At 45.9% G+C, this 144,179-nt stretch overlaps 1 protein-coding gene across 1 annotated transcript; it reads right to left on the bottom strand.

Annotated features, from left to right (window-relative positions):
* Positions 1 to 55,382: 55,382 nt before the first annotated feature.
* UCK2 (uridine-cytidine kinase 2) lies at positions 55,383 to 106,807 on the bottom strand. The gene is made up of 7 exons (XM_040359743.1): positions 106,636 to 106,807; positions 89,764 to 89,923; positions 85,033 to 85,129; positions 69,356 to 69,498; positions 65,340 to 65,437; positions 58,559 to 58,607; positions 55,383 to 55,948 (listed from the first exon to the last, which is right to left on the bottom strand). The coding sequence occupies exons 1-7, from the start codon at positions 106,729 to 106,731 to the stop codon at positions 55,806 to 55,808; spliced, it is 786 nt and encodes a 261-aa protein (XP_040215677.1). The 5' UTR covers positions 106,732 to 106,807; the 3' UTR covers positions 55,383 to 55,805.
* Between the last annotated feature and the right edge of the window lie 37,372 nt (positions 106,808 to 144,179).

Genomic DNA, 144,179 nt, shown 5'->3' with positions numbered 1-144,179 from the left:
CCTCTTAAAGGGGTTTTCCACCCATTTTTTAAATTTATTAAAAGTCAGCAGCTACAAAAAGTGTAGCTGCTGGCTTTTAATAAACTGACACTTACCTGCTCCAGCGTTCCAGCGACGCGCCGGCCGGGGGTCTGCTCCTCTCCCCCCTCTCCCCAGCCGGCGTCTTCTTTGTCACTGTGGGCACCCGGCCGTGACAGGTTTCGGCTTCACGGCCGACACCCACTGCGCGAGCGGCACTGCGCATGCGCGCGCGGCGCTGCGCTGTTTGATTGGACAGGCGATCGCCTAGGACCTGATGTGTCCTAGGCGATCGCCTACAGGGAGGGGCTGCCAAAAGGCGATTAAGCTTAATCGCCTTTGCAGCCCCTCGGCGGAAGGAGGAAGTGGGACATGAAGTCCCCTTCTCCTGAAGCCCCCACTCCCCCCCCCAAGAAAATGACATGCCAAATGTGGCATGTAAGGGGGAGAGGAGTGGGTTAAGAGGAAGTTCCATTTTTGGGTGGAACTCCTTTTTAACTAGAAGGTAAAGCATGGGTTTATGTGTTTAAGGTTTACCAATAATCCCATGTTTTTTCTCGCAGATAAGAGGGAGAATGAGAATCTGCTGCCTGCTGAAAAGGTACTGTTTTAAACCAGCTAAATCATATATTATTATGCTATATGCTATATTCTATAACATAATAATTTATTATTTATCTATTTACTGTGAAATTACTGTTTGAAGTTATAACTTCAAACTTCAGTAATTTTTCCATTAAGCCACCTGCCTGGGTACAGTTTTTGAAAATATTGTAAATTACCTTAACCACTTGCTTACTGGGCACATATACCCCCCTCCTGCCCAGGTGAAATTTCAGCTTCCGGCACTGCGTCGCTCTAACTGACAATTGCGCAGTCGTGTGATGTGGCTCCAAAACAAAATTGACGTCCTTTTTTCCCCACAAGTAGAGCTTTCTTTTGGTGGTATTTGATCACCTCTGCGGTTTTTATTTTTTGCGCTATAAACAAAAAAAAGTGTAAATTTTGAAAAAAAAATCTATATTTTTTACTTGTTGCTATAATAAATAGCCCAATTTTTTTTTTAAATTTTTTTTTTTTTTATCAGTCTAGGCCGGTACGTATTCTTCTACATATTTTTGGTAAAAAAAAAAGTTATAGCGCCTCCAAAAGACTTAGTTAGAACTTACCGGTGACGGTATTTCTAAGAGCCTTTCAGGACAACCTTGGAGAGCGCAGCTCCGCCTCTTCATTAGGAAACACATGCTAAATCTTTAAAACCCTCCTCTTCCACCATGGCTTCAGTTATTGTGGTCCGACTCTCTGGAAGACAAAGCACAGAAAACCACAACACCATGATAGATTTATACTTATTACTTTAACATACATTAAGGGAGGGAAATAGCGGTTGTCCTGAAAGGCTCTTAGAAATACCGTCACCGGTAAGTTCTAACTAAGTCTTTCTCCAATTGCCTTTCAGGACAACCTTGCAGAGGATAAACAAGTAACTTACCCTAGGGTGGGACTACTGCCTGCAGCACCTTTCTGCCAAAGGCCTGATCTGCGGCAGACAATAGGTCCAACCTGTAGTGTCTTAAGAACATGGAGTAGTTGGACCAGGTGGCGGCCTTGCAAATCTGCTCAGGTGTAGCACCTGCTCTTTCAGCCCAAGATACTGCAGTTGATCTTGTAGAATGCGGTAGAATGCCTAAGGGAGGCGTTACTCCTTTGGCTTTGTAAGCTTCCATAATTGTGAGTTTAAGCCACCTTGCTAGCGTACTTTTGGATGCTTTTTCTCCTTTACGAGGTCCTGAAAAAACTATAAACAGTGCATTTGTTTTTCTAAACTCTCTAGTGACTGAGAGGTATTGCTCAAGACACCTTTTCACATCTAAAGAATGAAACGCTTCTTCTCCAGCGTTGGAAGGATTCGAAGAAAAAGTGGGCAAAACAATTTCCTGTGAACGATGAAATTTTGATGCCACCTTTGGAAGGAAAGCAGGATCTACAAGAACTACTCGATCCGGAAAGATTCTTAAAAAAGGTTCAGTAATGGCTAGAGCTTGGAGCTCGCTAACTCGCCTTGCTGAAGTTATTGCCACCAAAAAAACTGTTTTTAGAACTAAATTTTTCAAAGAAACATTTACCAAAGGTTCAAACGGATCCCCGTTAGACCTTGCAAGACAACTGATAAGTCCCAACTTGGAAAAATTTTAAGAGTCACTGGTCTGTTTCTTGATAGTGCCCTGAAAAATCTGGAAATTAACGGTTCTCTAGACAGCGTTTTTTCAAAATAAACAGAAAGGGCTGCTACCTGCGTTTTTAGCGTACTAGCTGCCAGACCCTTCTCCATTCCCTCATGGAGAAACTCTAGCACCGAGACTATGCTCTTGACTTGGAAATACTTGGCGGAACACCAATAATTAAATACCTTCCAGACCTTCCTGTAAATAGATCTGGTTACTTCTTTCCTACTTGATAATAAAGTTTTCACTACCTTGTCGGTTAAACTCTTGTCCTTTAGAATGTCCTCTTCAGAAACCAGGCGCACAGATGAAGTCTGTCTGTTTCTGGGCGACACACTGAGTCCTGCGTTAGAAGGTCCTTCCTGGCTGGAAGTCTCCACGGGGGTTCTACAGCTAGATTTAACACTGTTGCAAACCAAGGCCTTTTGGGCCAAAAGGGAGCAATTAGAATCAGGCTGGTCTTCTCTTCCCTGAATTTCCTCAATACCAGCGGAATTAGAGGAAAGGGGGGAAACGCATAGCACAGATGGTAATCCCAAGAATGGGCTAGAGCATCTATGCCCAACGCCTGATCCCCTCTGTGTAGGGAAAATAATTCTTGGACCTTGGTATTCTGCTGACTGGCAAAGAGGTCCACCTGAGGAAGACCCCACCTTTCTGTGATCATGTTGAACACTTCTTGATTTAAGCTCCATTCTGCTTCTACAACTCTTCTCCTGCTCAGTAGGTCTGCTAGCAAGTTTTGAGTCCCTTTTAAGTGAACTGCCGACCGGGAAGTTAAATTTATTTCCGCCCAGGATAATAGCTGGTTGGCAAGTTCCATCAGACCTTGACTCCTGGTCCCTCCCTGTTTGGTCACATAGGCCACTGCTGTTGTATTGTCCGATAATACTTGCACATGATGACCTTTTAGTAGCTGTTGGAAGGCCAGGAGTCCCATCAAAATGGCTTTTAGTTCCCGCCAATTTGATGACCTCCTTGCCTCCCCCTTGGACCAAGACCCCTGTGCGGTCTGACCGTCCAGGTGGGCCCCCCATCCCCAAGAACTTGCGTCTGTTGTCAAACGCTTGTCCAAGGGAAGGACCCACGAGAGACCCTTTGATAGATTGGCCTGATCTCTCCACCACCAAAGGGACCTTTTTACTTTTGATGTTGGCTTGAAAAGCTTTTCCAGGGACTCCTGATGGGACCAGACCTGTAGGATATTTCTCTGTAGAGGCCTGGAGTGCAGCCTTGCCCACTGTACCGCAGGAATTGAAGCTGTGAGCTGGCCTAAGACTGCCATGGCTGTCCTTACTGATACTGCTAGATTTGTCTGGATCTGGCATATCGAGGAATTGATTTTCTCTATTTTTTCCCGGGGAAGAAAAACTCTCTGAAGGACTGAGTTGATGTTGTAACCAAGGAACCTCGTCTCCTGAGAGGAGTCTAGGTTCGACTTCTCTAGATTCAATAACCAGCCGAGGCTTTTGAGATGTGATTGTGAGATCTGAAGATCTGTCACCAACTGTTCTCTTGAATCTGCGAAGAACAGGAGATCGTCCAAGTAAGGAACAACCGAGACCCCCCTCAGTTTCAGAGGCTCCAAGGCTTCCGCCATCACTTTCGTGAATATCCTGGGGGAGGACGATAGACCGAACGGTAGAGCCCTGAATTGTAGGTGCCAAGTTGAAGTCCCTAGGTTGACTGCCAACCGAAGAAATCTCTGGGAGGCCTGGGCTATTGGAATGTGAAGATAAGCATCTCTTAAATCTAGAGACGCCATGAAGCACCCTGGTGTTAGTAGTTTTGTTATTATATGGATAGTGTCCATGCGGAAATGTTTGTACCTTATTACCTTGTTCAGAATGTTTAGGTTTAGGATCAAACAAAACTTTACCGAGGGCTTTTTCACTAGAAAAATGTGGGAGTAGAACCCTTTTCCCTCCTGGTGTTTTGGGACTTGGATAATAACTTCCTGTTCTATCAAATCCTTTAACAGGGTCATCATAGCTTTCTCTTGATCCCTTGGTAGGGCTGTAACATAAAATCTGGAAGGTGGACAATCTGCGAATTCCAAGTTGTACCCCTGTGCAATGATGTTTTTTACAAAGGGACTTTTGACCCACAGACTCCACTGAGGTAAGAAAACGGACAATCCCCCCCCCACAGGGGTTAGACTGTCATTTGTCCTTTGAGGGCTGGTCCTGAGGGGACTTAAAGAGAATTCCACCTCTTCCTCTACCCCTTTGGGGAAACCAGTGTTTCTTATTTTCCTCTTTTTTGTAGGTTTGTTGAGGACCACGAAAATGTTTCTTAAAGGGTGGCTTCTTCTTGGCTGGGAAAGCCTTCTTTTTGTCCGCTGTTCTGTCCAGAACTTTTTCCAAATCTGGACCAAATAATAAATCACCTGAAAAGGGAAGACCACAAAGCTTGATTTTTGAGGCTGTGTCCCCTGTCCAAGTTTTAAGCCAGACTGCCCGTCTGGCTGAGTTCACCAAAGCGGAAGACCTGGCTGCCATTTTGATTGACTTCGCAGATGCGTCAGCCATATACCTAATTGATTTTAGAATCAAAGGAAAAGATTTTAATAAGTCCTTCCTTGATGTGCCTGCTTGTATATGGCTCATAAGTTTTTCTACCCAGCACGCCAAATTTCTTGCCACCACTGTAGAGGCCATGGCTGGCTTCAGACTGAGTGAAGTAGAGTCCCATGCTTTCTTGAGTAGAGAATCTGCTCTTTTATCCATGGAATCTTTTAGCACACCCATATCCTCAAACGCTAAATCTGTGCGGCGAGAAACTTGGGAAAAAGCTGCGTCAACACGAGGTTTTTTATTCCACACTTCTGCATCTTCTTCATTGAAGGGGAATCTCTTCTTTAAATTTTTAGAAAAGAAGGGGCCCCTTTCAGGGTCTTTCCACTCCTTCCTGATAGTATCAGATACCACTTTGTGGACTGGAAATACTTTAGATTTAGATTCATCTAACCCCTGATACATTTTGTCATGCAGAGATAGCTGAATTTTTTCCTCCTGAATTTCAAGAGTAGTATAAATTGCAGAAAGTAGATCGTCCACTTCGTCTAGGGAGACTTTGTATCTAGAACTTCTACCTTCTTCTTCCTCTTCCTCTTCATCTGAATCCATGACTGAGCGAAGAGTACTAGTCCCTTCATCCCCTGAATCCGCCCTCTCTGATCTAGAGGAGGAAGCTTTAGGGCTAGGTGGTGATTGCTGAACTTCAGTATGAACCACTGGTTTTGTCACCAGTAAGTTTTTAACTGACCCCAAAGAACTTTTAAGTTCCTGTACAGAGGAGAACAATTCTTTGTATTGTTGAGATGTTTCCTCTTCAACCAGATCCCTGATACAGCTTCTGCACATTGGTTTCTGCCAGGAATCCCTAAGGGGGTTCTTGCAAGAAGGACACTTCCTACTAGGTGGTGGTTTTTTAAATTTTGCTTTTCCCTAAAACAAAAACACACAGAAGGAAAAAGTCTTATTTAAAAAATGATTTTTTTTTTTTTTTAAACCGCCACCACTAAGGAAGGTAAAGCAAAACACCACCATAAGTGAAAACTGACAGGGACCGAGAAAAGTAAACTCTGTCCCTGCAGTACAGGCTCCCAAAGGAGGAACAAATATAAACCATATAAAGTCCATGAGGTAAAGAATAAAAGGCCCCACTGTGCCCCTCTTACCTGGACTGGAGCGGCGTCCATGGCGCCTGTATCCGCCATCGCTGCAGATCCCTCTTCCATGCTGAACAGAGAAGCAGCTGGGACTGTGTGGCTTTTTAAATTTTCCCAGGTCCTGACGTCATCACAGATGGCCGGAACCCGGAAGACGCCGCTCAACAGGCCTGACCCTTGACTTCTGCGTTCCAGGCAGCGTGGACCACGCACTGCCCCGCCTCTACAGGAAGCCGCGCTGCTGATCCGTGACGTCACCCGCCCGACAGGACCCGGGACCGACATGCGGCAAAATTCAAAAACCGTAACCACGGTGAAACGCCGCCTGGTCACCCGAACCATACCTTGCGGATCCTGGGCACCCAGCGCAGCTTTCCTGCAGAGCCTTCACTCCACTGAGCAGGGAGAAGCTGGAGACTCCGGAGCTCCTTTCCTCACTAGGAAGGGCTGGGATGGCCTCTGCACACCAAGCAGCAAGTACAGGTACACTTACCCCTCCCTTGGAGAGAGTGCAGCTCCTCAGGTCCACATGCATGCACTTCCACCATGGCGGAGGAAACACAATAACTGAAGCCATGGTGGAAGAGGAGGGTTTTAAAGATTTAGCATGTGTTTCCTAATGAAGAGGCGGAGCTGCGCTCTCCAAGGTTGTCCTGAAAGGCAATTAGAGAAATAGGGGACAGAATTTTTTTTTTTACTAGTAATGGCGGCGATCTGCGATTTTTATCGGCACTGCGACATTATGGCGGACACATCGGACACTTTTGACACCATTCACATTTATACTGCGATCAGTGCTATAAATATGCACAGATTACTGTATAAATGTGACTGGCATTGAAGGGGTTAACACTAGGGGGTGAGGAAGGAGTTAAATGTGTGCCCTGCATAGTGTTTCTAACTGTGGGGGAAGGAGACTGACTGGGGGAGGTGACCGATCTGTGTCCCTATGTCTCCTTTCTCTCTGACAGGACGTGGATCTGTGTGTTTACATACACAGATCCACATCATTGTCTCTGTAACCGACGATCGCGGGTGCCTGGCGGCACTTTGCGGCCGCCAGGCACGTGCATCGGCATCTCAGTGATGCGGCGGGCACGCGCGCGCCACCATCGGCTGCGCTCGTGCGCCCCCCAGTGGCTAGAGGCCGGAAATTTAGATCCACCCTGCAGCCGTATAAAGTCGTACGGCTGTCAGGAAGTGGTTAAAAACAATATATAATAATTATTTGTATATTACTTACTCATGGTAATTAACCCCCTTGCCACCCAGGCCAATTCTGACACTTCTCTCCTACATGTAAAAATCATAATTCTATTGCTAGAAAATTACTCAGAACCCCCAAACATTTTTATATATATATATATATATATATATATATATATATATATATATATATACAGTATATATATATATATATATTTAGCAGACACCCTAGGGAATAAAATGGTGGTCATTGCAACTTTTTATGTTACATGGTATTTGCACAGCAATTTTTCCAAAGAGTTTCATGAGAATAAAAAAAATAAACACCAAAGTTAGCCAGATTTTTTTGTATACTATAAAAGATGATGTTATGCCAAGTAAATGGATACCTAACATGTCACGCTTTAAACTTGCGCACTCTCGTGGGATGGCGCCAAACTTCGGTACTTAAAAATCTCCATGTAAATATGTGTACCCTTGTATAAAATCTCTGAATGGCTTCTCTCCACCCCCTTTAACCTGGTAAGCACCCCACTTTAGATGCAGTGTTGACCTGACCACCCCTTCCGGATCCCCCCCCCCCCCCCCCCCCGGTGAAACAGGCAGTGTTCATATACATTCTTCAGCCAAACACTTCTACTGCAGTGCACAGGTGCAGCTCTATGGCCAAATAGATATATGAGCAGGGCTGTCTTAATGAGAGGGCATACCTGGGCACTGCCCAGGGGCCCCAGCTGCATGAGGGGCTCCTGCTCGTTCCCCAAAGCAGCTTGTCCTTGAGCACGGGCTGCCCCTCTACATCCCAGATGTCCCCCCAGCACTCTGAACCCTCTTCATCCTAGATATCCCCTACCTTCTACCTACTTGATTTCTGTTTACCTGCACTGTCTCCATTGTAGGGGCCCCAGAGCATTACTTTGCCCAGGGTCCCATGATGCTATTAAGATGGCACTGTATATGAGGGAGTTGTATGGTAGATGGATCTAGCAAAACAGTTTGTCTATTACTGTCTATAGTCCTACAACCACTGTGCACAGGCGCAGCTCTAGGTAAGAGGACAGCCCATTGGGTAGTTGGTCGGCAATGCATCTGAAGTTTGTATGTTGGTCATTTTCTAGATACAAGGCAGTTAGGGCTAAAGACTTTTTTCTTGGTTTTAGATAGTCTCTCTATCAAGGTTTCATTACTGTCTGTCACTGATGGGGAGTTTCATCCTGTATTTTACATGATGACCATTGACACAGAGACAGAAAGAGGAAAATTTAAATTCTAGAGGTAAGGTAAGAGATAAGGAGAACTCTTCCAATTTGAATTTTGGGGAGGTTTCCTAACACTTCCTGTTGTACTGTACTGTATGTCCAGGGAATGAAGTGAAGGTAAATCTGCACATCAGGTCACAAACAGTAAAAAAACAGTATACTTGGGAGGGGTTCCATACTCAATACAAAACAAACAACGTTTTAGCTATTTAGACACTAAGGCCCTGTACACACGATCAGTCCAAACTGATGAAAACGGACTGAAGTTCAGTTTCATCGGTTCACCGATGAAGCAGACTAATGGTCTGATGTGCGTACACACGGTGTACGTCAAACACACGACGTGCTGAAAAAAACGAAGTTCAATGCTTCCAAGCATGCGTCGACTTGATTCTGAGCATGCGCGGGTTTTGAACCGATGCTTTTGCGTACTAACCATCGGTTTGGACCTATCGGTCAGGCGTCCATCAGTCCAATTTTAACCACTTCAGATCCGCGCTATAGTAAAAATACGTCTGCAGCGCGGACCTGAAGTGCCAAGTGGCCGTTTTTAAACGGCCTGTCGTTTCTCTGCTGGAAGCGCGTCCCCGCGAGCGCGCTTCTGCAGAAAACTGTGTTGGCCGTGTCCCTCGGACACAGCCAATCACAGATCGTGCTGAATGGCCAATCACAGCGGCCATTCAGCATTCGATCTAGCCGTCCAATGAGAGATGATCTCGAATGTAAACAAATGAGATCATCTCTCATCGCCGGCTTTCTCTCCTTACACACAGACCGCGTGTGAGGAGAGAAAGACTTTTACAGTGCATCGATCCATCGTTACAGTCAAAAAAAAAAAAAAAGTGAGTGACACAAACACTACCCACAGTCCCTGCCAGTGCCACCTTCCAGTGCCACCTTCCAGTGCCATCAGCCAGTGCCACCAGCCAGTGCATTTATCAGAGCCACCTGCCCCTGCCATCAGTGCCACCTGCCCCTGCCATCAGTGCCACCTGCCCCTGCCATCAGTGCCACCTGCCAAAAGTGCAATCTGCCAAAAGTGCAATCTGCCAAAAGTGCAATCTGCCAAAAGTGCCACCTGCCAGTGCCACCTGCCCGTGCCACCTGCCCGTGCCATCTGCCCGTGCCATCAGTGCCGTCAGCCATCAGTGCCACCTGCCGCCAGTGCCACCTGCCGCCAGTGCCACCTGCCCGTGCCATCAGTGCCGTCAGCCATCAGTGCCACCTGCCATCAGTGCCACCTGCCGCCAGTGCCACCTGCCCGTGCCATCTGCCCGTGCCATCAGTGCCGTCAGCCATCAGTGCCATCAGTGCCACCTGCCATCAGTGCCACCTGCCATCAGTGCTACCTGCCATCAGTGCCATCTGCCCGTGCCATCTGCCAGTCCCATTTGCCATCAGTGCCACCTGTCAGTGTCATCAGTGCCACGTGCCATCTTTTGTCATGGCTAAAAGATCTTTTTCACTTACGGAGGCATACGAAATTATTGCGGCCGACGAGAGCAACGGGGAGCTCTGCGATTCGGATTCCTCCGCAAGGTCAGACGCCGGATCTGATGTTGACTATGAGCCGGTAGTTAGCAGTGAAGAGGAAGATGAGGAAGAGGAGGAAGAGGAGGAAGAGGGGGAAGAGGAGGAAGAGGGGGAAGAAGAGGAAGAAGAGGAGGAAGAGGAAGAAGAGGAAGAAGAGGAGGAAGAAGAGGAAGAAGAGGAGGAAGAGGGTCCGCCCGCCAGACGAAGGCGTATTGCTAAGGAGGCAGTGCCATCCACCAGCACTGCTGTGCCATCCACCAGCACTGCTGTGCCATCCACCAGCACTGCTGTGCCATCCACCAGCACCGCTGTGCCATCCACCAGAACCGCAACACCTCGTCAAGCAAGGTCACGTACCAGTAGGTCCCATGCCAGCCTTCCCTATTCCCTTCAGTACCCCTTGTGGCTTCCTCCTAATTCAGGAGAAGCCAACATTCCCCCTTTCACTGCCCAGCCAGGAGTCCAAGTGGACACAGAAAATTTTGCCCCAATAGATTTTTTCAATTTAATTTTTACTGAGGACTTGCTTTCCTCAATTGTTTCCCAGTCCAATCTCTATGCCCAACAATTTATTTCCAGTCACCCCACATCCTATTATGCCCGTCCCTTCCAATGGAGACCCCTTACAGTGGAAGAGTTTAAAAACATTTTGGGCCTCGTATTCTGTATGGGACTAAACCACAAAAACGAAGTACGTTCATATTGGTCAAAACGCCCCATATACCACATGCCCGTCTTTTCCTCAAAAATGCCCAGGTCCAGATATCAAATGATCATGTGATTCCTACACTATAGTGACAATACCCAGTGCCCTCCCCGAGATGACCCAAATTTTGACAAACTTTATAAAATTCGGCCACTACTAGATTATTTTTCCCAAATTTTCCCCCAGTTGTTTACCCCGGACCAAAACATCTGTGTTGACGAGTCACTTGTCAAATTTTCTGGCAGGCTCGGCATAAAGCAATTTATTCCCAGAATAAACAGAATAAACAATACCATCAATAAGCAAATCTATCTGTATACAGTATATAACAACAGGGCAAATCCTTTGTGTCAGTTCTTATCTCAATGTTTTCATGTCCTCGAACAGATGATCTCCAGCCTATCATTTAGCACAGAAAATATAGATTTTCAGCAGCACCATTCTTGACAATGCTTATTTTTTAATCTGTATCAAATTACATTATAAGACTTTTTATTACAAGGAGCAACAATTTCAGGAGAAATACCCTTTGCCAGGCTTACATGCAACACATGAGACGATCTTTATTTAACAGATTCAAACAGAAAATGCATTAAGTTATGCTAAACAACTGGTAAAAATATGAGCTGGAATACATCAATTACCTTCCTGAAGGATACAAAGTATATTGAAGCTAAATAATCCACAAATTGTAGAATCTTCAATAGGTTTGCAAGTAAAACACAGAACCAAATATTCATGTCCAGCAACATTCTATAAACACATAGACAGCTTGTAGTCAGCTAATCCACCAGACTTTCCGTTATTTTTTAATCCTGATACTCAATCTCCAACCCTTCTCAATCTGTATCAGTGTGCCTGGTCACTATGACATGCTTAGGTACTAGAAGGGCTGCTTGTGTGTCTCCAATTGAATAGCAGTGTTGTAAAATTGTATTCTTAGTTTTTTAGTGTAGTCTTCCCTAAATTGATCCTCTGATAGATCAGTAAGTACATACACCACAAACAAAGCCTAATTCCGCATACACAGGACCGTTTTTCGGGTTCTAAAAAAGTGAAAAAAATTTTTTACGTCATTAAAAACGATCATGTGTTGGCTTCAGAGCATTTTTCGGGTTCTAAAAAATGGGCAATTTGTTTTTCGAACATGCTCTATTTTTTCACAAGGTTTTTCGGGTTCTAAAAAATGGTCGTGTGTGGGCTTTAACGACGTAAAGCAAGTTATGAGACAGGAGCGCTCGTTCTGGTAAAACTACCATTCGTAATGGAGTAAGCACATTCATCACGCTGTAACAGACAGAAAAGCGTGAATCGTCTTTTACTAACACAAAATCAGCTAAAGGGTGACGTCATTCGAATGAAACTTCCCCTTTATAGTGCCGTCGTACGTGTTATACGTCACCGCGCTTTGCTAGAGCATTTTTTTTTTCACGACGGTGTGTAGGCAAGGGCGTTTTAATGATCAAGTTGAAAAAAAAGTCGTTTTTTCTAGAGCCTGAAAAACGTTGTTTTTTACAACCCGAAAAATTATCGTGTGTACGCGGCATAACAAGTAAAGTGATCTGAATTGTGAAATAGGTTTAGAAATTGGTTCAGAAATTGACCCTTGTAAAAAGTGTTGAACTCAGAATCCTTGCTGTGCTCAATGGTTTCTTCTGTTGACCTCTACATCACTACTAAGTCATGCAGTGATATGGAGGTCAGCAGAAGGAAACACTGGGCCAGATTCATCAAGGGGATACGACAGCGGATCTCCTGATCCGCCGTCATATCTCTGAGATCCGACGGTCGGATCTATGCGACTGATTCATAAGAATCAGTTCCGCATAGATCTCCCTTAGATCCGACTGGTGTAAGTGCCTTACACCAGTCGGATCTTAGGCTGCAATCTACCGCCGGCCGCTAGGTGTCGTTGCGTTTTTTTACGCATCGGATATGCAAATGAGGAGAACCGCCGATTCAAGTCTGAACGCCCGCCCGTCGCTTTTTTTTTACGTCGTTTGCGTTCGGCTTTTTCCGGCGGATAGTTACCCCTGCTATATGAGGGGTAGCTAATGTTAAGTATGGCCGTCGTTCCCGCGCCGAGATTCAAATTTTTACGTCGTTTGCGTAAGTCGATCGGGAATACGGATGGCCGGAATTTACATAGCCGCCGAAAACAATGACGTCCTAGCGACGTCATTTGGAGCATGCGCACTGGGAAATTTCGCCGGCGGCGCATGCGCTGTTAAATCGGCGCGGGAACGCGCCTGATTTAAATTGTACACTCCCCCTAGCCACGGAATTTGCATTCCGCCGGGGGAGTTACGATCCGACGGTGCAAATTTCGAGGTAAGTGCTTTGTGAATACAGCACTCGCCTCGCAAAAGTGCACCGGTGGATCGTAAATCACATAGATTACGCCGATCTAAAGATCCGCTAATTTATGTGAATCTAGCCCACTGTGTGTAGTGGGGAACCAGGAGATCGACACTCACGGAAGTGGTTACTTCTCAGCAGACTTCAGTAAGACTCCTCTTTAATGGAGTGGTATTTGGGCAGAGGGAGAGGTGAATATTTGCTAATTCCTTTTGCAGTTTTGTAGCCAACTGAATATTTATTATCTTTTTTGCAGTTTCGTAGCTATTTTTTCCTGACAAGGTCGCTTTAAATGTAAACATCACTTCAAATGGCCATAGGCATCTGAAAACAAGTGTTCCTTCATTAGAGTATAGACAGATTTTTTTTCTAAAGACAGTTTTTTTTTCCATCTTTGGCTTTAGTGATCTTTAATGATTTGATAATCTTAAAGTAGTGCTCTGGTCATAACTTTTTTTTTTTTTTTTTTGCTAGATCGTACTTGTCACAGTCAATAGTCAATAAAACATAGCAATATCTCCCCAGTCCTTGAAGCAATCTATGTGCGCACTTGCCTTATCTTCTCCTTCTCTGTATCTGTCTGCATCCATGTTATGTGAGGGCACTTGAAGCCCAGTTTGTTTTCCTTCCTGTATTTCTTGCTGAGGTGCATGCTGGGTAACCAGCATGCACCTCTTTATCTCGCACTTGCGCCGTAGAATGACGCTCATAGCGCAGTTTGTTAGTATGGTTGTCATGACAACAGGCGGCGACGGAGGAACGTCCCACCCCGTTGTTATGACAACGTCGATAACAAAATCCGCTGTATAGCGCGGCCTGCTGCGGACTAAGTTCTGAGCTCCGCTCCACTGCTCTGATCCTCCGCAACCCACAGCGACTGTCTGACCCACAATAGAGCGTAATCTCGGGAGAACAGACAGGGGAACACTCGGGCATGACCAGGGACCAGTTTAACCACTTGCCGACCGCGCACCGTCGTTATACGTCCACAAGGTGGCTCGGCTGGGCGAGAGCACGTAATATGATGTCCTCTCTCCCAGCCGCCACTAGGGGGCGCGCGCGCGCCCCACGCTCGCCCCCGTCTCCCGTGCGTGTGCCCGGCGGGCGCGATCGTCGCCGGGCACACGCGATCGCTCGGTACAGAGCGGGGACCGGGAGATGTGTGTGTAAACACACAGCTCCCGGTCCTGTCAGCAGGGGAAATGCTGATCTTCGGTTCATACAATGTATGAACCGAGGATCAGTGTTTCCCCTAGTGAGGCCACCCCTCCCCCACAGTAAGAACACACCCAGGCATACTTAACCCCTTCCCCGCCCCCTAGTGTTAACCCCTTCACTGCCAGTGGCATTTTTATAGTAATCCAATGCATTTTTATAGCACTGATCGCTATTAAAATGCCAATGGTCCCAAAAATGTGTCAAAAGTGTCCGAAGTGTCCGCCATAATGTCGCAGTACCGAAAAAAAAATCGCTGATCGCCGCCATTACTAGTAAAAAAAATATAATAAAAATGACATAAAAATACCCCCTATTTTGTAAACGCTATAACTTTTGCGCAAACCAATCAATAAACGCTTATTGCGATTTTTTTTTACGAAAAATATGTAGAAGAAAACGTATCGGCCTAAACTGAGGAAAAAAAATGTTTTTTTATATTTTTTTGGGGGATATTTATTATAGCAAAATGTAAAAAATATTCATTTTTTTCAAAATTGTCGCTCTATTTTTGTTTATAGCGCAAAAACTAAAAACCGCAGAGGTGATCAAATACCACCAAAAGAAAGCTCTATTTGTGGGAAAAAAAGGACGCCAATTTTGTTTGGGAGCCACGTCGCACGACCGCGCAATTGTCTGTTAAAGCGACGCAGTCCCGAATCGCAAAAAGTACTCTGGTCTTTGGGCAGCAATATGGTCCGGGGGGTAAGTGGTTAAACCACCCGCAACACGCTGCATCAATGACTACTATTTTTTGCGCTGGCTCCGGGAACAGAGGCTAACATGCTGCCGCTCAAGCAGGTCGCGCAACAAAGAATGACCGATCTAATGGAGACGCGGCTGCTACCCTCCCCAGAGAGGACATGGACACTGTACCTCCCCCAGAGCCTTAATCCAACACACAGACAGCAGACAGAGGTAAGAGGCTGGCATCCTCCCCTGCTCACTCGCCATGCAAAGAGCCCCCCCTAGCTAAAATAACTCCTGGGAAATGATGACACTGATTTCCTTGGAGTCTGTGCGGCTTAGGTAGGATAAGAGAAGCACAGTGGTCCAGGAAGAAGGCAGATTAGGAATTCTGCCTAGCAACAGGGTGTTCCAGGAAAGTAGAATTTTTTTTTTACACAGAACTTTTTTAACAATAATAAAAGGAAGCTACTGAAGCAAAGTATGATTTTAGGGTGGAGCTTTAAATAGTAAAAGATGCCAGAAGAATGGCATACATTTTAAATATGAAATCAGTAATTCTCAACCAATTAATAGAAAGCAGAGAAGCAATTAAAAAGGCCCACAAACAGCAAGTGACATTATACCCTACAAAATGGTAAAACACAGGATTCTTCCTGTAGATACCATTATTGCAGAAAACATTATAGGAGATAACACCATGTGCAATATTTCTTTCATTATACTGTAAATTAAACTTAAAGTTCCACATTGCTGGTCCATGTAGAACAACAGAAGCAAACCAGCAAAAGAAAACGTTCAGTGCTTTCACTCAAGATTTACCCATTCTTTAAATATGGTTCAATTTAAAAATGAATCTTGGGTCAGAAAGTTGATCAATACACCCTAAGTCTTATTCGACACTTATGCAAGAACTGAGGGATTCTGCAAAATCTGCACCAACAATAACAAGATCAACACTATCAGAGTACCCGAGTACCTGTCACCAGCCCAGCTGAGTACCTGAGTGTCTATCAGCAGCCCATGCCTCATAGAATATACCTTGGGGTGTTTGCTTTATAACATGGGGTCATTTTGTGGGTAATTCCACTGTCCTGGTGCTTCAGGACCTTCAAAAGTGTGATAGGTAGGAATGAAATTAGATGTGTAATTTGTGCTCCTAGGACACCTGAAGGTACTACTTCAATGTTGGGCCTCTGTATGTGGCAAGGTTGTGTAAAAGTCTCACACATGTAGTATCGCCATACTCAGAAGGAGTAGCAAAATATATTCTGGGGTGTAATCTTTGCTATGTACATGCAGTCACTGGCGTAGCGTGGGGGGTGCAGGGGGGGCCATGGCACCGGGCGCAACATTTAGGGGGGCGAAATCCCGTGGCAGGCAGTGTGTCACCGCCGGCTCCGTCCCCCTAATGTTTATTTCCTGTGTCCCTGCGGCTGGCGCCCTGTGATTCGTCGAATAGGGTCAGGTGCGTCGGCGCTGGCCTATCCATAATCACGGTGGTGCTGGCCTGTCCACGATCACGGCGGCGCTGGCCTATCCGCGATCATGCCGGCACTGGCCTATCCGTGATTGCGGTTTCTCCCGGAGTTCCGTCTCTGCCTATCCTCCGGACCGCTGTAAAGTCTTCACCTCTTCCAGGCTCCCCCTCTCATCCGGACTGTCTTTACCTCCTCCAGCCTGATGGAAGACACAAGCTGCAGGTGAGATCATAAGAGTCTGGTAGTGTTGCTGGCCCTGGGGGTTTTGGATACGGTCTGGGGAGAGGGAGCAGCCAGCTAGAGAGTGAGAGAGAGAGAGAGAGAGAGAGATTAGACAAGCAGTTGGAGTCAGTATAGGAATACTATAGTGTAAATTGTAGTGTAATATAGTGGTCAGTGTAGTGGACAGAGCAGTGGTCAGTGTAGTGTAGTGGACAGAGCAGTGGTCAGTGTAGTGGACAGAGCAGTGGTCAGTGTAGTGTAGTGTAGTGGACAGAGCAAGGGTAAGTGTAGTGAAGTGATCAGTGTAGTGGACAGAGCAGTGGTCAGTGTAGTGGACAGAGCAGTGATCAGTGTAGTGGACAGAGCAGTGGTCAGTGTAGTGGACAGAGCAGTGGTCAGTGTAGTGGACAGAGCAGTGGTCAGTGTAGTGGACAGAGCAGTGGTCAGTGTAGTGGACAGAGCAGTGATCAGTGTAGTGGACAGAGCAGTGGTCAGTGTAGTGGACAGAGCAGTGGTCAGTGTAGTGGACAGAGCAGTGGTCAGTGTAGTGGACAGAGCAGTGGTCAGTGTAGTGGACAGAGCAGTGGTCAGTGTAGTGTAGTGGTCAGTGTAGTGGTCAGTGTAGTGTAGTGGACAGAGCAGTGGTCAGTGTAGTCGACAGAGCAGTGGTCAGTGTAGTGGACAGAGCAGTGATCAGTGTAGTGGTCAGTATAGGAATCAGGTAGGTTAGTGTAGTGTTAGTGTAGTGGTCAGTGTAGGAATCAGGCTGGTCAGTACTATTGTAGGAAGGGAAGTGACTCAGGGAGTGCTAAAAGCCTACAGGTTAGGGGGCGCAAATTACTTGCCTTGCCCCGGGTGCTGACAATCCACATTACACCACTGCATGCAGTGTGTTAGAAATATCATATAAATTGACAACTTTGCGTTCAAAAGACTCAATAGTCCTCATAGAATATACGTAGGATTGTTTTCTTTCCAAAATGGGGTCATTGTGTGGGTAATTCAATTGTCCTGGTGCTCCAGGGCTTTCAAAAGTGTAATAGGTCGTTAGGAAATGTTATGTGTAATTTATGCTCATAGAACATCTGACGGTACTCCCTGCATGTTGGACCTCTCTATGTGGACAGGCTGTGTAAAAGTCTTCACACATGTGGTATCGCCATATTTGGGACAAGTGGCTGAATGAATTTTGGGGTGTAATTGTTGCTATATACATGCTAATAGCCAGATTCAGTAAGACTTACGACGGCGTATCAGTAGATACGCCGTCGTAAGTCAGAATGTGCGCTGTCGTATCTTTAAGCGTATTCTCAAACTGAGATACGCTTAAATGATGCTAAGATACGACTGGCATAAGTCTCCGACGCCGTCGTATCTTAGCTGCATATTTACGCTGGCCGGCCGCTAGGGGCGTGTACGTGGATTTACACCTAGAATATGCAAATCAGCAAGATACGCCTATTCACGAACGTACTTGCGCCCGATACGCTGTTTACGTAAGGCGTTTTTCCGGCGTAAAGATAAACCACCAAAAAGATGGCGCAGCCCATGCAAGGTATAGAAGACGGAACAGCCGTCGTATTTTACGTTGTTTGCGTAAGCGTACGTGAATGGGGCTGGGCGTAGGTAACGTTCACGTCAAAAGCAAGAAGTATTTGCGACGTGATTCTGAGCATGCGCCGTACCAACGGCCCTCATTTACATGGGGTCACGGGTAATTTACATGGAGCACGCCCCCTACCTGCCTAATTTGAATTAGGCGGGGTTATGCCGGGCCATTTGCGCTACGCCGACGTAACTTAGGAGGCAAGTGCTTTGTGAATACAGTACTTGCCTCACTATGTTACGTCGGCGTAGTGCAAATGGGATGCGCTACGCCGAACTAAAGATGCGCCCGTCTTACTGAATCTGGCTATATGTGTTAGAAATATCTTATAAATGGACAACTTTGTGTAAAAAAAAATAAGTTTCCATTTTCTGTCCACGTTTTTCGAAGACTTGTGGGAAAAAAATATCCGTTCAAAAGACTCATAATGCCTCATAGAATATACGTTGGGGTGTTAGCTTTCAAAAATGGGGTCTTCTTGCAGATAATTCCATTGTCCTGGTGCTCCAGAGCCTTCAAAAGTGTAATAGGTCGTTAGGAAATTAGGGGCCAGATCCATGTAGCGTGGCGCATTGTTGCGTCCGGCGTAGCGTATCTCTGATACACTACGCCGCCGTAACTTACAGCATATTTTCCTTATCCTGAAAGAATTTGCGCCGTAAGTTATGGCGGCGTAGTGTATCATTGGCGGCGTAAGGGCGAGCAATTCAAATGGATGTGATGGGGGCGTGTTTTATGCTAATACGCCTTGACCCGACGTAAATTAAGTTTTACGACGTGAATGCTTACGCCAATGGTTACGACGTGAACGTCATTCTATGCAAAGCCCTATTCGCGAACGACTTACGCAAACGACGTAAAATTTTCAAAATTCGACGCGGTAACGACGTCCATACTTAACATAAGATACGCCTCATATAGCAGGGGTAACTATGGGCCAGATCCACAACGAGCGGGCGCAACGTAACTTTTGTGATTTAAGTTACACCGCCGCAAATTGCCCAAGTTAGTGCCCGATCCACAAAGCACTTACCTGGAAATTTGCAGCGGTGTAACTTAAATCCGTCCGGTGCAAGGCGGGCCAATTCAAATGGGGCGAGTCCCATTTAAATTAGGCGCGCTCCCGCGCCGGACGTACTGCGCATGCTCCCGACGCTATTTTCCCGACGTGCTTTGCTTTGCGTTACGTTGCGCCGAGTTTTGTGAATCGCGACGGGTAAAAAAGTGATGCGGCGGGAAAAAAAAATGTAAAAAGAAATTTGACAGCGACGCGGGAAAGACAGGTATACTCAGTGGCGGCTGGTGACATTTTAGGATGGGGGGGCGCAAGACCCCGCCCCTCCACATTTGGTCCCTCCCACTTCTCATAAGCCACACCCCATATAGAATACACCCACTCCGTCCCCTGTATTCCACTCATAGTGTCCGGAGTATACAACTCAGCATCACAACACAGAGTATATAGCCCCAGCATCACAAATCATGGTATATAGCGCAGGCTTACAGATTGGCGCAAACAAACTAAAAAATTACACTGTTAGTTATGAAGGACTCTAAATGGGCATGAGATTATCAGAGACTGCAGACATACTGCACAAGATGACCAGAGACTGCGGACATACTGCACAAGATGACCAGAGACTGCACAAGATGACCAGAGACTGCAGACATACTGCACAAGATGACCAGAGACTGCAGACATACTGCACAAGATGACCAGAGACTGCGGACATACTGCACAAGATGACCAGAGACTGCGGACATACTGCACAAGATGACCAGAGAATGCAGACATACTGCACAAGATAACCAGAGACTGCGGACATACTGCACAAGATGACCAGAGACTGCAGACATACTGCACAAGATGACCAGAGACTGAGGACATACTGCACAAGATGACCAGAGACTGCAGACATACTGCACAAGATGACCAGAGACTGCGGACATACTGCACAAGATGACCAGAGACTGCAGACATACTGCACAAGATGACCAGAGACTGCGGACATACTGCACAAGATGACCAGAGACTGCGGACATACTGCACAAGATGACCAGAGACTGCAGACATACTGCACAAGATGACCAGAGACTGCAGACATACTGCACAAGATGACCAGAGACTGCGGACATACTGCACAAGATGACCAGAGACTGCAGACATACTGCACAAGATGACCAGAGACTGCAGACATACTGCACAAGATGACCAGAGACTGCAGACATACTGCACAAGATGACCAGAGACTGCAGACATACTGCACAAGATGACCAGAGACTGCAGACATACTGCACAAGATGACCAGAGACTGCAGACATACTGCACAAGATGACCAGAGACTGCGGACATACTGCACAAGATGACCAGAGACTGCAGACATACTGCACAAGATGACCAGAGACTGCACAAGATGACCAGAGACTGCAGACATACTGCACAAGATGACCAGAGACTGCGGACATACTGCACAAGATGACCAGAGACTGCGGACATACTGCACAAGATGACCAGAGACTGCAGACATACTGCACAAGATGACCAGAGACTGCAGACATACTGCACAAGATGACTAGAGACTGCGGACATACTGCACAAGATGACCAGAGACTGCGGACATACTGCACAAGATGACCAGAGACTGCGGACATACTGCACAAGATGACCAGAGACTGCGGACATACTGCACAAGATGACCAGAGACTGCAGACATACTGCACAAGATGACCAGAGAATGCAGACATACTCCACAAGATGACCAGAGACTGCAGACATACTGCACAAGATGACCAGAGACTGCGGACATACTGCACAAGATGACCAGAGACTGCAGACATACTGCACAAGATGACCAGAGTCTACGGACATACTGCACAAGATGACCAGAGACTGCAGACATACTGCACAAGATGACCAGAGACTGCAGACATACTGCACAAGATGACCAGAGACTGCAGACATACTGCACAAGATGACCAGAGACTGCGGACATACTGCACAAGATGACCAGAGACTGCAGACATACTGCACAAGATGACCAGAGACTGCGGACATACTGCACAAGATGACCAGAGACTGCAGACATACTGCACAAGATGACCAGAGACTGCAGACATACTGCACAAGATGACCAGAGACTGCAGACATACTGCACAAGATGACCAGAGACTGCAGACATACTGCACAAGATGACCAGAGACTGCAGACATACTGCACAAGATGACCAGAGACTGCACAAGATGACCAGAGACTGCGGACATACTGCACAAGATGACCAGAGACTGCGGACATACTGCACAAGATGACCAGAGACTGCACAAGATGACCAGAGACTGCGGACATACTGCACAAGATGACCAGAGACTGCACAAGATGACCAGAGACTGCAGACATACTGCACAAGATGACCAGAGACTGCACAAGATGACCAGAGACTGCAGACATACTGCACAAGATGACCAGAGACTGCAGACATACTGCACAAGATGACCAGAGACTGCAGACATACTGCACAAGATGACCAGAGACTGCGGACATACTGCACGAGATTACCAGAGACTGCGGACATACTGCACAAGATGACCAGAGACTGCAGACATACTGCACAAGATGACCAGAGACTGCGGACATACTGCACAAGATGACCAGAGACTGCAGACATACTGCACAAGATGACCAGAGACTGCGGACATACTGCACAAGATGACCAGAGACTGCAGACATACTGCACAAGATGACCAGAGACTGCAGACATACTGCACAAGATGACCAGAGACTGCAGACATACTGCACAAGATGACCAGAGACTGCAGACATACTGCACAAGATGACCAGAGACTGCAGACATACTGCACAAGATGACCAGAGACTGCAGACATACTGCACAAGATGACCAGAGACTGCAGACATACTGCACAAGATGACCAGAGACTGCACAAGATGACCAGAGACTGCGGACATACTGCACAAGATGACCAGAGACTGCAGACATACTGCACAAGATGACCAGAGACTGCACAAGATGACCAGAAACTGCACAAGATGACCAGAGACTGCGGACATACTGCACAAGATGACCAGAGACTGCGGACATACTGCACAAGATGACCAGAGACTGCACAAGATGACCAGAGACTGCGGACATACTGCACAAGATGACCAGAGACTGCACAAGATGACCAGAGACTGCAGACATACTGCACAAGATGACCAGAGACTGCACAAGATGACCAGAGACTGCAGACATACTGCACAAGATGACCAGAGACTGCACAAGATGACCAGAGACTGCGGACATACTGCACAAGATGACCAGAGACTGCACAAGATGACCAGAGACTGCAGACATACTGCACAAGATGACCAGAGACTGCACAAGATGACCAGAGACTGCAGACATACTGCACAAGATGACCAGAGACTGCGGACATACTGCATTACTTGTCCTGCGACTTGGGACTTCAACGTTGCATGACAAGTCGTACCCCATGATTTACAATGAGAACCGTTCATATCTGTGCGACTTCAAGTCACAGCGACTTCAAAGTAGTCCCTGCATTACTTTGGTCGCACTTTGATGCAACTTGAGGTCCATAGACCTCCAGAATACACAGGCATTGCTTTAAGTCGCATCAAACTTTCAGACTGTGTTAGCCTGAAAGTCGCAAGATTCTGCCACAATTTTTTGCTGCGATTTTGCAGCGACTTGAAGCAATGCCTATGTATTCTGGAGGTCTATGGACCTCAAGTCACATCAAAGTGGGACAAAAGTAATGCAGGGACTACTTCGAAGTCGCTGTGACTTGAAGTTGCACAGATATGAACAGTTCTCATCAGGTCCGACTTATCCTGCAACATTCCAGTCCCAAGTCGCTATTTCCACCAATTAAATATAAAAACCAATTGAATAAACGGGGGGGGGGGGGAGGGGTTCCCTTCCTGCTGCTTTTTACACCAATTAAATAAAACAAAAAAAAAACATTTGAATAAGCCGCTATTATCACCCAATGTTAAATACTTTTTTTTTTTTTACAAGCCCGGGGGGTGGGGGGGGGGGGGTTCCTAACAAAAAATTAATAAGCGGGGGGGGATTGGGGTGCTGTTACGGCTGCTATTTACACCAATTAAGTAAATAAAATATTTTTTTGAATAAGTGGGGGGCCAGGCCGTTAAGGCCGATATTTTCGCCGGATGTTTTTTTTTTTTTTTATAAGCCAGCAGAGGGAAGGGACCGTTTTGCTCGCGGAGGGGGGGGGGGGGCCATTATTTTCGTCAAATGTTATTTACAAGCCGGCAGAGGGAAGGGGTCCGCTGTTACATGATTGTTTTCATGTTATGAGGCAGGGAGGGGGTCCAGACCTGTTACTGCAGGGCAGTGATGATGGCAGACACAGACAGCGTTGCTCAGCTTCCAGGCGCACTGAGCTCGAGAGTCCCGACGTCACTTCCTGTTCTTCCTGTGACGTCGGGACTAGCCGGGAAGACGTGCGGGTGCACATAGAAAGTGTGCACCATTAACAAAGTCCATCGCGCCGGAAGCAAGTGGCGCGATGGAGAACGCCACAACGGCATTTTTTTTCTTCCAATGTAGCGCCTCGTCTGCAATCCCGTGATTGCACAGACGTGGCGCTACACACACCGCACTGTGCACGGCGTCCGGCGCTCGTACACAGTGCACCTAAGGACCTTTTTTTGAAAAAAAAAAATCCTTAAAAGGGACATGTTTAAATAAACTTTTTTTTTTTTTTACTGATTGGGGGAGGGGGGGCGGCGCCCGGGCGCCCTCTATGGACGGGCCGCCACTGGGTATACTTTTACATGGTGTACTAACTTTACACTTTGTAAAAGCAGCCCTATCTTTGCGACGGCAAACTAACACTTACGGAGACTTAACGAAGGGAAAAAGCTTTGTGAATCTCCGTAAGTGCTAATTTGCATACTCGTCTGGATTTCGACGAGAAATGCCCCCAGCGGCAGCCGCGGTACTGCATCCTAAGATCCGACAGTGTAAGTCCCTTACACATGTCGGATCTTAGGGCTATCTATGCGTAACTGATTCTATGAATCAGCCGCATAGATAGAAACAGGGATACGACGGCGTATCAGGAGATACGCCTGTGTATCCCTTTTGTGGATCTGGCCCTATATGCTTAAAAAAGCCTTACAGGAAACAACGTAAAAAAATGTGCCGGCCAGACGTACGTTCGTGGATCGTCGTATCTAGCTAATTTGCATACTCGACACGGAAATCGACAGAAATGCGACCTAGCGGCCAGCGTAAATATGCACCTTAGATCCGACGGCGTACTAAGACGTACGCCAGACGGATCTAGCCCAGCTTCAGGCGTATCTTGTTTTGTGGATACAAAACAAACATACGCCGGAGCAAACTAGAAGTTACGCGGCGTATCAATCGATACGCCAGTGTAACTTCTTTGAGGATCTGGCCCTAGATGTCTAATTTATGCTCCTAGAATGCCTGATGGTGCTCCCTGCATGTTGGACCTCGCTATGTTGCCAGGCTGTGAAAAAGTCTCACACATGTAGTGAATCAAAAGAAATATGGTACTACAGTGCTACTACTTCTATAATCAAAGAAAAACTACTAGCAACAAAATTACCAAATAATACAGCTGCAGACACAAAAGGTGTACAAAACCAATAGTGAGAATTATATTAACTAAGTTCCTACAAGTACAATAGTGCAAATTGATACCTGGTACACACCCTAATTAGGAGGTATCATAGCGTGCAAAATTAATGAAAGAAACCAACAATAAAAGATAAATGAGAACACAGTCTCGTGCTACATGTATATAAATCAATAAAGTCCCACTTAGTGTCAGCATGAAACCTTCAGAGAAAGGAAACTTCACAATCACTTGAATATGTAAAAACAAGGATACTAGTCCCAGGCTGTATTTAATGCAATGTACTTCACCCGGGAGATCCGTCTGTCTGAGGAGATCGCAAGCACTGAGCGGCATCTTTTGAATCTACAGCTGAGCTTTTCTTTGATTGGGTGTATCGCAATTGCTGTATTGCCAAGTTTATTCCTTTATCTGCACATACGTTTTTGCACTATGTATGTTTCCTTTCTTTCCCTGACATGAGCTGATCCACCCTGAATGAACAGGAGAACCAGGGGTGAAGTACATTGCATTGAATACAGCCTGGGACTAGTATCCTTGGGCCAGATTCACAGAATCTACTGATACTCCGGCGTATTTTCAAATTTGTCACATCGTATCTTAATTTGTGATTCACAAACAAGATACGACGGCATTTGGCTAAGATCCGACAGGCGTACGGCTTCGTACGCCTTCGGATCTTAGGCTGCAATACTTCGGCCGCCGCTGGGTAGAGTTTGCGTTGTTTTCCAGCGTCGGGTATGCAAATTAGCTTTTACGGCGATCCACGAAGGTACTCGCGTGCGTTACGTCGTCGCAAATCGTTTTTTCCCTGTCGCAAAGTTAAGCCTGCTTTTTCATGGCTTAAAGCGGGAGTTCACCCATAAAACAATTTTCCCCTTAGATTAATGCTCGTTTAGTCTAGGGGAATCGGCTAGTTGTTTTAAAATATGAGCCGTACTTACCGTTTTCGAGATGCATCTTCTCCGTCGCTTCTGGGTATGGGTCTTCGGGAGCGGGCGTTCCTTCTTGATTGACAGTCTTCCGAGAGGCTTCCGACGGTCGCATCCATCGCGTCACTAGTAGCCGAAAGAAGCCGAACGTCGGTGCGGCTCTATACTGCGCCTGCGCACCTACGTTCGGCTTCTTTCGAAAAATCGTGACGCGATGGATGCGACCGTCGGAAGCCTCTCGGAAGACTGTCAATCAAAATAGGAACGCCCAGTCCCGCAGCCCATACCCGGAAGCGGCGGAGAAGATGCATCTCGTAAACGGTAAGTACAGCTCATATTTTAAAACAAATAGCCGATTCCCCTAGACAAAACGAGCATCCATCTAAGGAGAAAAAGTGTCATGTACAGCTGAACCCCCGCTTTAACTTTAGACCAGCCATGTTAAAGTATGGCCGTCGTTCCCGCGTCGAATTAAATTTTTTTTTTTTCCTATGACGTCCGGGAATACGTTACGCACGTCGCCGTTCAAACAATACGTCGGGGCACCGTTTACACGCAAGTGCTTGGTGAATCAGGCACTTGCGCTGAAAACTTGCGGCGGTGTAACGTAAAGACAATACGTTACACCGCCGCGATTCTTTATGAATCTGGCCCCTTGTTTTTACATATTCAAGTGATTGTGAAGTTTCCTTTCTCTGAAGGTTTCATGCTGACACTAAGTGGGACTTTATTGATTTATATACATGTAGCACGAGACTGTGTTCTCATTTATCTTTTATTGTTGGTTTCTTTCATTAATTTTGCACGCTATGATACCTCCTAATTAGGGTGTGTACCAGGTATCAATTTGCACTATTGTACTTGTAGGAACTTGGTTAATATAAGCGCAACACCTTATCATAATTCTCACACATGTAGTATTGTCATAGGAGTAGCAGAATGTATTTTGGGGTGTAATCGGAAGTATGCATATGCTGTGTGTGAGAAATAACTTGTTATTATGAAAATTGTGTGTAAAAAATAAATAAAAAAAATGACTTAATTTTCCCAAGAATTGTGGGAAAAAATTACAACTTCAAAAAACTAGCCATGCCTCTTACTAAATACATTGGACTGTCTATTTTTTAAAAAGGGATAATTTGAGGGGTATTTGTACTTTCCTGACATTTCAGGGCCTCAAGAAATGTACATCAGGTGTGATTAATTTTCAATGATTGGCACCATAGCTTGTAGACTATCATTTTCACACAGACCAAAACATTTACGTTTAATTTTAATTTAATTCAATTGTTGCCCAATTACAACTTCAGCCCCCCGCATACCCGGTGACGTCATCATCCTCCGCCTGCAGTCCATCTGCGCTCCACGTCTCGGTTTGAGGATCCTCCATCGCAGCCGGCTACTCTCCATCAGCGGTGGAAGTTTTACCTCCCCACACAGCGTTCCAGCAGGACCCGGAAGAGAAGTGACGTCCGGGTGACACCCCTCCCTCCTCGGGAATATCTGTTACATGCTTACCTGTCACCTCTAAAATGTGAGTGACCATTACCTATGTTTTCATCATATTACTACACCCAGAGGCGCCTCTTCCCTTGTTGTCTTACCAAAACATTTACACTTATTTGGGTTATTTTACCAAAGATATGTAGCAGTATAAATTTTGGCCCAAATTTATGAACAAAAATGACTTATTTGCTAAATTTTATCATAGAAACCAAGAAAATGTTTTTTTTTTCAACATTTTTGCTTATGTCGGCTAAAAAGAAAAAACCCAATGGTGATTAAATACCACCAAAAGAAAGCTCTATTTGTGTGAAAAAAAATGATAACAATTTTGTTTTGGTACAGTGTTGCATGACTAAGTAATTGGCATTTAAAGTGCGAGTGCATTGGAAGCTGAAAATTGATCTGGGCAGGAAGGAGGTATAAGTATCCTGTATTAAAGTGGTTAAAGTGGTTGTAAACCCGACCACACAACTTGCACCTACAGGTAAGCCTAGATTAAGGCTTACCTGTAGGTGCAATAAATATCTCCTTAACCTACACGGTTAGGGGAAATTTGCTGAAAACACTGCACCGATGATATGAGTGTGCCGTTTTTGTGAATGGGATAATGGGTGTTAATGCCGTATTCCCGTGCATGCGCAGGGATCTGCCGTTCCCACACGCATGCGCAGGAGTGACGTCATCGCCGCTCCGGCCAGTCACAACGCCAGAGAGGCGATAAAAGGAAGACGCTCCGAGGGGACATGGCGGCGGCGGCGGAGGGGAACGAGGAGCGCTTCGATCTCAGGTAAGTTCCACATAATGAGCTAGTATTCTATGCATACTAGCTCATTATGCCTTTCTCTTGCTTTTTTTTTTGAAGGACATTTTTTTTTTGGTTTACTTCCTTTTTAATAGTAATCATTTAAAGATTAAAAAAGAGGAAATAATATTCCAGACAAATGTACCCTCTTACCTGTCAATTAAGGTCTGAGAGGACAGAAACTATCATGGGTGCCCAACCTTTTAAACAACAAGGGCCACTTTAATGACTTGGCAGCAGGTCACGGGCAACAATGAGCAGAGCGGTCAGATGACAGGTCTGTGTCCACTCTGCATATGCAGAGCAGACTGGCACACAGCCGACTCTACTCTATGGGCCTTCCGATCCACCCAGACAGAAGGTGACAGATTTCCTTCTGTCTTTTTAAGCAGATTGGATTGGAGATAGGCGGGTGTAAAAGGACGCAGATCAGTTTAAATCTGCTGCTCTATAGAGGTGACCGTGTGAAAGGAGCCTAAGGCTGCTTTCACACTGATGCACTGCGGTTTACCGGCACCTTAAGGCCCTTTTCACACTGGGGCGGGAGCCGTGGTGGCGGTATAGCACCGCTAAAAATAGTGGTGCTATACCGTCGTAATTGCCACTTGATTCGGCCGCTAGCGATGCGGTATTAACCCCCGCTAGCGGCCGATAAAGGTTTAATACCACCCGCAATGTGCCTCTGCAGATGGGAAGGAGCAGTATACACACCGCTCCTCTCACTGCTCCAAAGATGCTGCTTGCAGGAGATTTTTTTCTCTCCTGCCAGCGCATCGTCTCAGTGTGAAAGTCCTCCGGCTTTCACATTGAGGTTGCTGGGCAGGAGTTTTTCAGGCGGTATGGCAGCGCTATTTTTAGCGCTGTACCGCCTGAAAAACTCCTCAGTGTGAAAGGGGTCTAACTGACCTCAATCTTCACTTCTTCCTCAGGATTCCTGCAGGTATCGCTGACTGCTGCTGTCTCCCAGGTGTGTATGGCTGGTGGCTGCTGCTGGCTGTCCTTCAGGGTTGGTACAGCTGGGGGGTCGTACTGGCTGGTACTGGTGGGTACTGCTTTGTGGTACTGGTGGGTACTTTTTTGTGGTACTGGTGGGTACTGCTGGCTGGTACTGGCAAGTATTGCTGGCAAGCACTGGTGGCAAGTATTGCTGGCTGGTACTGGGAAGTACTGCTGGCGAATACTGGTGGGTACTGCTGGCTGATACTGGTGGGTACTGCTGGCTGGTACTGGTTGGTACTGCTGTGTGATACCGCTGGGTACTGCTGGTTGTACTTATGGGTACTGCTGGCTGGTACTTCTGGGTACTAGTGGGTATTGCTGGATACTGCTGGCTGGTACTGCTGGGTACTGCTTGCTGGTACTTCTAACTGTTTTTTTGGGGTACTGGTGGGTACTGCTAGTTGGTACTTCTGGGTACTGATGGGTACTTTTTGGTACTGCTGGGTGGTGCTTGTGGGTACTGCCATCAGTGTGACAGGAGCGGCGCTGGAGAAAGCATGTGGCTGCAGTAGAGAGCAGAGCCGATGCTTCCTGTATCGCGCCAGAAACTGTCACAGGCGGAGCACATTTGGTATCACTTGGCCTGAGACAAAAGCCGGCACTATATAGGAAGCATCGGCTCTGCTTCCTCTAGTGCCGGCTCAGATCTTCCTGCTGATGCGCGGGAATGGCAGGTCGGGAACCCGCAATCTGAGCTTGCCGACCCACCATCCCAGAGCAGGAGGTGCGGGACACATTAGATCTACTGTATCTCAACAATCACCCAACTGTAGGAGGTACAAGATGGAGGCCACAAGCAAATTAAACTGGAGCCTTTCCCCAGAGATGAATAAGTAATTGATTTAAATCTTCCATCTAGATGACATAGTTTGTTAGAAACATTTCCCTAATAATAGATTTAAAACATTTTATGGGAAGTACATTGTATAGAAAAATAAAATTATGGAACAGTAAAAATAATTGAGCATAGTGTTATTGTCAGGTTAATTCAAATATAAAGTATTATATGAAAATGTATTAAATTACAAAAACGTATTTATTTCAGGAAAGATGTAACAATTGAAACTGATGACTAGTTCCTAAGGGAGAATCTTTAGTATAGTCTAATAAAAATGAGGGAGTGGGTCCCTCTAGTGGTAAACAATTAAATCACCAATATTTCTGAACACAATGAAAAACATGCAAATATTTACAAATATTATTTAAAAAAAAAAAATACAATATAATACTTTTATGTTCATAATGTTCAATATATAACTGAAAAATAAATTATGTATTGACAATAAAATATTGTTATTCTATAATACATAGTACACATACTGTATGCATAAGATTGCTGTTTTGTTCTGTGTGAGAGGAGGAGGACATAGCTAAACCAAGAGAACCAGGATATAACCAGATGCAGAAGACAGCGAGGGCCATTGTACTAGCGGCAGCTACTACAGAGATCCTCCACTTCCAAAGGGATCGGCCAGATATGGAATTTCGCCGCCCAGAGGGCCCCTTAGCAGAATTTTGCTTAGGGCCCCAGGAAGGTCAGGATTGGCACTGCATGTGACAGAAAGTGGAAAGGAGAGCAAAGTGGTGTCGTCTGTCCTGGACTCCTGACAGCAGGGCCTCAGATAAGGGGAGCAGCAGGAAGAAGTGGACAGGAGGGGATGATCAGTGGGGAGGGGGGGGCAATTACAAGAACTTATCTTCCATGTGTCTCTAGCTGCAGCCGCTGATAGCCAGCTTCTCCTTCTCTCCCTCCGCACTGGCTTTCAGCAGCTGCAGAGAGAAACACACAGGAGATTGGTTCTTGTAATCGCCCCCTCTTCCCCCGCTGCACCAACCCCCCCTCCTATTCACCTTCCGATTCTTCCACCCCTTTGTGTCCCTCACCCACCCCCAGCGCTCCCGGCTTTCCCTCCTGTCCCTCCCGCTGGCAGCTGCTAGAGGCATGCAGGAATTTTTCAGGATGAACAGCAGGGAAAGGGCCAGCAAATATGTCATTTACAGCCCCCTTCCTTTTCTGAATAAACCCAATCGGTGATTAGTACCTATCGCTCTCTGCATTCATTCAGTGCTATATCAATACATACTCTGGGGTAGATCCACGTACCTCGGCGCTTCTCTCCGCCGGGCGCAGCGTATCTAAGATACACTACGCCGCTGTAACTTATTTTTTTTTCAAATCTACAAAGAATGCGCGCCGTAAGTTACGGCGGCGTAGTGTATCTTTGGCGGCGTAATGGCGCGCCATTCAAATATCTGTGATGGGGGCGTGTTTTATGTAAATACGTTGTGACCCGACGTAAGCAATGTTTTTTTTTAACTGCGCATGCGCCGTCCGTGGGGGTATCCCAGTGTGCATGCTCGAAATGAAACCGGAACAAGCCAATGTTTAAGATGGTGACGTCATTCTACGCAAATCCCTATTCGCGAACGACTTACGCAAATGGCGTAAAAAATAAAAAATGCGAGGCGGGAACGACGGCCATACTTAACATTGAGTACGCCTCATAATAGCAGGTTTAACTATACGCCAGAAAAAGCCGAACGCAAACGACGTAAAAAAATGCGCCGGCCGGACGTACGTTCGTGGATCGCCGTAACTAGCTAATTTGCATACTCGACAGAAACGCCCCTAGCGGCCACCGAAATATTGCACCTAAGATCCGACGGCGTACTAAGACATATGCCTGTCGGATCCATCCGAGATGCCGTCGTATCTTGTTTTGTAGATCCAAAACAAAGATACGACGCGCAAAATTTTTAATTACGCGGCGTATCAATAGATACGCCGGCGTAATTGTTCTGTGGATCTGGCCCTCTGTGTCTATTACTAAATAATAGGCTGAGGCTGCAGAAAAAAAAGATTGATGAATGTTCTTAATCCCTCCCTCGGTCTCAAAAATGAGACACCAGGGGTTTGTTTAGACTGATATTTTACCAAATCAAAAATCTTAAAAAATAATAAAAAAGTGTAAGGCCTCATTTAGACCTGCAGTTGGGGGCAGGAAAAATAAGCAGTTGAACCACCTTTTTGCCATCCGCCAACTGAAGGTGTTTACATGCCGCTGCCGCGATGCTTTGTTACATGCCTGCGGCAAAGTTGACCTGACTTGTAGTGGCAATGCCACAACTTCAAGTCTAAGGGGAAAGAGGTGCAAACGCACCGCAACTACATGCAATGCATGCAGTTGCAGCACATTTGTCAGCAAAAATAGGGATAAAACGGGAGGTGAGGAGGCATTTGTATCACTTCCTGTCTGTCAGTAGCCTCTTGAGCATGATCCGAACGTGGATCAGGCTTGAGAGGCAAGGGAGATTTAGACGCATGTCTAAAGGCTCTTACACGCCATCTGATTATTAAAGAAAACGAACTGTACGTTTTTGAACTTTTATTAAGATGCACCTGGAATGTATCTACCTATTTAATCTGAAGGTTCAATTGGATACCTTTGTAAAGATGCATGGTAGTACTGGATCCACTTTAAATTAAAACACCTCATCAGCTTCTTCTGCTATGACAGACGTAGACGACACATTGGTGTTGATTTACTAAAGCAGTGGCTCTCAACCTGGGGGTCGGGACCCCCTTGAGGGTCGAATGACGATTTGCCAGGGGTCCCCAAATCCTGGGCTGATCCTGAAGCCTGCACCACTCTCCCAGCCTCTTCGCGGCCGCCCAGCAAGGCTGTCCCTGGAGCCTGTGGCCATCCAGCTGGGCTGTTCCTCGAGCCCACGGCTGCCCACTCAGGCCTGGATTCACGTAGAATGGCGTATCTTTGTGCGGGCGTAATGTATTCTATTTACCTTACGCCTCCGCAACTTTTACAGGCAAGTGCCGTATTCTCAAACGAAAGTTGCGGCGGCGTAGCGTAAATAGGCCGGCGTAAGCCCGCCTAATTCAAATGTGGTAGATGTGGGCGTGTGTTATGTAAATTTTATGTGACCCCACGTAAATGACGCTTTTTACGAACGGCGCATGCGCCCTCCGTGAAAGTATTCCAGTGCGCATGCTCCAAATTAACCCGCAAGAAGCCAATGCTTTCAACGTGAACGTAAATGACGCCCAGCCCTATTCGCGAACGACTTACGCAAACGACGTAAAATGTTCAAAATTCAACGCGGGAACGACAGCCATACTTAACATTGGTACGCCGCATCTACGCCTCATATAACAGGGGTAACTTTACGCCGGGAAAAGCCTAACGTAAACGGCGTATCTGTACTGCGTCGGCCGGGCCTGCGTTCGTGAATTCGCGTATCTAGCTGATTTACATATTTCTGGGCGTAAATCAGCGTACATGCCCCTAGCGGCCAGCGTAAATATGCAGTTAAGATACAAGGGCGTAAGGGACTTACGCCGGTCGGATCTAATACAAATCTATGCGTAACTGATTCTAAGAATCAGGTGCATAGATACGACGGCTCGGACTCAGAGTTATGACGGCGTATCTGGAGATACGCCGGCGTAACTTGTTTGAGAATCCGGGCCTCAGCCTCTTCGCAGCCATCCCATTCAGTTCACGGCATGGCTGGGGGGCAGAGACTAGAGGTCAGCTGACTGGTGAGGAATGTGAAGTGGGAGGGGCTGGAGGAGACCCTATCTCCTGATTTCGGCATAGGTGTCGCTGCTGCGGGACACTACAAAGTCGGTGACACAGTGAGTAACACTACCTGTGATTATAGCTGCCATTAAAAGCCCCCACTACAGTTCTCAGATCAGCAGATGACCTTGATCAAGAGCACCAAAGTTGGCTGATCAGAAGCCCTGCTGCACTGCCACTGATCCCACCCCCCCTGCACTGCCACTGATCCCACCCCCCAGCACTGCCACTCATCCCATTCCCCCACCAAGGAATAAGAGAAGGAATAAAAAAAACATGAAAAGAGGGGGAGGAACAAAGAAAAAGGTAGAGAAAGAACAAGGAAGAAGAAGAGAAAGAGTGGTACATCCTTAAATGTACCATAAGGTGTTTAGTATTGTACGAGTGGAAGGGACTCAGGGAGCGCTAAATGTCCGTGGGTTAGGGGCGCAAATTATTGATCTTAGCTTATTACAAAAATAATTTTACTCTTAGGGGTCCCCACAACTTGGGAAAATTTATCAAGGGGTCACGGCACTAGGAAGTAAGTACTTGTAAGTGTAGTCACTAAAGATCTGTGGGGAACAGCAAAAATGCCGTTTTTATTTTCCTTGCATGTCCCCCTCAGATCTACAGCAACTGCACTTGCAGTGCACTTGTAGTGCAAAGTGGATTTGCCTTTCGTAAATAACCCCCATTAACAATGTTCCTGCTTCACTTACACCTCTTGGCACAGGTTCACTTTAAAGTCATGTATATTCTTAAAGTAAGAAAACGTCAGATCTAGCAGTGTCTAAAATAAGAGTAGATCGCCTACTAATGCCTGTGGGCACCTTTACTCAAAGTCTGTTATGGTATTTGTCATTGTGTTGGATAATGAAGAAGTGATGTCTACTGAATTCAGTTCATTGCATTTCATAGGCAGTCAGAGTAAACTATGTGAACATGGCCCTAAGTAAGGAAATTAAGAAACAAGAACAGGTTGATGTTGTAATTTGTCTTTCTCCACAGAAGTTATAATAATATGATGATTTTATTACTCACAGTAACCCCAGTCAAAAAGACCACAAGAATTTTTTAACACAGCAAAGCTAATGTTTTTATATTTACAAAGCATAAAGCTGTATATACGTATACAAGAAATTAGGTGCTGTCCATTCTTTAACCACTTCAGCCCCGGACCATATTGCTGGTCAATAACCAGGCCACTTTTTGCGATTCAGCACTGCGTCGCTTTAACTGACATTTGCGCGGTTGTGTGACGTGGCTCCCAAACAAAATTGGCGTCCTTTTTTCCCACAAATAGAGCTTTCTTTTGGTGGTATTTGATCACCTCTGCAGGTTTTTTTTTGCGCTATAAACAAAAATAGAGCGATAATTTTGAAAAAAAAATAATATTTTTTACTTTTTGCTGTAATAAATATCCTCAAAAATATATAAAAAAAATGTTTTTTCTCAGTTTAGGCCGATACGTATTCTTCTACATATTTTTCGTAAAAAAATAACGCAATGAGCATTTATTGATTGGTTTGCGCAAAAGTTATAGCATATACAAAATAGGGGATAGTTTTATGGTATTTTTATTAATATTTTTTTTTTACTAGTAATGGCGACGATCAGCGATTTTTATCGGTACTGCGACCCTTTGGCGCACACTTTTGACACATTTTTGGGACCATTGGCATTTTTATAGCGATCAGTGCTATAAAAATGCATTGATTACTATAAAAATGCCACTGGCAGGGAAGGGGTTAACACTAGGGGGCGAGGAAGGGGTTAAGTATGTTCCCTAGGTGTGTTCTAACTGAAGGGGGGGTGGGACTGACTACATTGTATGAACAGCGATCAGTCATTTCTCCCCCTGACAGGACCGCGAGCTGTGTGTTTACACACACAGCTCCCGGTTCTCGCTCTGTAACAAGCAATCGTGGGTGCCAGTGATCGCGCCCGCCGGGCACACGCGTGTGGAGCAGGGGCGAGCAGGGGGGCGCACGCTCCCCTATTGGCTGCATAGCGAGATGACGTATAGCTACGTGATCTCGCAACAGCCGACCTGCCGCCGTATAACTGCAGCGGCTGGTCGGCAAGTAGTTAAAGCAGAACTCCAGGCTAATTGTTAAATACATGGATGAAATACGTATAAGAAAGCTAATTTATAATGTAGAACAAGAGGGGTAATACCACGCAAATAAAATAAAGTGAACTAAAATAATACAGCTTCAACAAAAAAACATCAAAATATCTCTATGGCAATCAATTAAACATCAAAAAGTAAGTTGCGCTAATAAGCCAGTGACATCAAGGTTAAAGGGGTTGTAAAGGTTCATTTTTTATTTTCTAAATAGATTCCTTTAAGCTAGTGCATTGTTGGTTCACTTACCTTTTCCTTCCATTTCCCTTTTAAATGTTTTTTTTCTTTGTTTGAATTTCTCACTTCCTGTTTCTCCTCAGTAAGCTTTCCACCATCATCCGAGCGGTGGAAAGTCATTTAGAACAGCTTACTGATCACCTTACTGAGGAGGAACAGGAAATGAGATATACAGACAAAGAAAACAAAGAAAAAAAAATTAAGAAGGGAAATGGAAGGAAAAGGTAAGTGAACCAACAATGCACTAGCTTTAAGGAACCATTTTCCAATATACATCTATACATTCACATACCCCTTCCCACCCTCTGGAGCATATGTAAATAATAATCGTAATATATCATTAAAACCATTGTATTTCCCCATTCCTTATTATTGGACTATTCCTTCCATCAATCGTTCCCTTGTCTTCCCTCCAGCTATGCTTTCCTCCCCTGTCAAACACATTTATCCCCCATTCACATCCATCCACTTTCATTCCTCTATCGTCCCCACTTAACCTTTGTTTCCATAAATCTTCCATATGGAATTCGGAAAACTGATGGAAAGAAAACAAAAGAGTCCAAGTGAATGAATATAGGTCCAGAGTTCATCCACCTTCACCAAAAGATAGCAGAGGGGGAAAAGGAGATATGCAGGAGTCCCAATTGGAAAAGACGGTCTCACTGTGGGAGCAGATCCCCTTACCAGATAGGGTGGACCCCCTAAAGAGCAAGGTCGTATGCGCAGGCAGAATCAGCCCTCTGCGGGGACAAGTGGATCTCTATTCCCGGGATTTATATGCTCTGAGTCGATCTCCATGGTCTTCAGTGGAGAGCAAAAGGAGCTGGAACTGGAACTTCTATCTGGGGAAATCACTACTGATTACTGAACGTAATGGCGTCACCACGTCGTAGCACCGCCATAGCTATGACGCTCTGATGCCATTACGTTTTTTACGCCCCACGTGACCCCAGTGTACGGGTGTTTGTATTTTCATGCTTGTCGGCTGTTTTTTATGTATATGCGGTTGATTCCTCTTACTCCTTTTTAAGCAATAAAGGCTTTTTTATCTACTACACTATTGAAGCCCCTTGTCCCTCTTTTCACTCATGGACTGTTGGCCCAGTAGTGATTTCCCCAAATTGAAGTTCCAGTTCCAGCTCCTTTTGCACTGTCCCCGCAGAGGGCTGATTCTGCCTGCGCATACGACCTTGCTCTTTAGGGGGTCCACCGTATCTGGTAAGGGGATCTACTCACAGAGTGAGACCGTCTTTTCCAATTGGGACTCCTGCATATCTCCTTTTCCCCCTCTGCTATCTTTTGGTGAAGGTGGATGAACTCTGGACCTATATTCATTTACTTGGACTCCTTTGTTTCCTTTCCATCAGTTTTCCAAATTCCATATGGACTCAATATATTATTTAACATGTTTTTTTGTCACTAATCAAGTTTTTTACTAACCTTGATGTCACTGGCTTATTAGCGCAAGAAAGCTAATTTACCTGCCAGAGCATTTTTTATTTCTGTCCATGTAATTTGGAGCTCCTCACCTGGTCACTTTTCTCACTACTCCAGTCAGCATGCTCCTTGTACTGCGGCAAACTGATTGGCTCCTTGTGTTACTCTCCACTCATCCAGTCTATGCTTTGCTGTACAGGGACTACAAGGGGATAATACTAAGTACCAAGCTGTAATATTTTGTGTATTTTTTATCTGCCTGGGGTTCAGCTTTAAAGCAGGAGTTCACCAGAAAAAAAAAATTTAACATTAGATTTAGGCTAATTAAGGGGAGCAGAAACGGGTATTTTTTTTTAAATCTATGCTGTACTTACCGTTGTAGAGATAGATGTTCTCCCGCCGCTTCCGGGTATGATCTTCGGGACTGGGCATTCCTATTTGATTGACAGCGCGCCACCAGTTGCCAAAAGAAGCCGAACGTCGGTGCGGTTCTATACGGCGCCTGCGCACCGACGTTCGGCTACTTTCGGAAAATCGTGACGCGCTGTATGCGACGGTCGGAAGGCTGTCAATCAAATAGGAATGCCCAGTCCCGCAGCCCATACCCGGAAGCGGCGGGAGAACATCTATCTCTACAACGGTAAGTACGGCATTGATTTTAAAAAAATTACCCGTTTCTGCTCCCCTTAATTAGCCTACATCTAATGTTAAAAATTCATATTTTGGGTGAACCTCCACTTTAAGCATAACATAGCGAAAGCCAAAAAGACCAATGTAAAAAGTAATTAAAATTGTAAAATAATAATACTCATGTTTTTATTGTGTAATAGAATATTGAAAGTATTTATAATATTATTATTTTTTTAAAGCATATACAGCAAAAGCTCAGTAGATAAGAAAGAAACTTATTGAAAAAATATGCAGTCAGTATCACAGTCAGGCCCGTCGCTACAGGACAGGCAAAACAAACAATTGCTTGGGGCCCCGAGCTGGCCTGGGGCCCCCAACTTCTCCTTCCCAGGCTGTAGCGTGGCCGAGCTCCTCTTCCTTCCGTCCTGTCAGTCCGGCCGGGTACCGCGCGTGGTACAGGAGATTCAGTTTCCTGTTCCCGGCCGGACTGACAGGAAGTGCACACTGAGTGCTCACTTCCTTTCAGTCCAGACAGGAACACAGGAAACTGAATCTCCTGTACCACACGGTACCTGGCCCAGCCGGGCACTATCTGATTGGGAACTGGGGACCCATAATGAGAGAACACCTGACTGACAGGAGGAAAAGAAGCTCGGCCACGCTACAGCGACAGCCTACAGGGAAGAAGGGGAGGTGAGAATAGAAAAACATAGGGACTAGGGAGGGGGGGGGGGAGGAGTAAGAACATGGGTGTAAAAATTTGTGTAACGCTAACGTAGGCTTTGGGTGCGCGGGGGGGGTGCTTGGGGGCCCCCATTTTGCTTGGGGCCCCCAAATTCCTTCAAACGGCCCTGATCACAGTACATGTCCAGTGAAAACCAGTACACTATTAGTGTAGGACAGGAAGGGAAATGGAATTTAACAATTTCCTAAAAATAAATTGGTCTTTACTGTAAAACCTCATATGCAGCTTTCTAAAAAACAAAACAAAAACATTACCACATTAGCATTGAAATTTGATATACTTTTCCAAGTGCTTGATTTGCACAGTTAAATATTTATTATGGTAGTATTGCATTGATCAGTATCTACATGAAGTAAATTGAGCATTATATGTTTAAAATAATAAAACCTTACTTTAGTACAGAAGTGGGATGAATCAATAGTCATTACCATCATCACCACAACTATGAATTTACAGTACCAACAATGACAGCATCATTTAGAATACCCCTCATCTGCTATTTAGTTCCTTTTAGTTTTTTGTAAGAGCTGTATAATTTGTCTCACACGTCTGCCAAGAATATGACTAATATGGGCTACAGTCATTTCTCATTTCAGTACTTCATGAGGTTTCTTTTTTTTTTTTTAAGGAAAATGCAATCTCTTCAGTGTTTTATTAGATATACTTGTAAAAAAAAACAAGATTGAAGTTAAAAATATTATCTGTGTCTCTTCATGTTTTAAAACGTTGTTTCCAGGAGAAGCTGGGGTAACCAGCATCTTGTGTATTCCACTTTCTCACCTTCTCTCAAGTTCTAAAATAAAACCCTAAAAAAGATACTTAAAGCATATCTAAATTCAAAAACTTAGGGCCAGATTCACAGAAGAAGTACGCCGGCGTATCTACTAATACACCGGCGTACTTTCAAATTTGCCACGTCGTATCTTTAGTTTGAATCCTCAAACCAAGATACGACGGCTTCTGGCTTCGATCCGACAGTCGTACGGCTTCGGATCGTAGGTGCAATACTTTGGCGCCTGCTGGGTGGAGTTCACGTCGTTTTCTGCGTCGGGTATGCTAATTAGCTCAAATCGAAGTTAAAAAAATGACGTCGGCGCGACGTCATTTTGCACAAAGCACGGCGGGAAATTTCAAAACGGAGCATGCGCAGTTCAATCGGCGCGGGGACGCGCTTCATTTAAATGAATCACGCCCCCTACCCGCCCAATTTGAAATACGCGCCGAGAAATACACTACGCCGCTGCAAATTATGGAGCAAGTGCTTTGAGAATACGGCACTTGCTCCAGTAAGTTGTGGCGGCGTAGTGTAAATGGCTTACGCTACGCCGCCGCGGATTCTATGAGAATCTGGCCCTTAATATTTTGCAGCGTACCAGTCCTTAAATGAGGTGGCTGCATTCGTTTTCTTCTTTTTAAGTATTCTTATTTTGTTTCACCTGGTAATTTTGCAAATAGCCCATTTATCCACTGTATCTATGGAAAGTGCCATGAATGCCACCCAGGCTGGTCTCCAAACACGGGATCCTTTTGTCATCTCAATTATATGAGAGGTTGGAAGATTAGTAGTTTACGGATGGAAGATATCATTTTTGTTATGCTAATGCCCAGTACACACAAACGGATTTTCCTTTGGAAAAAAATCTGATGGTTTTTCCAACGGAATTCCGCTCAAGCTTGTCTTGCATACACATGGTCACACCAAATTCCGACCATCAAGAACGTGGTGACGTACAACATGTACGACGGCACTATAAAGGGGAAGTTCCATTCCATGGGCGCCACCCTTTAAGCTAATTTTGCTAATCTCGTGTTAGTAAAAGTTTGGTGAGAGATTCACGCTTTTCAGTCTTCGTGCTTTTCAGATCGTTTTTTTTTGCTGTTCAGTTGGTGCTTGTGGGTTCGTAGCTGTCATTCAGTGCATGTAGTGAGTTTGTATCTGTTTTTCAGTGCGTTCTTGTCCGCTCGTTTCTGATTTTCAGGTCGTTCTTCATAGGCCTTTTTGTTCTTCAGTGCATTCTGTTAGTTCGTTCTGACTAGCCGACCGTTTTCTAGCTATGTTGCGGGTACTTGGTGTTGGGCTTCTTACTTTGACCCAAGCTCAATCCATGAACAGGGTGAAAAGGAGTTCATGGACGAAGAATTGGTTGCTCCAGCGTGACCAATTCTGTCATATGCCTTTGCTGCGGGAGATCCAGAAGAATAATCCTGATGATTTTGTTCTCATTCAATTCAGACAGAGTGGCAGAGGCTTTTTTAGGGGGGGGGGGAAACTCATCTAGAACCCTCCCCCCCCCCTAAAATGTGTACAAATGTTTTTGTTCTCATTAAATTCAGGCAGAGTGGCAGAGGCTTTTTTTGAGGGCCTAAACTCATCTAGAACCCCCCCCCTTAAAATGTTTACAATGTGCCATCAGAGGGGGTGAGGAATCTGATAAGTATGCCTTATATTTTTGCCTTTAAATACTCCTTATAATAAATGTTATACTGATGTTGGCCAAGAATGTTTTTGTATAATCTGCTTGCAATGTTATGTGCAGAAGTACTAATTTTTTTTATGGTTTGACTCCACAGTTTCCTTCAACGCCACACATGGCAGGCTGTGGCATCCCATTTTGCAGAGCGGTGGAACTTTCCCAACTGCGGAGGGGCTATAGACGGTAAACACGTCCGCATCATGCCACCACCCCATTTGGGGTCATACAATTACAACTATAAGGGGTTTAATAGTATAGTGTTGATGGCTGTGGTTTTGGCACAATATGAGTTTCTCTATGTGGATGTGGGGAAGAATGGCTAGATGTTGGATGGTGGAGTCTTCACCCAGATGGAGTTTTCCTGACGTCTCCAGAGGGGTGGCCTGGCATTGCCACCTCATGAAGACAACGTGGAAGGACTCCCATTTGTGTTCATCGCAGATGAAGCATTCAGTCTGGGTGATCATCTTATGAGGCCATTCCCCCAGAGGACCCTCACCCTGGAGAGGAGAGTTTTTAACTACCGGCTGGCCAGAGCCAAAAGAGTTGTTGAGAATGCCTTTGAGATAATGGCCAGCCGGTTCCGCCTATTTCTGACAGCAATACACATGGCGGACAACAAACTGAACCACATTATTTTATCCTGCTGCATACTGCACGACTTTTTAAGGTAAAATGCCCAAAATTATATTGCCTCAGTTGGGCCTGAGGCTGGACTTTCAGGGAATCCCCTGACGGGCCTGGATTCTGCTTGTCCTGGTTTGCCTCCACAAAGTGCCCTTGAAGTTTGCCAAAAATATGTTGATTATTTTACGGGTAGGGGGGGCATTGCTATGCCAGACAATGTATGAATATTTTTTAAATGGAAAAAAAATGATCTGATAAAATCTTCAATTTTATTTATTGCTTTGTGTTTCTTTTTGCTGTCTCCTAGGTACTCCTAGTGCACTTGTGGTGCCAAGTGGATTTTCCTTTAGTAAATAACCCCCATTGTCACTGTAAGCACCAAATTACTTAAAAAAATGTTGGGGTAAATTAAAACATATTTTTTTTATCAAGTTTTACAATAATTGTATTTTATTTATTTTTTGGTATAAACGGGCATGTTTCAAAACATAACATACACAAGACTGGAACTTACAAAGTTCAACCTTGAAAAACTGAAGGCAATATCAGACATTATAGTGTGTCAAAACTGTGTTGATCTTTCCTTCATCAGATGGGGTGATATCACCCCTGATAAACCCATATTTTGAAGATGCACACAAATTGAGAGGCAAAATGTGGATTTCCCTCCTGATCCCATGCCTAATGTCAACATGTGCTATTTCCCATCATGGGGGATGAATGGATGTGTTTTGGTAGTGCAACACCTTCCTCTCACCTACTTGAGTTGAGAGGGAGGGTTTGCACCCACAAAACATGTACATTGCTTTCCTGTGATGGCAGATAGCACATGTTGACACACTGTGTGCATCTTCAAAATTTGGCTTTTAAAATGTCCGATTTTTTTTACATTTATTATAGTCCAAAAAAAAATTAAATGATGCCATTTTGTAGATATTTAGATTCTTCCCAACACATCAATCATGTTCTTCATTTGTTGTTCATCAAGAACATTGAGTATATTCCTTATGATGTCTATTTCCCGATTCCACACCATGATGTCCTAGATTAGGATTTGTGCACTAGCACTTGTGAAATGAGGATATTGTTCTTCCACAACCAGCACATCACCTAAAAAAATATTGAAAAGCATCTATCATAAATATGCAGGCATACATCTATTACCTGAAGCTGTGGTCTCAGACACTGACCTGTTGTGGTGACAATTTTGCTCACTTCTTCCACCTCTTCTTCCTCCACATCCTGAGTTTGGGTTGTCCTCTGTTCCCCTTCTTTCTGAGGTGTGGGGTTCCTGGTGTCCTCAGATGTCCTGAGTCTTCTCTCCCCAATGAGAATGAAACAAAAGGTATACAGGCATACCCCACAAGTACACAATGGGACCAGAGCATGTATGTAAAACGAAAATGTACTTAAAGTGAAACAATACCTCTTTTCACTTCTAGGGTGTAGTGGGGGGTCAGGAGCTGTAGTGGGGGTGTCAGGAGCACACTGGAACAGGGTGGAGTATGCTCTCGGAGCTTCAGCTCCTTCTGCTGCGGCTGCAAAATGTCTGTAAAGTACTTGTAAGGCACTTTACATACACTCGCAGGTATGTCCTTACTCGCGAGTGTATGTAAAGTGAGTGTACTTAAAGCGGGGTATGCCTGTACTTAGCACACAGATATTTGAGGCCAGAAATAGGAATATGAAACATTGCTTGGAAGTGTGGTACAATTGTCTGTTTTGGCAGAGTTCCAAGCTGAACACATGATTTTTTCCCTTACCAAAGATGGAATACTCACCTTTTTCACACATGGAGACACCCCAAGTATACACTGGAGCACCTGTGTGGAACACCCTAAAAAGGTTGTTCTGGTGTCCCACACTAGTGCTCCTGAGTCCAGATGTGTAAACAGCTGCTGAGTGTCCTCTCCTTACACTGAATCAAGTTTGCATTTCATTCTAGTTACAAACACATCTAGACAATAATGTACTAAACTTCTTTTTATTCAAATAGGCATGACCAAATGTATTTAACCTGTATCTGCCCAAAACATCATATTTAGTGGGCAAACAATGTTTACTACGACCGATTACTGTGCCCACTAACCTGAAAGTTGCCATTTTAAACTGTCCAACAGTAAAGAAAAGCACATGGAGCAACATGCAAGTAATAATAATAATAGGAACACAGGACAAATAACTTTTTAGAAGCATTTTCCAGATCCTTCTGCACTGATCATGCTCCCTCAATTTCAAGTCTGACCAGCGTTTCCTCAATTGCTCCTTGAATCGTTGTGCCCCAAAATTCCTGTGCAGACTTCTCACAACTTTAGACATGATCTTGGCCTTTCTCACATTGGGGTTGAGGTACGGTCCATGCTTCCCATCATAGTCAGTCCTGCTCAAGATGTCCGCCATCTCCATCTCCAGGACATATTTGTGGCCTTATATCTCCTTCTGGATCGGAAAGTTTCTGGTTCCGGGCTTTACTCCTCGTTACTGGAATTATGCACCTGCTGTGTCTCCGCCATGACTCTCCCACAGCACACCGAAAGAGGAGGGGTGGGGAATATTCTAGAAAGAACGTCAGGGGCGGGCAACGCGGGCAGGGTTTCATGCATGCGCAGTGTATATAAAGGTACCACGCATGTGTCGTACCTACATTCCGTGTGTGGAGGAAGGAGGAACGGAAGTGCAGAACGTCCTAACGAAGGTAAAATTTAAACTTGTTTTATGTATGTATTTTTCTAATTTTACGTTACCAACTTAGACTATTCTGTTCTGATCCATCACATATAGTTCAGATAAAAAAAAAACACTGAACTACAGGCTGTAATGTAACAAAATGGGTAAAAAGCCAGGGGGGTGAATACGATTGCAAGGCACTGTACATTCAAATCAGGAGGAATGGTTTAGGAATGACAGTTCTTGTAATAGTCACCCTCCCCCTTTGTAGTGCATACAAATTGAAACTCTTATTATAGTTTTGATAAATCTGAAAAAAAAAAAAAAATCTACAGAAAATTGTAATGTCTCTCCAGCTTTAAGGGGCCAAAAGTAATTGGACAATTACTCCATTATTTCTTCATAATGAAACAGGTTAAATGTCTGAAGATGATTCTAAGTGTGGTATTTTGAATCTATTGCTGTAAACCTACAGTATCTCACGAAAAGGAGTACATCCCTCACATTTTATAATATCTTTTAATGTAACAACACTGAAGAAATTACACTTTTCTACAAAATAAAAGATGAAAAAATGCTTGAAAACATTAAGTTGACATCAGGGCTCGAGTCCTGGGGGAACGCGTGGGGACGGCGTCCCTCCATTTTTTCCAAAGCAGGAACGCTGTTCCCGTTGCAGGTCTCGAGCCACCCAGCCTTCACTTGCCCGCGGCGATGCCGCAATGTCTCCTGAGTCCTGGGAGCTTTTGTCATTGTTCCCAGGAGAGGAGACATTGCGGGGGACTGCCGCAAGATTTCTAAATCTCGCGATTACTCGCGGCAGGCCTCCGCAATGACTCCTGGGAACAATGACAAAAGTTCCCAGGAGACATTGCGACATCGCCGCTTAATGAAGCATTGGGCAGCATTGAGGAAGTAAGGTGCTGTACACGCTGCACTCACTGACAGTCTGACTGACACAATGAAAAAGCCATGCATAATCATTGCTGCACTAGCACTTGGCATCCTTTCCTACATATTTCTATATATTCCGATTCCTACCAGACCAGTACAATTTCTTCTAGACAACTTACTTGACCTGTTTAATCGCTGGATTGGCGCTAAAGAAATCGCACAGCGACCAGGAGGTCCTCCTCCATGTACACACTGCTCACCTCTCCCCCCAGTAGTCTGTGCTCTCTCTCTCCGGTCGCTGTGCAATTATTATGTAGCCACTACATTGCCTTTTTATGTGGCTTTTAAAAGTTGGACCTTGTGCAAGTGACCTAAGTCACCTTATGTAAAAAAAAAACGTGCCCACTGCCCTAGCTCAGCAAAGTAACTTATTTTTATATGATGGATCAAAAACAAAATATACAATAAAGGAGACACAAATTTACCTCAGGTCAACATTTAAATTTATGTCTCCTTTATTGCATATTTTGTTTTTGATCCATCATATAAAAATAAGTTACTTTGCTGCGCTAGGGCAGTGGGAATGGTTGTTTTACAAGGCGACTTAGGTCACTTGCACAAGGTCCAACTTTTAAAAGCCACATAAAAAGGCAATGTAGCGGCTACATAATAATCGCACAGCGACCGGCCCGGAGAGAGAGAGAGCGCAGACTACTGGGGGGAGAGGTGAGCAGTGTGTACATGGAGGAGGACCTCCTCCATGTACACACTGTTAACCCCCCACCCGGTACAGTCTGCGCTCTCTCTCTCCGGTCCGGTCGGTGTGCGATTTCTTTACTGCCAATCCAGCGATTAAACAAAGGCAGCAGCATGCGATCTCTAGTCACGTGACCTGGGGAATCCCAGGGATTTATGGGCAGTGACGAGCCCTGTGGAGGGTCTCCCCGCCCACCAAGTTCAGGATTTGGGGAAGGAGGTCTATAAAAAGAGGAGACCCCCTCCCCCCTACTACTCTCCTCCCCTCCCCCCTCTGCCAGTGTACACATAGAACACACCGACCGAACTACACCAAACTCTCCACATCTTTCTTGTACAACCTCTGCAGGGTGTTTATTAATGTATTAAAGAACGTTTATATAAGGATATATTTTATATTTTTTTTTTTTTTTTTTCGGGTCTGGGTATGTCTAAGATTCAATTTTTAAAATTAAATCTATTTATTTTTTCGAGTTAAGTATTATTATTATTGTTATACAGGATTAGTTCTGAATGAAATCGCAGATCACATGACCTTAGTGAGCCGCTGATCGTGCGTCTGCAAAAAAAAAAAAAACAACAATATTTTTCTCCCTTGGTCTCCTCCATTTGTGAATGAGCCCCTTTAATATATTTGCCGTACATTTAACACACACATACGTTCGCTCTTCATTTGCGCTGTGCGATTTTTTTTTTTTGGTGGGGGATTGGATCTTGGGTGAGAGTTCCCACACTTTTTTCCCCAGGACTTGACCCCTGGTTGACATGGTGCTCAAATCCCAAATGTGACAATGAGAGTATGAATGTCCACATAAATACAAAATAAATGTCCATATGTAGAAGGCTAAAAAAAGTGCAGAAATACACAAATGTCTATCCTTAAAATGATCGAACACAAATATTGACAAAATCCAAAACTTGGTGATAGCTTCAAACCAGATTGAAGTGCTGAAGGTGAGAAAATAGTGAAGTGAATTGAAGTGAGGAAAAACCACCACCGATAGGTTAAGAGCTTATCAGAATGTTTGAACCCAGGAGAACATACGTTCAATTGGGTCAAACGGGCTTTGTGTGGTGAAACCACGATGGAACCTGGACAATCCTGTGCGTTTCACAAATTGCTGTGTCAAGAGTGACCAAACACCAGCAGGATGGAATGTGTCACAGAAGAGGATAGCCAGTTAACAGGTGATCTCACAGGGCATGATGGTCCGGGAAATCCCAGGTCAGTATGGAAGGTTATGCATCATAAATTGGAAGGGAAAAAAACGGCCACATAGCGCAACCCTGGATTATGTATCAAGATTTTAATGTAGCAAGAACACTTACATTCAGGTTGATATACAAGCGCTTTGTGCAAAGATGTGGCAACAATGGAGTCCATCCAACGCGTTTCATCCCTAGGACATCATCTGGGGTATCTCTCCACTGTTGCCCCTAATATTTATAGACATTATGACCCCTGTTATGTGAGACCAGCCTCCAAAACACTGCCCATGTGAAATGGCATTACTTCCTGTGTTTTCCAAGATGGCCGACCTGCGTGCGTTCCATGCCTCCATCTGGATACCAAGCCTCGTTCTGGCATTACTTCCTATGTTTTCCGAGATGGTTGACCGGCGTGCGTTCCACGCCTCCATCTGGATACCTATGAGGATGCCAAGCCTTGTTTTGGTCCCGCCAGTCATGCAACACGCTGTTTGTGTGCCAGGACTCCGGCACTGTGCTACCAATAATGTCAAGTCTCGTCCTAGGCGCAAAAGGACATGTGACACGCTCATGTGTTCCAAACTTCGTTCCCGCAATGTTTGGTGTATTCCAAAACATAATAATGACATGTCGCGGTGATAATCACCGCTGGTCTACCAACAGGAGCGTGCCATTTCACATGGGCAGTGTTTTGGAAGCTGGTCTCTCATAACAGGGGTCATAATGTCTATAAATATTAGGGGGTCAACAGTGGAGAGATACCCCAGATGATGTCCTAAGGACGAAACGCATCGTGAGGACTCCATTGTTGCCACATCTTCGCACAAAGCGCTTGTATATCAACCTGAATGTAAGTGTTCTTGCTACATTAAAATCTTGATACATAATACAGAGTTACACTATGTAGCCGTTTTTTTCTTCCAATTTATGATACATACTCTTCCATACTGACCTGGGATTTCCCGGACCATCATGCTGTGTGAGATCACCTGTTAATCAGCTATCCTCTTCTGTGGCACATTCCATCCTGCTGGCGTTTGGCCACTCTTGACACAGCAATTTGTGAAACACAGGATAGTGCAGGTTGAATCGTGGTTCCACCACACAAAGCCCATTTGAACTCAGGAGAACATACGTTCAAATGGGTCAAACATTCTGGTAAGCTCTTCCTTACTTGAATATTTTCTCACCTTCAGCACTTCAATCTGGTTTGAAGCTATATAACAATAAAAGCAATGCAGCGCAACCTAAATGTAAATATAAACACTAATATATAATGTCCATGAGAAGAAACAGTCCACAAGTGATTGTGAAAAGGCACAATGAAAACGACTGCATGCAATGTGGATCAAACGTGGCCAGAAATCCCTCCACCGCACACAGAGTGGCCTCTCACCTCACTGATTCGACCTATAATATGTCACATGGCATGTAACTCAGTCCCAGTATAACTACTGTGACAGGAAGTCAGGTAAATCTGGGGGTGTTGTCACAGACGGGAGATACATTTCTGCCTTGTTTAGAAAATTCACCAATTACTATCAGGTATCGGCTGCAGAGGTAGCCAGAAAGGTTTAAGGACGTTGGAAAAATGGAAAATGGAAAAATTGAAAAATTAAGGCCTCTATAAGTTGTCCAGGATTACTACTGAATGCTGCATCCTGAGGCTTGTTGAGTTAAGGAGAGCCGTGAGCTGAGGAAGACTTCTGAAGGTGAAGTGGTTGTTGATATTTTTGCTGTGTGATAAGAAAATCAAAGACTATTGTTTTCTGCTGGAAGACCAGCAGTAGGCTGTGCCAGACTCCATAGGTAGGTTCCTGTGTTGTGAAGGTAGACGGCCCAAGTGGCCAGGGTTTATTTTTGGTTTTGTTTATGCCGTTTGGATGCTTGCACTTGTTTCCGGCAATATGGAAGAATAAACCATAACCCTTGTTTTTTTTCAACCACCCACAGCTGCCTCTCTGTATAATTCAGTGTGTAGTGAACCTACTCAGGTCACACACCCCTGCTACCGAGCTAACCCCTTACACATGGTGGAGAATGCGGGCAGTTAAAGTAAACCCAAAATGGAGGAGATACTGAAGCAGCTGGCTATAGCAAATGCAAATCAACAGCAGACAAATGCAGGTTTGCAGCTCAACAACAAGCTCACCAAGAGAGCATTGCAGGCTTGGAACAGAGACACCAGCAGCAAATGGAGGCCATTGTGAAACAGCTTCAGAGACAGCAGGCCGAGGTTGGGAGTCAGGCCAGTAACATACTGACTTTTCGGGTAAGCCACTTATTGCCAAAGATGACTGCAGATGATGACCCTGAGATGTTTGACCACGTTTGAGAGAACAGCGGAAAAAGAGAGATGGCCTAAAGAACAGTGGGCTGGACTAGTGGCCCCAAGGGATGGGGGTGGAGAGAGGGACCAAAGAACAACTAGAGGTATTATCGGGACCACCGCTAGTGGTTGGCGAGAGCGGCCTGGAAGACCCATCCCACAAGAGAGGACCAGAAGGTTGATTTGTTACCGTTGCCGGGAAGAGGGACATGTAGCAGCGGTTGATGAACCCATGCAGTAAGACTTTCTGACAGAGAGACGACAGTCCCTTTTTGCAACCACATGCACTGCAGTAAAGGGGAATGAGAAACCTTTATGTAGAATGTGCTTAGATGGTAAAGATGTTGTGGTATTGTTGGATTCAGGTAGCCTGGTCACCTTAGTGAAAAGTGATCTAGTGGTGGGAAAAACCTTACATTCTAGGAAAATGGCTGTAGTTTGTGTACATGGGGACACTCGAGAATATCCGGTGACTACGGTTTCCTTTGAAACCTCCCTCAGTAACTTATGTCACCAAGTGGGTCCATTTCCTTGACTGCCACATGACGCCATTGTGGGAAGGGATTTCCCAAAGTTCTGGGAATGCCCAGATTCCCCAGTAAGTGGTTCTTCTGAGCCTGAACCATCTACTGCAGAATCCTCCAACTGTGAGGATTCTCCCGAGTTTCCGTTCTGAGTCTTAGCAGGGGAAACACCTGTCCCTAGGGAGGAGCCGGCTACCTTAGAAGAAGAGGAACAGCGGCCGATAGGGTTTGATGACCTCGAGGTGCACAGAGAAAATGTTATCACTCAGCAATTGAGGGAACCCACATTGCTAAGAGCCCAGGAGAATGTAGTGAAGATAGATGGGGAGTTAGTTAACCCTGACGAGAGGGTTGCCCTCCCTTACTTCATTATTGAAAGGGACCTGTTATATCAAGTGTCACAGAGGACACCATTGAGCAACTGGTAGTGCCTAAACCGTACTGCAAGATGGTATTGGAACTGGCCCATGGGCACATTCTTGGGGGACATTTGGGAGCAGAAATGGCTACCAAGAAAGACCACCCTCTGGGACAGAGAAAGGAATCTCCCGAATGTCCTCAAACGGAGCCCTGTTGAAGCACCGAGAGGACCGAATTCAAGTCCTACAGAGGCAGTGGCGGACACACAGGAAGGTCACAAGCCTGACCCCCTGTACAAACGTACGCACCAGGGAGTGCTTCGCCAACGGTCGCTGAAAATAAACAGCCAAGGCCGACATCTGACCCATAACCGTACTTAAGGCAAGAGCTTGACCCACTCCCCGCTGTAGGAACAGCAGCATCTGGGACAGCACATATGTGCGGGGTGTCCTTTCATCTCTGCACACGAAAAGATGTAGGCCTTCCACGTACGATGGCAAATCCTACGTGAAGTAGACTTTCGTGCAAGTAGAGATCACAGAGTCCGACGGACCTCCAGCTCCTGGCTCCCAACAGCCATGCCGTTAAAGCCAGAGACTGTAAAGCAGAGTGGGGGGGGGGGGGGGGGGGGAGAAAAAAAAATAAAAAAAATAAAAAAAAATAAAAAAAGGACCCTGCGACAGAAGATCTACTCTCAAGGGTAGAATCCAAGGGACGTCTGCCACCAGACGCACCAGGTCCGCGTACCAGGAAAGGCGTGGCCAATCCAGAGCGACCAGGATTGTTGGCATCCCCTCCGTTTTCACTCTGCGCAACAGGTTAGGGAGAAGCTTTAGAGGAGGGCAAGCGTAGATTTAGGCGATAGTGACCCCCACGGTGCCACCAACATGTCCGCCCAAGGGTCTCTTGACCTGGCCACGAAACGCGACACCTTCCGATTGAGACGGGACGCCCGAAGGTCCACGCCTGGCGTGCCCCATTTTTGGCACAACTCTGAAAACACTTCCTGGTGCAACGACCATTCTCCCTGGTCCAGTGTTTGGCGACTTAGGTAGTCGGCTTGCCAACTCTGCACCCCCGGAATGTACACGGCCGCCAGAGCATACCTTGTGGCTCACCGGAGGATGTATGCAACCTTTACCACAGCGGCCGAGCTCCGCGTGCCCCCTTGATGGTAGACATACGTCACGTCCGTGGCGTTTTCTGGGCCCTGCAGACCCAGAAACCACTTGGGGAGACTCAGCCTGATAGCCCGGAGCTCCAGGACATTGACTGGCAGACGGTACCTGTTTCCAGCGCCCTGGGCTGACTGGACACTCCAGAACGCCCCCAGCCGGAGAGGCTGGCATCCGTCGTGACCACTGTCCGGCAAAAAATAATTTCCCGGTCCGAAGTACCGGAGATGTCAGCCACCACACTAGGGAGGACCTGACCAGGCGACTTCACCCAAATCTGGTAATCCAGAGACGAAGGGAGCTTGTCCCAACGTGACAGAATGTCTGTAACACTCGGGTGTGGAATTGGGCATACGGAACCGCTTCGAAAGAGGCTACCATGGGACCCAGAATTCTCTTGCAAAGGCCGTACACCCTTCAAGGGTAAGTCCTCCTAAGGACCTTTTAGAGGTTTGGTCCACAGACCAACACTTTAGCCACACAAGGTGGCACAGTACCACCGCGGAGGCCCTGGAGAACAAGATGAGCGCACACAGAGCTCAGGAGCATTATGTGCCTCCAGCTCCTGCAGCAGAGACTTTGCCCGCTCGGTAATTGTCTGACACTAGAGCTCCGGCCAAAACTCCGGTCTCACTGCCGACCCCACTACTGTGAACATGTAGCGGGCCACAGCCTCAGCTCTCCTATGTGCGGGGTCCATAAAGGCGGGAGCCCCTTCCACAGGCAACGTGGTAGACTTGTTCAGTCTGGACACAGGGGGGGGGTCTGCTGACGGAGGACTTTTTTTTTTTTTAGTCTTCCTCAAGAGGATAACGGACCGCAAAGTATTTTGGTACATCAAAAACTTTCTGCAGCAGATCCCATTCCTTGTATAATATATTGTCCAGGTAAGGAACACAAGGGAACACTTTGGCGGTGCAGGGCAGTGTGCAGAACCCAAAAGGGACCGGCGTCTGATGTCTCCGCCGTCCTCAAGTTTGAGTATCCCGCACCGCAGTGATAAAAGCTCCAACAAAAGCAGAGTCATCCTCACTGACCGTGTGGGCTAAGCCTGCAACATCTGACATGACAGAACCAGAGCCAGCAGCAGGGTTTGGTTCCGTGTCAGAGCCGTCCCGAGGCGCAGGGAGGGGGTTTTTACCCCCCTTCTGGCCGCTTGTCACTTCAATCCTGCCGATAAACGCCTAAGGGACTGCCGTATGGGCTCAACAGAGACCGCAGGGGCACTAAGGGTTAACTCAGGCATGGTTTGGGTAGAAGCCTCTGTTCAGACTCTATGTTGACCCACCGCTATGCCGCCCTAGTACTGCAAGGCAGAGACCCACAGGTTACCCTCCCGGCCTCAAAACAGAGCAGGGGACCCCCAGGTAACTCACCACCCGGCCAGGCTGTAGTGCTGCTGAAGCGCTGTCCACTCTGCGCCGTCCCTCAAGAAGCAATTCGCGGGCTGCAAAATGGCGGCCATACACGTGTTTAAAGCAACAGTGACACAGCAGAAAACAGCCCAGCACACACAGCAACTCCAGTACAACAAATGAATAGGAAGGGAGAAGCTGCTGCTCCAGGTGAGCACACCTGAGCAATCAATGTCCACTCAGAAACAGGTGGGTGCCTGCAATGCATGAGGCAAAAACTTGAAGGCAGGGTATGGACAGCCGCACACCAACGAATCTTAAAAAAGTAAGCCTTTAATGGTGAAAAAGGAAAGGCACTACAAAAAAATTAATAGCACCACACAGCAGCACAGCCCCCCTGGTGAGAGCCACAGGCAGACCCAGCCGCCACCCAGCATGGGGAAGGAGGGAGAGGAAGTGAGAGATGAAAGCAGGGCAGACCCTTATTCGACCTCCCCAGGGAAGCACCAGCCATATCACCTTGCCAGGGCAAGGGGCCACTACTTACCCATCCTGCAACCACCGGCTGGAGGCATTCCGGACAGAACCAACGTCTGTGTCTGGCCGACAGCCATGCCGTTTAGCACTGTGTCAAAGCCATAGAGACCGGTCATATGTGTGCCCTGGAACATGTAGTTCCCCGGCCACCCCTGGAGCAACAGGGCATGTCGTGGACGACCCAGAGCTGAGGGCCAGCACACGCGCGATGGCCGAGCATGGGGGGGGGGGGGGGGGACTACAAGGATCGAGATCCAGCCCGTTACCCAGTCGGCAGTTGATAGTAGAATCTCAGAATTCGAAAATTCAGGCACAAAACAAAAATTAAAATTAAAAAAATTAAATCGCAAAAAAATTCCAGAGTACATGGACTGCAGAAGGCCATGTCTACTCCTGACGCTAGACAGAAAAAAAACTGGAGCTGCTGAGTCAAGAGTGGGTTATACCCGGGGGACCACGCCCCCTGGGAGGAGCTGTACTGAAAAGTGTTTTAACACTTGAAGTGCTGTTTTTTTTCTGCCTAGTCTCTCCTGGAAGGAAGGATAGAATACCCCAAGGTCAATTGCTGCTGTGTCAGTCCATGAACGGAAGAGAAAAAAAAAAAAAGACGCCAATTTTGTTTGGGGGCCACGTCACATGACCACGCAATTGTCAGTTAAAGCGATGCAGTGCCGAATCACAAAAAGGGGCAAGGTCCTTAACCTGCATTATGGTCCGGGTCTTAAGTGTTTAAAAGCAAAATTGAAGGATGGAAGTAAGTGAAGGAGGACTGCATTAAGGTAAAGAAAGCCATTTAGGAGAAGTAAAAAAAAAAATTGTACCTTTACAACCCCTTTAAGGCAGTCATTGCCAGTAAAGGATTCGTAACAGAAAAAAAAAAAAATTAACATTTGTGATTATAGCCAATTCTATTTGAGCCCCTGAAAAAGAGGCGACTTAATATAAAAATGGTTGCAGTTACTTAAATGTATTCTTGATATGTTCAACCCCTTGAATTTAAGCATTTGGATTTCTTAGTTTTAAAAATTCTTGTAGCATAAAGAGCCAAAAATAAGATAGATATCCATCTATCCAACTGTATATAGTGCAAAAAGGATGCATTCATGGGTAAAAACACATTCAATCCTAAACAAATCAAAAAGGCAACGGTCAATTTTTGTTTATGCTAAAAAATCATTTAACTTAACTGGCAACATAACATTCAGTAGGACAACATCTTTTTTTTTTATGTCTTTGCTGTTCATAACAGCTTTTTATTAAATCATTATTTAGAAAGGGAACAATACAGTACAGTAGAGAAAAAAAAAAAGTGGCAACAGGGTATAAAATAAAATAAATACTTTGCCAACGTTAAACAATGCAAATATGAAGATCTCCCATGAGCAACATGAAACCCACAATCATGCTTTTGGCACTGGAAAAAGGCAAATTTACCATTCTAAGTGGTGATGCCCTGCCATTCCACCTTACTAAGTCAGATGTTTAACATCTAGAAGAGAAAAAAGGGAGCGGCCTTTAATTATAAGGGGATCACACACCTACCTTGTGGGGTAGTGACACCGTCTTAATTACTGCCCATTTAACCAATCTTGCCCCTAGAAATAACACTCAAATTGGCAAAGTTTTGAAAATACTTGTGGCAAAATAACTGCATGATTTCACATTACAGACAAATCTAGATTTAATGGGATCTCAGGGTAGGTTATGGACATCTTTATTTTCCATCAGTAGTCAGTTTGGTTGTTCAAGTTTAGATTAAGTCCATCCTTCCCTTTCTCCATTCAAAATTAGAAGCAAGCAAAAAATAATTAAAAAAAATAAAAATAAAAAAAAAGGCATCGTATTAGGCCAAGGCTTCTCAAGTCTGACTGAGCAGGAAATTCCAGCAGGTTTTGTTCTTGAAGTAGTCGGGTTAAATTTCTTGGCAAGTAAAGGCCAGAGCTCATTTAGCCAATAGGAAACAATTTTCCTCCAAAAAGTAAGCTTGTTTGTCTCTCCAGGTTGTAGTGGAATACTTTGTATTGGTGTAGAGTATATAGAGATTCCATATTCACTGGGCACTTTAGTGAGGTCGGCTGCTGCTGGATTCTGAGGGGTGCCTACTCCGTTGGCTTGTGTAACCGTTCACATAACCATTAGTCTGCCTCTTTGTTAATCCACCATTTAGGATATCTTGGATGTGCTGAACAATTAGGTTAATAGCCACTGTTGAGGAAAAATAAATAAATATATATTTTTTTAATAATCAAAGTAAGACAAAAGAAAACGAAAAGACACAGCACACTTCAGGAGGCGCAACTAAAACCTTGGGGGCCTAGATGAGAAGAAACCATGAAGGGCCCCTAACCCTCTTCTTCCCAAGCCTGGTGGCAGGATGCCAGGGCGCAGTCGCAAGGGCAACCTTGGTAGCTGCACCACATTATTATTTTTTACAATATTTGATCATTTTTACTTTGGGAGCTTTGGTGAAATATCTAGGGTCAAAAAAGAACTCAATGTCTCACAAGGTAGAAGATCAAACTAAAGCAAACTATTTACTATGCTTCAGTTTGTAAATGAATAATCAGTGATTGGTAACATTCATGACAAGATAGGGGCCAGTAAATGACATTTACCAGCCCCTTCCCCGTGCACCATATTGACATATCCCCCGCAACAGCTGATGGGAGGGGGGGGGGGACCCAGCAGAGCTATGGGGACAAGGAAAAGCCAGAAGAGCGCATGGGGCAGCAGAAAAAAGTTAGTTAAGATGTGCGGCAGCATAAAAAACAGGTGTCTAACCAGCAGACCTCCAGTTGTTTGCAAAACTACAAGTCCCATCATGCCTCTGGGAGTCATGCTTGTAACTGAGCTGAGCTTTTCATGTCACACGACAATGGCATCACACATTTGGGCAAGTATACAGAAGAAAAGAAAAAAAGACCCACCATACTGGTCCTGGGCCCATAGGTGTGAGAGCCTAGGAACCAGTGGGCAGGGGGTTAGGGTGCCTTTTCTGAAGGGCTGTGAAAGTGATCAGGCAGCTGTAAAGCTGCCTGATCACTTCCATCTGAATGCCAACAGTCTTGCTTGTGAATTTAACATGCACCACAGCCTGTCAAAACTGGTGGCTACATCTATATACACATTGCAGGCTGAAAGTGGTTTACTGGCATTATGGCTGAAGAGATCAGCCATAACCCTGCTATCGTGTTTGTTAGTAGACGGCTGGCGCTTGTTTAGAAACCCCCCCCCCCCCCCCACCCCGGTTGTTTTTTTCCCCCCTTCTTCCCTGCAAAGTAAAAAGGCAAAAACGTGCTAGTATGCATCACATACTAGCACATTATGTGACACTTGCCTGCAAAACTAAGCCCACATCATCCCCGCTGCAGGCCGCATCCACCTTCGCCCGTCTTCCTTCCAGGGCCACAGACTCCAGCTCTGACTGGCTGAAGCCGCATGACGTCACACCCACATGAAGAAACCGCATTGACGGCCGTTCCTTCACAACGCATGCGCCAAAATGACCAATCTGTGCAGAAAATATCTAAAAACGGTGTACGTTTAGGAGTTTACAGTTCCTATAGGCAAGCCTTACCTATTAGGTACAACTTACACAGGGAAGTTTACAACTTACTTAAGGTGCCATTACACCGAACTAGATAGGCTGTGTGGTGTAGGTGCCGTTTTTTTTTTCAGTGTAGAAAATACCAAGCAACCACACCCCCCCCCAACCCCTTCACCCCACGCTCCAGCCTTCAGGTAATATCACGCTCCAGCCTTCAGGTAATATCACCCTCTTAAGAGACCCAAAGAGCCACCTTTCTGCTGCAGAGCTGTCTGGGAATGCGCATGCATTTTTTTTGCTCCACAAAAGCTCATGGCGCCACTGAATCGCTGTAAATCGCACCCCTGCTTCTTTCGCCAGCTACTGAATGACCATGGCTGGAGCCTGCACCATTGCTGCTGTATTGTGCCTGTGAAGGGTACAGGAAGTGTGCGCCACTACTTCCACCCAAAAGTTTGGGGGAAGCGGCATGGAGAGTGGCAGTGGTGAGCAGGGAGAGAAATTGCATTTCTGGGTAGAGATATAAAATTGTGCACGCTCATGGAATGGTGACAAACTACGGTGTTTATGTCTCCATTGGCGACGCTTTAAAAGCCTTTACAGGTTACCAGTTTAGAGTTAGAGGTCTGGTGCTAGAATTATTGCTCTCGCTCCAATGCTTGTGCAGATACCTCACGTGTGGTTGAAATACCCTCTACATTTGTGTGCGTGACTTGCATATGTTTTCGCTTCTGCGCACGAGCACGGAGGGATTAATCACTTTTATTCCTATAAACAAGGAATGTCAATATCCCTTGTAATAGAAATTAGGATGACAGATCTTCTTTCTGGAGAGATCTGGGGGTCAAATATACTTTTTTTTTTTTTTAAAGCAAAAATATTAAAAAAGTGTTCCGTGTCACAGATGTAACTTATAGGGAGTGCAGTGAATGATGAATAGTTGGACGAGACGCTGCGCTGAGAATAAGGATACCTTAGGGACAGCACATATTAGAGCAGTCTTCATCAGAAATATTACCAACGTCTCGAATGTTAACTCTCTGATCACCTATAAGAGCAGCCGGCTGCACTGCCAGATCGTTTCTCGGGCGAACCGGCAAGTCCAAGAAACACTGACAGGGTTTACTTTAAGTAGCATAGGTTTCTTAAAATAAAAATGTACATGTCTTACTGACCGAGACTTTGAGTAATAGATGTGGCACATGAAGGAAGGGAACAAATGTTTTTACATCAAGCAAATCTAGTGTCATGTTATGACATTCACTTACCCAGGTTATCAGCACCTCTAGGAATGATCACATCTGCGTATTTCTTGGTCTAAAAAAAAAAAAAAAGAACACTTTAGTAATCCTTCAGCCAAAATATGCATTAGCCAAGACACACACACACACACACACATTTTTAAAAGCACCATAGGTGAAACAATAGGATTTTTTGTACTCCCCGTAAAATCCTTTTCTCCGAGTCCATGGACGGACACAGCCCCTTAACCACTTTATCCCCGGGCCTGTTTTTCAGATTCGGTGTTTACGAGACTAAAACATTTTTTTTTGCTAGAAAATTACTTAGAAAAAAAATATATATATGTTTGGGGGTTTTTAACACCCTAGAGAATAAAATGGCAGTCATTGCAATACTTTGTCATACCGTATTTGCGCAGTGGTCTTACAAGCGCACTTTTTTTGGAAAAAAATCACTTTTTTAAATTAAAAAATGACAATAAATTTGGCCCAATTTTTTTATATATTGTGAAAGATAATGCTACGCCGAGTGATACCCAACATGTCACGCTTAAAAATTGCGCCCCCTCGTGGCATGGCGTCAAACTTTTACCAATAAAAATCTCAATAGGCGATGTTTAAAAAAATTCTACAGGTTGCATTTTTTGAGTTACAGAGTAGGCCAAAGGCTAAAATTATTGCTCTCGCTCCAACGATCGCGGCGATACCTCACTTGTGTGGTTTGAACACCGTTTTCATATGCGGGCGCTACACGCTTCTACGCGCGAGCTCGACGGGGCGCTTTAAAAAAAATTGTTTTTTTCATTTAGTTTTATTTATTTTACAATTTTTAACACTGAAAAAAAAAAAAAAAAAAATGATCACTTTTATTCCTATTACAAGGAATGTAAACATCCCTTGTAATAGAAAAAAAAAAAAAAAGCATGACAGGTCCTCTTAAATATGAGATCTGGGGTCAAAAAGACCTCAGATCTCATATTTAGGCTTAAATGCAAAAAAAAAAAAAAAAAAAAAAAAATATGTTGCTTTAAGACGCTGGGCGGGACTGACATTTTGACGTCCCTTCCGCCCAGCAGAGCTATGGGGACGGGTGAAGGAGATTTTTCCTTCAGTCTCGTCCCCAGCCGAACGGTCCCGATCGCCGCTACCGATAGCTACGGTAAGCGGCGGAGGGCGCGGGAAAGTGGCGGGAGGGGGGGCCCTCTCCCGCCACCGATAACGGCGATCTCGCGGCGAATCCGCCGCGGAGACCGCCGTTATCGTGTACCGGACCGCCCACTGAAGAGATGAATATCTCGATTGTGGCAGCAGCTGCTGCCGTTACCGAGATATTCATCTTTAAAGTGATGACGTATAACGACGGTGGGCAACTAGTTAAATCTTGACAAGTGGGTTATGTTCCCTGTTTACAGGAGAGGACTAGGCAGAAACAGGTTAGATAATTAAATAGATGTTACATTAACAGAGTTGAACATTCCCGCCCAGGGGGCGGTCCCTTCAGACATAACCCTTCTCACTGCAGCCTCAGTTCGTAACAAGCAGTACAAACCTAAAAAAGGAGGGGTGGGTGCTGTGTCCGTCCATGGACTCAGAAAAGGATTTTACGGCGAGTACAAAAAATCCTATTTTCTTTCATTGTCCATGGACAGACACAGCTCCTTAAATCTTGACAAGTGGGACGTCCCCAAGCAGTGTCAAAAACGAGGGGTGGCAAATATATCAGTAAAACCAATTTTAAACTTCACCCCAAAACAAGCAGAGCTCCTCAACGGAGGAGGTGCAACTTTAAACAGTCGCCAGTTGCAAAAGCTAGCGGCCGAAAGCAGCATCAGAAGATGCACTCACATCAACCATGTAAATTTTGGAAAAACTGTGAACGGATGACCAAGTCGCCGCCCCGCACACCTGTGACACCGACGCATGTCAGAAAAACCCAGGAAGTACCAGGTGCCCTGGTCGAAAGTGCCACGACCGGAAAAGGGGGGCCCGCCCCCTAAGAGCATAGGCCTGTATGACGTCTGTCAGATCCACCGACACAGGGTGGTCAACGAGACCACCAGGCCCTTTGTGGGCCAGACACTGACACAAAAGCGTTTTTAGATCTCTAAAACTGAGCAGGCAGGTACACCCGCAAAGCACGTACCACGCCTAAAGTATGAAAAGCAACCTCCATAGGATGCGCTGGCCGAGGGCATAGGGATGGAAGAACAATGTCCTTTCAGGCGAAAAGCTGAAACCACCTTCGGAAGAAGGGAAGGTCACGGGCGCACCACCACCTAATCCTTATGGAGGATCAAGCATGGTGGCTTGCAAGACAAGCCCGCCAACTCAGAGACCCCTCTAACAGAAGAAAAGGGCCACCTTCTGAGATAGTGTCAAGAGAAAATCTCTGAGGTTTCCAAAAGGAAGGTTCCTGAAGAACCGAGAGCACCAGAGTCAAAACTCATGGGGGAAGAGATGGGCCAAGAGGGGAAAGTATATGACAAACCCCCTGCACAAAGAGGTACCTGCCAGGGACCGGGCCCCAAAAAGGCCACCAAAAGAACACAGCCAAGGCTGAAATCTGCCTTAAGCGATTTGAGATCCACTCCAAGCTGTAAAAAAAAAAAAAAAAAAAAACAGCAGGACCCTGGCCACCGAGTATGTCCGTGGACGTCACTTCATCTCTTCGCATCAGAGAGGCCTGCCAAGTCCGACTGTAGATCTTTCCGGAAGACTACCATGCCCTTAGCATGGTTGAGATGACCGAGTCGGACAGACCCCGGTCTCTTAAAGTCTGGCTACCAACAGCCATGTTGAGCAAGTCAGTGACTGTACAACAGGAGGAAGTATGGGACCTCGAGACAGAAGGACCTCTCGCCCTGGCGACCGCCAGGGTACCTCCGCTATGAGGCGCCCGAAATCGGCATACCGAGGCCAATCTGGAGCGATTAGAAACATCGGGATCCCCTCAGCCTCCACTCTGTGGAGCAGCCGAGGAAGCAACAATGGAGGAACGGCATAAAGCCGTCGATACAGACCCCACAGGGCCACCAGCGAGACTTGCGTGTTAGTACCAGAGCACTACACTAGACCTGGCCACCCCTGCGGTGGAGACGAGCGGCCAGGAGATCCAGGAGCCATCTCTCCTGCCCTGTGAAACTCACTTCCTGCAAGGGAGCCGAAACACCCCCAAGCACAAAAAACAGTCACCCTGGTCCAGCATCAGGTGACTCCAGTAGTCCGCCTGCCGGTGTACCCGATGGTAGACCAAAGCCACGGCCCTGACGTTGTCGGCTGAATCCAGATCGGACGACCTTGCAACCTCCTCGAACACGAGTAGAATCAAAGCCTGATCACCCAAATAGTAGGACAATGAACGGTAGACAGGGTCCACAGCACCCAGGTGGCCTCCCACCCAGGTACTAACCAGCCCGACCCTGGGTAGCTACCGAGATCAGACGAGAGCGGACACATTCAGGGAGGTGTGACCATAGGTCCACGCAAGTCCAGCGACTCAGGGCCATCTGGACCCCCCCCAGGTGTCCCCACAACCCGTGAGGACTGCGTCTGTCTTAAAAACACCAACCACTGGAAGGAAGAAACAACTTCCCGGGTCGAAGAGTCGGGGATCTCAGTCACCAACTCAGAAAGACTGACTAGGTGGCGCACCTGAATCTGATGATTTCAGAGACAAGAAAAGGTTTACCACCTGGACAGTATTTCCCCTGGAAAGCCAGAGTGTGGAACCGGAGAAAAGACAGATAGCGTGATGCCAATACCTTTCACCGCAGACTGAAGAGTCTGCAATTTCTCCAGGGGAAGAAGGACCTTCGCCACCGAGGAGTCCGGATCAACCCTAGATACTCCACCGTTGAGTCGGAACCAGGACCGGCTCTAAATGTTTAGCACCCACCCGAAACTTCGGAGGGTCTGAATGGCTATAAACACATCCACTTGGTCTGAGACAGAAGCTGTTCTCAGAAGAAGGTTGATGAAGTAGCCCACGAGGCAAAGCCTCGCTGTCCCAAACAAAGTTATGATAATTGCGAGCTCCTAGGTGAAAACCCTTGGGGCTGACGCCAGCTCAAAAAGGGAGGGCCACAGACTGACAGAAGCCCTCCCCCATCACGAATTACAGAAAATTCTGTGACATGTGCAAAACGGGACATGCATGTATGCGTCCCTTCGGAACTACACAATGTTCAAAGGTATTCAGGGCCGGGGGCCCATAGAAAGCCCCAAACCTCCCGTCCTGCAGGAAAGGTAAAATTACCCCACAGCTTAGCAAATCCCACACTGCCCAAGGCAGACCGACAAGGAAGACACGAGGAAAGAACTATGTTCTGTGGAGAGGAGTAAACCTTATCTAGTACTCCGAAGAGACCACCTCGCAGACCCACTGGTCAGAGTAGGGAGGTTCACTGAATTGTGAACCTGTAAGCTGCCCCCCCCCCCCCACCTGGAGCAGGGAGAGAAGGCTACATACATTGGCGGGATTTGGGTGCCGGCATGATCGCCCAGGGACGGATTAGTCCCCCAGCTGAGCCCTTGTCGGCCTGGGAGGGTTGCCCTTTAATAATACATACACAAAGTGTGTATGTATATTATGGAAGTGTATGCACACATGTCTTTGGAGGGTGGGAGGAAACCGGAGTACCCGGAGGAAACCCACACAGACACAGGGAGCAACAATGTAAACTCCAGGCAGATTGGTGTCGGTGTCCGGAAACAAATCAATGACTCTCTTGCTGACAAGTAATGGGATTAACCACTACACCGCCGTGTGCATAAAACCATCTCTGAAACAGAAGCCCTGGATAACAAGGGCGCAGCATTCAATGAAGCATCACAGACCTATATGAGGCCCTGGACCAACAGGTCCGGTAGCCTAATATCTTCGGGAGAGAAACGGTGCTCCTCCACTGTCTGGTGCAAAATGCTCACTCCGAGAGCGACTGAGACCCCAAAACAGTGGCCACAATAGGCCGCAAGTCAGACCCCAGCATGGTAAACATGGCAAGGGCCAGTACTTTGGATCTTCTAACAGTCAGATCCATACAAGCGGGGACTCCCGCAATAAGGGTCACCTATACATGGACAACCGGTGGGTTCACCACCGGAGAAGAAGCCCACCTCCTGAAAGGGCTCTCCTCAAAGGGGCACTGAAACGCCAGGCGGTGAGGGACTACAAAAGCCCTCAGTGGCTTTTCTCATTCCGCATCTTAGAAATTATCAAAGAAGGGGAACAGAAGGAGAGAACCTACACAGAGCGGTCCGATTTGTGCGATCCCAAAAAGACAGAGCCCTCAGCGGAAACCCAGCTGCACTATCCAGCTTAAGAGAGTCCCTTACAGCAGTGAGAAGCGCACCCATAAATGCCTTATCCTGCACTGACCCAGTTACCTGGTACGTGGCTCCATAACAGAGCATTCCCCAGGGGATAACAGAGGAAGGGGGGCACTCTTTTAACCCCCGCCTGTTCGCAGTCCGCCCCCACCCTGGCACGAAAATGTTCAGGGCTAACAACCAAGTCTCTATGGGAATTCCAGGTGCCAACACCTGCTGCTGCCACCAGCATGTTGGGGGAAGGACTAGATACTGACATTTACAGTACATAGTGTGTATGTAGTAGATGCAAGTCACCTGTCTTTACAAAAAAAAAAAAAAAAAACCTGACGCTCCCACTTGCTGCGCTGACCAGGGGTACCCAGGGGACTCACCTCAGGAGGAGACTGCCCAGCGCTGCCGACCACTCTCAGCACACAGCGTGTGGAGAGGAAAACCGTGAAGGAACTGTGCGGCGTCTGAAGCAGACCCCGGAACCCCAGGAATGCCCAGCCGTCCAACCCACCGAAGCGGGAGGGACTGTACTTACCCGTCCGAGCGAGGACTCGGTGACGCATTCCTGACAGAACTACAACCGCAATGGAGGTAGCGGTCGGCCCCAGTCATATGTGGACCTCGGAGCAAAGCTCGCTGGCCACCCCAGGAGCCATGGGGTATGGCGTGCCAGACCCAGCCTCTTTGCAAAGGTGTGCCCACGCTTGCTGGTCGGACTGAGTAGACAAGGATCTATATTATCCAGCCTGTCTGTCTCTCAGCCGACAGTTGAAAGAAGATTCTTCAAGAAAAAGGTAAAACAAAATAAAATTTCTCCTCAGGGCGCTGGGCCCAAAGGGAGCCATACGTCCTTCTCCTTTGCTAGGCAGAACAAAACTGAGGCTGCATGCTGCAGTGAGGAGGGTTATGTCTGGAGGGACCGCTCCCCAGGCGGGGCTGTTCAACTCTGTTAGTGTAAAATTTAAATTATCTAACATGTTTCTGCCTAGTCCTCTCCTGTAAACAGGGAACATAACCCACTTATCAAGATTTAAGGAGCTGTGTCCATCCATGGACAATTAGAGAAAAGATATTACTGGATTAGAATGGACCTCCTTTGTTGTGAATGGGGGGGGGGGGGGGGGGGGGGGGAGCGCTTGTTGGAAGGTACGGGTGCCCAAACACACTTCATTGTTGTTAACTATGGTATGTGGCATTGTTGACCTTGTTTTCTAGTCTCAGGATTTGGAAATTACCCTACTGTGCTGCCCACTGTTTTTTGCTGGCTTCTCCGATATGAGGAAACAAAACCCTGCCCCTACCAAAGGTGACCACCCCCACAATGAATGCAGAACAAGGATAAGAAAAATTAGGCACATGTGGGCAATAATTTAGGTCATTATATACATTTATATTAGACATATTTTCGAAAGTGATACAATATTTTGTTTTACTGTTAATATCACACACACACACACACACTTTTTCTTCAACAACAATTACTTACAGGCAAACAGAATTCTTCAAAGGCTGGCTTTACAAAAGTGATATATTGCAAGAGAATCTGCTCCAGATCACGACCTCGATCATTGATGTCTCTAAGTACTGCAAAGAGAAGGGGAAAAATAAATAAAAACGAGAAATATATATATATATATATATATATATATATATATATATATATATATATATATATATATATATATATATATATATATATATATATATATATATATATATATATATATATATATATATATATATATATATATATATATATATATATATATATATAAAACACACACACACACACACACACACACACACACACACACAACTTGGCTGAACTCGGAAACTGAGTATTTCCAAAACTGCTCTGGCGCCTCCGCACCTCAGGGCAAATGCGGTACTGCACACAGCTGTGGCTTGAATCCTGCTAGTTTTGCAAGACATTTACAAACAGAAAAGTAGTCAGAAAAAAAAAAAAAGGAAATATCGTGCAAAATTTCATTTTTCACTAATGAAACTTAAAAGGGTGAAACTATACGAGACAGTTCAAGCCGTGATTTGTCATAATTGTGATGATTATGGCTTACAGCTTATGAAAACCCCACATCCACAATCTCAGAAAATGTGAATATTGTGAAAAGGTGCAATATTCTAGGCTCAAAGTGTCCCACTCTAATCAGCTAATTAAGCAATAAACACCTGCAAAGGGTTCCCGAGCCTTTTAATGCTCTTAGGCTCGATTCACACTAATGCGTTTTTTGGTGCATTTTGCAGAAAAGCAGGGAATTTTTTTTTTACCATCGGTTCCTATGGAACATCAATGCTTTTTTGTGCCTCTGCGTTTTTGGAAACCAAGGACCCAGAGTATGGAGGAAGAATGGAGAGGCAAACACTGTAAGATGCTTGAAGTCCAGTGTGAAGTTTCCACAGTCTGATTTGGAAAGCCATGTGATCTGCTGGTGTTGGTCCGCTGTGCTTCATTAAGTCCAGGGTCACCACAGCCGTCTATCAGGAGATTTTGGAGCACTTCATGCTTCCTTCCACAGACAAGCTCTATGGGAATGCTGACTTAATTTTCCAACAGGACTTGGCACCTGCCCACACTGCCAAAAGCACCAAAACCTGGTTCAATGACCGTAGGATTACTGTGCTTGATTGGCCAGCAAACTTGCCTGACCTGAACCCCATAGAGAAGAGCTGAAGGCTGCTATTGAAGCATCCTGGTCTTCCATAACACCTCATCAGTGCCACAGAGGCCGATGGCTTCCATGCCACGCCGCATTGAGGCAGCAATTGCTGAAAAAGGGGCCCAAACCAAGTACCGAGTACATATGCATGCTTATACATTTCAGAGGTTCGATATTGTTATATGTACAATCCTTGTTTCTGAGATTGTGGATTTGGGGTTTTCATGAGCTGTAAGCCATAATCACAATTATGACAAATCACGGCTTGAACTATCTTGCTTTACATGTAATGATAGATTAGTTTCACCTTAAGTGGCATTTTGCAAGATATTCAAATTTTTCAGAGTTTCACCTGTAAAGTGTGCAGTCTTAGGCTCTGTTCACACCTTGGCGTACCTAATCGCGGCGTTTTGTCCCGCGAATTGCGGCGACAAATTGCAGCATTTTGTACCGCGATTTGCGGCTAAAAAACGCCGCGATTGTGAATGCAGCTTACCCCCAGGTCCACATCTCCTATGCCGAACGCCACCTGAAAAAAAATGGTCCGGGACTTGTTTTCAGGCGGCAGGCGTATGGCGTTCGGCGTGGAGATGTGAACCATCTCCATAGAGGGCAATGTAAAATCATCCCTCCAGCGTCTTAGGGGCTGCTACGGCGTCGCACTTCAGGCGTATATACGCCTAGGTGTGAACAGAGCCTTATAACAAAGTTACACCTGGCAGTGAACTGCCTGCTCACCCTTAATTCCCATCAGTCCCACCACAAATGTTAAATTAGCAACCAAAGCAATGACAAAGTGGCATAGATTGTATTAACACATCCTTGGCTCAGCTAAATCATCAATTAGTTAGAAACCTCTGTATGCAATAACAAGCTTCTTGGATATGGGGTACTGCATTTTCCTGGTTGGCATGAACCACTGGAAAGCTCATCACAAGTGGTTTCATTCCACACCAAATTCAAGACTCAATTTAAAGCTTAAATGTAGTAAGCAATATGCCGCTTCTCAAGGTATATCCGCTGCTATCCTCCATTTCTAAATAGAGGTGCAAACCCAGCCCATAGAACTGTATGCATGGGGAACTCCAAAAAATCCAGATAGCTGCACTCTGTCGAAAGCATCCACCTTTTATTGCATAATGCAACACCAGAAATAACCCTCAGGCAAGGCTTCAGGTTTTTGTAGCAAGCCCTAAACTGCACATGGTTTTGTGCCATCTCTGCCGGGATAACAGCGATTATTGCTAGCAGCTATACCAGAAGTAAAATCCGACAGGCTGGTTGTACTCAAGCTGAGCGATCAACTTGGGTACATCCAGCCTGCCCATATAGGGTTCGAATCTCAGCTGCTTCTTGATGAACCAGTCAAGATTTGAACCTCCTATGGCTTAACATTTCAGCTTGGTTAACAGTTTAACCGCTTCACGCCCGCCGCCCGTTTTGTGACATCCTTGACTTTGAGTGTGGATATCTGAATGATGCCTGCAGCTACAGGCATCATTCAGATGATTTCTTTTAGAGCCAACTATTCCCTACACCATAAGAATGATCATAGCGGCTGTTCAGCCGCTTGATCGTTCTTACGGGCGGTGAGAAGGGGACTCACCCCTATCGGTGAAGGGATCCGCCGGCCCAGGACACTGGCCATAGAGATTTTCATTTTTTTTGCTAGAAAATTACTCAGAACCTCCAAATATTAGAATTTTTTTTTGCAGACACCCTAGGAAAAAAAAAAATTGCAGTCATTGCAACTTTTTAGCTCGCACTATATTTGCGCAACAATTTTTCAAAAGTAAAAAAAAAAAAAAAAAAAAAAAAAAACAGTAAAGTTGGCCCAATTTTTTTTGGTATGTGAAAGATGTTACGCCGAGTAAATAGATACCCAACACGTCACGCTTTAAAACTGTGCACACTCATGGAATGGCGCCAAACTTAGGTACTTAAAAATCTCCATACGAGACGCTTTAACTTTTTTTTTTACAGGTTACCAGTTTAAAGATGGAGGTCTAATGCTAGAATTGTTGCTTGCACTCCAACGCATGCAGTGATACCTCAAATGTGTTTGAATGGCGTTTTCATATGTGGGCAGGACTTAAGGTTGCATTCAATTCTGAGTGCAAACTTATGGAGACAAAAAAGGTGTTTTAAAAAAATTATCCCCCCCCCTTTTTTTTTTTGACACACTTTCACATTTTTTTTTCTCATCACTTTTATTCCTATTACAAGGAATGTAAACATCCCTTGTAATAGGAATTGTTCGTGACAGGTCCACTTTAGGGCAAGATACGGGGTCAACAAGACCCCACATTTCTCCTCCATGCTGAAAAGCATAAGGTAATAAAAAAAAAAAAAAAAGCCTGATCCCATGCTTAGCAGCAGCGATCACAGCTTTGTTTACAATCGGCCAGGATGTGATGTCAGGCCTCCGTTGCCAGATGACGACCATAGAGATCATCTCTATGACCCTCGGACAATTATTTCTCTAGGTCCCCGATGGCACGGGAGAGCCCGAAAAAAGCACTGGATAGTGGCGGGAGGGAACTGTCCACTCCCGTTGCCTGCAAGAACGATTAAGTGAGGGAATTGCCACTATGATCGTTCTTATGATGCACAGAATCACCGGCTGGAAACAAGGATATCCGAATCATACCTGTAGGCATCATTCAGATATTCCCACTGAAAGTCAATCACGTCATATGTCCTTGGGCTGGAAGTGGTTAAGAAGACATTTCATGATGGGTTTAATAGCATGGAGCCAACAAATGTGTAGTTGAATGCCAGTGAGCATAAAAAAAAAAATAAAAAAATAAAAATCAATTAGGCTCACCTCTTCGTGATAGCCGTGTATCTGCATCTGTGTCCACAAACAATTTCATCCGGAACATGTCCCTGATTTCTTGAACATAAAATGCCAATATACCTTCAAAAAGCACCACATCAGCTGGGTATATGGTTATAGGCTCCTCTTTTCTTGTGGAACAAAAAAAAAAAAAAAAAAAAAAAAAAAAAATACATTAAACAAAAAAAAAAAATTTTTTTGTAAAAATAGATATACAGCGGGTAAAAATATTTTTCCCCCCCTAGACAAAATGGTGAGGTGCTCAATCTATATTTCTAAAAAAAAGGTGCCATTGTCATGAAATTTTCACCACATGTCAGTACCAACGCATGCAATCCATACATACAAAGAAAACAAAAATTCAGAAACGAAAAAGTGAAGAGATGTGTAATAAAGTGGAATATGGGGGGGGAGGGGAGCATTAAACACGCAAACTGAAATTTAACACTTTGTACAAAATCCTTTGTTGGTAAGAACAGCTTCAAGACTCTTTCTGTATGGAGAAACTAGTCACATGCATTTGCTCAGGTGTGATTTTGGCCGATTCTTCCACAGTCCTCAAATCTTGAAGGTTCTGTGGGCCTCTTCTAGAAACTCCAATCTTTATTTCTTTCCACAGATTTTCTATTGGATTCAAGTCACGTGATTAGCTAGGCCATTCTAGCAGCTTTATTTTCCTTGGCTTTATATTTGGGATCATGGTCTTGCTGAAAATGTCCACCCTCATTTCATCTATATCATCCTGGTAGATGGCAGCAGATTTTTTTTACCAAGAGTGGGGTAGATTCAGAGAGCAATTACGCCGGCGTATCCATAGATACGCCGCATAATTGCCAAGTTGCGCCGGCGTATCTACTTTCTGTATTCAGAAAGCTAGATACGCCGACTGTAGCCTAAGATACGACTGGCATAAATCTTACGCCGTCGTATCTTAGGGTGAATTCTGACGCTGGCCGATAGGTGGCGCTCCCGTAGTTGTCAGCGTAGAGTATGCAAATTGCATACTTACGCCGATTCACAAACGCACGTGCGCCCGTTTTTTACGTCGTTTGCGCAAGTCGGTTTCGTCGTAACGTTGCTCCTGCTATTAGGAGGCCCAGCCAATGTTAAGTATGGACGTCATTCCCGCGCCGAGTTTTGAATTTTTACGTCGTTTGCGTAAGTCGGTCGCGAATACGGATAGCCGTAATTTACGTTCATGCCGAAACCAATGACGTCCTAGCGACGTCATTTGGAGCATGCGTACTGGGAAATTTCGCCGGCGGCGCATGCGCAGTTAAATCGGCGCGGGGGCGCGCCTGATTTAAATTGTACACTCCCCCTAGCCGCGGAATTTGAATTCCGCCGGGGGAGTTACGATCCGCCGGCGCAAGTTTGGAGGTAAGTGCTTTCTGAATACTGCATTAGCCTCTTAAATTTGCGCCGGCGGATCGTAAATCAGATAGGATTTGCGGATCTTAAGATCCGCGAATCTACCCCAATGTCTTGCTAAATTTTTCCATTAATGTCATTTTGAAGGAAGAATGAAGTTTGCCAGTACCATATGCTGAAAAACAGCCCCATGATGCAGCCACCACCAAACTTCACTGTTGGTATGGGGGTGATATGCAGTGCCATTTGACCTTCAAAACATGATGCATATTATGGCATTTAAAGAGTTAAAATTTTGGTCTCATATGACCAGACTATATCCTCGCAGTATTTCACAGGCCTCTTTCACACTGAGGCGATTGTAAAATGCCAGTATAAACACTGAGCGATTTCGAAGAGCTTTCAATTGAGAGGGGTGTTTTTTCACCACTCCATCAGCGCACTGCCCCAGTGTGAAAGCATTCATTGATTTTAATGGAAATACGTTTTCAAAAGCTTTTCAGGCTTTTTAGTGTGAAAGCACCTCATGGATGCACACAGCCTTAATCTTGACAAATTGGGTATTAGCCTCCATTCAGTGAGTTTGACCTCCGCAACAGAGCAGTAGCAGATAAGTTTACTCTCAGCTCGGACAACGTCCAAGGAATGCAACGCCGCCTTCTCAGGAAGCAACGGCAGTGGACACAAGGATGGAAGTACAATGTCCTCATTGCGATGGAAGGCAAAAAAAAGACTGCAGACGCAGCACCACCTTATTCTTGTGGAAGATCAGATAGGGGGCCTTGCATGACAAGGCTGCCAGCACAGAAACCCGTCTGACACAACAGACCACTTTCAGAAAGTGTTAACAAGGGAATCTCCCTAATGTTTTCAAACAGTGGTTTTTGAAGCACAGGAGGACCAGGTTCAGGTCCCATGGAGGTAGTAGAGGACGGACCGGAGGGGCCACATGCCAAACCTTCTGCACAAATGTACTCACGAGAGTGAGCCGCCAGGGGTCATTGAAAAAAAGAAAGTCAAGGCAGAAATCTGCCCCTTGATCGTACTTAAGGCAAGCTTTTGGTCCACCCCCCGCTGTAAGAACAGCAGGACTCTGGAAACCTAATAAGTATGCAAATTCCACCCCATTTCCTCACAAATTGATATGCAGGCCTTCCAAGTGCGACGGATAGCTTCCGAGCCCTCATGGTAGAAAATCACTGAATCTGACAGGCCCCCGGTCTCCTAGCACCTGGCTTTCAATAGCCATGCTGTTAAAGCCAGCGACTAAAGCAGGATGAAGTAGTCTCAGCAGTAGACGCCAAAGAGCGTCTGCTACTAGATGCACTTGGTCGGCGTACCAAGGACGCAATTAGAATTTTTGGGATCCCCTCTGCGAAGCAGATGAGGAAGGAGCTTCAGGAGAGGGGGGGGGGGGGAAGGCATTCATTAGCCGGTGCCACAAACGCATCTGTCTTTTGACCTGGCCACAAACCTCAATACCTTCCGATTGAGTCGAGACGCCAGGAGATCTATGTCTGGCGTGTCCCATCTTTGGCAAAGAAGCTGAAACACCTCCGGGTGAAGACCATTGTCCTTGGTCCAGCATCTGGAATGTCCACGCCCGGAATGTATACGGCAGACGCGCTCCTTTCGGCCAACCTCAGGCTGTGGGCGACCTCCCGACACTGCAGCCGAGCTTCTTGTTCCTCCTTGATGGTTGACATACGCCACCGCTTTGGCATTGTCAGACTGGATCCTGACTGGACACCCCTGTAGCCTCTGAGACCATGTGGAGAGGCATTGCCCGATTGTCCGGAGTTCCAGGACATCGATCGGCAAGTGGGATTCCTCCGGAGTCCAGTGACCCTGGGCCATCTGGACCCCCCCAACCGGTAAGGCTGGCGTCCGTCGTGACCACCATCCAGTGAAAAGGAAGGAACGACCTCCCGGACAGAAGTGCCGGTGATGTCAACCAAACCAGGGAGGTCCTGACTAGGTGGCTCACCCAGATTTGACAATCCAGGGACGATGGGCACTTGTCCCATCTGGACAGAATTTCCTTCTGCAACACTCGAGTGTGAAATGGAGCATACGGTACTGCCTTGAAGGAGGCTACCATGAGACCCAGGACTCTCATGCAAAAGCGGAGCGATGACCATCTTTGGGATGTCAACTGCCGCACAGCAGCCCGAAGAGTCTGCAACCTTTCCACAGGGAGGAAAACTTTTGCCTCTGAGGAGTTCAGAATCAACCCCAGATACACTAGGCATTGAGTCAGCACCAATACTGACTCCTAAGTGTTCAGCACCCAACAGAATCTCGGAGGGTCTGACAGGTTATAGACACGCTCACCTCCAATTCTGAGTTTGAAGTGGCCCTCAGAGGAAGATCGTCCAAGTAGCCCACGATAGTGGGAGAGCCACAAATTGGTAATGGTCTTCCGACTGCAAAGCGCAGACATCTGATGCCTGGTGCATATGGGGACCTGCAAGTATGCGTCCTTGATGTCAAAAGGATGCCAGAAAATACTCTGGATGGAGGGCAGCGACAACAGGACGAACCGACTCGATCTGGAATCATTGTACCTTCACAAAGCAATTGAGACCCCCGAGATCCAGGATTGGGCGAATGCCCTCCTTTGGTACTACGAACAGGTTTGAGTAAAACCCCTGAAATCGTTCCTGTTCTGGGACAGGAATGATTATCCGGCGTACCAGCAGATCCTGAACTGCGCCAAACAGGGCTGTCCGACGGTCGGCTGCTGCTGGAGGAAAAAAAAATAATCTGTTTGGTGGGCAAGAGAGAAACTCTTGTACCCTGAGAAAAAAAAAAAAATAAAATCTTTGCAAACCCACCGGTTGGAGATCTGCGATGTCCACCGGGTCACAAAGACGACCCCCCACCTGAGAGATGGGTGGGGGGCAAACCTTCATGCGGACGTGCATTTGTTCGCAGGCTTGTTGGGCTTGCGAAACTAGGGACGCTTCTGTCCCTCAGCAGGCGCTTTATTGGCCTGGGATCGTTTACTGGATGCGCTGGGTGGACAAAAAAATAAATAAAATGTGCACAGTGAAGGTGGGCCCTTGCCTACGGCGTGTCTCCCTACCTTTTTGGATTGTGGGAGTAGCGCACTCTTACCCCCTGTGGCATTTTTAATAATGTCATCCAGGGATGCTCCAAAAAGTCTGTCGCCCTTAAAGGGCAAATCCATCAGGGTCTTCTTGCAAGATTGGTCCGCAGACCAACACTTTAGCCAGAGCAGATGGTTTAACACCACCGCATATAGCTTGAGGCGCTGGCCAGCAGAGGAATAGTGTCCAAGGCTGATGCAGACAAATTTTAGGCCCTGTACCAACTGGTCGGCTAGCGCTACCTCGTCCGAGGGAGCCTGACGTGCTTTTAACCCATTGTGCAGCATCTTTGCCCATCCAGGGACCCAATCGTTGGGCGCACAGCCGAGCCCACCACAGTGTATAGGTTGCGGGAGACCGCCTCAGCCTTCTTGTCCGCAGGGTCCTTGAAAGCAGGAGCCCCTTCCACCGGAATCATGGTTACCTTGTTTAGTCTGGAGACAGGAGTGTCCACTATCGGAGGGGAGGTCCATTTTTTCAGGAAACAATCCTCTAGGAGGGCAACGCACCGCCAATTTATAGGGACAGAGGAGGAAAAAAAAAAAACAACACACACCCCTTCTGTGGTTGGTCCCATTCCTTGTATAAAAGTTTGTCTAGATAAGGCACACAAGGAAACACCTTAGCAGTGCGGGTCGGCTTACAGAACACAAAAAAAAATAAAAAAATAAAAAAAGGGACCAAAGCCTCTTGCTTCCGCAGGCTCCATTTTTAGAGTATCTCGCACTGCTGTGATAAGATCCGCGTGCTGACCCGGATCTGGAGTCATCCTCACTGTCCGGCCGATGCTCAGACACATCGGAGCCAGGGTCAAGAGCCGTAGCTGGACCTGGCTCCGCATCAGAGTTGTCCCCGGGGGGGGGGGGGGGGCGACATCTACGTGTTCCCAACAAAAGCATCTAGGATTGCAGACATAGCGTACGATACATCGGGTGCATGGGCATCAAGTCTGCTTCTGACGCCATGCACCCGACACCCACAATGACTCCAAGGCGAGGTACAACAACCCACCCTTCTAGCTGTGAGAGACGAAGGGTTCCCCCCCCCCAGAGGACTCACCACCCTTGGAACAGTATACTACAGCTGCCGTCCACTTCTTGCTTGAGCCGATTGCTTGGATCCAAGGTTCTGGGATCCAGCCCGTCACCCAGTCGGCGGTTGATCGTAGATCACAGGAACAATAAAAAAAAAAAAAAAAAAAAAATTTGGAATAGATTTCCAGGCCTATGGGCCCAAAGGGAGCCATGTCTTCTCCTTAGCTAGGCAGAAAAAAAAAAAAAAATAGATCTGCGAGATGCAGAGAGGGGTTATACCCAGAGGGACTGCCCACTGGGCGATACTGTATGGTGTGTGATGCGTTTAACACTTTCTATAAGTTTCTGCCTAGTCACTCCTGAATGAAGGCCAATACCCACTTTGTCAAGATTAAGGCTGTGTCCGTCCATGAACGAAAGAAATAATGTTCTTTCCACTTTGATTATGGCCCCAACAGTGCTCACTGGAACATTCGGAAGGTTATAAATCATTTTGTACCCAGTGTCATAGGTATGTTTTGAAACAAGGTTGAGAAGGTTTTATCTAGGTGAATGCAGTATTAATAGAATGCTGCATCTGTCACAGCTGCTTCGCTGCTTCGAAATAAAGCCTTGTACACACTGGCTTAACGTTGGGTTGCATTGGCCAGTTCAATAGAAAACAGCCAACATTTGACTTGTGTGTGGCAGCTGGTACGACAGGTCATGACTGAAAAAGGTCTGCCGACCGGCTCCCGTTCATTGCGCTCAGTGTACAAGCACACTGATTTGAGTGTTCTGGTGGAGGGCAGTCCCCCTGTCAGAATACAGTAGCACAGCAGGGGGGATTGTTGTACCAACATCAGATTGTTAGTACAGCAGCTCAGACCTGAACTGTCAAGCTTTTCTTTATTCAACCCGCTAGGATGAACGAAAAGACGATTAGTAGGGTGTACAACACTTAAGAACCAAGACCAAAAGACCGCTGATTGTTCAGCTCTGTCTTTAACCACTTAAGCCCCGGACCTTTAGGCAGCTAAAAGCCCAGGCCAGGTTTTGCGATTCGGCACTGCGTCGCTTTGACAATTGCGCGGTCGTGCGACGTGGTCCCAAACAAAATTGACGTCCTTTTTTCCCCACAAATAGAGCTTTCTTTTGGTGGTATTTGATCACCTCTGCGTTTTATTTTTTTGCGCTATAAACAAAATAGAGCGACAATTTTGAAAAAAAAATGCAATATTTTTTACTTTTTGCTATAATAAATATCCCCCAAAAACATATGAAAAAAAAATTTTTATCCCTTAGTTTAGGCCGATATGTATTCGGCCTATTTTTGATTAAAAAAAAAAAAAAAATCCCAATAAGCATTTATCGATTGGTTTGCGCAAAATTTTTTGGCGTTTACAAAATAGGGGATAGTTTTATTGCATTTTTATTATTTTTTTTACTACTAATGGCGGCGATCAGCGTTTTTTTGCGTGACTGCAACATTATTTCAGACAATTTTGACACATTTTTGGGACCATTGTCATTTTCACAGCAAAAAATGCATTGTTTATTGTGAAAATGACAGTTGCAGTTTGGGAGTTAACCACAGGGGGCGCTGAACGAGTTATGTTTCACCTAGTGTGCGTTTACAACTGTAGGGGGGTGTGGCTGTATGTCTGACATCGATCGTGTCTCCATATAAAAAGGGATCACACGATCGATGCAGCCGCCACAGTGAAGCACGGGGAAGCCGTGTTTACATACGGCTCTCCCTGTTCTTCAGCTCCAGGGAGCGATCGCGAGGGGGCGGCTAGAAACAAATAGCCGCGCCCTCATCCCCGACGATTTCCGACCGCCGCATGTACCGGGGGGGGGGGGGTCCCGATCGGACCCCCGACCCGCGGAAAGGCAGGGACGTACATGTACGCCCATCTGCCTGTACGTGCCATTCTGTGGACGTACATATACATGCAGCGGTCGTTAAGCTGTTAATGAGCAGAGATTCAGCGATTGAAAAAAGAAAAAAAAAAAAAAAAAACACACAGGAGTCACAGAACGAAGGATAGCTGACTGACTTCAAGCAACTTGTTCTATATGAACCGATAGAAAGCCGATCTTCATTTAAAATGTAATATTGGCAAATCAGAATTGCCGTCATCTGTAAAACCTCAACGAACACTGGTAAAAAAAAAAAAAAAAAAAAAAAAAAAATCAAAATACAAGGTGTTAAAAGGGTTGTAAAGGTTTAAAAAAAAATAAAAACAACTCACTTCCTGTTCTTCTGTCTGTAACTACACACAGTAATGCGAGGCTTTCTCCCTGGTGTGGAGAAAGCCTCTTGAGGTGGGAGGGGGCGCGCAGGTGTGTCAGGACACCCACTTATACACAGCTCCTTTCTCCATCTGCAGAGTAGAGAGCGTCCCGATTATTCTGCTCATCCCCTCAAGAGGCTTTCTCCACACCAGGGAGAAAGCCTCGCATTTGTGTGTAGTTACAGACAGAAGAACAGGAAGTGAGGATTTCTCAGAAGAAATAAGGACATTTAAAAGCAAAATCGAAGGATAAAAGGAAAGTGAAGGACTGCACTAAGGTAAAAGGAAGCTATTTAGGGAATTTTTTTTTACCTTTACAACCCCTTTAAGATGAGATTTCATCCCCAAAATTTGCTCCACTAGCCTTTTCTTTATGATATAGGGCAAGGGTTGACAACCCATCGATTGCAGCCATCTGAAAGGTAGATTGCAACCCAACATACTGCCAACACTTGACCACATCTGCCACCTCTCAGATCAGATTAAATAAACAATAGGTCAACCAGAGCAAAGTATTAAAGAAAGACAGGACAAAAGAGTTGGACAGGAATAAGTGTCTGTGCCAAGGAAGCCGCAGGAGAGTCTGATGGGGCACATGCTGCAATACAGGTAACTGAAGACTAGATATTGGTGAAAGGCAGTAGGGCGTCAGTGCCAGGAGGCAGCAGGATGTAATGACAGGTCCTCAGTGCAGAGGAGTAGTATTATGTAAAGCTGCTTCCACCTACAATGCACATATGTACCTGCTAGACTGGCAAGTTTATAACTGAATCCATCTTTAAATAAAAAAAATATATAAAAGGGGGGGGGGGGGGGATTGGTGGAGAGAAAAAAAAAAACGAACCAGTCCCAGTTTCCTTTAACAAATATACTAAACTCGGATTGTGGGGTTCCATTAGAGTTCAAAAGATACAGAGTAATCTGTCTTACCTGTCCATGTTGGACCCTATATAGGGTCCAGGTTTCACCCATCACAGTGGGTATACCCTTGGATGGGTCTTCATTCCATAGGGATGGACCCACAGCCTTGGACCTGTATTGCACCCTGTGGTTAACTACAGGCGCTGTGCCAAGTGCCAAGTTGAGCACCCAAGCAAGGTCCAGTGACCAAAGCAACAAGGTCATCAATTCCATGGCCCTTTTTCTTATAGAATATATAGCGATTGGACACCTATAGTAACTTTTCAAGTCAATTTGCACTTTACTGTTCATCTGAAAAAATGGTAGCCTTGGTCAGGCAGGAAAAAGGGGGAAAACAAAAAAAAAAATTATATATAAAAAGAAGGAAGGATGTGCATTATTTTTCTACAAAGTAAACATCCTTTAATATACTGAAGCTAGCATCTTAAAGTCACTAATTTATTGGTTTAAAGGTGAAACGGACCACATGGGGATGCAAAGAGAAAAATTCACCAAGTGAATTTACCTCTCAGCTCAATCATTGAGGTGAAGTGGTGCTGCCTTCAATTACCGGTATCCAAATGCAAGCAAAAATCTATTTTCCCCCCTTGCATACTGTACGATTAGGTATTTTTTTGCAAAGTGAATGATACCTTATAGCCTCAAATCATTCACTAGGCTTGGTGAAGTGAATATGGGCTAGTCCAATAAAATAGGATTTTTTGTACTCACCGTAAAATCCTTTTCTCTGAAGTCCATGGACGGACACAGCTCCTTAAATTTTGACAAGTGGGTTATGTTCCCTGTTTACAGGAGAGGACTAGGCAGAAACATGTTAAATAGTTAAATACATGTTACATTAACAGAGTTGAACAGCCCCGCCCAGGGGGCGGTCCCTCCAGACATAACCCTCCTCACTGCAGCTTGCAGCCTCAGTTCGTAACAAGCAGTACAAACCTAAAAAGGAGGGGTGGGAGCTGTGTCCGTCCATGGACTTCAGAGAAAAGGATTTTACGGTGAGTACAAAAAATCCTATTTTCTCTTATCGTCCATGGACGGACACAGCTCCTTAAATTTTGACAAGTGGGACGTCCCCAAGCAGTGTCAAAAAACGAGGGGTGGGAAATATATCAGTAAAAACAATTTTAACTTCACCCCAAAACAAGCAGAGCTCCTCAACGGAGGAGGTGCAACTTTAAACAGCCGCCGGCAAAAACTAGCGGCTGAAAAAAAAACATCATAAGATGCACTCACAGCAACCATGTAAATTCTGGAAAAAGCGTGAACGGACGAGCAAATCGCCGCCTCGCACACCTGTGAGACCGACGCATGATGTCGGGAAAAAAAAAAAAAAAAAAAACCCAGGAAGCACCAATTGCCCTGGTCGAAAGTGCCGTGACCGGAAAGGGGGGCCCGCCCTTAGGAGCATAGGCCTGTATGACGGCCTGCCCGATCCACCGAGAAATGGTGGTCGACGAGACCGCCAGGCCCTTTTGTGGACCATACACCGACACAAAAGAGAGTCAGAAGCTCCGAAATGGAGCCGTAGTAGGCTGGTATACCCGCAAAGCGCGTACCACGCCTAAAGTATGAAAGGCCGAAACCTCCTTCGGAAGAAGGGAAGGTCGCGGGCGCACCATCACCTAATCCTTATGGGGGATCAAGCATGGCGGCTTGCAAGACAAGACCGCCAACTCAGAAACCCCTCTAACAGAGGTAAAGGCCACTAAAGGGGCCACCTTCTGAGATAGTGTCAAGAGAAAATCTCTCTGATGTTTCCAAAAGGAAGGTTCCTGAAGAACCGAGAGCACCAGAGTCAAAACTCATGGGGGAAGAGATGGGCCAAGAGGGGAAAGTATATGACAAACCCCTTGCACACAAAAGGGGACCCACCAGGGAACGGGCCGCAAAAAGGCCACTAAAAGAACACAGCCAAGGCTGAAATCTGCCCCCAAACGGTGCTTTAAGCAATTTTTAGATCCAATCCAAGCTTTAAAAACAGCAGGACCCTGGACATTGAAAGTACGCCCGTGGACGTCACTCCATCCCTTCGCACCAAGAGAGGTGCGACGGTAGATCCTCCGGAAGAAGACTACGGTGCCCTGTTGAGATGACCGAGTCAGACAGACCCTGGTCACCTAAAGTCTGGCTTCCAATAACCATGTTAAGCAAGTCAGTGACTGTACAACAGGAGGAAGTATGGGACCTTGAGACAGGAACCTCCTGCCCTGGCAATAGCCAGGGTGCCTCCGCTACCAGGCGCCCGATATCAGCGTACCAAGGACGCCGAGATTAATCTGGAGCGATTAGAATCATCGGGATCTCCTCAGCATCCACTCTGTGGAGCGGCCGAGGAAGCAACTACCATGGAGGAATGGCAAAAAATCACCGATACAGACAACACAGGGCCACCAGCGCGACTGACGCGTCTGTACAAGATCACTAGACCTGGCCACTAACTGACACCCTTGCGGCGGAGACAAGCTGCCAGGAGATCCATGCCATGTGAGGCTCACCTCCTGCAAGGGAGCCGAAACACCCCAAGCACAAAGACCAGTCGCCCTGGTCCAGCATCTGGCGACTCCAGTAGTCTGCCTGCCGGCATACCTGATGGTAGACTGAAGCCACGGCCGTGGCGTTGTCCGGCTGAAACCAGATTGGTCGACCACAAGGAGAAGCATAGCCTGATCGCCTAAAATAGTAGGACAATGAACAGTAGACAGCACCTGGTATTCCCAGGCGGTCTTCCACCAGGCACTAGCCAGGCCCGACCCTGGGTAGCTACCGAGACCAGACACATTCAAGGAGGTGTGGTCATAGGTCCACGCAAGTCCAGCGACTCAGGGCCGACTGGACCCCCCAGTTTTGTGAACCTCCAGGTTCACAACCCGTGAGCTGGCATTCGTCGTAAACACCGACCACTGGAAGGAAGGAACAACTTCCCGGACCGAAGAGTCGGGAATCTCTGTCACCAACTCAGAGAGACTCTGACTAGGTGGCGCACAGGAATCTAATGATTTCAGAGACAAGAGATTTTTACCACCTGGACAGTAGTTCCACTGGAAAACCAGGGTGTGGAACTGGGCATACAGTACCACCTTGAAGGAGGCTACCCACAGACCCTGAACCAGCAGGCGCCCGGAGAGAAGACCGATTGCGTGATGCCAATACCTTCTCCGCAGACTGAAGAGTCTGCAATTTCTCCAGGGGAAGAAGGACCTTTGCCACTGAGGAGTCTGGATCAACACTAGATACTCCAACGCTGAGTCGGAACCTAGCATGCCCATAATTTGAACCCTGGGTCGCACACATGTAGGGCAGGCTTGCTGCCACTGAGCTACACTTTCTGGCCTAAACGTTTAACATCCACCCGAATCTTCAGAGGGTCTGAATGGGAATAACCCATCCACTAGGTCGGAGACAGAAGCTGCTCTCAGAAGAAAGTCGTCAAAGTAGCCAATGAGGCAAAGCCTCGCTGTCCCAACAAAATTCAAATAAGTGCGAGCTCCTAGCTGAAAACCCATGGTGCTGACGCCAGATCAAAAGGGAGGGCCACAGGCTGACAGAGACCCTTCTCTCATCACGAAGCACAGAAAAAAACACTGTGACATGTGCAAAACGGGACATGCATGTATGCGTCCCTGATGTCCGAGGACGTCAGGACATCCCCCGGATGAAGCGCAGCTACCACCGAACAAATGGATTCCATGCGGAACTACCCGACGTTCACAAAGGTATTTAGGGCCTGAGGCCCATAGAAAACCCCAAAACTCTCGTCCTGCAGGAAAGGTAAAATTACCTTGCAGCTTAGCAAATCCCACACTGCCCAAGGCAGACCGACGTGCCGGGAGGGGAAGACACAAGGACAGAACTTTGTTCTGTGGATAGGAGGAAACCCTATCTAGTACTCCGAAGAGACCACCTCGCAGACCCACTAGTCGGAGAGCAGGGAGGTTTCACTGAATTGTGAACCTGCAAGCCGCCCCTCCCACCTAGAGACAGGGAGGGAAGGCTATATACATTGGCAGGATTTGGGTGCCGGCGTGATCAGCTTATGCACCCAGGGACAGATTAGTCCCCCAGCTGGGCCTTTGACGGCCTGGGAGGGTTGCCCCTAAATAATACACACACATAGTGTGTATGTATATTATGTAGGTGTATGCACACATGTCTTTGGAGGAAACCGGAGTACCCGGAGGAAACCCACACAGACACAGGGAGCGACAATGCAAGCTCCAGGCAGATTGGCGTCAGTGTGCAGATTGGCGTCAGTGTGCAGATTCGAACCAATGACTCTTTTGCTGCCAAGTAATGGAGTTAAGCACTACACCACCGTGTGCATAAAACCATTCTGAAACAGACGCCCTGGATAACAAGGGCGCAGCATTCAATGAAGCATCACAGACCTATATGAGGCCCTGGACCAGCTGGTCCGCTAGGCTAATAACCTCAGGAGAGAGTCGGTGCTCCTCCACTGTCTGGTGCCAAATGCTCACTCTGTGAGTTGTATACAGCACTAGGGGTCAGGACTACTCCAAGATGGCCGCCGAGCGTTCAGAACGCGGCCACAGGAAAAAGGCCAGCACAATGTAAGCTGCGCCATAGCGTGGCTACGACAAAATGGGCGCCAATGGGAGTTTTCAATGTAATTGAAAAATCTCCCAAAAAATAGCGCCAGCGACCACTGAGACCCCAGTGTAGTGGCCACAATAGGCCGCAAGCCAGACCCCAGCATGGTAAACATGGAACGGGTCAGTACTTCGGATCTTCTATCAGTCAGATCCATACAAGTAGGGGTTCCCGCCCGGCGGTGAGGGACTACAAAAGCCCTCAGTGGCTTTTCTCATTCTGCATCTCAGAAAATATCAAAGAAGGGCACAGAAGGAAAAAACCTACACAGCGGTCTGATTTGTGTGATCCAAAAAAGACCGAGCCCTCAGCGGAAACCCAGCTGCACTATGCAGCTTAGGAGAGTCCCTTGCAGCAGTAAAAAGCGCACCCATAAATGCCTTATTCTGCCTTTTTTTTTTTTTTTTTTAACTAGGTACCTAGTCCATGGCTCCATAACAGAGCATTCCCCAGGGGATAACGGGGGAAGGGGGCACTCTTTTACCGCCCGCCCGCAGTCCACCCCCACCCTGGCACAAACTGTGTCCAGGACTAACAATAAAAACTCTGTGGGAATCACAGGTGCTAACACCTGCTGCCACCACCAGCATGTGGGGAAGGACCCAGATACTGACTCCAATATTTACATATAGTGTGTATTATAATATGCACACCTGTCCATACAAATAGACAAAAGCTCCTAGAGCCCTATTCAGGGCCTCTCACTCACTTGCTGCGCTGACCAGGGGTAACCAGGGGACTCCCTCAGGAGGAGACTGCCCAGCGCTGCCTGTGAGGAAAAGAACCGTGAGGTAACTTTTGCAGGGACCTGTGTTTAAACAGGAAAAGCCTCATAGGGCTGTTTTATTTAAGGATAAGACACAGATACAGCATAAAAAGCAAAACCATTACAGGTGTCACCAATCAGTCAGTGTCTGCTGAAGTATAATCATAAACATCTGTGCTCATCACAGGGCTTTTTACCTCACAGGAAAGCCCAATACAAAAAAAAAAAAAAACACAGGCCAGATAACACAGTCCCCTCAGGAAGGCCCCCTCCCCCCTGACAGCGGCAATGTTAGCAATGCAGCAAGGGAAAGGAGCAGGGAAGTAAGGGGAAGGGACCCCCGAACCCCAGGAATGCCCAGCTGTACCAACCCACCGAAGCAGGAGGGACTGTACTTACCCGTCCGAGCGAGGACTCGCTGACGCATTCCTGACAGACCTACAACCGCAATGGAGGTAGCTGTCGGCCCGGTCCACTGTGATTGAGGCAACACCACAGCTCAGTCATATGTGGACCTCGGAGCAAAGCTCACCGGCCACCTCAGGAGTCATGAGGTATGGCGTGGCAGACCAAGCCTCTTTGCAAAGGTGTGCCCACGCTTGCTGGTCGGACTGAGTAGACTACAAGGATCTATAATATCCAGCCTGTCTCTCAGCCAACAGTTGAAAGAAGATTCTTCAAGAAAAAGTAAAGTAAAATAAAATAAAATTTCTCCTCAGGGCGCTGGGCCCAAAGGGAGCCATACGTCCTTCTCCTTTGCTAGGCAGAACGAAACTGAGGCTGCAAGCTGCAGTGAGGAGGGTTATGTCTGGAGGGACCGCCCCCTGGGCGGGGCTGTTCAACTCTGTTAATGTAACATGTATTTAACTATTTAACATGTTTCTGCCTAGTCCTCTCCTGTAAACAGGGAACATAACCCACTTGTCAAAATTTAAGGAGCTGTGTCCGTCCATGGACGATAAGAGAAATACTTATTTTGGAGCCTTTTGTGAAGTATATTGAAATTGAACAAAAACCAGCACATGTGAGGTAAATAACCAAGCAAAAACACCTAATTTGCAACACAATTTGTTAAAAGGTGTCAGAAAACAAAAATTACCACCTGCCAAAACATTTGGCTTTGTTCAGATGGGCACCGAGACCCATCCTGCATGCAGGCTCCCTTGGTTAGTGCACTTGCATGGACACGGCCACATTTAGCCAAAACGCAGACAACGAGCGTTCGACATGCTGACAGGAGTGGGTGCATGGATCAAAGTTTTTGACAAGCAGCTACTGCATCTACCTCTGCTTGTACACAAAAAAAAAAAAAAAAAAAAAAAAAAAAAGGACCTTTGCACACCAGATGGGTGTCAGCGCTCATCTGAACGAACCGTTACAGACAACAACCTTACTACCCTGATGGAGCAGACAAGAAACCAGCCAATCACTTTTCTATTAGTGTAAAAGGCAAGACATACATATAATAAAACATTTCAAGGCACCACCATTTTGCAGGAAAAGGGAGAAAAAAAAAAGAAAAAAGGAAGGAGTACATATCCACCCACTACAGTGACAACCGAGTTATAAATACCTTGAATGTAAAACAAAATCATACACTGGAATCTGTACAGTTTTCCCCTCCATGATTTCTCGAAGAGTTTTCAAGATAAGTTCATTGTCAAAGGCATCTGAAATTAGAGATGGAGATATAGGCAACCACATTTATTAACCATAATGGTGCGAGAAAATCCACTTATGCCAGCTCTTCCTACAAACTTTGATGCAACCTTTGTGTAACACACACACACACACACACACACATTGCAGCCTGCATGTACACTCACAGATCGCAGTGCCAGCCTGCCCTAGTGTTTCTGATCACTGCAACAAGCATAACTGAGTGCAGCCATCCCATCACTAGTGCTCACAGTGCCAGAGCCCCCCCCCCCCACTGTCCTGGTTCATCAGGGCCTCCAAAAATGATAGTCAGGAAATTGAATATATACAGTCAGGTCCATAAATATTGAGACAGGGACAGAATTCTAATCTTTATGGCTCTATACACCACCACAAAGAATTTGAAATTAAACAAACAAGATGTGCTTTAACTGCAGACTTTCAGCTTTAATTTGAGGGTATTTACATCCAAATCAGGTGAACGGTGTAGGAATTACAACAGTTTGTATATGTGCCTCCCACTTTTTAAAGAACCAAAAGTAATGGGACAATTGGCTGCTCAGCTGTTCCATGGCCAGGCGTGCGTTATTCCCTCATTATCCCATTTACAAGGAGCAGATAAAGGTCCTTTCAAGTGTGCAATGTGTATTTGGAATCTGTTGCTGTTAACTTTCAATATGAGATCCAAAGAGCTGTCACCATCAGTGAAGAAAGCCATCAGGCTGAAAAAACAAAAACCAACCCATCAGAGAGATAGCAAAAACATTAGGTGTAGCCAACTCAACTGTTTGGAACATCCTTAAAAAGAAACACGGGTGAGCTCAGCAACACCAAAAGACCACGGAAAACAACTGTGGGGGGGGGCGAATGATTCACTGACCGAAGAATTCTTTCACTGGTGAAGAAAAAAACACCCTTCACAGCAGTTGGGGCAGATCAAGAACACTCTCCAGGAGGTAGGTGTATGTGTGTCTAAGTCAACAATCAAGAGAAGACTTCAGAGTGAATACAGAGGGTTCACCACAAGATGTAAACCATTGGTGAGTCTCAAAAACAGGAAGGCCAGATTACAGTTTGCCAAACAACATCTATGGACAGATGAGACCAAGATCAACTTGTACCAGAGTGATGGGAAGAGTATGGAGGAGGAAAGGAACTGCTCATGATCAAAAGCATACCACCTCATCAGTGAAGCATGGTGGTGGTAGTGTCATGGTGTGGGCATGTATGGCTGCCAATGGAACTGGTTCTCTTGTATTTATTGATGCGACTGCTGACAAAAGCAGCAGGATGAATTCTGAAGTGTTTCTGGCAATATTATCTGCTCATATAAAGCCAAATGCTTCAGAACTCATTGGACGGCGCTTAACAGTGGCGATTAACAATGGCCGAAGCATATCCCGCGATAGCAACCAAAGAGTTTAAGAGAAAGAAGTGGAATGTTATGCAATGGCCAAGTCAATCACCTGAATCCGATTGAGCATGCATTTCACTTGCTGAAGACAAAACTGAAGGGAAAATGTCCCAAGAACAAGCAGGAACTGAAGACTATTGCAGTAGAGGCCTGGCGCCAGGGATGAAACCCAGCGTCTGGTGATGTCTATGCGTTCCAGACTTCAGGCTGCAATTGACTGCAAAGGATCTGCAACCAAGTATTAAAAAGTGAAAGTTTAAAGCGGTTGTATAGCCTTTTTTTTTACTTTTATTTACAGGTAAGCCTATAATAAGGCTTACCTGTAGGTAGAGAATATCTCCTAAACCTGTACGGTTTAGGAGATATTCCCCTCGCAATGCGCCGCTGATTGCAGCGGCGCATGCGCAGGGGGGGGATCCTCGGCTAAAGGACTGGCAGCCGCCGGACCTTGCCAAATGAAAGTCGCCCGCGCACATGCGCGGGAGTGACGACATCGCCGTTCCAGCCAATCACAGCGCTGGAGCGGCGAAACACGGAAGACACGCCGAGTCAAGATGACATCTCGCTCAGCGTGGATCAGGCAAGTTCTCTTCTCCTTGTTCCGAGGCAAGTATTTAATAATGAGCTAGTATGCGTTGCACTCAGTAACAGAGCCCCCCCCCCCCACCTCACAGCCGCCACCCAGAACAGGGAAGGAGGGAGAGAGGAAAGCAGGGCGGACCCTCAGTCGACCTCCCCAGGAATGCACCAGCCGAACCACCCTGCCAAGGCAAGGGGATACTACTTACCCGTCCTGCGACCACTGGCTGGAGGCATTCCAGACAGACTCAACGTCCGCAGCAGATACGGCATGGCTGTCAGCCCGGCACACTGTGACAAAGCCATAGAGACCGGCCATATGTGCGCCCTGTAGCATATAGCTCACCGGCCACCCCTGGAGCAACGGGGCATGTCATGGATGGCCAAGCTAAAGGCCGGCACACGCTCGATGGCCGAACATGGGGGGACTACAAGGATCAAGATTCAGCATGTCACCCAGTCGGCAGTTGATTGTAGATCCCAGGATCCAAAAATGCAGGAAAAAAATTAAAAACTCCAGAGCACATGGTCTCCAGAAGGGCCATGTCTTCTAATGCTAGGCAGAAAAAAAAAAAACTGGGGCTGGATGTTCTAGAGAGTGGGATGTACCCGGGGGACCCGCCCCCTGGGAGGTGCTGTACTGAGAGAAGTGTTTTAACACTTGAAGTGCTGTTTTTTCTACCTAGTCTCTCCTGAAAGGAAGGATATATAACCTTAAGGTCAATGCAGCTGTGTCCGTCCATGGACGGAAGAGAAATAATGGTTGCCACAAAATATTGACACTTCGGGCCCAATTTGGACATTTTTCCCTTAGGGGTGAACTCACTTGTTGCCAGCGGTTTAGACATTAATGGCTGCGTGTTGAGTTATTTTGAGGGGACAGCAAATTTAAACTGTTGTAAAGTAGCGAGTGTAAATCTTGTATATTGTTGTGTAATTTATTCAGTGCGCTCACAAGAATATTTACAAAAATGTGAGGGTGTACTCACTTTTGTGAGATACTGTATCTGGTTATATATTATATATACACACACACACACACACACACACACACACAAGGGTTGTCCCGATACCACTTTTTTAGGACTGAGTACAAGTACCGATACTTTTTTTCAAGTAGTCGCCGATACCGAATACCGATACTTTTTTTTAAAATGTGTCCCCAAATGCAGCGATGTCCCCCCACAGATGCAGCCATGTATCCCCCCATCCAGCCATTGTCTCCCCCCATGCAGCCATTGTCTCCCCCCATGCAGCCAGCGTCACCCCCCATGCAGCCAGCGTCACCCCCCATGCAGCCATGTCACGCTTACCTGCATCCCCGCTGCCGCCGACTGTGTAATACGGGCGGGAACATTACAACTTTGAATCTCTGTTATGATTGGCGCCGCGCTGCGTATAGACACTCCCCCTCGCTCGGGATTGGACAGTTCACCCGAGCGAGGGGGGAGTGTCTACGCGTGGTGCGAATCATTACAGCTATTCAAAGCTGTAATGTTCCCGCCCGTATTACACAGTCGGCGGCAGCGGGGATGCGGCGAATGGCGGCGGATTACGGCGTTTCGTGGCGGCGGGCGGCGGCAAGTATTCTATTTATGTATCGGGGCGGGGTATCGGCGTCTGAGTACCGCCGAAAAAACTCGGAATCGGTCCCGATACCGATACTAGTCAGCCACCAATTCTGCAAGTTCCCACTTAAAAAGATGGGAGGCCTGTAATTGTTATCATTAGGTATACCTGAACTAGGAGAGACACAATGTGGAAACAAATCCAGACAGACAATCATATTGTCGGATTTGGAAAGAATGTATTTGCAAATTATGGTGAAAAAATAAGTATTTGGTCACCTACAAATAAGATCTCACCCCGTGGGGTCAAAATGATCACAAGAACGGTGAGCAAAAATCCCAGAACCACACGGGGGGACCTAGTGAATGACCTGCAGAGAGCTGGGACCAACGTAACAAAGGCTACCATCAGTAACACACTATGCCGCCAGGGACTCAGATCCTGCAGTGCTAGACGGGTCCCCCTGCTTAAGCCAGTACATGTCCGGGCCCGTCTGAGGTTTGCTAGAGAGCATTTGGATGATCCAGAAGAGGATTGGGAGAATGTCATATGGTCAGATGAAACCAAAGTAGAACGTTTGTTAGAAACACAACTCGTCGTGTTTGGAGGAGAGAGGGAATGCCGAGTTGCAACCAAAGAACACCATACCTACTGTGAAGTGGGGGTGGCAAAATCATGCTTTGGGGCCATTTCTCTGCAAAGGGAACAGGACAACTGATGTACATGAGAGAATGAATGGAGCCATGCATCGTAAGATTTTGAGTGCAAACCTCCTGCCATCAGCAAGGGCATTGAAGATGAAACATGGCTGGGTCTTTCAGCATGACAATGATCCCAAACACAACACCCGGGCAACGAAGGAGTGGCTTTGTAAGAATTCTTTCCAAATCAGACAGATAATGTGATTGTCATCATAGGTATACCTCAACTATGAGAGAGACAAAATGTGGAAACAAATCCAGACAATTACAGGCCTCTCATCATTTTAAGTGGGAGAACTTGCACGATTGGTGGCTGACTAAATACTTTTTTATATAAATTATTTATACATACATACATGCATACATACATACATACCCTTACCTGGGTGATCAAAGTTAAACTGGCCTTTCAGCGCCTTGCTTTTCTGCTCCGGAGTCAGAATTCGATAAAAACTGTCCTGACTCAACATGACAACTTGCTTCTGATGATGGTCCACCTCATTTTGTCCCAGAAGCTGTACAATCTTGGAGCAAACAGACGACTGGAAAAAAAAAAAAAAAAAAAAAAAAAATTATATTAAAAAGAGGAGAGAATTTATTGGGACTTTTATATGAGGCAGTGACACTGTCAATTACCTCCATCCCTGTTAATTGTATAAAAAGGGGAGCAAAAAAGAGCGGGACTTTAAATGAAGTACACGCGGGAAAAGGTTGAAATAGTAGAAAATTAGAATATCTATGAGTTGTATAATTTAATACTTTCACATAATGTATCGTACATAACCATAACATTATTGAAGAAATTCATAAAATACAATATTAGATATTATATATTTTAGTTAATATCAACAGAAATGCAAAGGAATGATGAAGATAAAAATGCATAAACTTTTAAGGAAAGGTTGAAATAGTTCAGAACAAAAACCAGGGTACGCAAACACATATTGCAATATGGGGTACTGTAATGACACATGATTGGAGCATAAAGTTGTTAGCTCTACGAGTTTCGCAACTTTTTGTCGCTCATCAGGAGCAGAGATGCATTGCGTTTCTGTAAAGACAAAACCACATTTTTAGGCTAACATTCTGGGGACAGTGAGCAATGGTCAAAGTCCCAGTTGGAACTCACCGGGTAGCCCTGTGTAGCTGGCATGGAAGTCGGTCCAAACGAACCCCAAAAGGCTTAAATAGCTCCTGCCAGGGACTGAGGCAGGGTGCTGCACGACAGACAGCTTCCCACATACAACGGGGCGCATCCAGGATGGGCAGGCATTAGGCAAGAAGTGACATGTGGGCATGGGTCAAGGATGATGACTGCAAGTGAGAAGAGTGCAATTAAGTAGGCAAATAATGTTGAAAAAAAAAAAAAAATATATATATATATATATATATATATATATATATATATATATATATATATATATATATATATATATATATACACACACACACACACACACACACACACACACACAGTGCATAAAAGAATGAAATCAATCAAAATTGAAATGAAACTGGGCAAGTGTGAGTGAGAAAAGATGTGAGGATTGAGGAAAAAAAGTTACCCGGCAGATCAATATATGATGCGTGTAAGCTGTGAGGTGCAATGAGCCGAATGCCTGAACCACCCAAAGGAAGCGTCCCTATATAGGCGCCGCCGTTAAAGACCCATGCCTACGTCATGCTCGCGAGGAGATGGGGAGGAGGGGCGCCTTCCCCACTTACCCAAATACACTACCCATGCTTCTCGTAGCGGTCATACTAAACAGCCACAAGAAGACAAGCTCCATGTGCGGCAGAGAAGGCGTGACGTCGACACGCAGTGCCCGCCCACACATCAGAGTGGCGTGAGAAGGGGGGGACGGGGACGTAGACAGTGTGTGTCACAGCCCCCGGGCGTGAGCAAAGCCAGCGGGGGGCAGGTACACACCAACAACCATAGCCAGAAACAAAAGATGGGACCCGTGAAGAATAAGAGATGACCTGGAGAAGCCAAAAAATTCAAAGCCATATTAAATAACTAATCAGAATGTATATATAAACACCGGACGAACAAACAAAAGGGGAACAAATTTGTAAAGATTAATGTCCCCAGAATGTCAGATGCCCCGAACCAACCTAAAATGTGGTTTTGTCTTTACAGAAACACAATGTATCTCTGCTCCTGATGAGCGACAAAAAGTCGCAAAACGTGTAGAGCCAACAACTTTATGCTCCAATCATGTGTTATTACAGTACCCCATATTGCAATATGTGTTTGCGTACCCTGGTTTTTGTTCTGAACCATTTCAACCTTTCCTTAAAAGTTAATGCATTTTTATCTTATCATTCCTTTGCATTTCTGTTGATATGAACTAAAATATATCCATATAGGTATCCATTATTGTATTTTATAAATTTCTTCAATAATGTAATAAAGTTACCGTATTTATCGGCGTATAACACGCACAGGCGTATAACACGCACCCTAACTTTAAGAGGGAAGTTTCAGGGAAAAAAAACTTCCAAAGCCCCCTGCGTATAACACGCAGGCACAGTTTACCCTCCATTTTCAGGGTAAAAAAGTGAGCGTTATACGCCAATAAATACAGTATGTACGATAGATTATGTGAAAGTATTAAATGCTTATACAACGAATAATAGATATTCTAATTATTTTCTACCATTTCAAAATTTTCACGCACCTACTTCATTTAAAGTCCCGCTCTTTTTCACTCCCCTTTTATACTAAAATCGCTTGCCGACCAGAAAAAAAAAAAAAAAAAAAAAAAAAAAAAGGACGTTGGAAGGAAAGCTGTGTGGGTGGGTGACTTTTTTCAAATAGGGTTTTTCTGAGCGCCCCGCAAAAAAAAAAAAAAGACGGATGCCAGGACAGACACAGGTGCTCACAAGTAAAGAGCCATGTGTGCAGGGGTGACCCTGGGACCCGCCCCCCCAATATCCTGTGAGAAGGGATGGAGATCGACAATTGATCAAATAGGTCAAGAACCCACCCACTTGTAGACATGGGTGAGCACCTTCTTGGCAAAGGTTTGCCGACCCTTGCCCAATAGGCAGTTTGCTGCAATCAATGGCCTGAGCAAGAAATTTATGAAGCTGTGATCTGAGAGCTTCACTGGCGATCTGGGTCAGAATTCACCCTCCCCGATTCACCATCTCAGAGGTGGTGAAGCGGGGAGTGAAGTGGGAATCCCGGGGGTTCTGAGGAGGAAGGAACATTTTTAACTTCCTTCTACCTCGTTCTGACCCCCCCCCCAACACTGTAACCATGTCCCCCTGTAATATTTATGTGTAAAAAAAAAATGATTATATATATATATATATATAAAAAAAAAAAAAAAAAAAAAAAAAACACACACACACACACACACACACACACACACACACGTGGATTCAACCAGAAAGCCTTGCGCGACTACCTTTAAAGCCCCCTGACTTTGCCCAAATGTCCAGTATGATATCGACCTTTGTCTGGAATAATAGGAGACTGAGAATTGTGCTTAGATTGTTGAGCTGCCCGAGAGAAGCAGGAGCCCTCACAGATATTTAAAAGTATTATAGAGCCTCCTTCAGAGGATACTTAACTGGCACTTCCACACTCAATCCAAACAATCGGTCTCCCTAGAAAAATATATGGCAGGCAGAAACTTGTCCTATGCCCTGTGGCTGGCCCGGGGTTACAGAGGGCCGTCTGATTTTACCTCCCCACAGACGATCCAGGCTCTTGGATCCTGGGAATCGCCTCAATGCCAATCTAACACTGGCGCCCCCCAGTGTCCCCACTAGGAGGTCATCTATGGTTCCCGCCTGGAGAACAGGCGGCCTTTTTCAGCCCTTGGGTAAATGATGGTAGCATCAGTTGTGATAAACGTATGCAAGATGGTAAGTTGGTACCCCTGGAAACCCTCCAAGACCGGACTGGGAGTTTTCCCCCCATGGACTTTTAGCGCTCTAGGCAACTTAAAAAAAAAAAAAAAAAAAAGACACAGGGAAGTACCATACGGGATATCTCTACCCTCATGCCCGTCGATAACCTCTTCATAGCAGAGGTACCGGTCCCACACATGGTCTCTGAACTTTACCACCTGCTTAGTTCCGCTGCTTCAGTAGTGAAGCCTACATACGTCAGGGCCTGGGAACAGAACTTGGAGACGGTTTTAACCCCCACTCAATTATCTTCCCTCTACCAACTCATTCGATCTAGCGCCATCGACTCCCAGACGCAGGAAACAAACTACAAAATACTGCTGCGCTGGTACCGTGTACTGGTGGAACTAGCAAGAAATCTACCCATCCACGTCAGATCGATGCTGGAGGGGCTGCGGTCACAGAGCCACCCTTTTGCACATTTGATGGGACTGCCCGGTGATTAGACCCTACTGGGAAGACATCAAGTCCCAGATTAAAGAGATTACAAGCATAGACCTCCCCCTCTCTCCGGTTCACTTCCTGCTACACATTCCTCTCCTTGCCAGTGAGCCAGTACAGCAAACGTGTGCTGCCTCGCTTACTGAATGCAGCCAAATGGCTACTTCCAATATATTGGAAGCGCCCAAAAACTCCAGGTAGGGAGGAGTGGCGCAAGGCGAGTGACATCAGGGAGGCAGAGGATTGGATTGCCACCTTCAGGGGTACCCGGAACCACTTCTTTGCAACTTGATCGAACTGGACTGCACATGTCTCAGATCAAAGTCATGTGTCCTCCAACTTGGAAGTGGCCCTGTTGGAGCCATACCACAAAAAGACAGCCTCAAGGTTCACATGTGGGTACAGAGGGTTGAAATGTACTAGAACACCTCACGGTCATTTAGCCGATAGCGGGAGTTGGGACGAGAAGTTTCTTTCTAGCTATCCAGTATGTGCCGAGATGCCGACGGGGCCCAGAGTGGAGGAGGAGCTGGATGTGAGATTCCAGGTATGTTCCAGTCCATCTCCCTCTTTTTCACCAACCTTTTCTATTTATATGTTTCAACCTGCCAGGGCCATATGTCTAAAAGAGGCCCACCTGTTAAGCACCAGGTGATGGGTGAGATGCGGGGGGAGAGCATAGCTGGAGGTATTTATTTAGTCGCCCCCCTTCTCTCGCACACATCGTCCGGCTTACCCTCTAATCTATACGATACACTCCAATTTACTTATTGTAAGCTGGTTTGCTTAAAACACACACACACGCACAATAACTCCTCAGATGATAATTTCATCCCACATTCAACAATCAGGCGGTTAGGGCTCGGCTCACTCGTTGTGTGGGTGGGGACCTCGCCGCCGACCCATTATCCGACTAATGAATCCTATACCTTTGGTTGATATATAAAAAAAAAAAAAAAAAAAAAAAAAGTGTGAATGTCTTATTTATATTTTGTATGGGACAAAAAAATAAATGACTGGTGTATTACTTGACATCTATACCTTTAGTAAATGTTTGAGATGTACTGCCCTGTCTGTCTTTCATAAATAAAGATTATACAAAATAAAAGCCCCCTGACAACAAGGCACTAGACGCCACTTCAACCAATTGGGACTGATGAAGCAGATCCAATAATCATAGTCACCAGATATCTGCCCTCAGAAGGTATGGAATAAAGATCTCCAGAACTGTTCATTTTAGTTGGACTGACCTGTTGCAGTGGGACCATGCCCTTTATGGCTTGACAGACGTGTAGCAGTGACTAAACCATGCTCTATAAGGCTAGGTTCACATCTATGCACGTGCAGTTGTTGCATTTGGAGTCCTGCTTCCCAGATCATGCAGTTTCTCCCCCCCCATGCACAATTTATGCATTTTTGGGATGCGTTTATAATGCTAGGAGGAAGTGTGTTGTGATGAAAAAAAATGCACAAAAACTGCATGCACACGCATTTTCCTGCGTTTGTAATACAATTCCATTGAAGTCCAAAAAGTAGTTTCCTATAAATTTACAAAACAGCCTTAGTGGAAGATCCACTTTAATGTTAATAGCCTGGGCACATACTTTAAAACAAACACTGACAAAATATTTCAGAAACAAGAACTAAAAAGTGAACTTGCTAGTTATTTAAGTATTGCAAAATCTTAGAGTTACCAGAGCTCATTTTCTAAAATTCTTTCAATTCCTCCTCATTCAGCGATTTTATCTGACCATTTTCTTTCAGCTGCAAGTTATCACAAGCCAAGCACACTAAGGTTGTATTCACACTGCAGCACGCTCAGACTCAAAAGGCAAGAGTCCGATGCGTCACCATTGAGTTTCAAGTCCGATTTCCGCCTAAATTCGGACCGAAAGATGCACAGGGTTCCTGTGAAATTCGCACCTGAGCCGCTGCGATGCATGACCCAGCTCCATAGAGAGCCGTTCACAACCTTCTGCTATGCGAGATTGTGTGAACCCAGCAGAATTTTAGAAAGTAAAAGCGTTGTTGGAAGACAACTTGTCCAGTTTCAGGTTTTTACAATCACATGTTAACCTTTCTAAGCAATAAGTCATTAGCCCTCCAAGTACGATCTTTATTACATGCTTACCTTGTTCCATCTCATATCTGAAGGTCCACTTGGGAAGCCAACAAACCGCTGTTCTAGTCAATGGTACTGACCATGTGGTCAGTGTGCATAGGAAAAGCTGCTCAGCAAAGGAAGATCATAGCAATTGCTGCAGTAAGCCCAGTGTATATGGACACCAAGTTGTACAGTCACATACAGTATGTGTACCTTTGATAGAACATGTAGTAGACCGCCCCTGCTCTACCTCAACCATTTGCCAAATTTCAATGTATTGATCCATATAGGCGACTTATGCCTCATTACTATCCTACAGAACTGTTAATAGGTAGTAAAATTTCTGATAGTGACCAGGATAATTGTGCAGTATCAAAAAGTGAATGACCTGTGACAAGGATATTGTTGTGCAATTTCAAAAGTGGAATATAGCGATATCAGTGCGAACAGTCTTTTCTGGGTGAAAAAAAATTGCTGTTGTGCTCTGTGTCCCATAGATGTCAGAACATCCACCTCCTGGGAGTAGTGAATGATCCAAACGCACTGAATGTGTTAGATTGCTTCACCATACAGCAAGAGGAGTCTGTTGTGCTTGTGGGTCATTAAGGGGACCACTTCCCAATACAATATCCTCTGGTAGTTCCCTCTGTTGGATTACCTTCGGTGGTGACTCCAAAGCTCCAGGCACAAAGGAATATGCAGCAGGCAGTATATACAATTGTGCTCATAAGTTTACATACCCTGGCAGAAGTTATGATTTCTTTGCCATTTTTCAGAGAAAAACTTTTCACTCATGGTTCGTGTTTGGCTGAAGCCATTTAATAGTAATCAATTGTTTAGTCTTTTTTAAAAAAAAATAATCACAACAGAAACTACCCAAATGACCCCGATCAAAAGTTTACACAACCCAGTTTTTAATACCGCGTATTTCCCCTTTAACATCAAAGACAGCTTGAAGTCTTTTGTGGCATTTGTGAAGGAGGCTCTCCATCTTCTCAGATGTAAAGCTGCTCTTACCTCTTGGAAAAAAAGCATCCAGCTCCTATAAATTCTAGGGCTGTATGAACCACACGGTTGAGATCTCCAGAGTGCCTCAATGACCTTGAGGTCAGGAGACGGAGATGGCCACTCCAGAATCTACACTTTATTCTGCTGTAGCCAATGACAAGTCGACTTGTTTTGGAATATTGTCAATGTTGAAATGTTCAATGTGCAGCTTCCTGGTTGATGAATGCAAAATGTTCCTCCGGTATTTGACAACGTACTGCATTCATCTTGCCATAAATTTTGACCAAATTTCCTGTGCCTTTGTAGTTCACACATCCCCAAAACATCAGCGATCCACCTCTGTTTCACATTAGAAATCCCCATGCTTGAGAAAGGAGCGCTGCCGTTCTTTCACCAATAGCGAGCCATCTCTGAAACACGTTGCACGTCTGACGTCATAGCCCGGCGCAGTGCTCTGTTGTACTGCCCAAGCCTTGTTCTGGCCTCTGATTAAATGGCCATGTCTCACCACCACACTAAGGAAGTCGGATGACCTTTGCCAGCCACAGCACGGCCAGCCCTGACATCTAAGCCGCTCACTTAAACTCGTTTAAAATTTTTGGAACCCATGCCAGATGGACTTTTCCTGACTGTGGTATGACAAACCTGGTCCTCTGAAGGAGACCTGCCGTGTTGAGCTATCCCACGCATTCCTGCCTAGGATTTGATGTGGTCCCAGACAGACTTACTGCAACTTGCAGTCCCATCCCATCTCTTGAGCAAAGCTGTGAATCGTGAACTCAACTCTACATTCCCCCATGTGAGTGGATATTATTGTTTATTAAATATTTTATTGATACATACTAAGAGCCCATTCACACAGGGGCAACACGACTTTCAGCGTGACTTTGGGAGGCAACTTGAACACGACTTGAGTATGAATCACAACGCGACTTGGGGCGACTTCCCTACGTGACTTGAAGTCGCCTACAGAAGGGGGGGGGGGGGAACTTCACACCAAATTTTAAATTAAAAAAAAAAAAAAAAACTGGCATGGGTTCCCCCCTCCAAGAGCATACCAGGGCCTTAGGTCTAATATGGATTGCAAGGGGAACCCCATAAGCCAAAAACCGGTGTGGGGGTCCCCCCCAAATCCATACCAGACCCTTATCCGAGCACGCAGACCGGCCGGTCAGGAAAGGGAGTGGGGAGGAGCGAGTGCGCACCCTCCTCCTGAATCGTACCATGCGGCATGCCCTCAACATGAGGGGGGGTGGATGCTTTGGGGCAGGGGGTGCCCTGCGGCCCCCCCACCCTATGTTGATGGGGACAAGGGCCTCTTCCCGTCAACCCTGGCCTTTGGTTGTCGGGGTCTGCGGGGGGGGCTTATCGGAATCTGGGAGCCCCTTTAGTAAGGGGGCCCCCCACCCTATGTGAATGAGCATGGGGTACATCGTACCCCTACCCATTCACCTGGGGGGTAAAAAGTGTCAAGAATAAAAACACACTAGACAGGTTTTTAAAGTAGTTTAGGCAGCTCCGGGGTTCTTCTGACTTCGGGGGTCTCCCGACTTCTCCCGGGCACCACCGCTGTCTTCTTCCAGCTCTTTTATCAGTAGTAACCCGGTCTTCCCCCTTATGTCGTCACCACCCGGAGCATGCTGAAACTGTGACGTCATAAGAGGCCAATATAAATCGTTGCGCACCGCACACCCGGCATTACAGCGGGAGAGAGCATCAAGTCAACATCAAAGAGGGAAGAAGGAGACGCAGAAGACCAGGCCCCCGCTGGCAAAAAAAAAAAAAAAAGAAGAGCGGTGGTGCCCGGCAGAAGGGAGAAAGAACCGAAAAGTGGGAGAAGAGATCCGAGAAGTCGGAAGACCCCGCCCCCCCCCCAAAGTCGGAAGGGAGAAGACCGTGCCCCCTCTGGTAATAGAGCTGGAAGAAGACAGAGGTGATGCCCGGCAGAAGGGAAAAGTCAGACGGCCCCCAAAGTCAGAAGACCCCCGGAGCTGTCTAATAAACTATAAAACCCTGTCTAGTGCGTTTTTATTCTTGACACTTTTTACCCCCCCCCCCAGGTGAATGGGTAGGGTTACAACCCCATACTCATTCACATAGGCTGGAGGGCCGGGATCTGGGGGTCCCCTTATTAAAGGGGGCACCCAGATTCCGATAAGCCCCCCGCCCGCAAACCCAGACAACCAACAGCCAGGGTTGTGGGAAGAGGCCCTTGTCCCCATCAACATGGGGACAAGGTGCTTTGGGGTGGGGGGCCGCAGGGCGCCCCTCTGCCCCAAAGCACCCACACCCCCATGTTGAGGGCATGCCGCCTGGTACGGTTAAGGAGGGGGGCGCTCACTCCCACCCCCTTCCTGACCGGACTGTCTGCGTGCTCGGCTAAGGGTCTGGTATTGATTTGGGGGGGACCCCCAAGACGTTTTTTGGCATATGGGGTTCCCCTTGAAATCCATACCAGATCTAAGGGTCTGGTATGCTCTTGGAGGGGAAACTATGCCATTGTGGAGTTCCCTTGTGGGAGTGAGAGGCTTGCGACGTGGAGGCGACTTCCATTGAAATCAATGGCTACAAGTCGGATTGAAGTAGTACAGGAACCTTTTTTCAAGTGACTGCAGTAGTGTGCATTAAGACGGCTCCATTCACCTACATTGATTTCTTCATGCAGCGCGACTTGAGGCGACCTGAAGTCGGATCCCAAGTCGGACCTGTGTGAATAGGCTCTCAGAGGCGTCCCTCTGTTTTGTTTTATACAATTCAACTACCTTTTCCTGCAGATTCTTTGATAATAAACCTACCATAAAAAATAAAAAAAATAAAGTTATACTGATCATTGTTTTTGTCAGTGGGCAAACATACAAAAATCAGCAGGGATCAAATAATCGATGTACAAAAAAAATAAATAAAAATAAATTAACCCCAAAGAGTTACTAGAATAAAAAAAGTTTCACTACTGAGGTGAGCTAAAGCATTCAGTTTCATAACACTGCAGCAACAGGAAGCGGGAAAAGACATTCCCATGCACTGTGCATGCTTTTGTTTTGAAGCAGATATTCATTAAAGACCACAAAGCAAACATCACCCTTATCTACAACAACATTTTCTCTGAAAGCCAGTGAGAGTGGTCAGCATGTGGTATGCTAGTAGTGATGTGCCACTAAGGCAAGGTATTTATTACTCATCAACTGAGCCAAGATACTGTTCTCTGGCACATGAATCTGTACAGCGCCACCAGCATTTTAAGTGTCACTAAACCATAATGTCACACCAGCATACAGCAATACAACAATAACATGTCTTATGCTTCATTTACACCAGTACTCCTACATTTATCTTTTTAAAAACCCATGTCATCTGGAAAGAATAAACACTTTTTTTGCCTCCAAGATCATTTTTTTTATTGCATTTAGATGTACCTGCTTTAACCCTCATACTGCCACTGCCATTTAGACTTGGGCACCTTTCACATAAGCAGATTGTTCAGGTCTGCATGCAAGACAGATCCATTTTCATCCGATCCCTCAGAGGAGAGCAGAGCTCTGGCAGGTCCGTCCCTGCACAGTAAGCAGAGACAGGTCTGTCATCCACCAGCTCAGCGGTGATCAATGGAGCAATCCCTGCTGAGCAAGCGGAGTCCATCAAAAGGAAAGGGAGACATTTACACACTGTAGCTGCCAGCAGTGTACAAACATGTGTAAACGTTAAGATACAGCATTCCCCCCTGCTGGACCACACATCCTCAACATGTGGGGTGTGGGGGCTCTGCTCCCAAAAAAACACCATGTTGATAGGGACTGGGAACAAGGCCAAGTCAGATCAGTAGACGACTTTCCTAGGGAACCATCATTTTTGAATAGGAGGCAGAGAAACGCTGCAAATAGCCAATGTGACTAAACGCTTTTGCAGCTAGTTTTTGCCAACATCCAGCATACATGAGGCCTAAGAAGATCCATGATATTTAATTGAAAGGAGAAGTCCAGCCAAAGCTTGTTTGGCTGTACTTCCCTTATGGATCACAGTAGTGTCGTTGGTTTTGCACTCCTCTGACCCGTTTTTAGCAGAGAGTGGATTGAAGTCCGCTCTCTGCTGACATCACAGATATCAGTTGAGACACCGCGTCACCCCAACAATGGGAGTCTGGATCCACCAGGTGCTTGGACTGACACACCGCTGGGAGTGTCAATACAAAGTTAATGACACCCCCAGATCTGTCTGCACATTGCAGTGCAAACTGCCAATTCGGACAGAAATCAGATCGCATAGATGTGAACACCCATGCAATTTGACTCTGGTGCAGGCCAAAAAAAAAAAAGGGGGGGGGCTCTAGTGAGCGAGTGAATTTGGTCCGAATGCGATACGAATTCAGCGAGTTAACATCGCGTGAGATTTGCACATCGCACCAAAAAAAAGTACTTACTAGTTTACTGTAACATACATTTCATCTGCACACTCTGATCAAACCAGTAATTCCAGATGTCCGTGTGCCTGCTAAATAAACTGTGCATGCATTCCCATTTACTCAAGGCTGGTCCCTCCCACAAGTTACTCATGTCAAGGACCAGCATCAAATGCTGAAGCTTGGGGGCAGTTTTTATGTGCTGGATGTATTGTAATGCACTGCGGTAGTCCATATTGAGAGTTTGCATATGAGGGCGACTACGTTTCCACATAAAGAGTAAACATGTGGAGTAAAACTAGCCACCCACATTAAAGAAGTTGCAGATGTGCAGATTTTGAATCCATTATTTTTTTTTATAGACATGCTGTCAGAAGCTGCCATAAGAAGGCACTACTTGTAGTTCTCAAAGGAGTACAAGAAAACTAATCGGCACACTAGTAGTCCGTCCCATCTTCCTGCAACTCTAAAACCGACAGCCTGTACAGAGGTACATGCACAAAGCAGTAGGAAAAGTCTGCAGGAGCCGACATTGTACCCGCAATGCACTGACATGCAGGGGTTCTTCTCCCTTGCAGCAACTGTCAAACTTAAAATAGTCTCCACCATTACGATACAGGTTTATTGAATGTAGTTAAATTCCTTTAATGTTCATTTGTCTTGCAAACTTCAATAAAAAATAAAATAAAAGTGGTCTCTTTAAAAAAAACAGCCAGTTCACACTGTTTGATGGCCGCAAAGTAGGGCATGTTTAGCTTTTAAAATGGCACCACGGCCTTGTGGTTGGACTTCCTGTCCTCTGACTAGTATAAACAGCCAGCGCAGGGTTTATAGACTTTTTTAGATGTGTACCAAATCTGTGCTTTCATGCTACAATCAACCAGGGAATTGTTAGATTGTATTTAGCCTAAGAGTTTTGATTGTGCCGATACGGTTTTCTGGGAGAACGGAGAGGCGGTAATTCTCTCCACCATTGTTGTAGACTCGTAATCTTCCATATCGCTCTCTTGTACCTCTTCACGGATCTCCCTCACTTCTCACATTCCCTTAGTAGTGCTTCCCGCATGGTTTAGCAATTTTGTTATGGATATTATCCCATCTGAAATGTAGGTTCCTGGTATAGCCGTGTCATGGATAACCCTAAAACTTCAAGTTGAGAATGTTATACCATTTCTTTTTTTTTCCCATCCATAACACAACACTGGCACCTTCGACACATGGTACAGTATTTTTGGTGGCTGCAAACGCACACAATTGTTAGCGTTTAGTTTGCCATTAACAAATAAATGCAACTAAAGACCCTTATTGTTCACACGCGGTGCGTGAAATGCACGTTTCCGCACATTCCGTAAATTGGCCTCCACAAAGATACATGAATGAATAAACCATAAGTTCCATCTTTCACCGTGGCAGACAGACTTGTAGTTCTCAATGTAACACAAGAGTGGCGATCATTTGTAGTCCATCGACATTTCTGCCAGATCTCTTAACCGAAAGCCTGCAAAGGACAACGCTAAAGAGTCTGCAGGGCCCCGGCATTCTACCTGCAATGCTTTGCAGGCTCACTTACAAAACAATACAAACATACATTTTGATTTTTACAAATATACGTGCATTAAAAAAAATTGGCAAAAGGTTGAAATCCTTGAAATGGCTGTAAGTGGGTGCTAATAAAAGGCCATGGCAAACAATTCCTGGATTTTAAAAGCACAACAAATGTCTGTGCCTGTGTTTCGTCAGATTAGGCCACCCGTCAGAAAGCGCAACAGCAATGATGTTTCGTCTCCGCCATCTTGCTACAGCCTCACACTGCTCCACAGTAAGGATACAATGAGAAGGGGGCAAGCGGACATCTTGTTACACCCACCAGAGTTTTGCATTTTACACTTTATAACAGTAAACTGAGTTTATATAGTGAAATACAGTACTTAGAACTCCATCTGACTGTTTAGATGTTGAATTTTAAAAGCAGCGGCAAGCCTGCTGATAATCAGACAGAACTTTACATGTTGAATTTTAAAAGCAGCAAACAGTCACACGAAGTTCGAAACACTATTTCACTATATAAACTCAGTTTATATGCAGGTAAAGCAAGATGGCAGCGACAAAACGTCACTTCCGTAACATATTCTGGCGGGTCACCAAATCTGATGAAACACCTGCAACAAATTTATGCAGCGGTCAGAAACAGATGGGGCAACACTGAGGCCGGAACGTACAAACTAGACACTCCATCTTCAACGCAGCTTCAAACCCCCCCCGTCACAATTGTTTTTTTAAGAAGCAGTTGGCTGTGCAGATGCCAGCGCCATAGCCACCAATGATTCATCCAGCTGCCAGCTTGGAGATTCTTGTCATTGTTCAAATATGGCCTTTGCCAAACGGCATCACCATTATCCCGTGACTTTGTTTACACTTATCTGCCAGCCAGGGAATTGCCTGAATGAGTGGGGCAGATGATGATGCACTGGTTGGCAAGCAGGGATGGACTGGCCATTGAGACTACAAGGAGTTTCCCGGTGGGCCGGCTTCAGTGACAGCGGACCGCCGCCCCCTCCGCTCCTCTGTCTCTCCCTCCCCGCAGCGCTCACCTGAGGGGGGGGGGGAGAAACAGAGAAGCGGGGGGGGGGGAGCAGGGGGGAGGGGGACAGACAGCTGACTCAACAGCTATGGCCTGGAAATTTCTCACTTTCTAATCTTATACCATAAGGGGGGGGGCACCAAACTGATTCTTTGCCCCGGGTGAAATAATGTCTAGCTTCCCCACTGGTACTGCCTATAAGAGTACCAGCTGCTCTACTCTAATAAAGTAGAATGGCTAGTGAAGGGGGAGAGGGGGCTTGGGTGGCTGGGTGCAGGAGTTGTCCGGCCGCCATGGGAGAGACCTGTCAAAGTGGGCCAGTCTGGATGAAGTCCAGGGCCAACTTTTTGTCCCAGTCCAGCCCTGTTGCCAAGAGGGAAGTGCCTGCCAGCTTCATAGCAACCAAGGAGCCCTGTGCAAGAATCTGTCACACTACTGTCCGCTTCCCAGCACATGCCACACTGAGCGCCGACATCTCTGTACACCAGATTAGAGTTACCAACAAAAATGACAACAATTATCTCCTGCGCATAAGTGAAATAACCCAATAGGAAGTGTAATTCCGTTGTAGGACTGGATATAGTTTGTGAAGCCTTGCTGCCCTCTAAAACTGGGGCTGTCCACAATCCACTGAAAAAAAAAAAAAAAAAAGACAGAGGGCGCACTTGCCTAGTGCATTATCCCACAAAATTGTACTAAAAAAAAAAAAAAAAAGCGTAATTAATAACTACTCACAAGCATAGTTAGTATTAGCACACATCGGGCCACTCTGTGGCTAAACATTCCCAGACTGGCCGATGACTCTTAAGGGGGACCTCACCAGGGTCCCTGCAGCTGACGCGTTTCTAAAGCATGTCCTCCCATCAGAGCCCTAATGATCCAGTGCTCTGATGAACACCACCATACTGTGTCAGCCTAACAGGACCCTGGTGAGGTCCTCCCTCAGCGCCTTTTCTCAAACTCTTTTTTCAAATCAAGACACCTTTTAAAATTATGGGCAGGCTTGAGGGACCCCAATCTTAAAACCTAATGGAATAGCTTTACACAATGCAGCAACAGCCACATGTAGGACAACAGTAAGCCCAGGTTCACACTGGGTACGATTTGCTTTGATTTGAGATGCGATTTCACATGTGAAATCGCATCTCAAATCGGCGGCATTTGCCGGCAATGACACCGTCCCAAACGGTGCGACGCCGCATCGATTTCAAAAAGTAGTTCCTGTACTACTTTTTGCGATTTCGGGCCGCGATTTAAATAGACATCTGTGCAGAAACCTGCACAGATGTCTCTTAAATCGCGGCCGAAATCGGGACTGCCGGCGGGAGTGAAGCCGCGCGGGTTCAGCTGAACTCGCACGGCTTCACTCCCGCAGCCCAGTGTGAACCAGGGCTTAAGGTATATTATTCTTCCAAAGCAAAATACACTTTTGCACACTGGTAGTGACTAGTATTTCAATGTTTCTCTCCTCCCCATCAGCTAATGTCACGTTGTGCTGAGAGACAGAGGAGGGTCAAACAAGGATGCTGTGCAGATGACAGACATCCTCCTTAGTAACTGATAAGATCATTGGTTGTTAGGAAGCCGATGTCATTGGTTGTTGGGAAGCCAGTGTCTAGAAAGTCATAATGGTGCACAATAAAAACCTGTGGCTTTGTGTAAGGGAGCCCTCATCCACACGCTGGTTTGTATACAATATTTGATAATTTTTAGGCATTTGGCCAAGGCAGCCCCTGAGGAAACCTCAAGGCACCCTGGTTGAAAAATGCTGGTCTAGTCATCGGCCAGGCTGGGAATGATTAGCCACAGAGAATGGCCCGATGTGTGCCAATACTACCTATGCTTGTGTGCCAATACTACCTATGCTTGCGAGTAGTTCTTATGCATTACACTTTTAAATAACATTTTGTGGGATAATGCACTAGGCCAGTGCGGCTCAGGCTTGTATTTGTTTTTACCAGATTAGAATTGATCTGATCACTGCCAGTTTTCGAATTGATGATTCTTCTTAAACCTGTTGCAACACATTCTTAAAGATGCCAAAAAAATAAACTAGAATGTGTCAGAACCATTAACTGCCTCTGGGCTTCCCTGAATTAGACCCAGGCCATTTTAAAAAAAGGGATTTTACCGGCAGTAACGCAAATGCTGTATGGAATTCCCCCACGCCACCGGGGTGGGATCACACGTGTCAGCTCAGCAGGTGCCCCGGCATCTGTCACAGGCCTGGAATCCATTTCTGGATGGACTCATTTATATCCTTATCACTGACCCCAACCCGGAAAGGTTGGGACGTACTCCCATTAGAAGAAGATGGGCCACATGGCAGCAGATTTCTTCAATCCCAACATTGGAAAGGGTTAACCCCATCCTCCCCCAGACACAGCATGTCACCCACATTGGTGGAGCGATGTACAGAGTGGACTGTCTGGTCACCTTCTCATTGGAAGCCTGTGATTTTTCTAGACCTAGAATGGAGGATCTATGGGGGGGGGTGCCTCCTCCATCATAAAATCATAAACAATGACTAACATGACAAGGCTGGACCAGATGGCGCTCTCCTCATCCTCCCCGGATGTCGCACACGTTAGCAGAGGCGCAGATTAAGCCGGTCACGTGTCCGCCGTGTGCGGACCCGCTATGAGGACCTGGCGGGGTTTCCTCCTCTATATTCATTGTCCCGGAGGATTGCAGTATACAGACAGAGCCATGCGGCCCCCCGTTATCGGTCACATTGATCTGTTATGGTCCCATCTGCTCCATGCAGTTTCCCCCTCCCCCATACATCCCTCTCACTCACTTTCCCGCTCGCCGTGCCGCCGCTGACCCCGATGAGGAATGGCGGCCCATTCTGTGGCGTGTGGTTGGGCAGCGCCAGCTCGCTGTCTCCTGCCATGCTTTCCTGAATCTCCAGCCTCCTTCTATGGCCGGTCCTGACTCACGTCTACTCTCTGTTCTGTCCGTCCCGCCTCCTCATGACGATATGAGCTGTCTTATTGGTGGAGGGGAGGGGGCCGGGCCATGTCCTGTACTGATGCTGGAAGGTGTGTGTCATCAATGGCTGGCCTCAGATCCTCCTCTACACTGAGGAAAGGGACACAGGAGCTTGCACTCTACCTATTCATAGCATCATAATACAAAACATAGCTGTTTTCCTCAGAGAGAATTAGAGCAAGTGTAGCGCCTGGTTACTTCTAAGAACCGGTGCTAATTTAAATTTGGAGGGGGTCAGAGAGTTTGTTGGCTCTGACCAGGCTAATTCGTTCAAATTTGGGTCTCTATCTCAGCTTGGCTGTGATGTGGGCTCATTCTGTAGATTCTGGGGTGCTGATATCACCCCAGGACGACAGGTGGCAGCAGTGGAGTCAAGGTTTGGGTGCTTTTCCCCAGCAGCCTATCAGGAGGGGTTTTCCTTGCTGTGCATGCTGGGGGAGGGTATTTATGAGACAGACGCCATTGATCTGGGTCTTCTTCCATTGTGGCACCCACCTTTAGGGTGACCATATCACGGCGAAATGGCCTTCCAGGCCGGGGTGCGCGTGCCACGCGGTGTTCCTGGTTCCGGGACCACGTTGGTCCTGAACATTTGAGCTGTGGCTGGACCCCAGTGATCGACTGGGTCCCAAATCCTAAGAAGATCCAAAGGGTTGTTCATTTGAGAGGAAGCTGTTCGGTGTGGAGTCCGCCTGAGGAAAACCAAGAGAGGTTGGCAATCCAATAGGGTCTAGACCAGGAATATGCAATTAGCGGACCTCCAGATGTTGCAAAACTACAATTCCCATCATGCCTCTGCCTTTGGGTGTCAGGCTTGTGGCTGTCAGAGTCTTGCTATGCCTCATAGGACTTGTAGTTCTGCAACAGCTGGAGGTCCGCTAATTGCATATCCCTGGTCTAGACCATCCACCGGGGATCAAGGTAACCGGGTACTGAAAGGCTGGATGTTGGTCACCTGTCAGTCGGTAACCTAACTAGCGCCTTGAGGCGATTAAGTTTGCATTTGTTGCGCTATACAAGTTTCTCACTCACTACTAACTACCTGAAGGAGATCCAGGTGTGGAGTCTATTAAGAAGGATTATCTCCGCTATCTCAATTCTAAGGCTGGGTTCACACTACTACACTACTTTCATCCTACTTTGCTCTGCTACATCTGCTGAACGAGCATACCAACAAGCTGGGGATTTGCTGAACTAGGGTACTAATAAGGTGGGGATCTGCTGAACAGGGGTACTAATGAACTGGGGTTACTACTGATTGTGGCATCAGCAGAGCTGGGGCTACTACTGAGCAGAGGATCTGCTAAACAAGGGTACTAATAAGCTAGGGATCTGTGGAAGAGGGGTACTAATGAGCTGTGAATCTGCTGAGTGGGGGTACTATTAAGCCAGGGTTCTATTGGACCCCTTTAAAAAAAATGAAATTGAACAAACACAGGACATTTGTCAAGCTTCAATAAAGCATCAAAGAAGCATCTAAAGGACTTCGAAAAAATGAGCCCTTAAAGTGACACTAAACTGTTTATTTTTAAATCCTATTCAGGTACAGTATATATTCTTACATTTAAAAAGTCCCTTCTATTGTTCCCAGCCTCCTCCAAATCTTCCAATTTTTAATTTTTGTAACTGTGATCTGACTTCCTGTTAGAGAGTGGCTACATTCATTTTGCATTGTCCCACCATATGTAGGAATGTAGTCACCCTATATAGCTCGCTCCAGAGATTGACTGGAGACTATGGATAATGGGACCATGACCACAACCAACATCCATCGCTCGTTTTTAAAAACTGGGTGTGAGACAGGAGAGGAGAGGTGCAGGAGCTCGCAGAGGAGATTATAAGGAAGCAGGAAAATACAGTAAGAAAAGATTTTAGGAAAAATTGATTATAGGGTCAGTAAGTAGTGGATGTGTATAGATTTTTTTTGAAGAATAAAGATATTGTTTTGTGTCACTTTAATAAAGGTGTCTGAGACACACCCTGTCCTAGCTGGAGCGCAGCCAATCAGCTTTTACATTTTCACTTTATAAGCTGTGTGGGAAAAAAAAAAAGAAAGATAGGAGCCGATTGGTTGCTATTAGTTCAGCTAGAGCTTGTTTCAGTAATGAATGAAGTGGAGAAGGATTAGAACACCTGTCAGGTTATTACTTCCTGTTCCCCCAATAGGGAGATTCATAAAAATTCAAAGGAAATCCTCCAATGGGGACACTGGTGATTTGGGATGAGCGGACACGTTGGGATCCTAGTCTGAACCCACCTGAGCGATCCTACCAGGAAGATGTCACTGTACCGGGCCAATCATAGTCAGTCAAGGCAATCCCCACCCCACAGCCACACACATCCAAGGAAAGTGTATAAGTGCATCTGTGGGTTGGGGAATGCTCAGCCCTCGTATAATTGGCCCAGTACAGTGACAGTTTCCTAGCAGGATTGCTTGAATGGCTTTGCGCTGCAAAGTTAGGACGCCCTCTCTGAATCTAGCTATATGTCAGTAAATGTAGCATAACCTGCTGCATTCTACGATTTAGTATCGCATGTGACCACATGGCGTGCAGAAACTTTTTAATGATCCCTCATATATAATATATCTGGGGAGCTTCACCTGTTTGTCTTGCAGGATGCTTACTATTTTCCTGTTAAGCATCATCCAAGTGATCTTGAATTTTGTGGCTGCTTGCGCGATGACGTCATCGTCTGGCGCCGTCCTGTTTTTCAGCGTGGAACACGGAAGTGCGCCGTGGATACCTGCCTATAAAGGCACTCATTATACTCTCAGGCTTGGTTCTATTATTGTCAGCCGTAGCTCGGCCACACTACAGAGAAGGGTGTCATCGTTCCCCAAGCCGGAAGACCACTCCAGCCTCAACTACTCCTTTAGTGCCATCTGCATTTATTGCAACTGGGAGCCATTGCTGGGGACAACCTTTTGAGACTTCCTTGCTGAACATCCTCACCACAGAATCCCTATTGTCTATACTGAAGCCTGCAAAACGGATAAGTAGCTATTGTATTACTTGTAGTGCTATAGCAAGATCTGCTACTTATGTGCCAGCTATACAATTGCTATTGTTTATCATGCCTCCTGACTATCAACATGTTTAGGATATACTGTTGTGTTAAAAGGACTGTCTGCTAAGGAATATATTAAAGGGACATCTACACTCAAATACCCTGAGCTATGTTCACCTCTCATATGTAACTATTAGTTGTTACTACAGCTCTTAATTACTACATGAACTCTCAAAGTACCTGAGCTATATTGCCTCACATATGTAACTATTAGTTGCCACTACAACACACGTATTACTACGTGTACTCTCAAAGTACCTGAGCTATATTGCCTCTCATACGCAACTACTAGTTGTTACTACTAGGGTTGAGTCGTACCAGACTTTTTACTGTAAGGTTCGTACCAGACAATTTACTGTGAGGCCCCCCGTACACACGAGGAGACATGTCCGATGAAAACGGTCCGCGGACCGTTTTCATCGGACATGTCTCCTGGGAGCTTTTGGTCTGATGTGTGTACACACCATCAGACCAAAATCCCCGCGGACAGAGAACGCGGTGACGTAGAAGACACCGATGTTCTCAAACACGGAAGTGCAATGCTTCCACGCATGCGTCGAATCAATTCGACGCATGCGCGAGATTTCGGGACGCTGGTTACACGTCATAACCAGCGATTAGGTGTACATGTCCGATTAGGTGTACTAACCATCGGACATTGTCATAGAATAATTAATAACGTACATACCTAATTAATAATCAGAGAAATATTAATATCGCACGTAAATAATTAAAATAAGCTATATAAACCTTTTTGTCTATATAAAAATTAAAACAAAGAATAGGGCTGCGAAAAAGAGAAAAAGGATTACATTTATTGATACCGAGAAGACACTTGTATTAATCCAATATTTACAAACCATAACATAAAGGATACCACCTTCAAAACCTAGATGATATCCCAGGCACACAATTATACAAACAGTATGATTGCTAAAATGGATACATCAGTATCTCAAGACAATTCATAGGAAAGGAAAAGTTACAGAGATTAAGCTTAGGAAGAGAGAGATAGAGAGAGGGAGAGAGAGAGAGAGAGAATGAGAGAGGTATAGAGGGGGAAGGTGTTTACATCACCATGCTGCTTAGGTCCACATCTTCAGGGCAAGAGCGCTCTCAGAGCTTTTTCTCTGACCTTTATGCTCCCTTGCCCTCCTCTGCCCCCCTCCCTCCAGGATTCAAAATCCTTAGGATGCTATTGGTGTAAAATGGCCTTACGAGCGGATTGGTTGAATCTCAAACTTAGATATTCATTGGTTCCGAGTTCCATCCGAATCCTGATTGGTTGCCTTCCAAGCCTCCTAAAAATGTTTCTTGCATGGACTAATCTAAAAAACCTATCAGTCTAGGGTATGTCAAACGTTCCTTTGATGCATGGTTTGACCATTTGCTCCATTAGCATGCTAAGGGCCCCTGCTGTGAATGGGGCCTTTCAGACTATCAGAGCTTCCTTTCAAGACAAAAGGATTATTTAGCTCATTTAATTAATACCTGACACCTTTTACTGATTCCCACGACAGGAGATGCCTTCTACAGTACAAGCGCGGCCCTGTCATCATAACCAGTCCAGTAAAACATATACATCCATTTTTTTCCCAATGGTTCCCCTGGTATAAATATGAAATTCAACATTTCTATAACAGTACCCCCTCAAGTTCATTATTGAACTTATATCCTCCTTTAATGATCCGGTACCCACCCACAATGGCCCAGAAGCCCCGACCCTTCCCCCACCACCACTGCGGCCTCTTCCTTTCTTGAACTCGCCGTAACTCATCAAGGTAGACTTGGGACAGTTCTGGTGCTTTTGAGACTTCCGATCCGAACCCTGAGTGTCTGTACTGCAATGTTTCATCGCCCCTCTGCATTGGAGGAGTGGAATTCCAACATTGATGGCGGGATCCTTATATATTTAGTCCTGTATCTTGGAAAGATGGTGTTCTGATTGTCACCATTGGATCGGACCGCGAGGCAGCACTTTTTCAGCATGATGAAGAAGGGTTTCGGAGTGTCTTATTTATGGCACGTTTGTCTTCCAAAAAAATGACTTGGTTGTCGTTGTTTCTTCAGGTGGTGGTTGGGTGGGCCTCCAGACAGTCATGTATGAATACAAACGGAGAAAGGAGAACGTCAGTGTACAGTTATTAGAGGAATGTCAGACAGGAGCCGTGGGGTGGCCTTTATGACTATAAAGCAGTAGGTAGACTATGGGAGGTAGAATTAATGCTCACACGCCTTAAAACAAAATGATATGATTGATGTCCTAGTTACGTTATCCTGAGAAGATGTATGATAGCAGCCAAAAATAAAAACTTAGAGAGCATAATACTAAAGGAGGAAAGGAAGAGAGGTGAGTAATGAAAAAGAATAAGGAAAATAGAAAAAAATAATAAACATAAAAAATAAAAACTACAGATTTAATGCTGCTCCAACCAAGATCTCCAGTTTACATTCCACTTTAGATTGTTAAAGAGCATTGAATCGGTATTCAAAAAACCTAATACCTCGTTGCCCTGTCAATTTTAGCTGACAGCGAGAAAAACTAAAATAAAAAAAATAAAACATTGTTCAGTTTAAAAAACGACTCCTCTCTCATATTAGTAATTGGTGGTATTTTTGCTGGTCAGGTACAATAACGAGAGAGATATGATTTAAATTTGTAGAATTTGGGTAAACCTGACCGCACTTTATTATTACAAATTGAAGAGGCTTATTCCTAGATCAACAGGAAAAAATATAGCTCTAGGGTCCTCTCTAAAAAAAAAACAAGAACAAAACAAAAACAGACTTTTCTGCCCTATTGGTGATCAACAGGTGAACATGATCATGGTCACTTAACAATGTACAAGTCGGTTTAAAAACATAAAAGATTAAAATATTAAAAAGGAGCGACTAAACAATGGTTGCCAACAAACTTTTTAGAATTTAGTCAAACCCGACTGTACTTCTTACTAAAAAATTTTTTTAGAGGCTCTTCCCCAAACCAAAAGAATAATAATACATTCTCCAACAAAAGGGCAATTAAAAACAATGCATTATTTATTCTTTTCCCTCCAGGTCTATGCACTACTCCCCCCTTCAGGTGGAAAAAGTTCAAACCTTTTGGAACTTTTCTCACCTGAATGGACTGAGAGGGAAGAAGAACAATAACAATGAAAAAACTTCAAAAAAATTAAAAGCAAAAAATTATAACCATCACACTTCAGGGAGAAAATTAGAGAAAAAAATAAAAATTAAAACTGACAAAAAAATGAAAAATGAGAATTAAAAATTACTAAAAATTGAAATAAAACCGAGAGAGAAAAAAATGAATAAAAAATAACTTTTACAAAAATTTAAAAAATGTATAAAAATGAAAAGATAAAAAAATTGTAATGGATAAAAAATGAATAATAAAAAAAATTATTACTAAAAAAATTACACGAACATGATAAAAAATGTAAACTAGGAGTATTAAACAAACGGTACATTTGTACTGGTCTGGATTGGAACAGGCTTCCTCAGAAATTTGTTTCTGAGTTAGTGGCTTTTCTGTTCCTTGAGAGAAGATACCTCATTGAGGTGCACATTCTCATAGTTTTGGCGTTCATTCTCCTGATAGTAATGCACATCATTACTTGCATCAGGGAGAGTCATAAAGCTACACAGATTAGGACGACAACAACAGGGTGGAGTAAAATACTTTAATTCCTCCCCGACACCCAACGGAAGTTTCAGTAAGTGTAAAGGGGATGTCAGGTTTGCTATAAAAACCTTTCTCCAGGGCAACTCGGGGTGTAACTCGGGGTTCCGTCTATATCCATACCAAGGACAAGAGAATATATACAATAGACTCCCCAAGGTAGTGTACCCTGTTGAGTACAATTCAACCTAATGCTGACAACAGTGCATCACTAGACCAGGACCCATACCCCAGCATTCGGTATTGAGTACAACAACATGTCCGACGGACATGTTTCCAGCGGACAAGTTTCTTAGCTTGCTAAGAAACTTTTGTCCGCTGGAAACCTGTCCGCTAGGCCGTACACACGGTCGGACATGTCCGCGGAAACTGGACCGCGGACCAGTTTCAGCGGACATGTTCGACCATGTGTACGCGGCCTAAGTTTGGGTTCGGGTCCGGTGTTCGGCAATGTAATGGTGCGCTGCAGGGCAGCCAATCACCATTTGTTTTTCTTGTGTGACCTAGAAGCCATCACAGCCATGCCTACTAATGGCATGGCTGTGATTGGCCAGTGCAGCTTGTGACCCAGCATGTGACCCAGCCTCTATATAAGCTAGAGGCACACAGCACAGCTCGTCACTCTGCTTTAGATAGGGTAGGGAAAGGCTGCTGCTGCTGCTCTGAGGGAGAGAATTAGATAGGAGTCAGACTGTCCTGCTTCAGAAATCAAATTACTCAGCGATCTACATATGTGCAAGTCACTCTGCTTTAGATAATTTAGGGAAAGGTTCCTGATTTTGCTTGTAGGGAGAGAAATATATAGGAGTCAGTCCTGCTTCAGAAATCAAATTACACCAGCACTGCATATGTTACTGTGAGATACTCTGCATTAGATACTTTAGGGAAAGGTTCCTGCTTTTGCTACTGTTCTTCTATTGTTCTATTCAAAAAACACCCATTTGCCTCTTCACGATGCTAAATGGAACCCCTGGTTTTTGCACCGATTCTCAGGTCAACCATAAATTGTTTTTTGTGTAAGACAGTGATCTGTTACTGTGATCTCTGTATTTTGTTTTTGCCATTTCATTTTTCTTTTTTTCATTGCTATTTTGTCTGTTCTTTTTTTGCACTAAATACTGCTCTGATGGTATTCATGACGGTGGTTTATCTCAGACTTTGGTTGGCAATTTGTGTGTTTAAACTGTTACTATGTTAGTTGATGCCCGCAGAAGTCTGTACTTTTTGATGTGCCTTATCTTGCCTGTCATGTCTACTGGATGCTTAATTTGATGCATTGTGTATCTTGTTTACTTTCAAATAAAGAAAACTTTTAAGTAAAAAAAACACCCATTTAGGGCAAAAAATATATTTTGCAGTGTTTCCTCCAGTGTTTGCAGTGTTTCCTCCATATTTTTTATTCTTATGTATTTTATGTTATTTTAAGTTATTTCCCTATCCACATTTGTTTGCAGAGTACTTTCCATGCTCTTACCAACATGTTGCTGCCATGTGTAGCCCTCTAACCCTTCCCATTAGTTTTTTAGAGACATTTTAGTACTGAATTGACTTCAATGGGGTTTGGGTTCGGGGTCAAGTTCGGGTAAAGTTCGGGCCCCGAACCCGGACTTTTTTCCGAAGTTCAGCCGAACCCGTCGAACCCGAACATCCAGGTGTCCGCTCAACTCTAGTTATTACAACTCATATTTACTACGTGCTTGACAGAAGTATAAATTACTTATAGGCTTTGTCCTAATTGTTTGAACATGTTCGCTCTAACTTTTCTATGCTAGGGGTTGATGCTATTTCATAGCATCTCCCTTAGTGGCCTAATATATCCCTATATGCTTAAAGTGATATGATGTAGAGAACCCCCAAACTCCTGTTTGTGAGGAGTGACGCCTGGGGTCCCTTACTGATAATCATTTGCATATTGAGGTGTATTGGAATATTGACCTTGAACTATATTTTTAAACGCTAAGCTCTGGTCGCATGTTGTAATGCGTCCATGCTTAGTAGTTAAACACCTTTCTTTATGTGACACAGAGATGATGTATAGATCCCCCAAACTCCTGTTGCGAGGAGTGACGCCTGGGGCCCAATACTGAGATGTCGCATAGAGAATTGCTTTGAAATCCTTGCTAACCGCAGTTGTGGTTCACTCCAATTACCAGTGCTGTTACACCATATGATATAGGCCTTATCTATCCACCATTGATACAATAGTACAGTTCATAGAGGCCCCAACTAGGAATGATGCTCTGCTGGACCTGGTAATCTCAAACCATGCAAAGCTTATTACTAATGTTCATATAAAAGGGCATCTGGGTTGCAGTAACCATAACATGATTTCATTTAAAGTTAGCTGTAAGCAACAAACACATACTGGAAAGAAAAAAACACTTAACTTTAAGAAAGCAAATTTTCCAAGGATAAGGGTAGCTCGCCAAGACTTAGGCTGCATTCACACCTGAGCGTAGCATTTTCCGATTTTTTTGCGGCGTTTTTTACCCCTTTTTTCCCGCTATTTTTGCAGCGTTTTTTACAGGTTTTTACCGCGATTTTTGCAGCGTTTTCTTACCACGATTTTGGACAGGTCTAGGGTCACCAATGTTAAAAGCAGAAAAACGCCCAAATCTGCGTAAAAAAAAGTCACAGAAGTTGTTTGAGCTTCAGGCGTTTTGGAACTTCTGGCTTCAGGCGTTTTGTAGTGGAGATGTGAACCATCTCCATAGAGAATAATAGATTTTTTTCCCTCCAGGTGTGAATGGGATCTTAGAATGGGAGAGAAAATGGCATTGATGAACACAGAACAAAAATAGGAATTCTTCAAAAAGCCTCTATGTGAACACACTGCAAAGTATATTCCCATGGGCAACAAGATCAAAAATAAAACCTATGTGGCCCACAGCCAAAGTTAAAAAAGCTATAAATGATAAGAAAACAGCTTTTTAAATTTTTTAAAGTGAAGGAACACATGTTACATTATGAAAATTGAAAGTTGAGTACTAAGATTTGTAGGTAAAGTTGATCCAGGGTAAATTCTGCTGTTTTTTTTGCCTTCCTCTGGATCAACTGTGGGTATGGATTTGGGTGTATGGGATTGTACTTTGTTTTTTATTTTGTTTGTTTATTTTTTTTGTGGTTGAACTGGATGGACTTGTGTCTTTTTTCAACCTGACTAACTATGTAACGCTTGTAGCACTACCCCGTAAGAGTTGCTAGTGTCTCCGGCCAGCCAGCCAGCCAGTCACGCAGCACTTCCTTCATGCACTCCAATGCATAAATCAGTCCTTGGCTTGTTTTTTTTTTCATGTTTTATTAGGGGGTTGATAACTTGGATGGGGTAGGGATTTATGGGATGCCCAACTTGAAAAAAAATGTTCAGAACTATAAAGGAAGGGACAATTCCTCTCTATTTACAAAAAGTCCACTTTTGCTTCCTCCTGCACAAACTTGGTTTTCTCAGCAAAGCACTTGCTGCTCACTCTTGAGGGAACTGACAGTTTTGTGTTAGCTCAGCAAAGGTCCATTAAAGGGTTGGAACATGACAAAGTAGTACAGTGAGCAAACAGCATGGCATTCCTTCTTCTGTTTCCCTGTAGCCACTGATCCTAACTTCACATGATTGCATAAAATGCTAGCCCACCTGACTGCCACCAGCTATGCCTAGCTGATCTTCCTCCCAGTCCTCCTGACTGACTTTCTGCCACAGTCTTGCCTGACTGGCACACTTCCAAGGAGATTCCCCCAAGGCAAGGATTACAACTAAGCCCACTGCTGTCTTCAGAGAGCACTGTTACAGCTGACCGTCACTCCCCTTGTGCTGTCCTTGCTCAGTGCTGATCTTTACTCACTGTCTGTCTTTGCTCTGTTCTGCTGCCTCTCCTGAAGGTTCTTCTTCAACTGCCTTCTGTGGTGGGATCCTTCTAGGCCAGCTATCCAGAGCCTCCAGCCTGAGGTATCACCCCTTCCTGCAAGGGGTTCCCTCAAGCTCCACTGACAGCCTCTCCTCTGGACTCCATCTTTCTCCCACCCGACTCCCAAGCTGGAATGGCCCATGTTTATTTTTCGGGGGAACTCTGCCCCCGGCCGGCCCACCTCTGGGGATTGGCTGAGGCCCCATAAATATTCATGGCAGCTCCTCCTAACCCCCACCCTCTAGTTCTAGAATGTTCTCCAAACCTCCAGACACCAGGGAGAGGCACTAGAGAGCTGCCAGGATGGTCATCCAGCCTTTGCCTCTAGCAAGCCTGACCCAATCCAAGTTATTCCTAGCCAGAATATGTTTTTTCCTACTCCTTATTTCTGAAAAAAAACAGCAATTGTTTATAATACTGGGGGGTCGATTTACTAAAGGCAATTATATTATTCAATGCAAGTGCAGTTGCTCCAGAGCTTAGTAAATGAGGTAAAGCTTTGCTTTGCAAAGATTAACCAATCATATGCAAGGAAAATAAACAAAACAGCATTTTTGCTTGCACATGATTGGATGGTAAAAATCAGCAGAGCTTCCTTCATTATACTAAGTTCTAAGATCTAGAGCAACTGCACTTGCAATGCACAGTATATTTGCCTTTAGTAAATCAAGTCTATGGTGTTACCTGCAATGGTTTAAATCTCCATAGGGCTAAAGAACCAAGGGCCAGATTCAGGTAGATGTGCGGCGGCGTAACGTTTCGTAGATACGTTACACCGCCGCAAGTTTTCATCGCAAGTGCCTGATTCACAAAGCACTTGCGATGAAAACTACGCCGGCGGCCTCCGGCGTAAGCCCGCGTAATTTAAATGGGCGTGTGCCATTTGAATTAGGCGCGCTCCCGCGCCGGACCTACTGCGCATGCTCCGTTTCGTAACTCCCGCCGTGCTTTGTGCGAAGTGACGTAATTTTTCCGAACGGCGTCGCGCGTAGCGTAATTCCGCATTCCCGGACGGCTTACGCAAACGACGTGAATTTTAATATTTCGATGCGGGAACGATGGCCATACTTTATACAGCAATACGATTGCTGTGTAAAGTTAAGGCACCAAAAACGACGACTAACTTTGCAACGGGAAACTAGACTAGCGGCGACGTAGCGAACGCAAAAATCCGTCGTGGATCGCCGTAAATTCTAATTTGCATACCCGACGCTGGTTAACGACGCAAACTCCTCCCAGCGGCGGCCGAGGTACTGCATCCTAAGATCCGACAGTGTAAAACAATTACACCTGTCGGATCTTAGGGATATCTATGCGAAACTGATTCTATGAATCAGTCGCATAGATACTCTGAGAGATACATCGTATCTCCTTTGTGAATCTGGCCCCAAGCATCTAACATTCTGAAGACATCAACAATAGCAGTGCCCACATTTTTTTTTAGTGAGAGAAGTGAGACAGAGAAATAACATGACAGAGGTTCTAGTCCTCCCTCTAATGTTTATTTCTGTCTGTACTGCCATTGAATCTTTCCCTTCACTTCCTGTCTTGTAAAACATTGACTTAAAGGGGTTTGTGTTTTTTAACCTTAATGCATCCTATGCATTAACCACTTAAGACCCGGACCAAAAAGCAGCTAAAGGACCAGGCCAGGTTTTGCGATTCGGCACTGCGTCGCTTTAACCACTTCCTTACTGGGCACATATACCCCTTCCTGACCAGGTGAAATTTCAGCTTGTGGCACTGCGTCACTTTAAATGACAATTGCGCAGTCGTGTGACGTGGCTCCCAAACAAAATTGACGTCCTTTTTTCCCCACAAATAGAGCTTTCTTTTGGTGGTATTTGATCGCCTCTGCGGTTTTTATTTTTTGCGCTATAAACAAAAATAGAGCGACAATTTTGAAAAAAAAACAATATTTTTTACTTGTTGCTGTAATAAATAGCCCAATTTTTTTCTCAGTCTAGGCGATACGTATTCTTCTACATATTTTTGGTAAAAAAAAAAAAAACGCAAGAAGCGTCTGGTTTGCGCAAAAGTTATTGCGCTTACAAAATAGGGGACAGAATTATTATTATTTTTTATTATTTTTTTTTTACTACTAATGGCGGCGATCAGCATTTTTTTCGTGACTACGACAATATGGCGGAGACATCGGACACTTTTGACACATTTTTGGCGCCATTCACATTTATACAGCGATCAGAGCTATAAATATGCACTAATTACTGTATAAATGTGACTGGCATTGAAGGGGTTAACACTAGGGGGTGAGGAAGGGGTTAAATGTGTACCCTGAATTGTGTTCTAACTGTGTATGGAGGGGGGTGACTGGGGGAGGTGACCGATCTATGTCCCTATGTACAAGGGACACAGATCGGTCTCCTCTCTCCCCTGACAGGACATGGATCTCTGTGTTTACACACAGAGCTCCACGTCTTGTCCCTGTAGCCGCCGATCCCGAGTGCCTGGCGGACATCACGGCCGCCAGGCACGCGCATCGGCATCTTAGCGATGCGGCGGGCACGCGCGCGCCGCCGCCAGGCGCGCCTGCCGCCGACCGTGAGCGCAGGCCGTAAAAACACGGCCAGTTAGAGAAGTAGAACCACCCTGCGGCCGTATAAAGTCGTACGGCCGTCGTTTAGTGGTTAACAGACAATTGCGCGGTCATGCGACGTGGCTCCCAAACAAAATTGGCGTTCTTTTTTTCCCACAAATAGAGCTTTCTTTTGGTGGTATTTGATCACCTCTGCGGTTTTTATTTTTTGCGCTTTAAACAAAAATAGAGCAATTATTTTGAAAAAAATTCAATATTTTTTACTTTTTGCTTTTTTACTACTAATGGCGGCGATCAGCGATTTTTTTCGTGACTGCGACATTATGGCGGACAGTTCGGACAATTTTGACACATTTTTGGGACCATTGTCATTTTCGCAGCAAAAAATGCATTTACTGTGGAAATTACAGTTGCAGTTTGGGAGTTAACCACAGGGGGCGTTGAAGGGGTTATGTGTCACCTAATGTGTGTTTACAACTATAGGGGGGGTGTGGCTGTAGGTGTTTCATCATCGATTGTGGATCCCTATAAAAGAGATCACACGATCGATGACACCGCCACAGTGAAGAACGGAGAAGCCGTGTTTACACACTGCTCTCCCCGTTCTTCAGCTCCGGGGACCGATCGCGGGACTCCAGCGGCGATCGGGTCCGCGGGTCCCGTGGTCCCGGTCATGGAGCTTCGGACTGGGTCGTGGGAGCACGCCCAGCCGTGCCATTCTGCCAACGTATATGTGCAGGAGGCGGTCCTTAAGTGGTTAAGGTGAAAAAACACCTTGCACTGTCTGGCCCCCCCCCCCCCCGTTTTACTTACCTGAGCCCCGATTTTCTGTGGCGCGATCCCGCATCGCTCTCTCCACGGCTTCTCGGCTCTTCATTGGATAGATTGATAGCAGCCATTGGCCCCCGCTGCTGTCAATCAAATCCAATGACGCAGGCACCAGGGGGCTGGGCCGGTCTGTGCAAAACGAAAGTGAACCTTTACAACCACTTTGATGTGAGAGTAAATAGGATCCCCAGACAACAGTGGAAAATATGACTTTGGTTCTAATCCTTCCCTACTTTAGTCAGTGAAATATGATAGGGGCCGTCAGATAGGTGTTCTCATTTCTGTGCACAGGATCATTTCAGCTGCTATACAGATGTGCAGTGATGAGTATCTTTGCTGTGCAGAAAATTGTCACTTCAAGCACCCTTTATTGGGTAGGCTTATGAGAGAGGATTAGGAAGAATAAAATAGTGATCAAAAAAGGTTTCTCACACTGCCTGATCACTATTCCCACTGACGAGACACAGATCTGAGAGTTATGGAAAGGCACTTCGGATCTTCACCTTGGGTGCTTGAGAACCTTGTCCTTGTTCTGCCTGAAGGTGACTCCATAGAAACTGTTAAGTGTGGACTTGACCACAAATGGCATGTAAGCTAAATTCTAGATAAGATCCTGAGTAAGGTGTAATCTTCTATGGAGCCAACATACCTAAGGCCTGAGGGGCAAGTATAAATTATGAATCTAAGGGCTCATTTCAATGGGCGTAGAGGCCCATACAGTGTGCAAGAGCTGTTTGTTTATGTCTCCTGAGCAATGTGGAGCTGTATGCAGGCAGCCTTTTTTTATTAATGAAGATGCAATGGCATAGATGGTTGTGTGGTCCCGAATGCAGACAGGATGCATTCAGGTGGGGGAGGGGGGGGGACTAAAGAGGAATTCCAAGTATGGATATTTTATACATACTGTAGTTTCATTGGTCCGGATTGGACCACTGAACCTATTTATATACCATACTTGATTGATGCCCCTGGAAGCTGGAAATCACTATAGTAAACACCGCTACTCCAGAGATCTCCACTTGCTTCCGGGTTCCAAACTGAGTGGTTGGCCACTCGGCATGGGTGCCATATAAAGAATAATTAGCATTTACTGCATAAATGCAAACCGTTCTCAGATTGGACAAATTGGAGAGTGCAACAGCACCACCTTGCCACTCCACCTCATCCAACATGCTGTCTGCATTCGGGGGCCATGCACCTGTCCCTGCACACCTGTCAAACTCAAATGTGTAAGTCCGTACAACCAGTGTGTGGTTCATGCTGGACCAATGTAACTATGTATAACTATGCCCAAGTAGAAGTCCTAGTTGGACGAAATGTGTCGGTCTTGGCACATTGCTCCCCACATTGCTTTTAATCTGTGATCACATTTTTATTCTTGTATGCTGTTTTTTTTTAAATAAAAACCCTTCTTTTTGACCTACACCATTGGAAGCATTTTTTTTTCTTCACATACCTCCCTGGATGCAAGTTTTCTGTCTGTCCAATCCAGTCATCAGCACTCCAGCCTGGTGGTTACCTGCACGATCCCTTGGAGTTGACTCTGGAGTACCCTGGGCCTCTGAGATCATTTGGAGGACTTGCTGATTCGGGCACCTATGCCTTAATGACTTGGTGTCGCTGACATCTGAGTCCACCATTTCTGGTAAGAGTATACACTCCTATCATTTGTTGGATGTCATATTGTTCCAGATAATCTATACATCAGTTTGTACCACCAGCACCAGTTCTGAGAACAACTACTTATTTGTGGTGGACTTTATTCACTTCAAGTTTATTCACTTAACTGGACTTGTGTCACATACCTGATGGATGAGCCAGACGTGTGGAGGGAAGCCTCTCGTACAGCTCTGGCTCGTGGACCAATGATAGTGAGACAGTAGGCCCAGGAGCGCGGCGGAGTAAGAGTGCCTATGAACAGTTCAGAAGTGTGTGCCAGTAGAAGCCAGGAACTCATGAACAGGATGCTGGACCCAAAGGGTGGCAGGCAAGCTAGGTGGCAGACGGGCTGGCAGACCTGGCGATATGCGAGCAGAGGAGCACCACCGGAAGCAGGAACTGTAGCAGACTGGCAGCTGGAAGCGGGGTCAGACGAGCCGGGTTAACAACAGACAGGCAGATCAGGCACAGACATTATGTCATGTCCCTGGCGGTAGAGCGCGATGTGCGGAGGACGGCCTCTCTTACAGCTCTGACTCCGAGCCCCTGGTAGAGCAGACAGGAAGCGCAAGAGTGCAGAGTCGCACAAGTGCCTGGCAGGATCGCCGATGAAGTCGCTGGGCTGGAATCTCTGAAGAAACTGCAGGAGGACACTGGTGCAGGAGAAGCCCAGGAGCAGCTGTCAGCAGATAGCAGAAGCGGCTTCGTGCGGGAGTACCACAGGCAGGAGGGCAGAAGAAGCTGCAGATGGATGGGTGCACAACAGGACTGAGGAGGACTGGAGAGGAAGCGGGTGCAGGCAGGCCGGGTCATACACTGGCAGGCAGGTCAGGAACCAAAGCGAAAGCAGGAGCGGAGTGAAGGTGCAGGCCGGGTCGGTATTGGGCTGGCAGCTAGGAAGCAGGAGCGGCAGGCAGGAGCAAGGTCAGATGCAGGTAGATGGCAGGAGCGTCAGAGACAAGCCGGGTTGGGTAACAGAAACAGGAATCGGATAGCAGGATCAGGATACACCAAACCCTGTAGAACGGACAGCACCTGAGTCCGGGAAGTGGCCCAGTTTAAAAGGCCTGTCTGGCGCCAAACGATCAAGGGGTGCACGCCGCGGTGCGCACACGCACAGGCACTAACGGCGCGCTCACAGGAATAGGAGTCACTGGTCGTCTTCTACGGCAGCCATTTTGGATGTTGGCATGCCCTTCCTGACACAGTAGGCAGAAACGTAGTCAGGTCACAAGCAGGTTTTCAGCAACGTACGGTCAGATCAGGCAGAAGCAGCAGGCAGAAGCGTAGTCGGGTCACAGGCAGGTTTGGCAACAGACTGGAGACAGGGATCGATCCGTAGGAAGCCAGAGGTCAGGGCAGGAAGCAGGCAGAGGTAGTCAGGAGCAAGCCAGGTTGGTATCAGAAGTCACACAGGTATCATGGTTCAAGTAAATGCTGTAGACCAAGCAGCAATAAGTCAGTGTCACAGATCTGTTTAAATAGGCCGACTGGCGCCAGTTCTAGTAACAGGTGCACGCGCGCATGCGCATTTGCAGAAGCGCCCGCGGCCGTTCCGAGCGTCCTTGGTTGGCGCCTGGGGAACAGCAGCTGTGCCTTGCAGACGTCTTCCCTGACAACTTGATTCACATGTGATTAATTTTAATATGCTTGTTTTACCTTTTGGAGATTGATTTTGCTTTATTCATCACCATTTATTTATTATTGGTACACGTTACTGTATTATTAGCGCTACATTTTACACCAGCCATGTATAAAATATCCATACCTGGAATTCCTCTCTAAATGCGTTGGCGAGTTAGTGTACAGCTAGTGTGTCTCCATCGATAACACAGGCTGCCTGGCTGCATCATACTGCTCAGGAAGCATAAACAACGACTTATGAATGCTGTATGAGCCTCTGGGCTCGTTTAAATGAGTCCTTACCCTCTCCCCTCATCTCTGCAGCTTTTACCTGTAATACAATGTGCCAAAGGTAGGGGCCTTGGTTAACAGAAAGCATGGTTTGTGATAACCTTAATCATTAACAGTCTATTTTACATTTTTTCCATTCGGTTTCTTCTTTGCCTCTTCTTCTCTAGGCTAAAAAGCACAGCGGAAAAACTGATTACAGGGCTTGTGCTAGCTGCAGTCATAAAGTTTAATTCTCATATAACGAGCTCTTGCGTCATTCTTGTTCCTTTAATTTAGCCAAAGGGGAAGGAGTAGACTCTTTTATGGACATGATTTTGCTTCTTTAGACTGCTGCTAAGAGGTTTAGACTGAGTTTAGGAAAAAGAGATCTATTCCTTTACTAGTGCCTGCCTGTCAATCATCTTCATCAAGCCTGTTCTTGGGAAATCCCCTCCTTTCCTGGAGGGTAATTTTCTTCAAAGAAAAATGTTGCTCCTGTTGTACCTGTTGTCTCAAGATGAGCGTGAATTACAGCACGTAAAAGAGGAGGGTGCCAAGTCTTTGCATAAAAGAATGTTAGTCTCCAGAGGATACTGATGTCCTACGTATTATAATGCCACCCTCCTTGGTTCAAGAAATATATGCAGAGCAGAAACCAGCCAAGCCAGTCACAAGGAACTTATTGAGACATTAGAAAGTACTGTTTAAAAAGGCCTTATCATGTATAGACTGATATACTTTTGTAGCGCCTGGTTACTTCCAAGTACCGGTGCTATTGAAATTTAGAGGGTGATCGGAGTATTAGTAGACTCTGATCCAAATTGTTATGTTCAAAACAGGGTCTCTGTCTCAGCTTGGCTGTGCTGTGGGCCCATTCTTTTGTTGCTGGGGTGATGTTCCACCCCAGGACAATAGGTGGCAGCAGTGGAGTCGAGACTTGGGTACTTTTTCCCAGCAGCCAATCAGGAGGGAGTTTCCTCGCTGGGAATGCTGGGAGAGGGTATTTATGGAAAAGACGCCATTGAGTCTGGGTCTTCTTCGTCCAGTGTGGGACCCACCTTTAGGGTGGCCACATCACGGCGCCCCAGCGTTATGGCCTACCTGGCCGGGGCGTGCGTGGCACGCGGTGTTCCTGGTTCCAGGACCATGTTGGTCCGGAACATTTGAACAGCGGCGGAGACCCAGTGATCGACTGGGTTCCCATTTCTTGAAGATCCCAAGAGATATAGCTGTAGGGTGGGGAGTCCATCTGCGGAGAGCCAATGAGAGGCTGGCGATCCAAGAGAATTTCGACAAACCATCGGGAATCAAGGTATCCGGACACTGAAGGATTGATCACCTGTCAGTCGGTACCTGGGTGACAATAAGAAGGAGATCCAGGCGTAATTCTTCAAGGAGCATAGTCCCCAATATCTATGTGAGAAAATAAAATACCACAACCCCAATTGTGTTCTCAGGTCAACTAACCAAAATCTACTTCAAATTCCAAAGGCCCATTATAAGACAAAAGGAGAACGGAGATTTGCAGTCCAAGGACCCCGACTGTGGAACGTATTACCAACCGATATCCGAACGGAAATGACCTTCAGAAAAAAACTCAAGACCCACCTATTCTGAAGGCCAAAATTAGAAGGAAAATGGATACCAAGCGCCTTGAGGTGATTCAGTTTGCATATGTAGCGCTATACAAGTTTTTCATTCATTCATTTCGTATTTGCAATCAGTGGGGGCCTGTGGCAGAGGTTTATCCCTGAGTCCATTCCAGGAGGGTCTGTGGCAGAGACTTTTGCTCAAGTTCAAGTCCATACCAGGAGGGTCTGTGAAAGAGACTTTTTCCTCAAGTTAAAGGTTCGAGCGATACTCCGGCTGCTAGGTCAGTGAGAGAGGCCTGTCCGGGTATGCTAAACCCACTCAGACAGGAGTGGTGCAGAAAGTGTTACATATGGGAGCAGGACTGTTTCCATATACTACGCCTGAATCTGCTGTTCTCCTTCCTTCAACTCTATCCTTTCACCACCAGTTTATTGTTTCTACCCAGCTGGGTAATAAAGAGCACAGCAAAAGACACCTGTTGCGGACATTCTTTTATTACTGCTATACGCACCATACACCCCTAAGAATTCGGAGAGCCACAAGGTAAATGTGCCATGCAAAACAAACCAGCAGGTCCTCCAGGGGTAGTGCTACACTTTAATGGACTAAATGGACAGAGGTGGATGTGTCCACTTTTAAACTAACCATGGTTTTGTCACGAACAAAAAGGAAACAACTGCAATTCTTGAAAATGTATCAACACACTGACAGATAATATGAGAAAGGGGTCATCTGATCCAGAAACAAGAAAACACGTGCAGTCTGCCATCACTTACAAATTACAGAATTGGGAAATACCCACATTAGAGATGTGCACAATGAAAAAATTGTTTCGTTTAATTTTGAATTAATTTTGTTTTGTCATAATTGTTATGTTAGAATGATTAGTTTTTGGAATATTCTGATTAATTTTGTATATTCGTTGTTCCAAATTGATTTGTATTTTGGTTTTATTACAGAAATTGTCTATATTCATTTTAATGTGTATTTTGGGAGACTACTTATGCACTGTAAAGCTGGTACACAAGTTCAGATTGTTGGCCAACCAAGCGTCTGATTTTTGTCTTCAGGACATGTGCCTGGATCTTGTCTTGCATGCTAACGGTACACAATTGTCGGCCAACAAACACGAATGTAGTGACATACTACAAGGAATTTCAGCTCTTGAGCGCCACTCTTTGAGTCCCTTTTGCTAATTTTGTGCATGGTAAACACTGATTCCGAGCATGCGTGTTTGTACTTTCAACTTTTGTGTGACGGACTTGTGTACTGACCATGAGAAAATCATACAACAGATCGTTGTCTGTAGAAAAATTTACTAGCATGTCATCCAACATTTGTTGGCAGAAAGTTGGACAACAATTGTCTGAAGGAGCGTACGCTCAGATTTTAGGCCAACAGTCTGTCAACAGACAATCCCCTGCCAACAATCTGATCGTGTGTACGAGGCTTAAGTCATCCCTGCTAGCCCAATCCACAAAGATAAATGAAATGAGCTGATTGGACGATATTGACTGGAGTCACGTGCATCCAAAAGAACAAATTGAATTAAATACATTTCAGATTCATTCGTATGATTTGGAGATTCTAAAAGATCTACCTCCATCCAACCCAAACACAATATGTAGGAATCATCATCTTATTTCACTGTTATACCTTACTGTATTTATTACAATATTCTTCCATTTCATATGTAGTGTTTTTTATAATGGTAAAATGCAAAAAAAAAACTAAATGGATCCGAATCAATTTGGATTATTCGTTATGATAAATGTTGTAAACACATTGCACATGTCTAACCGACACTCCTGGAACTTTAGTCAGAAAGTGCATTGCTTTCTTCTAGTTAAAACATTAGCTAAACCAACAAACAAAAGAGTCTGCTTTCTATTTCCAGTAATTCCAGAAATGCTATAGTTGGTGATGATGCATGCAACACTCTTTCACAGTGCACAGTAATGTAAATACTGGATGCGGCCCTTTGCTTGACCTTATCTGGCCCTTGAGGCATTATTCCTGCCACTGACACCAACAATGAGGTATAATTCCTGACAATGGGCCATATTCTTATACATCTAAGGCGGCGGAACGTATGTACTTTACGTTACTCCGCCGCAAGTTTAAGTGGCAAGTGCCTGATTCACAAACCACTTACCTGTAAACTTGCGGCGGCGTCGCGTAAAGTCCACCCGCGCAAGCCATCCTAATTCAAATGATCCTGGCAGGGGGCGTGGATCATTTAAATTAGGCGCGCTCCCGCGCCGATCGTAATGCGCATGCTCCGTCGGGTAAATTACCCGACGTGCATTGCGCTAAATGACGTCTCACGGACGTCATTTGTTTTGACTGTAACGTAAATGGCGTCCAGCGCCATTCACGGACGACTTACGCAAACGACGTTAAATTTTGAAATTTCGACGCGGGATCGACGGCCATACTTAACATTGAGTACGCCACCTAGGGGGCATCTTTATCTTTACGCCGCGTATCGCTTACGGAAACGACTTTAAAACACTACGGCGGGCAAGCGTACGTTAGAGAATCAGCGTGACTAGTCATTTGCATATTCTACGCTGACCGCCACCTAGCGGTCAGCGTAAATATTGCAGCCTAAGATACAACAGCGCAAGCCGTCGTATCTTAGGCATGTTTAAGTGTATCTCAGTTTGAGAATACACTTAAACATAGGAAACGGACTTACGTAGGCGTATCTGCTCATACGCCTACGTAACTTGTTTAAGAATATGGCCCAATGAAATTAAAAACAGTGCACTATTCCTCCCACTGGCACCAACAATGGGAGATATTTTCTTCCACTGACACTAACAATCGGGCACTATTCCTCCAACTGACACCAGCAATGGGGCACTATTCCTTCCCCTAATACCAAAGATGGGGCATTGTCTGGCCTCCTAAAGTCAGAATGACAGTGAACTGACCCTGAGCCCAGGTTCACACTGGGTACGATTTCCTTCGATTTCAGATGCGATTTCACATGTGAAATCGCATCTCAAATCGGCGGCATTTGCCGGCAATTGTCGGCAATGACACTGTCCTAATCGGTGCGACGCCGCATCTGCGGCGCTGCACCGATTTCAAAAAGTAGTTCCTGTACTACTTTTTGCGATTTCGGGCCGCGATTTACATAGACATCTGTGCAGAAACCTGCACAGATGTCTCTTAAATCGCGGCCAAAATCGGGACTGCCGGCGGGAGTAAAATCGTGCGAGTTTAGCTGAACTTGCACGGCTTCACTCCCGCAGCCCAGTGTGAACCAGGGCTTAGTTAAGAAAGTTTGGAGACCTGGTATATACAAACACAAGCACTCACCAATAAATTCCACTTAATTAATCCTTACTGTATATACATGCAGGACACAGTTACAACCTCACTTACCCCTTTCTGCCAAACCCAATCTTAACCAAACCTAGTTATAATATGAAAACACTCCCTTCAAAATACTCTACTCAAACAGAGGTGAAGTCAATCTGAAAGTCTGGAATGCAGTTTTACTGAAAGGGTAGTTGATGCTTGGAATAAAGCATAGGTAGTGAGACAGTCAACAGTAAATGGCTTCAGACATGCTTGGGATAAACATAGATCCATAGTCAGACAATAAAGTTAACAAAAAACAAAACAAAAAAGAAATGAGCAGACTCTGTGGACTACTCGATCTTTTTCTGCCATCACTTTTCTAGGTTTCTAAAGACATTCATATTGGTTCAAAAATACATGGTTATGTATTATATAGAAAAAATGTAAGAGACATAAAACCAAAGCCAAGCCAAAGAATCTGTGACAAACCATTGCCACAAATCCATGTACAGTATAAATCTCTCGTATCTCTCCTGTATCCTACGTGTAATTCATTCAAAGAGGCGTTCTATCCCATTAAAGGGGAAAATGTGGCATGTCGTTATTGTAGACTTTCCTGAAATAAAAATAGAAAATGCAATCAGCGCAAAAACAAAATATATAAATACAACCCCCCCCTATTGCAAGCTGAACACTAAAGAATTAACACAAAATTCCGGTGACAAATATACAAAGAAAAAAGTGCAGCGCAAATGTATTAAGTGCTATATATTAAACGTAGGACATCAAATGATGATAACCAATAATGCTATTAAATCTATATGTTAAACGTAGGACATCAAATGATGATAACCAATGGTGCTAATAAATAAATAAATGAATAAAAAAGTCTGTGAATAATTAATATGCATGAAAGAGTCCATAGAAGATATTCCACCAGTGAGACAGGTTCACACACAGTGACAATCCCTTCACCCAAGGCTCTCTAGGTACTCTCACCTCCAGGTATGGACCCCGCTGAGGAAGTTCTTTGAGAACGTAACGTCGTACGGGGGTCTAAGCAGCCGCTCATGATGTCACACGCCTGATTCATGCCTGATCCAGCTACTCGTTTGTTTATGCCATACATAAACATGTGTTTGTGAGTAACTTTTTTATATAATAAATGCCGATGCCTTTTAAATGATACAGAGAGCACTTAGATCATTCCTTTGTCTCCTATATATACCTGCCTGCTGAGCCTGGGAATTCCAGCTGTCTGTGTGGAGTATTGTGAGCTAAATTATTAAAGGAGGATTTTCTCAAGGGTTCTGATCGATCTTGTTATCTGCTGGTTTGACTTCCTGGTAGTTCAGGGGTCCATACCTGGAGCCGAGAGTACCTAGAGAGCTTTCCTGCAATGTCAAGAAATATTTGAATGATTAGCAGCTAAAGAAGTCTGCAGTCTAGACAAGACACTGTAAAGATGCATGTCAGGACATTTTTTGTGTTACCACTGTAATGTACTGCTGGAAATTATACTGTATAGCCTCGTACACATGGTCAGACATCAAACAAACTTCCCCTTGGATTTTTGTCCGAAGGACTTGTCCGGTCACACCCATAGCATACACACGCTCAGACTTTTCTGCAAACTTTTCTAAAACTTTCCCAACATCATGTGGTTTTTCTGCTCTTTTCTGCTCTTTACCGCCACCCTTTGGTTAACTTCTGCTATTGTTGGTTGATTTTACCATTGGTTCTGAGCATGCGTATTTGCACTTTGTACAAAAGTTGCCGAAACGTTTGTCCGTTTGCAGACCAAACTTTTTGTCCGATGAAACCCGAAAAAGTTGGCCTGATGGAGCGTACACACGGTCGGACTAATTTGAAAACTTGCTGATTTTGAAGTTTGTTGGCAAAAAGTCAGACCGTGTGTACGGGCCTTAACAATAGACTGGACTTATCTTGTTTAGCGTATCTGCATGTATTAATACCCCATTAAAAAGGTCCACTAACTGTAAGCCAAGCCTCAAAATAACTAAAAAGTCCGCCGGGAATCCCGGGGGGGAAACCCGAGAACCTACTCGGTAACTTTCCCCCTGTACACACAGGGGGGGAAAACTGAGGTGAGAGCTTTGGCTAGGAATGGATCCAGGAGAGAAGAGCTGGCGAGTGCCTGAAGAATACTAGAGAATACAGGAAACACTGCTGGGCTGCAGTCTCTAGGAATCCTTGGTAACACTTGGCAAGGTGTGCACAAGGAGCAACAGTGGAAGCCGGCTGGGGATCAAACACTGTGGATCCAAGCAGGACATGCAGGTTGCAGGAACGGAGACAAGCCAAAGGTCTGGTATAGGAAAACAGGCAGGAACAGATAACTGAAGCAAAGTCCGTGAAACAAGCCGGGATCAGGTGCTGGAGAAGGTAACAAGTCAGTAAAGCAGGCCAGGGGGTCAAACCATGAGAGCGGATCAGACAGGTCAGGAACAAGCCGGGTCACAACAGGAAATCCAAACAGCAGTAGTACAGAGGCTCAGGAACTCAGGAAGACTTATGACAATCCAGCAATTTGGATCAGACAGTGGCAGCCTTTTATAGGCCAGCAGGAGGATCCATCTGTCACATGATGTGCCTATGGCGCCCATTTCTTCTACTGGCAAGATTGCCAGTACTTCTTCTATGGCCATTTCCCTGACAATAGGCAAGCAGGAGGATCCACCTGTCACATGATGTGCCTATGGCGCCCATTTCTGTTACTGGCAAGATTGCCAGTACTTCTACGGCCATTTCCCTGACAAATATGGTAGGGTATAGGTAGTGGGTTCAGGTGAAATTTTTTTTATTGGAAGCACTCCTGCTTCCAGTCACAAACTCTCGTCGCCACTCTAGCCAGAGTGGGTATTGTGCCCCTGGATAGGCCTCCCTCACTAGTCCTAGCAGCCAGGGCATCACACGGAACTTTGGTAGAGTCTCTGCCACCGACCTTCCCAAAGGTGGAGATATGTTCGGTCCAGAATCCTCTCACGTTAGGATTAAGCACCCGGATCTCTTTTTGAAGTAATTACTTGTGAATTCAGGAAACTAACAGGCGACCACTGCTCAACCTTTCAGTATTAGTGCGTCCTTCAATGAAGTTCAGGCCTCCCCTGAGTGTACCAGCCTCATGCTTGGTGCTCTCCAGAACAGGTAGTTTATTGTAGGATGGACAGCGCAGGACCACTTCACTAACGTAGACCCGGTCTGACTACTGGGCCTACCCGCAAATCACGACTCCAGACCAACGTGGTCCTGTAGCCAGGAACTCTGGACACGCACCCCTGGCCAGGAGGGCCACACACAGGGGGGGTGGGACGACTGCCCAGGGCGGACAACGACGACCCAGAACCAGTGATGTCTGTCCCTTAAAGTGGGGGTTCACCCAAAAATTATTTTTTTAACATTACATCTAGCAGAGCCAGCATACTAAGGACATTTACTTTCGGCAGGTCATTTTTTTTTTCTCCGTACATACCTTTTATATTTTGATTTTGTCCAGGGCTTCCGGGTTCCGATAACTGCGGGACTGGGTGTTCCTATCCTTCGGTTCGATGATTGAAGGCTTGTGAAACAGGTCCCCTGTCGCACAACGCGCGTCACCAGATTTCCGGAAATAGCCGAGCTGCGAGTCGCCACTATACGGCGCCTGCGCAGTCAGCTCTTCACGGCGGGCGCATGCGCCGTATAGTGCCGACTCGCAGCTCGGCTATTTCCGGAAATCTGGTGACGCGCGTTGTGCGACAGGGGACCTGTTTCACAAGCCGTCAATCATCGAACCGAAGGATAGGAACGCCCAGTCCCACGATCATAGGAAACCTGAGGCAGGGATAGGAATGCCCAGTCCCGGAGTCATCAAAACGCGGAAGCCCTGGACAAAATCAGAACATCAAGGTTTGTACGGAGAAAAAAAAAAATTACCTCTAATGTTAAAAATGTGTTTTTAGGGTGAACCCCCGCTTTAAATACTCTTCCCCCAGCATGCACAGCGAGGCGATCAACCCCCACTGATTGGCCGCTGAGAAAGAATACCCAACACGCCTGGATCTGACTGCTGCCACCCTTGGCCTGGGGTGGAACCCACACCCCAGGCAACAATAGTGGTCAACTGCAGCACAGCCATTGCTGGAACAGAGGCCCAAATTTGAAAAACAAATCAGTCAGAGATAACTTTTCCTCTGACTACCCTCTAAATTTAAAACAGGGCCAGCAGAGAAAACAGCTGCCCGCTACATATGCATAGGCAAAAAGTCCAACTGCCAAAACCAAATAATATGTATTGCCTAACTGTAGATGACATTGAAGTGAAATTAGCATTACATTATGAGGTTTGGAGGAGAAAGGGGATTTCACATCCAACAGGACCCACAGAAAAACTTCCAGTTATTTTAAATGGTACTTTTGAGACTAATTTCATGTCTCTAAAGTACCCTTAAAGGCAAACTAAAGGTTAAAGTTGACTTTCAGGACACCCACTCTCCTACTAATTCTAAAAGAGAGCCTATACCAGCTATTGTAGGATGGCCCCTCTGGTAGTAACACAGACTTGGATACTTTGAGGAGGTGGTAAAATATTGAATAATAGCGTGGGATTATATGAGTGAAGCCTTAAAAGCACTGGGATTTAGAGAACGTATACTTCATCTTATTCTTATGCTTTATTCTTCTCCCACGGCAAAAAGTAAAGTGAATGATTGTCTGTCGGAGGCTTTCTCTGTGTCCAACGGAACGCGTCAGGGATGCCCTTTGTCCCCAATTATTTTTGTCATTCTCTTAGAACCCATGCTCAATAGACTTAGAAGTAACCTGGACATAGTTGGTATTGAGATTGAGAGGAAGAATTATAAACTTGCTGCATTTGCTGATGACATCCTTCTCTTTCTCTCAAATCCCATAATAACTATCCCCAACTTGTTAAAAGATTTCTCCCTCTTCAATTCGCTTTCAAATCTTAAAATTAATTTTGCTAAATCCACGGCCTTGAACATTTCTTTATCTGATGCTACTGTCTCTTTATGTAAATCCAACTTTCCTTTTCACTGGGGAGAAGACTCATTGACATATCTAGGAATTAAATTGACTCCAAATATAAAAGATCTTTCCTGGTGCCTCCATGGCAGCATACTAATGGTCATGGCTCCGCCCCCGACCGACCCACAGGACCTATTAACTCTCTAATAAAAGGAGTAATCCCCCCCCAGTTAGGCATTCTTTTTTCTGTCCTCATCCCCGCAGGATCACGCGTCAGCCCTACCTCACCGTCTTATGGTGTACCGTTGCAGGTTCATGCTCTCCTGCAGGATGGAGTCCTATCGCTTGGGTTGCTAAAGGCACCAGATAAGTATAGGAGCCTTTTTTTCTGTGGATCTTTTTTTGGCAAATACACACACTTAGTACCTCCAGGAGCTTCCCCTCTCTTCGTTAGGTACACAGGCTGACTGTCCTAAGCATCTCCCGTTTCCCCAGTACAAGTTACAACACTGTGCAGGAGTGCAGCCTCATCTGAGGTGCTTTACCTGACCCCCACCACCCCAGCCTCCGCTCGTCGCTCGGTGTGGGGGGGAGAGAGGGAGCTGGTCAGCTGTTTCCCCTGCTTGCGGCTTCACATGCTGTCAGCACTTCGCGCGCGTCACGGAGCTCAGTCTCGTCGTCTCGGTGGGCGGGGCTCCGTCGGCGCGGCGGCGCATGCGCAGTACATCGCGGGCTGCCATCTTGGTACTCTCATCTACTTAAGGCAGCCTGTTGCCTCATTTGAGGACAGGCTGCCTTGAGAGAAGCATCTCTGCTCTCTACCTCTCCTGCTCTGACCATGGATCCCTGCCAGGGTAAGGCTCATTTTTTAACAGAAAGAGGAATAATACTTGTTTAAAAAAAAAAAAAAAGGGAAATAAACTGTTGCTGTTTTTTTTTATGGTTCACTGGGGGAACAAATCTTTTCTTTTATTGTAGTGGATCACTGTGCTTATGTATTTATATATAGATATATATGTGTGGCTTTCTTGTGGTTAGCTGTGAGCGGTGTTGGGATATGTATGTATGTATATATATATATATATATATATATGTATGTGTATATATGTATATGTGGATATATAGATATGTGTGCATGCGTGTATACCTGTATACCTCCCGCTGATCATGTGTATATGTGTATATAGGTATATAGCTCCATTCTTATTTTATATATATATATATAGGTGTTTAAAAAAAAAAAAAAAGGTAGTCATTTCTGAAATAAATCTACCCCTAGCTGCCCTGGACATAGTCATGCCGCTACAAAAAGATCCTCAACATTCCGCTAGGTAAGGGCTGCAACAGCAGGTAAGCTTTTTAAAAATAAAAGAGCACTACAGCAGGTGGGAAAATTAGCATCCTGTATTTTTTGTCTTTCCCAGCCCGCAACGAGACTCATCTCGCAGATCTTCCCAAGACAGAGGCTCAAGGAGCCACAGAAGCTCGGGACACTCAGGCCACAATTCCAGTAGTCACCAGAGTTCCTCCCACCACGCTTCCTCCAGACCTAAGAGGGATGATTGTTGGGTGTGTGGCAGAAAAGCCCTTCCTGGAAAATTAGCCTGTGGCCAGTGCTTTCTGGAAGCCACAGCAGAAAGACAAGGTTCCTCTAGTTCCATTAAAGATCTAATCAAAGAGTCTATCAGGGAATTGGCCACAGTACAGAACACTCCCTCCTCCCCTCCCGCTGATCAGGAGGTCGCAGGGACATCTACCCCTCACCCCGAGGGGAGCATCCCAGAGGATGAGTCAATCCCGAATGAGGAGGAGCCTTCAACCTTTGACTTTGGCCTGGTGGAGCCCTTTGTGGTAGCAGTCAAGGACGCTATTCAATGGGAGGAAGATCCTGAACCTCCTTCCAAAACAAAAAAATACTTCCCTCATTTGACTAAAAAAGTTTCTAACTTTCCCCTAATGGAAGAGATTAAGGGGGTTATCGTAGGAGAATGGCAAAGGGTAGACAAGAGGCCGGTCGCCTTTAACCGTCTTCAGAAATTATACCCATTAGCCGAATCGGATGCAAAACTCTTTGACTCTTTTCCTTCTGTAGACGCTTCAGTCATGAGACTAGCAAAAAATACGACCTTGCCATTAGAAGACACAGTCTCCTTCAAGGATGCCTTAGATTGAAGGATCGACACGGATCTCAAAAGGATTTACCAGGCGACCGGAGGGGCTTGCAAGCCGGCAGTAGCCTTATCTTCTATTTCTAGAGCTACCAAAGTATGGTCGGATAACATCGAGACAGCCCTCAGGGCTGGCATAGACTCCGAAGAAATTATAAAGGCCTTGGATGAGCTGAAACTGGCCTCAGATTTTATGGCAGAGGCAGCCATAGACGTCCTGAGATGTTCATCTAGAGCCATGCTGTATTCTATTGCCGCCAGAAGGGCCCTGTGGCTGAAACCATGGGCGGCAGACGCATCATCTAAACAATCATGGTGTCGCATCCCGTACGACGGAAAGGCGCTGTTCGGGGAGAAAATGGACTCCGCAATCACCAGGGTCACGGGGGGCAAGAGTGGTCTGATCCCTCAAGACAGAAGCAGAAGAAAGAGGTTTGCTCCTAGACCAGCGGCCCAGCAGAGGGGAAGGGACTCAAGATTTTACCGCCCAGGTAGAGAATACAGAAGGGGCTGGAAGGGCTCACAAGCTTCCTTCCTTAAGCTGGGAAAGCCAAAACCCGCTACTTCAGTTGGGGATAACCAGAAGTCTTTTTGACTCCCCTACCGCCCAGACCAGCGTAGTGGGAGCAAGACTAAGATCCTATGCGCAGATCTGGGTGGAGGGCTGCACAGACCAATGGGTAGTGTCCACTATTCTCCAGGGTCATTTTTGGAGATTCAAGACACGTCCTCCACCATTTTCCTTTCAAAACACCAAAATCCCGGCCTCCAAGGAGAAAAGGGAAGTATTACTTCAATACATTCAGATACTCCTGCAGCAAAAGGCAGTTCTACCAGTACCGGAGTCAGAGATAAATTCTGGATTTTACTCTCCAGTCTTTCTAGTGCCCAAAAAGACGGGAGGGTGGAGACCCGTGTTAGATCTAAAGAGACTGAACAAGTACATTCGTTTAGAACACTTCAAGATGGAGTCCCTAAACACAGTGATTCTATCAGTCCAGCCGGGGGACTGAATGGCTTCCATAGATCTTCAGGATGCGTACCTCCACATCCCCATCCACAGCCAGTTCCAACATTTCTTACTTTTCAAAGTGGGCAATCTACATCTACAATTCCAATGCCTCCCTTTTGGAATCTCGTCAGCACCCAGAACCTTTTCGAAAGTCTTGGGAGCCATCCTGGCCCCCCTCTGGGAAAGGGGGATACGAGTATTGCACTATCTAGACGATATACTGGTTCTGTCACAACACAAGAGTACCCTGGAAGAACACACTCAAACAGTGCTAAACACCTTGACCAGGTTCGGTTGGCTGATCAACTTTGCAAAAAGCCAACTAGCGCCAACACAAAGGATGGTGTACTTGGGAGCCTTATTCAGCACCCCGGAGAGAGCAGTCTCTCTTCCTCCCGAGAAAATCCCAGCATTAATCCAGAAGGTGAAGAGGGCATTAGAATCCCACAGCATGTCAGCATCAGACTGCTTGAGCCTCACAGGCTCCCTCGCGTCGTGCATCCCAATGATAAAGTGGGCCAGATGGCACCTGCGGGACTTCCAACTGGGTTTCCTGGCACAGTGGGGGAAAGTACACCTCAGGCAGAGGATAATTATTACCTCTTCTATGAAGTCCAGCCTCTGGTGGTGGACAAGGCCATCCAATCTGTTAGTACCTCGGTCCCTCGGGCCGATTGCCTGGACTGTTCTTACCTCAGATGCCAGTCAGCTCGGTTGGGGGGCTCACTCCCAAAGCAAATTAGTTCAAGGGAAGTGGCCATTCAGTGCGGAGGGCGTGATCTCCAACGTCCTGGAGCTCAGGGCCGCTTGGATGGCGCTCCTACATTTAGCTCCTCTACTCAGAGGAAAATCAATCCTTCTCCAAATGGACAACAGAGCAGCAGTGGCCTACGTCCAGAACCAGGGGGGCACACACAGCAGATCACTATTCAGCGAGGTGACCCCAATAATTTCCTGGGCGGAGAAGAACCTATGCGACCTGAGAGCATCCTATATTCCGGGTCCCGAAAACCAACTAGCCGATCGCCTATCGAGGTCGTTTGTGAGCAACAACGAGTGGTCGCTAGACCAGGAAGTCTTCAATGCAGTATGCCGGCAGTGGGGGACTCCCCAAATAGATCTTTTTGCCTCACCCCTCAACGCGAAAACCCCACGATTCTTCTCGAGGGGCCCATGTCCGACTTCGGCAGGGGTGGACGCCCTGATACAGCCATGGTCTTTCCGGTTAGGGTACGCCTTTCCCCCAACACCCTTAATACTACGCTTTCTCCAACGGTTGATGAAGGAGGATGTCACCATCTTAGCGATAATTCCATACTGGCCAAAGAGACCCTGGTTCCCGCTCTTGGTCAGTCTGGCACTGGGCAATCCGCTTCCTCTACCTCACAAGAGTAGCCTGCTGTCACAAGGAACTTTCCTTCACCCACGCCCAGAGATCCTGAGTTTGAGGGCCTGGAGATTGAACGGAGGAGGCTGGGCAGCTTAGGATGTTCTCAGGAGGTGATTCAAACTCTCCTACAGGCAAGGAAGTCTTCCACAAATGCCACTTATTACAGGATATGGAAGAGGTTTATAGCCCTGGCAGATTCCAACCAATTCAACCCTCTAGTTCCCGGGATCCATAATGTACTGCTGTTTCTTCAATCAGGTCTGGACCTGGGTCTGGGCCACAGCACACTAAAGGTCCAGGTGTCTGCCATCTCAGCCTTAACGGATACCAGATGGGCCCATGACCCTCTAATCGATCGTTTCCTGAAGGCGGTCCTAAGATTACGCCCCCCTAGGAAGACGCTATATCCCAAGTGGGATCTCACTGTAGTCTTAGAGGCGTTGGCACGTCCACCCTTCGCCCCTACAGAGGAATGCTCACTGGAGGACATCACTTGGAAGACGGCCTTCCTAATTGCTGTCACGTCGGGACGCAGAATATCGGAGATCCAAGCTCTCGGTGCTCAGGAACCCTATATCACATTCTTCCCAGACAGGGTGGTTTTGCAGCCTATTCATCAATTCATTCCCAAGGTCCCTTCGGCCTTTCATCTTAATCAGGAATGGGTCCTTCCAGCATTTGAAGAAGATCAAAACTCCTCGAACCTACACGAGCTAGATGTGGCCAGGTCCTTAAAACATTACCTAAAACTCACACATGGGTTCCGGAAGGACCAACGACTCTTTATCATCCCCATAGGGGCAAGAAAAGGAGAAGCGGCCTCCAAAACAACAGTAGCTAACTGGATTGTGAAACTTATTCAAAACACCTATCGGGCTAGTGGTCTCCCTATTCCCAAAGCGGTGAACGCCCACTCGACGAGAGGAATCGCATCATCTTGGGCAGCCTTGGCTCGGGTCTCTCCGGAAACGATCTGCAAGGCGGCAAGCTGGTCCTCCTTCAGCACATTTATGGCTCACTATAGCCTAGATCCGGCAGCTCTCACCTCCCGCAATTTTGGGAGGAAGGTGCTACAGCGATCCGTTCTGTAATTCATTAAAAAATATTTTGAGCAGTACCCTCCCTGTAAGCGAGTTATTTGACCATTGGTATGCTGCCATGGAGGCACCAGGAAAACGGAAAATTGAATACTTACCTTTCCGTAATTTTCCTTTCCTGGTGCCTACCCATGGCAGCATACACCCTCCCTTGTTAACTTGCTCTTTGGGTCTGAGGTCTAGTTACTAAGAATGCCTAACTGGGGGGGATTACTCCTTTTATTAGAGAGTTAATAGGTCCTGTGGGTCGGTCGGGGGCGGAGCCATGACCATTGGTATGATGCCATGGGTAGGCACCAGGAAAGGAAATGTCAGGTCACCCGTAGCCAGGTGACAAGTGCACCCTGTTGGGGTCAGGGATGCACCACAGGGTGGTGAATCCTATGGCCGACTACTGCTAGCAGAGACGAAGCGTGAACCTAAGATCACCCAGGGCGCGGAGTCTAAGACCCAGTTTTGTATTCACCAGAGCCTTTGATGGTAAGGATGGTCTTGGCCGCAACTGGGTCCAGGTCGCATCCCCAAGATTCCTCAAGTCACACTCCGCAGGGAGAAAGGGGAAGCAGTCAGCAGGACAAACCGTGGTGATGTGCAAACCGAGGTCAGGGCAACAGGCAGACAAGGATAACCGTGGGACATGCAAATAGTCAGGGGCACAGGCAGACAAGGAAGTCGGGAACAAGCCAAAACGGTACACGGAAGATGAACGAAGCACTCTGAAAACAGGAACTAGCAACTATACTGCAGACAGGAACTAAGCATAGGAGCACTGTTGAACAGCACTGCAGACCTGTAGAGCAACGGTTAATATAGGCTTCCTGGGATGGACTAGGGTGGAGCCATACAGGAAGAGGAAGTGATAAAAAGGGGAACCAGAGCAGGGTCAGCCTCTAATGAACACATGGAGATCAGGTAAGCAGACAGGCTTGTTGCATATTCATGACAGTACCCTCCCTCTTAAGGCCCCTCCCCAGCCTGGAGCCAGGGCTAAAGGGGAATCCCAGGAGAAACCTCCTCGACAAATGGGGCGCAAAGATCTCAGATGCAGAAATCCAAGACGCCTCCTCAGGACCAAATCCTCTCCAAAGCACAAGGTACTGAAGAATGCCTCCGCAGAGACGAGAATCCAGAACTTGAGTATCCTCATTGACCAGAACCGAAGTAGGGACAGGAGGAGAGGATTTATTGAGGACCAAAGGCCTTTTAGGAATAAGTAAGGGCATGAGAGGGTCAACAGGAATCCGAGGAGGATCAAGCAGACCCTTAAAGATGAACTGGGGATTAAGCACAGGACTATCAGACTGGGCAGAGGTCAGAGGAACCCTGAAGTCAGGTTGGTTAGAAGGTGACAGGGCACAGGAGTCAAGCTGGATAGCAGGGAAACCAGCAGAATGCAGAGAGCCCTGAAAACAAGGTAGAAAACCCCATTTGGCCGAATGAGGCAATCTATCCAAAGGATGAGTTGAGCCCCTTAGACAGGTTGCAGGAGGGCCTGAACAAGAAAAGGTAGGAGGCTCACTGGGCATGGGCTGACCTGGCATAGCTGATGCAGAGGCCGATTGAATAGCATAGTCAGGTGTAGTGATTACCCGAATAGCATCACAAGGCGTAGTGACTGCAGAACTCGCAGACAAGTTAGCCTGGCTGTGCGTTTTAGGGACAGTCAACGGTAAACTGGAGTGAATGATCGGCTCAGGTTCACAGACGGGCTCCTCATCCAGAGTGCTACATTGGCTAGAAAGTGCATCAGCCTGACTATTGCAGGACACATTCCAGACACCACTACATGTGGTAGGACGAGCAAAAGATTCTGGAATGGTGGCAACAGGAAGTTTCTCTTTTGGGGCAACCTTGGGTAGGCAAGACGTGGAACAGGAGGGACCCCAAGCCAGGATCTGTCCGGCAGTCCAGTCAATGTGAGAAGAATGGAGTCTTAACCAAGGAAGACCCAAAACGATAGGAGCTGAGGTCTTAGGTAGAACAAGGAAGGATATCCACTCCTGGTGAAGTGTGCCTACTGACATCTTAACAGGGACTGTCTGGAAGCGAATAGGACCCCCCGGGAGAACAGTGCCATCAATCGCCGAGACCACCAATGGTGTGGTGAGGGGCAAAAGGGTAAGTCTCATGGACGATGCGATTTCCCAGTCTATGAAATTGCCAGCGGCTCCGGAATCCAGATATGCCGAGACCGAATGAGAAGAAGCACCAAAATGAAGGGACACAGGAAGAAAAAGACGAGAAGGTGAAGGAGATATTTCTGGATCCAATACTCCACCTTCCAGATGTATTGAACCCGAGCGTTTCTCGGGGCGAAGAGGGCAAGTGTCACGAAAATGACTTTTGCCCCCACAGTATAGACACAGGCCTAGAGTTCTGCGCCTGGCACGTTCCTCAGGGGATAGTCTGGTCCGACCCAGCTGCATGGGTTCCTCAGTTGGCAAGGGATGCTCCACGGGTCGAAGAGAGGGGAGCTCAGGCTGACTAAGGGCCAAGGGATGTTGGCGTCGCTTTTCTAGGGTCCTTTCCTGAAAGCGAATATCGATCTGATTACACAAGGAGATCACTCCGTCCAGATCAGTGGGGATGGTTCTTCCTGCTAGTTCATCCTTCACTCTATCAGATAGGCCATGCAAAAAGGTTGCGACTAAGGCCTCATTGTTCCAACTCAGTTCAGCTGAGTGGATACGGAACTGAAGAGAATATTGTCCCACTGAACGGGATTCTTGGCGGAGACGTAAAAGGGCGCTGGCTGCTGAAGAGACACGAGCCGGTTCTTCAAAGATATTCCGAAAAAGTTTCAAGAAAACAGGCAGGCTAGAAACCACTGGATCATTCAATTCCCACAGAGGGGCAGCCCAGGCTAAGGCTTCCCGGAGAGGAGAGAAAAGATATAGGCTATCTTGACCCGATCAGACAAGAAGTACTGGGGCAGGAGCTCAAAATGAATAGTGCATTGGCTAAGGAATCCCCTGCAGGCTTTGGAGTCTCCAGAAAAACGGATTGGAGGTGATAACTTCAGTGAATGCGACTCTGCGACTGGTGCAACAGGTGCAGCTGCTGGTTGTACTTGGGGTTGCGGATTCGGGGTTCCCAGCGAGGTCTGAAGCTGATCAAAGCGGGAAGCCAGATCCTGAAGGAAACGCATCACCTGATCCTGATTAGCTTCATGCGTCTCGAGTCTGCGAACAATGCACTGTAATGGATCATCTGCGGGGAGCGGCATGTCGGCCGGATTCATGGCTGTTCAAACTGTCAGGTCACCCGTAGCCAGGTGACAAGTGCACCCCGTTGGGGTCAGGGATGCACCACAGGGTGGTGAATCCTATGGCCGACTACTGCTAGCAGAGACGAAGCGTGAACCTAAGATCACCCAGGGCGTGGAGTCTAAGACCCAGTTTTGTATTCACCAGAGCCTTTGATGGTACATACTTACATAGTTACATAGTTAGTCTGGTTGAAAAAAGACACAAGTCCATCCAGTTCAACCACAAAAAATAAAAAAAACAAAATAAAAAACACAGTAAAATCCTATACACCCAACTCCATACCCACAGTTGATCCAGAGGAAGGCAAAAAACCCCAGCAGAGCATGATCCAATTTGCTACAGCAGGGGAAAAAATTCCTTCCTGATCCCCCGAGAGGCAATCGGATTTACCCCGGATCAACTTTACCTACAAATCTTAGTACTCAGTTATATTCTGTACATTTAGGAAAGAATCCAGGCCCTTCTTAAAGCAATCTACTGAGCTGGCCAGAACCACCTCTGGAGGGAGTCTGTTCCACATTTTCACAGCTGTTACTGTGAAAAAACCTTTCCGTATTTGGAGGTGAAATCTCTTTTCCTCTAGACGTAAAGAGTGCCCCCTTGTCCTCAGTGATGACCGTAAAGTGAATAACTCAACACCAAGTTCACTGTATGGACCTCTTATATATTTGTACATGTTGATCATATCCCCCCTTATTCTCCTCTTCTCAAGAGTGAATAAATTTAGTTCTTCTAATCTTTCCTCATAGCTGAGCTCCTCCATGCCTCTTATCAGTTTGGTTGCCCTTCTCTGCACTTTCTCCAGTTCTCCGATGTCCTTTTTGAGAACTGGTGCCCAAAACTGAACTGCATATTCCAGATGAGGTCTTACTAATGATTTGAACAGGGGCAAAATTATATCTCTGTCTCTGGAGTCCATACCTCTCTTAATAC

Source organism: Rana temporaria, chromosome 7 (genome assembly GCF_905171775.1).
Source record: "Rana temporaria chromosome 7, aRanTem1.1, whole genome shotgun sequence".
NCBI classification, from domain to species: Eukaryota; Metazoa; Chordata; class Amphibia; order Anura; family Ranidae; genus Rana; species Rana temporaria.
The sequence above is the reverse complement of the archived record's forward strand: the minus strand, read 5'-3'. Positions and strand labels throughout refer to the sequence as shown.

What these genes read in the sequence shown, in the direction of transcription:
- UCK2 (XM_040359743.1), bottom strand. Translation starts at nt 106,731, where the DNA reads ATGGCAGGAGACAGCGAGCTGGCGCTGCCCAACCACACGCCACAGAAT. An exon ending in GCGGCACGGCGAGCGGGAAA is followed by an intron (nt 89,924 to 106,635) that starts GTGAGTGAGAGG and finishes TTTTTTTTCCAG; the next exon opens with TCGTCTGTTTGCTCCAAGAT. An exon ending in TACACGGCTATCACGAAGAG is followed by an intron (nt 65,438 to 69,355) that starts GTGAGCCTAATT and finishes TTCTCTTTGCAG; the next exon opens with TACTTAGAGACATCAATGAT.